Consider the following 144179-nt stretch of genomic DNA (forward strand, 5'->3'; position numbering starts at 1 on the left):
CTCCCATGTGTCCGGCGCCCGAGGTATCACCCTCTGGCGCTATCCTGACGGCCTCCTGAACCTCTCCCTGGCCTGGGAAGGTCCTTCGAGACAGCGCCTCGGTGTCGCCTGTGGCCTTGGCAGAGGAAGCTGCTGGCAGTGACCCGCTTTCCATCGCATTTGAATCCAGCAAACCCCCGCAAGATGAGGATCGCCGGGGGCTGTCATGGGCCGGACTGCAGTGCATGATTCAACATGTTAAAACTATGAAGTAAAGGAGTTGGATATATGAGTGTGTCAGTGCCTTCAAGTACTTACAATTCGGCCAGGGCTTATCCTTGGGGCGCCACTTCGAGCTGCTGTCAGTATTCAGCGTGGTGTCGTCCGCGAGGGAGGCTCTCCCCTTCTTGGACGCTTCAGCCTCCAGATGCGTGGAGGCCCCACTCTTCTTCCTTCCCCCTCAGGGGGAGAGTTGCTTTCCTCCTCCTACTCTTCGTCCTCAGTAGGGGAAGAGTGGATGTCGGCGTCTTCGGACGTCACGTCGGAAGTACCGTTATGACGGAGGCCACTTCTGGTCCCCTTGGCCTTCTTCTTGGCCTTCTTCTCTGGCGCCTGGTAGGGCGCCAGAACCAGCATCTTCGTCAGAAGTGGGATTGCCGAGTCTTCGGGCAGCAGGAGCCGCACACTTGATTTGCTCCACTTTCTTTGTCCAGCCCTGAAAAGGAAAAATGGGGAAGCTCAGACATTCTCCTTGAGTGTACGGGTAAAGGATACACCTTGAAAACACGAAGAAAACTTACCGGACTGGCGGGATGGGTCAGGTTGTACCCACGGTCTTCGGTCTCCTTCGGCCACGTCTCATTGGCCTTGAAGAGCACCTTCCAGATGCCTTCGTGCGTAACGCCGAAGAATTGTTGCACGGTTTGGTACTTGGCCGGATCGAACTCCCACAAATTGCAGGTCCGGCTTTGGCAAGGAAGGATCCGGTGAAAAAGCATCACCGGGATCACATTGACAAGCTTGATGTTCTTGTCGACCATACTCTTGATGCGCATCTGCAGCGCTGTCAGCTCGTCCGATGAGGCCCAGTCCAGGCCCTTCTCTAGCTAGGAGGTGAGCCGCATTGGGGCCTCGAACCTGAATTCGGGAGCCGCGGCCAAGGTGGCGTCGCGGGGCTTTGTGACGTAGAACCATTGCTGTTGCCACCCTTTGACGGTCTCCACCAAGGTACCTTTGGGCCATGTGACGTTGGGCATCTTGCTCACCATGGCACCTCCACACTCGGCGTGTTGACCATCCACCACCTTCGGCTTCACATTCAAGATCTTTAACCACAGTCCGAAGTGGGGTGGGAGGCGGAGGAAGGCCTCACACACGACAATAAATGCCAAGATGTTGAGGAGAGTTGGGGGCCAGATCATGGAAATCCAACTCGTAGTAGAACATGAGTCCACAGACGAATGGGTGGAGAGGAAATCCCAACCCGCGGACGAAGTGGCGGATGAACACTACCCACTCATGGGGCTCCAGGGTGGGGACGATTTGCCCCTTAGCCGGAAGCCGGTGGGCGATTTCCTTGGCCAAGTACCCGGCCTCCCAGAGCTTCGTGATGTCCTTCTCCTTGACGGAGGAAAACATGCACTTGCCCTGCGCTCCAGATCCAGACATGGTCGGAGTGATTTTTTGAGCCGGAAAGGGTGGAAGCTTGGGCGCTGGAGCTCAAGAATGGATGGGCAGAGAGGAAGAAGGCGTGGGTGAAATGGTGAATCCTTATCTCCTTATAAAGGCAGCGAATATCAAGCGCCTCCCCACTCGCCTTAAAACTCGCCTATTCCCCAAGGGTCGTGCAGACGGCGCGGTTGGATTACCAACGCCCGTATTGATGAGAATCCCGCAATAGGGGGACACGATCTCTGCTTTGACAAGACATGCCAATGAAAACCGCATCTTGAAACATGGAGCGGGAGGCTAAAGACGGTTCGAAATAATGGCCGGGCAGCGACATGATGTCACGCTACAAAATTTGTCAGTGGATTGGACTCGTGAAATATTATACTCTCTGCTGTTGTGTGTGGTACTTGTTTTACAGAAGTCGGACACGTTTTCTGCCTGCTTTGGAGTATTCGGTGGAGGAACCCGCCTTGCAATGCCGAAGACAATCTGCGCGCCGGAAACCTCGTCATTGAAGCCTGGTTCAGGGGCTACTTAGGGAGTCCTGGATTAAGGGGTCCTCGGGCGTCCGGGCTGTGTAACATGGGCCGGACTAATGGGCTATGAAGATACAAGACAGAAGACTTCTTCTCGTGTCCGGATGGGACTCTCCTTGGCATGGATGGCAAGCTTGGCGTTCAGATATGAAGATTCCTTTCTCTGAAACCGACTTTGTACAACTGTCGGGTGGTAGGTGCGACATATGCCAACGGGTGGCTTATCATTGTGGGAGCCAGTAAGACGTCGTCGGTGCCTGGAAACGGGATGAGGCGAAGACATGCACACCGGCGAATCTTACCCAGGTTCGGGGCTCTCCGTGGAGATAACACCCCTAGTCCTGCTGTGCGGGGTCTCCGCATGATCACTAGATCAAGACAAGTAGCTACAAGCGCTCCTTGAGCTGTCAGGCTAGAGGAAGAAGAAAGGCAAGGCTAGCTCTCCTTTTCTCTCTATGTGGTGTGTGTAGCTCTATGAGATCAACCCTTTGCATGGGTGTCCCGGGGGGTTTATATAGGCCTACCCCCAGGGGTACAATGGTAATCCGGATGGGCGCGGGTCCCAGCCGTCAGTGTCTATGCTCGCCGGCTTCTTCGCCGGTCATTGGGGCCCGCCGACTGGTGGGTCCCGCCGGTTGCCGGCTTCTTGGTCGGCATGCCGGCCCCACCGCATGGGGGCTTTGTCGGCGGCTGGTTACTGTTGCCTCGCCTCTGATGACAAGGGCTTTGTCGAGGTAAGCGTGGCTACAGTGTCGCCGCCTTGCGAGCTCTCACTGTAGCCTTGCTTCGTCTTGTCTCCTTAATGGGGCGCATGCTTCGAGGGAGGGAGGTAGCCGGCTATTGGGAGCCGGCCACATCCCTGGCCAACTAGAGGAGGCCGGGCCGTCTTCAGATGTCTCTCTGACAAGGGGGCCCACCGCCCGCGGGCCGTTCTGGCACCTGTCGTGGGTGACATCGAGGCCAACATGGCTACAGTGCCGCGCCGGACGGGGGATGGCTGGCCCGTACGGCGCCCTGTGGCCACGCCTGCTCTGGGAATCGGGGGTAGTGGGCTGTACTGTGGCCACACCCCATCGTACCGCCGCTATGAGGGTTCAGTCTTGGTGGGTGCAATCTTGGTCGGATTCCGGGAGCCAGCTTTCTTCGTGGCCGGCTTCTGGGAGTCGGTCTTCTTGGGGCCGGCTTCCCGGAGTCGGCCATCTCGTATCTTTCTTGGAGGAGGTTTCTGAGGCTAGGTCACCTTCTGGGAGTCAGCCCTGGGGGTAGCCGGCCGGGGGAAGGCGGCCCTATGCTTTGTATGCTTGGAGGCCTGAACGGTCCGATAATTTTCAAAGAGCCAGGGGGAGTCGGTTAGGCTACCCGTGGTCATTTACTCCGACAGTAGTCCCCGAAGCTGGTTGGGCTTTGAGGCTGAGTGGAGGTCGAGAAGCTCGGTCAGCTTCTTGTCTTGACGAGCCAGCAGCTGGGAGCCGGCTTCGGTTGGGCGCGCCGTCTTGGCGAATTTTTTTTGAAGTTGGAAGGTGGGAGTCTGTCGGCGCGTGCGCCGGGCCGCAGGCCGTCTGCTCGCCGCCTGCGAACCATGTGGCGTCCCCTGGCTGAAGGGAGCCTGCCAACCCATGCGCGCGACAAGACGTCGCCACATGCCAAGGGCCCACCACTCCTACGCCTAGGCCCAGGCACGGATTCCTTGCGGCCCAAAGCCGTCCGCACGTCTTCCGGCGACGGTTTCCGCATGCCGTTAGGGCGCAGTAATCGCGGGACGTGGGGGAGTGGGCGCAGTTAATCCCACGTTCCTCCCCACGCCTCGCCTCCTCGGCGTCGCCGCACGAGGCTATAAGTAGGGGGGGGAAGGGAATCGGCAGACGCTCGCACGCTCCTCTCCTTTCCGCCATCTTCTTCCTCCTGCTTCCCCTCGCAGTAGCGCCTTGCCGCCGCGCCGTCCCACCATTCTTCACTCCATCCCGCAGCTCTGCCGCCGCAGGGCCGTGCTCTCTCCGCCGCCGCACCCTTCCTCGCTAGCTTCTCGCCACCATGCAGTACGGCGGGGATTGGGATGGCTCCAACGTCCACATGGACCACATCGAGTTCCTTTGCAAGACACGGCGGCTGCCCGGCGCGGACCAGGTGCGGGTCCGCCTCGCGCCTGCGAGGGAGATCACGCCGGAGCCGGAGGAAGGCGAGCGGGTAGTCTTTCGCTCGCATTTCCTGCGCGGCATCGGCTTGCCGGCGAGCGCCTTCTTCCGCTCCTTCCTCGACTTCTATCAACTTCAGCCGCACCACCTCAGCCCGAACACGGTGGTGCTGCTGTCCGCCTTCGTCACCTTGTGCGAAGGCTTCCTTGGCGTTCTCCCCACCATCGAGCTCTGGGGGAGTTCTTCCAATCTAAGCTGGGCACCCGCATGCAGGGCGTGCCGGCCTAGAGCGGCGCCTTCATCGCGATGCGGAGGCCGGCGGGCGACAACCCCTGCCCCGTCATCACGTTAATCCAGTCGGTGAAGCGCTGGTTGAAGTCCTATTTCTACGTGAAGAACGTTGCCTCGCAGGGCGACTACGTCAACTTGCCGGCTTACTTAGCCGGCCCGCCGGCTGGGAGGCGGCCCCACTGGTCCTATCGGGCCGCGTCGCTGACGCCGGCTGGAGCCGCGGCCGTCGCCCGACTGCAGGTGATGATCCAGTCGGAGGGCCTGATTGGGCCCGACTTGCTGGCCGCCTTCGTCGTGCGCCGGGTGCTTCCGCTTCAGAGCCGCCCTCACCTGATCTGTTAGATGAGCGGCCAGCTCGATCCGAGCCGGACGTGCACCAAGGACATGCCGCATGATGAGGTGGCCCACATGGTGAATTACCTTGCGAACTGCAAGCTCTCCGCAGAGTGGCGGTTTGGCAAGGAGCCATATTCCCGGGCGCATCCTCCGCCCATGGTATGTTTTCTCTTTCCTTTTCTTTCCTTAGTTTTGTTGCCGAATTCCTTCTGGCCGTCTCTGACCAGTCGGGGTGCCTTGGCAGAGCTCTCTCCTTCGACCTGCGGCCGGGTCGGAGACGGAGCGCCGATTCCTCCCCGACCGGGCGGAACATGACCTGGAGGACTACGACTTGGGGGAAGCGGGCATGGAGGACAACACCGAGACGGGTGGCGGCGAAGCCAGCGGCGAGGCGGGCGGCTCCGGTCTTGGAGCCAGCTTCGACGACTGGCCGGATGACGACGAGGTGGAAGTCGTCCCACGCTGCCAGCCGGCGTCTGGCCACGGCGCGGGTTCCTCCGCCGCGCCGCCTGCTCGGGGCGGCGGTCAGAAGCGTCGTGCCGCGTCGGGCTTGTTCGGCAGTCGGCCGAAGAAGCCCAAGGGCGGGGCGGCGGCGACCAGCCGGGATGAGGCGGCCGCGAAGGCGGCCCGCTTCCGCAAGGTGGTGAAGCAGCCGCAGACGGTGTCGGCATAAGTGTATACTCCTTTGTGCATTCTTTCTTCTTTTCTTTGGTAGTTTCCGAGTCCTTATCCTTTCTCAAAAAATCAGGGCTCTGCTGTCGCTCGAGCGGGTTGCTGCCGCCTCCGTCGTCGGATCGCCGGGAGGATCCGGGATCACCCGCCGCGTGGACCCCCATGCCGAGCTTCAGGCGGTGACGGAGCGAAACGCGTGGGAGGCGCGGGAGGAGCGGGAGGCGGAGGAGTTGAGGGCGGCTGCCGCCAAGGCGGCCCAGGAGGAGGAGGTGGCGAAGGCGCACGCCGACGCAGCGGCCAAGGCCCAGGCAGAGGCTGCGGCCGTGGCGATGGCGGAGGGGGCCTTGCTCGTCATCCCTCTGCGCGTCGTGGCGCCGGAGGCCCCAGAGCCCCTGCCAGTGGAAGCCGGCGGCTACCAGCCGGGATTGGAGAGGGAGGACGACATCGTCGTCCTGGAGAGGGAGGCGGCACCGGCCCCGCCGACTGGAGCGACCCAAGGCGGCCAGCCTAACTTGCCGCCAGCGCAATCGGCCGGGGGCGAGCCGGCCGCGAGGACGGATCTGGTTGTCCAGTCGCCATCGCGCCAGCACGCGGGGAAGGCTACATCGGAGCCGCAGAAGGCCGCGGGCTCCAGCTCGTCGGCCTAGGACATGGAGGCGGCCAGCGCCAGCTCGGGGTGGACGCCGGGTGGTGGGACGGCTGTGGTGAACGCGGCAGCGCAGGACGTCCGGAACCGGCTTCAAGCCCAGGTTGCGGCGCTGAGGAAATATAATGACGAGTTCCTTGCGACGCGGGCGGCCATTCGGGTTAGTCTTCTTATTTTTGCTTTTTTGATCTTGGTTTCTTCCGTGGGGGCGCGTCAGCGCACCCACTGGCTGTAGTCCCCGAGTTCCGAGTCGGCTGCTGAGTAGGCGGCTTGGAACTTCTTAGCGGGCCTTGTTTTGCTATTCTTGTTCTCATTCACTCCTTTTCCTGACTTGCAGGACTACCACAACCTTTGCGCGGCTGCCTTCAACTCCCGGGCTCGGGAGCTGACCCAGAAGACTGCTGACCTATCTCAGAGCCGGGGTAAGTGCTTCGTCTTTTATCTCACGTGGGGGCGCGTCAGCGCACCCACTGGGTGTAGTCCCCGAGATTCGGGCCGACTGCTGAGCAGTCGGGTCGGATCTTCCTTGACGACTTCTTCCTTACTGCTTCTTTCTTTTCTGCCATCCTTGCAGCGGCCAACGCCAGTCTGAGGGAACAGCTGGGCGGGGCTCAGGCCGCCCTCCGCGCTAAGGAGGCCGAGTTTGCCGCATTGGCACAGGAGCGTGACCGCCTGGCCGAGAGGTTGGCCGACCAAGTGAAGAGCCACAAGGTGGCCCTGAAGGCGGTGCAGGACAGCGAGGCCGCCCTCCAAGCCGAGTATGAGACAGAAGCGGCCAGCTGGGTCGAAGCGAAGCAGACGCTAATCAACGGCTATGGCCAGATCGAAGACTTAGTTGACGGTAGGCCGCCTTCCTCTTCGACCTTGCTTGCCGCTAGCCATTTAGCTCACTTTTTGACTTGGTGTTTTTCTCTTCTTTCTCTTTCTTCCTTGCGTAGAGTACTTCCCTGGCTACTCTACCGCCGGCAACCAAGTCGTCGAGGACCACCGCGAGGCACGGAGACAGGCTGGCGCCGAGATCGCGCCAAACGCTCGCCGGTCGCTGGAGGAGCAGCTCTTGGCGATTCAAGCCCACCTTCGGGCGGCTCACCGCATGCTCCTCCGGCTTCAGCGTGTTGGGGCACAGGTGTTAGCCGCCCTCTGGCCTGGAGAGGTGATTCCCCGCACCCCCAGTCGTACCGCCGACTGGCTGGAGGTGGCGGTCGGCCGCTTCGAGGCCTGGAAGGCTTCGGCGGCTCGGTCCGGCGCCAGGCGGGCACTGGAGTTCGCCAAGGCCTGGTATCCTGAGCTGAGTCTGGACCAGCTGGCCACCTGGTGGCAGGAGGCCGACACGGAGCTGGAGCCGGCGCGGCCGGCTATCATTCAGCGGGCTTCGGCAATCGCTGACTACACCGACACCGACGTCTTCGCTCCTAAGGTGGACGACAGCGGCGTTGCCCAGCCGGAGGAGTGGTTCGGGCTGAACCCGGCAGACGGCGAGGACCCGGCGGAGGACATCGACTCCAGCGACGAGGGCGAGGAGGAGGAGGAGGAGGGTGAAGACATCGCGCCAGATGGTGGAGCGGCCGGTCAGCCTCAGCTTGACCGTGCCTCCAGCAACAAGGCATGCGTGGGTGCGCCGCCTGCAGCCGGCGATGATCAAGCCGAGACCCGGCAGCCGGCCACTCCTCCAGTCGGTGGTGCCGTTTCCACCGACCAACCCGGCTCCCACACTGCGCCCTTAGTCTAGTCTGCTGCCTCTATTTTCCTGTTTTATCACTCTTGGAACAATATTTTGTTAAGTTTGCACAATTCCACCCACTGGGGGTGTATTCGAACAATATTGTCTGCCGGCCTGTTGGGGGCCTTATGTGTAAATATAATTATGCATGCGTTTGGCTTTCCCTTGTTCTTTGCTTTTCATCCTTCTGCTGTTTCCTTTGCCGCCCTCCCTTGGTTGCCGCCTCCCCAGTCGGACAGTTGCTCTGCAATCTGTGGCTGGAGAAGTGCTTGGCTAGCTGGGAGGGCAAGTACTCTAGCTTTGTTGGATTTTGGCGAAGTGACTGGGAGGCCGGCCAGCCGGCTGTTTTGACAGCCGGTAGGCGTGGTTGGAGGCCGTCTTTGTGTTATATAAGTTCGTTAGTCCTTAGCCGTTTTTCGTGTGGGCATCCTTTCTGCCTTTGGCTCTTGCCAGTCGGACAGTCGGTTCTTCGAGCTGCGACTTTCAACAAGAGAGGGCTCGGGTGCCGGCACACTACTTGTCTGACTTCAGGTAGAACTTTTAATATAACTTAAGGCGGCCAGTCCCCGGGCCGACTGGTTGAACCCAGTGCCAGACAGAACATCAAATGTAATAATACATTCATGAGTATGACGCTCGTCATTCATAGATAAAGGAGGGCAGTCCCCGAGTGCTCCTCGGGGGGCCCGTTGCTTCGTACTTAATACAAAAAGGTAGCATGATACATACTGCTTTCAACTGTAAAATCTTCTCAGGAGGTTCACGTTCCATGGTCGCTCCGACTCCTTGCCGGAATCATCCCTCTTGCGTGCTCTTGGTTTTTGTGCGTCAATCAGGTAGTAGGAGTCGTTGCCTAGTGCTTTGCTGATGACGAAAGGGCCTTCCCAAGGGGCCGAGAGCTTGTGCTGGCCGGCTGTTCGCTGGATCAGCCGAAGCACAAGGTCGCCCTCTTGGAAAGATCTTGGCTTGACCTTTCGGTTGTGGTAACGGCGCAAACCCTGCTTGTAGATGGCGGACCGGCTTCGTGCTAACAGCCGGCCTTCTTCCAGCAGGTCGACGTCGTCTTCTCGCGCTTCCTTGGCCTCCGCCTCCGTGTACATGATGACCCGAGGCGAGTCGAACTCGATGTCAGTTAGGATGACAGCCTCGGAACCGTATACAAGGAAGAACAGAGTGAAGCCGGTTGACTTGTTTGGGGAGTATGCAGACTCCAGAGGACAGCCGGCAGCTCATCGAGCCAGCAGCCGGCCGATCGCTCCAGTGGTACGACCAGTCGGGGCTTGATGCTGGAGAGGATGAGTCCATTTGCTTGCTTGACCTGGCCGTTTGACTGCGGGTGGACGACGGACGCTAAGTCCAGTCGGATACCCTGCGTCGCGCAGAAACATGCCAGTGCTCCTTTGGCAAAATTTGTGCTGTTGTCGGTGATGATGCTGTGCGGCACGCCGTACCGAGTAGTGATGTCGGCAATGAATGTCACGGCACTCGGCCCATTCAGTTTCTTGATCGGCTTCGCTTTGATCCACTTGGTAAATTTGTCCACGGCGACAAGCAGATGTGTCAAGCCGCCGCGGGCCATCTTGAATGGGCCGACCATGTCCAGCCCCCAGACGGCAAAGGACCAGGTGAGGGGGATGGTCTTGAGTGCAGAAGCCGGCAGGTGTTGCTTGGAACTGAAGACTTGGCATCCTTTGCAGCTTTTGACTATCTCTTTGGCATCTTCCAAAGCAGTCGGCCAAAAGAAACCATGGCGGAAAGCTTTGGCCACAAGTGATCTTGAGGCTGCGTGGTGGCCGCATTCGCCTTGGTGGATATCCTTGAGGATTGCCACAGCTTTCTCTGGCTCGACACAGCGCTGGAAGACTCCAGTGACGCTGCGCTTGACAAGCTCTCTGTTTATTATTGCATAGGCTCCGGCTCGGCGTTGCACTAATCTTGCCGAGATCTCATCAGTCGGCAACTCTCTGTTGACTAGGAAGTTGAGGATGGGCTGGGCCCATGATGGAGCTGTGACTTCTTCTACTGTCAGTACGGCCACTGTGACTCGGGTGGGCGGGTTGGGTGGTGGGGAGTTGGAGTCGGCCACCGCTTCTTGTGTCGCTGCAGTCCCCGGGCCGACTGCTGCAGTCCCCGGGCCGGGTTCTGAAGTCTCCGAGCCGGGTGCGACTACGGCAGTCCCCAGGCCGGTTGTCGAAGTCCCCGAGCCGCCTGCTGGGTTCCTCCAGTCGGATCCGGCTGCATCGGGGGCAGGCGGTACGAAGATAGAGTCCGACTCTGGAGACGGCTTGATGGATGGTTTGAGGAGGCGCTGGAGAGAGACACCGGTTGGTATAGCCTGTCGGGTGGAGCCGATCCGCGCCAGGGCATCTGCTTGGTCGTTGTCGGCCCGTGGCACGTGAAGGAACTCGCACCCTTCAAAGTACCCACTGATCTGCTGGACGAGGAATCGATAGCTCGCCATGTTTGCATCCTTGGCGTCCCAGTCGCCAGATGACTGCTGGATCACCAAGTCTGAGTCGCCATAACACAGGATCCGGCGTATGCCGAGCTCTTTGGCTAGCCGGAGCCCGTGTATGAGCGCCTCGTACTCGGCCACGTTGTTGGAGGCGGCGAAGTGGATTTGCAGCGTGTATCTGAGCTTGTCGCCTTTGGGAGGGGTGAGGACGATGCCGGTTCCCAAGCCGGTGCGCATCTTGGACCCGTCGAAGTGCATCCACCAATGAGTAGAGTCGGGAGCCGGCGGTAGGTACTGGGTCTCGACCCAGTCGACGAGGAAGTCGGCCAACCCTTGGGACTTGATGGCGGTGTGGGGCTGATAGAAGATTGTATAAGGTGCGAGCGCAATGGCCCATTTAGCCACCCGGCCGGATGCATCCCGGCTGCCTATGATCTCGCCAAGCGGGGCGGTGCACACGATCGTGATGGGATGCTCTTGAAAGTAGGGCTTCAGCTTCTTGGCGGCGAAGTACACTCCATAGCACATCTTCTGGTAGTGCGGGTAGTTTTGCTTTGAGCTGGATAGTACTTTGCTTAGATAATATACCGGCCTCTGGACTAGCTGGGCTCGGCCTTCTTCTGGGCCCTGAACCACGATGACTGTACTGACCACTCGGCTAGTTGCGGCAATGTAGAGGAGCATGGGCTCCTTCTCAGTCGGCGCCGCCAGGACAGGGGGAGTGGTCAGCATCTTCTTCAACTCATGGAAGGCTTGGTCTGCTTGGTCATTCCACTCGAAATGAGTGGATTTCTTCATGAGCCGGTACAGGGGGAGAGCCTTCTCTCCTAGCCGGCTGATAAAGCGGTTTAGGGAGGCCAGGCACCCGGTGAACTTCTGAACGTCTCGCAACTTGGTGGGAATCTCCATTCTCTCAATGGCTTTGATCTTCACAGGGTTGCACTCAATGCCGCGTTCGGAGACCAGAAAGCCTAGAAGCTGGCCGGCTGGTACTCCGAACACGCATTTCTCAGGGTTGAGCTTGATCTTGAATCGGTGCAAGTTGGCAAATGTTTCTTTGAGGTCTTCCAGCGGGGTGCCGCGCTTCTCCGTCTTCACCACAATATCGTCTACGTAGACGTGGGCATTTCTGCCGAGTTGCTTGAGGAGGCATTTCTGCATGCAACGCTGAAAGTGGCACCGGCATTCCTCAAGCCGAATGTCATAGTCAGGTAACAAAAAGCTCTGAATGGTGTGATGAAGGCGGTCTTCAGGCGGTCTGCTGGGTCCAACTTAATCTTGTGGTATCCTGAGTAAGCATCCAAAAAACTCAACAGCTCGCATCCGGCTGTGGAGTCTATCACTTGATCAATCCGTGGCAAAGCAAACGGATCTTTGGGGCAGGCCTTGTTGAGGCTAGTGTAGTCTATACACATACGCCATTTGTTGTTCTTCTTCAACACCAAGACTGGGTTGGCAAGCCACTCTGGGAAAAACACTTCCATTATAAAGCCGGCGGCAAGGAGCCGGGCTATCTCTTCTCCTATGATTCTTCTCTTCTCTTCTGACAGTCGGCGGAGAGGCTGCTTGACCGGCTTCGCGTCGGCTCGGACGTGTAACTTGTGCTCGGCGAAATCCTTCGGAACACCCGGCATGTCCTTTGGGGACCATGCAAAGATGTCTCGATTCTCACGGAGGAAGGCGACGAGCTCGCCTTCCTATTTACTGTCTAGGTTCGCACCAATGACTGCAAACCTCTCCGGGTTCTCCGGGTCCAGAGGTATCTTCTTCGTCTCCTTGGCCGGCTGGAAGGAGCCCTGCGAATCATAATCTTTGGGGTTGGGGGACAAGGCCGGCTGCTTGCCGGCCATGGCCACAACTCGCTCCAGCATCTTCTTCTCTTCTGCCACTACGAGGGACTCGGCCAGCCTGCTGCTGGCTGCAACGCACTCGATGGACTTCTTGTAGTCGCCGGCTACAGTGATGATCCCCTTCGAGCTCGGCATCTTCATCTTCAGGTAGGCATAGTGGGGCACAGCCATGAACTTGGCCAGAGCAGGTCGGCCAAGCAAGGCGTGGTAAGGGCTTTCCAGATCCACTACCTCGATCCAGATTGCTTCTCGGCAAAAGTGATCCTTGTCTCCGAAGAGAACATCCATCTTGATCTTGCCGATCGGGGAACAGGACAGGCCGGGTACGATGCCATGGAACACGGTCCGGCTTGGCATGAGCTGCTTCGCCTTGAGGTTCAACTTCTCTATGGTATCGCGGTACAGTATGTTGATAATGCTTCCTCCATCAATTAGAACGCGGGAGAATCGGGCAGCTCGCCTCTCCGTTGCGAGGGTGACATCCAACACCAATGCGTAGGAGCCAGGGGATGGCATCACCTCTGGGTGATCGGCCCGGCTCCAGTTGATAGGCCTTTCGGACCAACGCATGAACTCGGGGTTGCTGGAGGCGACTGCGTTGACCTCTTGGTGCTGTCGGCGCCGGCTGCGCTTGTCTTCAACCTGGCTCGTGAAGACGACGTAGGCGGCGTGCTCTTCAGGGAACTCATCTTGAATGGCTCCGACTGCTGGTCGAGCAGCCGGCTGCTGGGGGGCTGGAGGCGGCGGGCCGACATCGTCTTCTTCTTCTAGCGCAAGGGATCGAGCTAGGCGGTCGATCCGGTGGCGGGCGTCGTTCTCGCCGACTCCTTCGCGGTGGCCAAGCCGGCCACCAAGAGTCGGATGCGTGACAGGCCCCGGGGTGGGATATCTCTCCCCTCGAGGCGGCGGAGGAGGCGGATTTCCTTGGCGCTCCACTGCTCGTGGGCGGCCTTCCGCGTCGCGCTCGATGGTGATCCGAGTCCGGCTGCGGCTAGTAGCCGGCTCCTTGTCTTTCCTTGCGCGGGTGCCGCTCGCAGTCGGCGACCGGGATGTCGCGGCATGCTCCAGGGAGGACTCTCAGCGCAGGCGCCGGCTTCATGCCGTTCTGCGGCCGCGTCGATCAGCTACTGGATGCGCCTTGTCATGTAGGGGAGCTCATCAGCCCCCAGCCCATTTAGCTCTTCAGCGGCCACCTGAGCGGCTCGCAGATTCTCGAGCGGTGTGGTCAAGACGGGGTGGTCTGCCCCTAGCATGCTGGCTATGGCCGCGCCGCGCTTCTTGACGAGGCCGGCTCGGCTCGGCCCGCCATGAGGCGGCGTACCGAAGGCGGCGCGGTCGACTTCGCGCTGGTGAGCCTCGGTGAGGCGTCTCATGGAGGCTATCTTTTGACCCTCTGCGATGAGGGCAAGGCGGTGTGCCTCTAGGGTCTCGGCGTCGGCGTCGGCCGGGATGGGGACTGTCATGTCATGCATCGCCGCTTGTAGGGCATCTTGGGCGTCCTCGCCCGAGTCGGCGACGTGGCTGATGACCAGCACCTCAGTGACAGCGCTGCTGCCACTGTCAGCTCGAGGGAGAGGGTCGTTGAAGACTACCACGTCGGAGGGGTAGGCGTCGAGCCATGCCGTGTCGGAGTCGACAAGCATCGGGTCGGTGGAGCTGACCGACTCGAAGTCTACAGCAAGCTCGCGGGAGACGTGAAGTTGGTCGAGGAGGCTGACGAGGCGACTCTCGGGGTAGTCCGTGCCCACGTCGGACGCGGGCTCGTCAGAGATGCGAGTCTCGCCAAGAAGATCAGTGAGGCAGCTCGCTGCGCAGGCGTCGTCAACGCCTTGCAGCGCGTCGGGGCAAGCGCCATCGGGTGCGGCAGGCTGGCTGCGCTCGCGGGGGAGGAAAAGGGTTCCCGTCCAGAACAGGTCTCTGGACGACGGTGCACCTGGCCCTACGGTGGGCGCCAAATGTCGGGTGGTAGGTGCGACATATGCCAACGGGTGGCTTATCATTGTGGGAGCCAGTAAGACGTCGCCGGTGCCTGGAAACGGGATGAGGCAAAGACATGCACGCCGGCGAATCTTACCTAGGTTCAGGGCTCTCCGTGGAGATAACACCCCTAGTCCTGCTCTGCGGGGTCTCCGCATGATCACTAGATCAAGACAAGTAGCTACAAGCGCTCCTTGAGCTGTCAGGCTAGAGGAAGAAGAAAGGCAAGGCTAGCTCCCCTTTTCTCTCTATGTGGTGTGTGTAGCTCTATGAGATCAACCCTTTGCATGGGTGTCCCGGGGGGTTTATATAGGCCTACCCCCCAGGGGTACAATGGTAATCCGGCTGGGCGCGGGTCCCAGCCGTCAGTGTCTATGCTCGCCGGCTTCTCCGCCGGTCATTGGGGCCCGCCGACTGGTCGGTCCCGCCGGCTGCCGGCTTCTTGGCCGGCATGCCGGCCCCACCGCATGGGGCTTTGTCGGCGGCTGGTTACTGTTGCCTCGCCTCTGATGACGAGGGCTTTGTCGAGGTAAGCGTGGCTACAGTGTCGCCGCCTTGCGAGATCTCACTGTAGCCTTGCCTCGTCTTGTCTCCTTAACGGGGCGCATGCTTCGAGGGAGGGAGGTAGCCTATTGGGAGCCGGCCACATCCCTGGCCGACTAGAGGAGGCCGGGCCGTCTTCAGATGTCTCTCTGGCAAGGGGGCCCGCTCCCCGCGGGCCGTTCTGGCACCTGTCGTGGGTGACATCGAGGCCAACATGGCTACAGTGCCGCGCCGGACGGGGGATGGCTGGCCCGTACGGCGCCCTGTGGCCACGCCTGCTCCGGGAATCGGGGGTAGTGGGCTGTACTGTGGCCACACCCCATTGTACCGCCGCTATGAGGGTTCAGTCTTGGTGGGTGCAATCTTGGTCGACTTCCGGGAGCCGGATTTCTTCGTGGCCGGCTTCTGGGAGTCGGTCTTCTTGGGGCCGGCTTCCCGGAGTCGGCCATCTCGTATCTTTCTTGGAGGAGGTTTCTGAGGCTGGGTCGCCTTCTGGGAGTCGGCCCTAGGGGTAGCCGGCCGGGGGAAGGCGGCCCTATGCTTTGTATTCTTGGAGGCCTGAACGGTCCGATAATTTTCAAAGAGCCAGGGGGAGTCGGTTAGGCTACCCGTGGTCATTTACTCCGACAACAACCCTAGTCCCCTCCGGTGTCTATATAAACGGGATGGTTTAGTCTGTAGAGGCAATCACAATCATACGGGCTAGGCATCTAGGGTTTAGCCATTACGATCTCGTGGTAGATCAACTCTTGTAATCCTCATATTCATCAAGATCAATCAAGCAGGAAGTAGGGTATTACCTCCATTGAGAGGGCCTGAACCTGGGTAAACATCGTGTTCCCCGTCTCCTGTTACCATCGACCTTAGATGCACAGTTCGGAACCCCTACCCGAGATCCGCCGGTTTTGACACCGACAATCGCCGAACGGGGGTTTTCTCTGAAGAAGAAGATGAGGGAGAAGGGGATTCAGGCCCAGTGGGCATTACTGCGGCGCTACGACCGGGGTGTGTCTACCGTGCAGTTGTGCACTCTAATTTAGTGCATATGTCACGTGGACCCTGTTGCCGGATGCCCCACATATCAGCGAAAGGAAGTAGAAAGACAAGAGTAACTAGTTACACATAAATATATTTTTGACAGAGAGGTACTCCCTCTGTAAGGAAATATAAATATCTTTTATGTCACAACTTTATACATAATAAAAATCAAGGGGAATATAAATAACATATATAATTATAAAAATAGAGTTTATTTTAACACGGTATAGACAAGTTGGTGATGATAGTGTGCCTGCCATCCTGCAATATTGGCCGTCCGATGTATATCTGACGGATAGGAAGGAAACTATGGCAATTTTGCAAAAAGGTACCCACACACCTCTGCACATTTGCAAATAAGGCCTTCCCTCGTTCATCCTTTTCTCTCACAAGATAAAATACTCATACAAATGCATCTTGATGTTACGTGCAACGCACGGGCATTTTGGGGGTTCAACTAACAAATACTCAGACAGGCTCACGGTTCTGGACTTTGGGCCGCAGGCTGGTGGGCCTGCATGTTTGGGGGCCCATGTGTTCTACCTCAGCACTTTTCATATTGCAAGCGATCGATACGGCGCTGGTTTTAGATGTTGTCACAAGGCGAATACATAAAATTGAATAAAGCACAACGGCTGTTGGAATGATATCGAACGATAGTTCCTAACCAGCAATCAGAGTTGCAATTCTATCAACGATACTGTCGTACTACTTATACACATAGGACACTTGTTTCACCATGCGAGAGTATGATACGTCTCCAACGTATCTATAATTTTTGATTGCTCCATGCTATATTATATTCTGTTTTGGATGTTTAACTGGCTTTATTATACACTTCTATATCATTTTTGGGACTAACCTATTCACCGGAGGCCCAACCCAGAATTGCTGTTTTCTTGCCTATTTCAGTGATTCGCAGAAAAAGGATATCAAACGGAGTCCAAACGGAATGAAACCTTCGGGAAGGTGATTTTCGGAACGAACGTGATCCAGAGGACTTGGACCCTACGCCAAGAAAGCAACCAGGAGGGCACGAGGTAGGGGGCGCGCCTATCCCCCTGGGCGCGCCCTCCACCCTCATGGGGCCCACGTTGCTCCACTGACATACTTCTTCCTCCTATATATACCTACGTACCCCCAAACCAACAGAGGCATCCACGAAAACCTAATTCCACCGCCACAACCTTCTGTACCCGTGAGATCCCATCTTGGGGCCTTTTCCGGCATCTTGCCGGAGGGGGCATTGATCACGGAGGGCTTATACATCAACAACATAGCCTCTCCGATGATGTGTGAGTAGTTTACCTCAGACCTTTGGGTCCATAGTTATTAGCTAGATGGCTTCTTCTCTCTCTTTGGATCTCAATACAAAGTTCTCCACGATTCTTGTGGAGATCTATTCGATGTAATCTTCTTTTGCGGTGTGTTTGTTAAGACCGATGAATTGTGGGTTTATGATCAAGTTTATCTATGAATAAGATTTGAATCTCCTCTGAATTCTTTTATATACGATTGGTTATCTTTGCAAGTCTCTTCGAATTATCAGTTTGGTTTGGCCTACTAGATTGATCTTTCTTGCAATGGGAGAAGTGCTTAGCTTTGGGTTCAATCTTGTGGTGTCCTTTCCCAGTGACAGTAGGGGAAGCAAAGCATGTATTGTATTGTTGCCATCGAGGATAACAAGATGGGGTTTATATCATATTGCATGAGTTTATCCCTCTACGTCATGTCAACTTACTTAAAGCGTTACTCTGTTCTTTTGAACTTAATACTCTAGATGCATGCTGGATAGCGGTCAATATGTGGAGTAATAGTAGTAGATGCAGGCAGGAGTCGGTGTACTTGTCTCAGACGTGATGCCTATATACATGATCATACCTAGATATTCTCATAACTATGCTCAATTCTATCAATTGCTCAACAGTAATTTGTTCACCCACCATAATACTTATGCTCTTGAGAGAAGCCACTAGTGAAACCTATGGCCCCCGGGTCTATTTTCCATCATATAAATCTTCCAACACTTAGCTATTTTTATTGCCTTTTATTTTACTTTGCATCTTTATCATAAAAATACCAAAAATATTATCTTATCATATCTATCAGATCTCACTCTCATAAGTGACCCTTGAGGGATTTACAACCCCTTTATCGCGTTGGTTGCGAGGTTCTTGTTTGTTTGTCTAGGTGCGAGGGACTCGTGCGTGGTCTCCTACTGGATTGATACCTTGGTTCTCAAAAACCAAGGGAAATACTTATGCTACTTTACTACATCACCCTTTCCTCTTCAAGGGAAAACCAACGCAGTGCTCAAGAGGTAGCAAGAAGGATTTCTGGCCCCGTTGCCGGGGAGGTTCGTGCCAAGTCAAGTCAATATTTGATTTCCCGTCAACGAGCCATTTCTGGCGCCGTTGCCGGGGAGATGTACGCCAAGTTAAGTCAAGTCAAGACATACCAAGTACCCATCACAAACTCATCTCCCTCACATTACATTATTTGCCATATGCCTCTCGTTTTCCTCTCCCCCCACTTCACCTTTGCCTTTTCTTCGCCCTCCTTCTGTTCGATCTTGTGTTACCATGTGCCTTCTTTTTGCTTGCATCTTTGCTTGCTAAAAGTTTATGGATCCTCATCCACTTGCTAATCTCTTTAAGAGATCCAATTATGATGAACCTATTTCTAGTGAGTTGAGTGCACTAGAGTATCTTTATGAGGTTTTGCTTAAATTTCGTGAATCAGAAAATTGTGATGAAGTGCTTTATAAAGTGATTCACGATAGATCTTTGGATAAAAAGCATGATTGCACTGAGTTTACTATAAATTCTGTTCATGTAAATTGTGCTAATAATATGCAAAACCCTAAGCTTGGGGTTGCTAGTTTTGCTATGTCTACTACTTGTTGCAATGATCATGATTGGGGTGATTCTTTTTATGATCTTGAAAATTTATTTAACCCCCATGATGAATATCAGATTGATAATATTGTTTGCAATAATATTGAAAGTGGGTTTGGAGAGGTCATGACTTTAGTTAATGTTAATCCCACTATTTTGGAAGAGTGTCAACTTCACATGCATGTGGATCGTGTTGAGAATATATTATGTGATAGCTATATTGTTGAACTTTCTTATGATCCTACATTTAATTATTATGAGAGAGGAAAATATGGTTATAGGAATTTTCATGTTACTAAATTACCTCTCGTTATGTTGAGATTGCTATTGTTTCTTTCCGCTTCCTTGCATATGCTAGTTTTTGCTTGCCTTGATGATTTGTTTGCCTATAAGATGCCTATGCATAGGAAGTATGTTAGACTTAGATGTGTTTGTCACGTGTTTTATGATGCTTTCTTTGTGCTTCAATTCTTGTCTTTCTTCTGAGCATCATTGAAATCTCAATGCCTAGCTAAAAAGGCTTTAAAGAAAAGCGCTTGTTGGGAGGCAACCCAATTTTTATTTTAGTTTTTTGCTTTTTGCTCCTGTTTACGAATAAATATTTTATCTAGCCTCTGGTTAGATTTGTTTTTATGTTTTAATTAGTGTTTGTGCCATGTTAAAACCTATAGGATCTTCTTGGATGATAGTTATTTGATCTTGCTGAAAATTCCAGAAACTTTCTGTTCACGAAAACAATTGTTAAAAATCACCAGAACGTGATAAGATATTGATTCCAATTGCTTATGATCAATAAACAAATTGTCTAGGTCGTCCTATTTTGGCTGTATTTTTTGAGTTCCAGAAGTTTGCGTTAGTTACAGATTACTACAGACTGTTCTATTTTTGACAGATTCTGTTTTTCGTGTGTTGTTTGCTTATTTTGATGAATCTATGGCTAGTAAAATAGTTTATAAACCATAGATAAGTTGGAATACAGTAGGTTTAACACCAATATAAATAAATAATGAGTTCATTGCAGTACCTTGAAGTGGTGTTTTGTTTTCTTTCGCTAACGGAGCTCACGAGATTTTCTGTTAAGTTTTGTGTTGTGAAGTTTTCAAGTTGTGGGTAAAAGATTTGATGGATTATGGAACAAGGAGTGGCAAGAGCCTAAGCTTGGGGATGCCCATGGCACCCCAAGATATTATAAGGACACCAAAAAGCCAAAGCTTGGGGATGCCCATGGCACCCCAAGATATTATAAGGACACCAAAAAGCCAAAGCTTGGGGATGCCTCGGAAGGCATCCCCTCTTTCGTCTACTTCCATCGGTAACTTTACTTGGAGCTATATTTTTATTCACCACATGATATGTGTTTTGCTTGGAGCGTCTTGTATCATTTGAGTATTTATTTGTTAGTTTGCCACAATCATCCTTGCTGTACACACCTTTTGAGAGAGACACACTTGATTCGGATTTTGTTAGAATACTCTATGTGCTTCACTTATATCTTTTGAGCTATATAGTTTTTGCTCTAGTGCTTCACTTATATCTTTTAGAGCACGGTGGTGGATTTGTTTTATAGAAACTATTGTTCTCTCATGCTTCACTTATATTATTTTGAGATTACTACAAAACAGCGTGGTAATTTGCTTTAATTATGACAGGCATTCAAGATTAGTAAAAAAATTCTTATGAGTGTGTTGAATACTATGAGAAGTTTGATGCTTGATAATTGTTTTGAGATATAAAGATGGTGATATTAGAGTCATGCTAGTTGAGTAGTTGTGGATTTGAGAAATACTTGTGTTAAAGTTTGTGATTCCCTTAGCATGCACGTATGGTGAACCGTTATGTGATGAAGTTGGAGCATGATTTATTTATTGATTGTCTTCCTTATGTGTGGCGGTCGGGGACGAGCGATGGTCTTTTCCTACCAATCTATCCCCCTAGGAGCATGCGCGTAATACTTTGCTTTGATAACTTGTAGATTTTTGCAATAAATATATGAGTTCTTTATGACTAATGTTGAGTCCATGGATTATACACACTTTTCTTCCTTCCACCATTGCTAGCCTCTCTAATACCGCGCACTTTTCGCCGGTATCATACACCCACCATATACCTTCCTCAAAACAGCCACCATACCTACCTATCATGGCATTTCCATAGCCATTCCGAGATATATTGCCATGCAACTTAGCACCGTTCCGTTTACTATGACACACTCCATTATTGTCCTATTGCCTCGCATGATCATGTAGTTGACATCGTATTTGTGGCAAAGCCACCATTCATAATTCTTGCATACATGTCACTCTTGATTCATTGCATATCCCGGTACACCACGACATTCACATAGAGTCATATTTTGTTCTAAGTATTGAGTTGTAATTGTTGAGTTGTAAGTAAATAAAAGTGTGATGATCATCATTTTTAGAGCATTGTCCCAAGTGAGGAAAGGATGATGGAGACTATGATTCCCCCATAAGTCGGGATGAGACTCCAGACTAAGTAAAAAAAAGAGGCCATAAAAAAAAGAGAAAAGGCCCAAATAAAAAAATGAGAGAAAAAGAGAGAAGGGACAATGTTACTATCCTTTTACCACACTTGTGATTCAAAGTAGCACCATGATCTTCATGATGGAGAGTCTCCTATGATATCACTTTCATATACTAGTGAGAATTTTTCATTATAGAACTTGGCTTGTATATTCCAATGATGGGCTTCCTCAAAGTACCCTAGGTCTTCATGAGCAAGCGAGTTGGATGCACACCCACTTAGTTTCTTTTGTTGAGCTTTCATATACTTGTAGCTCTAGTGCATCCGTTGCATGGCAATCCCTACTCACTCACATTGATATCTATTAATGGGCATCTCCATAGCCCGTTGATACGCCTAGTTGACGTGAGATTATCTTCTCCTTCTTTTTTTCTTCTCCACAACCACCATTCTATCCCACATATAGTGCTATGTCCATGGCTCATGCTCATGTATTGCGTGAAGATTGAAAAAGTTTGAGAACACCAAAAGTACGAAACAATTGCTTGGCTTGTCATCGGGGTTGTGCATGATTTAAATACTTTGTGTGGTGAAGATAGAGCATAGCCAGACTATATGATTTTGTAGGGATAACTTTCTTTGGCCATGTTATTTTGAGAAGACATAATTGCTTAGTTAGTATGCTTGAAGTATTATTATTTTTATGTCAATATTAAACTTTTGTCTTGAATCTTTCGAATCTGAATATTCATACCACAAATAAGAGAATTACATTGAAAATTATGCCAAGTAAAATTCCGCATCAAAAATTCTGTTTGTATCATTTACCTACTCGAGGACGAGCAGGAATTAAGCTTGGGGATGCTTGATACGTCTCCAACGTATCTATAATTTTTGATTGCTTCATGCTATATAATATTATGTTTTGGATGTTTAACGGGATTTATTACACACTTTTATATCATTTTTGGGACTAACCTATTAACCTGAGGCCCAGCCCAGAATTGCTTTTTTTCGCCTATTTCAGTGATTCGCAGAAAAAGGATATCAAACGGAGTCCAAACGGAATGAAACCGTCGGGAACATGATTTTCGGAACGAACGTGATCCAGAGGACTTGGACCCTACGTCAAGAAAGCAACCAGGAGGGCACGAGGTAGGGGGCCGTATACCCCCCTGGGCGCGCCCTCCACCCTCGTGGGGCCCACGTTGCTCCACCGACGTACTTCTTCCTCCAATATATACCTACATACCCCCAAACCAACAGAGGCATCCACGAAAACCTAATTCCACCGCCGTAACCTTCTGTACCCGTGAGATCCCATCTTGGGGCCTTTTCCGGCGTCCTGCCGGAGGGGGCATTGATCACGAAGGGCTTCTACATCAACACCATAGCCTCTCCGATGATGTGTGAGTAGTTTACCTCAGACCTTCGGGTCCATAGTTATTAGCTAGATGGCTTCTTCTCTCTCTTTGGATCTCAATACAAAGTTCTCCACGATTCTCGTGGAGATCTATTCGATGTAATCTTCTTTTGTGGTGTGTTTGTTGAAACCGATGAATTGTGGGTTTATGATCAAGTTTATCTATGAACAATATTTGAATCTCCTCTGAATTCTTTTATGTATGATTGGTTATCTTTGCAAGTCTCTTTGAATTATCAGTTTTGTTTGGCCTACTAGATTGATCTTTCTTGCAATGGGAGAAGTGCTTAGCTTTGGGTTCAATCTTGCGGTGTCCTTTCCCAGTGACAGTAGGGGCAGCAAGGCATGTATTGTATTGTTGCCATCGAGGATAACAAGATGGGGTTTATATCATATTGCATGAGTTTATCCCTCTACATCGTGTCATCTTACTTAAAGCGTTACTCTGTTCTTTTGAACTTAATACTCTAGATGCATGTTGGATAGCGGTCGATGTGTGGAATAATAGTAGTAGATGCAGGCAGGAGTCAGTCTACTTGTCTCGGACGTGATGCCTATATACATGATCATACCTAGATATTCTCATAACTATGCTCAATTCTATCAATTGCTCAACAGTAATTTTTTCACCCACCATAATACTTATGCTCTTGAGAGAAGCCACTAGTGAAACCTATATATGGCCCCCGGGTCTATTTTCCATCATATAAATCTTCCAACACTTAGCTATTTTTATTACCTTTTATTTTACTTTGCATATTTATCATAAAAATACCAAAAATACTTATCATATCTATCAGAACTCACTCTCGTAAGTGACCGTTGAGGGATTGACAACCCCTTTATCGCGTTGGTTGCGAGGTTCTTTTTTGTTTGTGTAGGTGCGAGGGACTCGTGCGTGGTCTCCTACTGGATTGATGCCTTGGTTCTCAAAAACTGAGGGAAATACTTACGCTACGTTACTGCATCACCCTTTCCTCTTCAAGGGAAAACCAACTGTCAGGACCCCGATTCTAAGTCACACCGATCTAGCCTGTAACACCTCATATCACTTTGCGGCCACACGCACGGTACTCCCACGGGTGTCGCCTTACCATGGCCCGGGACCGTTTGCGCCTTTTGGCTCACGTATATGACAATGTCGCTAGCATCCATATGACAGAGAACCCGGGCCGACATGGCTAGTCGTGAACCCAAAGCGGCACTAACGTATGGGGACAGGCATACCTGAATCAACATCGAACGTGTCGGTCAGCATCGTGTGAATCCAGGCTGTAGCACTGGGCTAACAGGACTCCGGGAACCCGGGCTGTAGCAGGCTAGGCAGGACTCTGGATGTCACCGCGTGACATTTCCCCGAAGGGACAGACACAAGAACGATGTGAAACACATGCCGGCCAGTCAAGTGTCCAGAGCAGTAGTGCTGGGCTAGCAGGACTCCGGTGAACCGGGCTGTAGCGGACTACTATGGCTCAAGGAGGCACTAGACTACATTTCCCCATAAGAGAGGCTGCCAAGGATAAACAACTAGATTGTCGGATCCCACACATACCAAGCATTTCAATCATACACACAATATGCTCGATATGTGTAAATACAACATGGCATCACAACAAAACTCTACAACTCAAAGTACTTTATTTAAAGGGCTCCGGAGAGCCTTACATAACATGTTCATACAGATAGGGGTCACATGACCCGACACTCAAGTCATACAATCATACAAGCACATGCGGAAGCAAACTTGTCTGGGTACAGACACTAGAAAGAAAGAAGGCTTGACGAAGCCTGTCTATCTACGTAGGCCCTTCACAAGCTTAGATCACCACCTGGGTGGCAAGTCACTCGTCATCGTCGAGTTCTACATAGAACCCATCGGAAGGGGCGGTGTTGTCGTCTGAAAACAGTAATTGAAGCAACATGAGTACAAAGGTACTCAGCAAGTCTTACAACAGATCCTACTATACATGTACATTCTCAAGAAGGTAGTGGAGTTATTGCAGCAAGCCAGCTTTGACTCTTGGCTAAGCTATCCTACGAGACACCACTTGTAAAATAGTTTTCGCACACGAGTCCACTAATCACCATCTCAATACTCCGCCGTGGATCCTCCCTCGTCATCCCACGAGAGAGCCATCCGCGGTACTCACACTTATCTTGAGGCTTTTAGTAGTATCCTTTTACTTGTCTATGAACTTCATAAGCGACCAAGTAGTCCTTTACCGCGGACGCGGCTATTCGAATAGTCTTATACCCTGCGGGGGTGTACTTCGTCACACACGCTCTCACCACTTACCGTCGTTACACGATGTGTACTCGGCAACCTTCAAGCGGAAGCCCAACGTGGGTGTCGGCCACAGCCTACCTAAACACTCGAGTCTCTAGTCCAGGTTTATCGCCTATTCAGGTTCCATCCGCAGGGAGTCCGGCCGAGGTTTCCACATACGGCCCCGAACGATGTGTGCAGGGTTCCCGAGACACCAAACGGGCGACTCGGTACACCGGGCCACGAGCCTACCGCATCACAGCCCACCCCTCGGTCAGCGCTGTCCACGGCCACCATCTTACTACAAACACCAGAAACTACGTGCAACTCCTGGACAGAGGACAAGGGTGATTAAGAAGCCGAGGGGGTCCAATTATTTTGGGCCCAATGCGTGGTAGTAGCTGAATCTTAAATCATGCATACAGATCTCAGTTCTTAGGGACGGTCTCAATGAAACAACCCACCATGTACTCCTACATGGCCTCTCATCGATACCTTTACCAAAACGTATTCAACACCTCACTCTCATTACCGACACATGCTTTCACTCTAGTTCATCACCCTGATGAGCCAGACCTGACACGACTCTAAGCGTAGCAAGCATAGCATTGTAGGAACACAACATGGCTCAAGCAACTCCTACACATGCTAGTGGGTTTCATCTAGTTACTGTGGCAATGACAGGTCATGCAAAAGAAAGTGGGTTCAACTACCGCAACACACAGCAGTTTGAATTGCGTTGTCTTAATGCAGTAAATGAGAGCAGAAGCGAGAAGATGGGTTTGCATCAAAATGATCAATGGGTTGCTTGCCTGACGGAGTGGTGGTGGAATACTGCCCTTCAGTTGGATACTCGTGAATATCCTCGGAGGCAGAACCTACCACGGAGAACACATCGAAGCACAATCAACACCAAGCAAAGTGCAACAATATGATGCATGCATTAGACATGGCAAAATGGATGTATTGGGCTAATGCAACTAAGACCGGATGGGTTTGGACTATTTTGAATCAAAGATTCAAATTCCAAGTTCATAAATGGCCCTTATTAGTGCTTTATCTTGTTCTGCATTAAACAGCAGGTTAATTTGCTTAAACATGCATGAAGCCAGTACAGATGGATAGAATGGATTTTTCTGATCATTTTTCATATATAAATCTTTCCATTCTGAGCTATAGATTATTTTCTATGATTTTTTGAAGTTTGTGATATTTTCTGGAATTTCCTGTATAGAAATAATTCCAGTAATTAAATTACTTATTGCGTCAGCAGTGTGTCATGATGACGTCAGCGGTCAACGGGGTAGTCCAGGTCAAACCTGACGTGTGGGTCCCCTGTGTCAGTGTCACTGTTAGTTAGCTAAACTAATTAGAATTAATTTAACTCTAACTCAGGTTAATTAGCAGGCGGGCCCCACTGTCAGTGACTCTGGGGAGTCAAACCCGTGGTCAAACCACGCTGACTCGCCGGTGTCTAGCCGCCGGCAACGTCCAGACGTGGCGGAGGCTGCGGGATTCCTCCTCCGGCGACCAAAGGGGTGGCGGAGGGCACCTACGCGTAGCTGGGAGCAACCCGCGTTGATTGGTGGTGGAGGTGAAGCTCGGGGTCGCCGGAAATGACGCCGGCGACGAGCTGTGCGGCTGTCGGGGTACGGGTGAGGTCGGTCCCGTTGTTGTGGTGCTCTTGGAGGCTTAAGGCCAGGTCCTACGTGGCCTACGAGATGAGGTGAACTCGTTGGGCATGGTGGCGTGCCCGTTGGGTGGCCGGAGCATCGTCGGCGACGAGCTCGGCGGCGGCGCGTGCGGTGCTGCTTGTTGCGGTCGAGGCAGAGGGCGGCAGCAAGAATGAGAGGAAGGGGAAGGGGCACAAGCTCACGGCAAAGGCGATGAGCTAGGCGGCGCTGTCGGGGACGAACTGCTGCGGTGGTGACGGCGAAGGGGATCTTCGGCGGTGGGCGGTGAAGGCGAGGTCGGAGCAGTGGCTTCGGGCAAGCGAGCGCTCGGGGCCCGACCTGCTTGAAGGAGAAGGCGACGGCGGAGCTGCTGGACACGGTCAAGTGACGCGGAAACGGCGGTGGCTACGGCTACGTCGGCGAGGTGGTAGCGGCTGCGTCGGCCATGGTGGAGGGAGGCGAGGGAGAGGTGCAGGGGACGAATGGAGGTGTCCAGGGGCTCGGGGGCGCGACGTGGAGGTCGTCGAGCTCGTCCACGGGCGAAGCGGCAAGCAGGTGGCACCGTGGCGAGCTCGCGCACGTCGGCGTCACCTCTCTGCCTGCTCTGGCGGGAGGAAGCAGCTGACTGGCGCGGGCCAGCACAGTGCTGGGCCGGCCAGTGGGGTGCCAGGTAAGATTCTCTCTCTGCTTTCTGTTTTTCTTTTTATTTGTTTCTGTTCTGTGTTTTGAAATAGTAGAAATACTATTCCATTTGGAAAAACCTGAAAATATTCAGAGGCACATTTGCAAATATTCTCAACAGCCTAAAAATACCTTCAAGATTATTTGGGCATTTTAAAATATTTATAGGATTTAAATTGCCCAAATGCAAATACTTATGGCTTGGTGCAAAAATCCAGAATAGCCTCCAAAAATATGAAACCATTTTTGGCAGAGGGTTTAGCCAGGACAAAAGATGGTGAACATTTATGAAGGGCATTTCAGGTTCATTGAAAATAATTTTACTAAACCCTAGTTGTTTTCAGAGGGGGTGCTGGGGTTTCTGTCATCCCCATTTCAAGTTTCTGCGAAAAGTAGACATGATGCAACACTCTAATGCATGAACTACCTAGGATGTGACAACTCACCCCCACTCAAAAGAATCCCGTCCCGAGATTTAGGATCCGTTGGGAAGAAGGTGGGGTACTCAAGTCGAAGACGATCCTCCCTTTGCCAAGTAGCTTCTTTCTCGGAATGGTGTGACCATTGAACCTTGAGAAACTTGATGTTTTGGCGTCGAGTGGTACGCTCGGCTTGATCAAGGATTCGAACGGGATATTCCCGATATGTGAGATTATCTTGGAGATCAAGCGTTTCGTGGTCCAGGATCCGAGAAGCAACGCCTGAGTTGAGAAACGTGGAAGACGTCATGAACCTTGGAAAGATGCGGAGGTAGTTCCAGTTGGTAGGCAACTTGTAACACCCCAAAATTTTGACCTTGTTTTATTAATTAAAATTTTGCCAGGAAATTAAATTTTATTTTTCTGGATTTCTCTTTTGATTTCAGAACCCCTCTTCTCTTTAATATTGTGGGTTTTTACCTCAAGTGGAAACTTTCCAAAAGTATTATTGGACTTGTATGCTCTCTCAATAAAACAATTCTTTATCAGTGGATTTATTTGCATAATTGTTTTTCCTGAGCTTTATTCTTTTAAAATGATTTTTCATAAATTTGGAGCCTCTGTTGCACTGCAACCATTTGATTAATGCATTTAAAATTTTCACCAAAAATTTGGGGATGTCATGTGATGTTTCCACATCACTTTTATGCAAAAACATCTTTTGGCCATTGGAGATTTTGAGCTCTACATCAACTTTTCAAATCTGGTCCAGTAGGTATTTTTGCACTACAACCTATTTAAATATTCTTTTAAAAATTCTTCCAAGTGTTTGGAGATGTCAGTAGATGCACATAATTCAACTTCATGCAAAAACCCAGTGATGTTATTTGAAAAATTTGAGTGAATCAACCTCATTTTCATTCTGGTCCAGTTTGGTGATTTGTACTGCAACCATATTTTATCTTGCTCTTGTTGCCTTGGGATTTATCCTTCTTATTGACCACTCTACCAAACCCTTAAGTCCAGGAGATTGGACCCATTGGAGTATTTTTAGTCCATGCAATTATAGCCTTTAGTTTCTGCCCAAAATTGGCTTTCTCAAAAACTTGCACTAACAAGTTTCTGTTTTTGCCAAACTAACCTTACCACCTTCATTAGCTCCTAAAGAGACTAGGATCTGGAGTTTTTGGCCACTCCAAGAGTTGCCTAGATGCCCATGACATTCTGTCAAACACCTTGGGTGCAGGAACAGTTTTGGCATGTTTTCTAGTTTGCATATTGAACTTGATCCCCTGACCTAACCACCATGTCCATTAACACCCTTGCTAGCTCTAACCTAGTCCTGTTAATTGCCAGCCTCGCTCTAGCATTCTAGGCTGCCCTGGCATTATGTCGAGCATGTCCCGTGCGTGCTCTGGGCGCGCCCAGAGTGCACGTTTTGCACGTGCGGGCGCCCGAGCCGCCGCGTTGCACGGCCGCCTCCCCGCGCCCGCTCTGGCCTCTCCCCACTCGCAGCCAGCACACCTGCCCCCTCCCTCGTCGCAGAGCCGCCCCTGGCGCCCTACAGCACCGCCGTCAGGTCGGCCACGGCGGCTAGCGGCCGGCCACAGTGGGCTCCTGCCATGGACGGCGCCGCCCGAGCCGCAGCAGCGCGCCAGCTGCCCCCTGTACAGTCCGAGCCTATCCTCAAGCCCGTCCGCTAGTGCTCGTCGCCGCCACGTTGCCCTGACCACTACAGAACAGCGACTCGCCGTCGTTCTTAGCCACCACCGTGGAACCAGCCTCGTTGCGCTATAAAAGGAGGCCCCCGAGCTCCTCCGAGCACTCAGGCGACCCCAGGCCACCCCCATAGCACGCCCTCAGCCAGCAATCGGTGGTTGGTAGCAGTCTTCCTCGACTCCGGCCGGTTTGGCCGCCGCCGCCTCCCGGTGCCATTCGTCGCAACCAGACCCTCCCCCACCCATCCAACGCCACCGTCCGACTCCCCTTGACTGTGCGGAGTCGCCCAGTCTCTAAGCTTCGATCGGGAGCCACCACAGCCCAAATCCCCAATCGTGCCCGAAGCCTCCTCCGCCGCGAAGCTCACCGCCGACGATCCCCTCCATCCCCGGGGCCCTTCCGACTACCGGAAGGATCATCCTGGAGCGGCAGATCCTTCCCCACCCTCGGATGGCTCCTAGGGGCCGTCGTTCGCCGGCGTCAATCGCCGGAGTCCCCGCCTCTGCTCGGACAGAGGAGGAAGAGGGCGGGGACTAGTCAAACCTGACCAGTGGGCCCGCTGGACCCACTCTCAGTGACCCAGCCCCGCCACCACGTGTTTAAGTGGTCGCGTAGACCCATGTAGTACGTCTCCTCTGCTTCGAAAGCGTATATTCCCCCGAAACATTTTCTTTTTCTGGTTTTATTAAAAACAGAACTTTGACTGGCTATATCTTTTAAAATAAAACTCCAAATGAGTTGATTCTTTTTCCTACCTCTCTCAAATTTCATCTAGTTTATTTTAAGATTTATTTCAAAAATATTTAGGACAACTTTTTGTACTGTTTTTGAAATATATATTATTTGAATATTTTTAAAATAGGAAATGGAGAGAGAAGAAAACTTTCGAAAAAGTTTTGGAATGCACACTTCCTGTCCACAACCTGAAGGCAAGCATTCTGAACTCTGGCATAATATTTTTGTGTGTTGTTGATACGGTTACAACACCACCTTGACTTGGAGCATACGTTGTTTTATGTGACGATAAAATCATACGCATGGGTGCATAATGGAGATGCTTTGCTGTTAGAAATGGAGATGCTGGTGATGGTACTCATCCTCGTAAGCTTCTCATGCATACCGGAAGGAAGCCGGGAGAGTCGCGGTCTTGGGTAGACACGAGCTTGTCCCTAGTTCCTCGTTGAGACGAGTATGTCCGGTATGGCATGGTGAGGCTTGATGAGTGGTGAGTTTATCTGTTAATGGAAATATTTTTGGTTATGCTAATCATACGGAGAATACTTGAACCTCCTAGTCAGCCGTAGATCGAGTCTTGTTCCAGTAACCCCCATACTTGCTTCGTACTACCACTTGTCCCTGCCATAGGTAGGGTACAGTTCAGTAAGTTGTCAACCCCTTTCTAGCACACACCGTACAGAGAGGTCGTGATGAGGGTCCCATGGCCATGGATTAAAGCCAGTCATCCGGTCAGGGGGCATGGGTGTTTCGGTTGTAGCCGAAGGGGTAGCTTCCCTAGTTTGCGCGCGGTATAAATTTTGTGATCCCATGCTACGTCGAGGTTGTAGCCTCCCCACTTAGAGTTTTGCTTGACAGGTGTCGTGGGTGATTCCAGACACCGGTAAGTTAAGCTGGTGTGTGCAGGTCAGGCGTGTTTTCAATTAAAAGACCATAGACGGCATTAGTCCCGATGGACTAAAGAAATCCGTTACCCGTGGGTAAAGAGCACACCCTCTGCAGAGATTATACATCTATTCGAATAGCCGTGTCCATGGTTAAGGACTACAGTCTGGGATGGGTCAAGTGTCGGTCTTAGTGTCGGTCTTCGGAGGAGAAAACTGTTAAACCAGAACTTGGATCATGACTTGTGACTTGTGATGATTATGATTATTATTATTATGGACTAACCATTTACATTATTTGAAATATTGAGTATCCCTGGGACGGTCCTACCTCCTGGATACTCACTGCAATTATTATAAGCCCTTTAGTCGCTCAGACGCCCGACTGTGGCATGCTTGTTATTTTTATTATTTATAAGCCCTTTATGTGGTGTCGCTCAGACGCCCGACTGTGGCATGCTTGTTATTTTTATTATTTATAAGCCCTTTATGTGGTGTCGCATAGACGCCCGACTGTGGCATGCTTGTTATTTTTATTGTCTATAAGCCCTTTATGTGGTGTCGCTCAGACGCCCGACTGCGGCATGATTTATCTTATTCGAGGCGTCGCTTCAGACACTCGATCGGTGCATTCTATTTCTACTCCCGTATTGCATATTCATATTTTACCCGCATGCGTACATCATGGACTTCGTTTATTTCATGACAGACGTTATGATCATAGAATATTTCGGAGCATGATTATCCCTTATTATATTATACCCGTGTTCAAAATGTTTGCGAGTACATTCAAAAGTACTCACTGGCTTGTCCCTGGCTATTGCCTTGGCCAGATTTCTCGCATGGAGATAAGCATTGCGATGACAGCCCCAGAACCTACGCAATGATGATAGCAGCCTCGCGAAGATAGGAGTTATCCTGGTCAGCTGTTCTTGTGGGAAATGGAGTCCCATAGACGCAGATGAACCACAAACCGCTTCCGCCATCAACCACTAGAAACCAAGTGTTGTACTCATAGGCCACAATGGTCTTGTACTACATATTTTGTACTTTGCTTGGAATTTCTGTATCAAGTTGGTGCCTCATCAGCTAACAGTAATCCTGGGGCTGGTGAGCACAAGGGCCATTTTCTGGAAAATTAATATCCCGAAAAACCGGTCCTGACAAACTTGGTATCAGAGCCAGGCTGACCATTGGCTAATCCTATCTTAACCAGGTCAATAAACCTAGGTTAACCAACCCACCAGACCTTAACCCAACCCCCCGGCCAAGCTTCCCGTGTAAGATAGCCACACAGTGACCCCGACGCTTTTGGTAGTCGGTGCCCAACCTATCAGCCTAGCCCGTCGATCACGCGCCAGTGACCGGCACCTAACATGTCTCATTCGCAAGCGTGCGAAGGAAGACTCCGTCTCCTTTTTCTATAAAAAGGGCACGCTAGCCTCAACCCAGCACAACACTGCCTCTACCCCCAAACCAAGCCATAATGCCTGGACCCATTGTTCACAATGAGACCATAGCCACAAACCTTGGAGGTTTTGTGACCGTGCTCGCAAACCTCACCCGCGTGCATATGCATTAGAAGAGCCCCCAGAATATGTTGTGTACCAAGGACTCATGAACGGTGAGAGCCGTCAGTTCTGGGCCACTGTACACATCTATGGTAGGGGTCTATCACCAGAACGCCCCTACAGGTTCACTGGAAGGACCACTTCCTTTGAGCCACAAGCCATCCAACTGGCAGCTCGAGAAGCTATAGTTCAACTCCAGCACTTGTCGCCCAGAGTTAACTGTCGCTCGTTCCACTACTACCCCAACCGTGACGGGTATGGTAGGCCGCCCCAGGTTGCCAACGGAGATCACGTGACGGATCCTGCATTGTTGCATCTGGTGCGCTATTTAATTGCACTAGAGGAACTGTTCGATCAAATCGCCCTTGATCTGATCGCAGCTCGTGGAGAACTGGTTCGCCGAGCCCCGGCGAGAGGAGAAGTGGAGCCCAACGCCGACAACCCAGTCGTGCTGTTCGGACACCCGATCGAGCCCTTGAGGTCTGCCCCAGCCGTCGACCAAAATACTTTGGTGTCCCCAGAAGTGCTTCGTCGCCTTTTGGGAACACACTCCAACGGGGTTGTGGCCAACAACCCCCGCGACGGTCATCATCGCTACCCCGACCCTGCAGCCCCTCAACCTCATCCGGCTAATCCTGACGGTGAAACCCGTGGAGAAGCTTCAACGTCCACTAGACAAACCCGCTTAGATATTAACGAAGTAGACTAAGTCAATCGAGTAGTAACGAGCCTTAGTACTTCTCCGCCTTGTAATTGTGTGATCCTGTACCACCATTTTTTAATGCTGTCTGCTCGTGCGCCCTATTTTGGAATAGTAGCCAGGCATAAGTACGTTAGTATACAGTTACATTTTTTAATTCCGGGCGCAGCTACCAAAACCAACCCCGACGACACCCACAGTATGCGTCACATTTATGAGATATGAGTATCTGTGGCTTTGACCCCGACCCATAGAACAGAACCAGTTACCCTTCGCCACGGTAGATAACCCAGCCCCAATGCTATATAAAAAGGCCACCCCGTGACCGTGCCAAGCATCCCTCCCCTTGTGCGCAACACTCACAGCCATTTCTTTGCCATGCCGACCCCCAGTATTTATCTGAGAACTCCAGACGCAACCCCGGGTAGTTTTGTTAAATTATTGTGGGACTTTACCTGTAGTACCATGAGTGCCATCCATCCACCCCAGTACGAGTTGCTCAAATCGAGGATCACCCCATCCTCCTCGAAATATTGGGCAGTGGTGCACATTCCTCCCGCAAACCCAAACCAAGACCCAATGGAAGTCTCCTTCGTGGGGAAATCCATGCCGACTCCGCATATGGCCATAGAAGCTGCTGCGTACGAAGCGCTCGCTCGTCTTTGATTCGCGGTACCGTATGCCAGCGAACGAGGATATTATTATTTTCCGAGTCGTGCAGCACCCGGAGAAGTAGCATCTTTTCCCGGTGGGCGAATTGAGAGAGATCCAATACTGGCCAACCTTGTCCAGTATGTCATCGCTCAAGAACGTTTGACCCAGCGAGTTATGGGTTATCTCCAGAGCCTCGCTGACTTAAATCCTCAGATCGCCATCGGCAGACCACTGAGGCCCGACCAGGAGAGACGCGTTCATCGACTGGTCAGCCCGCTTCCCCCGATAGAAGAAGAGTGCACCCCAGTACCAGAGACGTTCTTTCGGGACCCTATCCATATGCCGTTTTCTTTGTAAACGTCATAGCTTTGTTTATTTGTGTGTTGCAGCTTAGGATTGTACCCCAAGTTTGTGCTATGAGCAAACTCTTGGTTTCAACTAGTGGGAGTATTTTTTTTAAAACAACCCTTAGCAAATCTCGAGGACGAGATTTTTCTTAAGGGGGGTAGTGTTGTAACACACCAAAATTTTGACCTTGTTTTATTAATTAAAATTTTGCCAGGAAATTAAATTTTTATTTTTCTGGATTTCTCTTTTGATTTCAGAACCCCTCTTCTCTTCAATATTGTGGGTTTTTACCTCAAGTAGAAACTTTCCAAAAGTATTATTGGACTTGTATGCTCTCTCAATAAAACAATTCTTTATCAGTGGATTTATTTGCATAATGGTTTTTCCTGAGCTTTATTCTTTTAAAATGATTTTTCATAAATTTGGAGCCTCTGTTGCACTGCAACCATTTGATTAATGCATTTAAAATTTTCACCAAAAATTTGGGGATGTCATGTGATGTTTCCACATCACTTTTATGCAAAAACATCTTTTGGCCATTGGAGATTTTGAGCTCTACATCAACTTTTCAAATCTGGTCCAGTAGGTATTTTTGCACTACAACCTATTTAAATATTCTTTTAAAAATTCTTCCAAGTGTTTGGAGATGTCAGTAGATGCACATAATTAAACTTCATGCAAAAACCCAGTGATGTTCTTTGAAAAATTTGAGTGAATCAACCTCATTTTCATTCTGGTCCAGTTTGGTGATTTGTACTGCAACCATATTTTATCTTGCTCTTGTTGCCTTGGGATTTATCCTTCTTATTGACCACTCTACCAAACCCTTAAGTCCAGGAGATTGGACCCATTGGAGTATTTTTAGTCCATGCAATTATAGCCTTTAGTTTCTGCCCAAAATTGGCTTTCTCAAAAACTTGCACTAACAAGTTTCTGTTTTTGCCAAACTAACCTTACCACCTTCTTTAGCTCCTAAAGAGACTAGGATCTGGAGTTTTTGGCCACTCCAAGAGTTGCTTAGATGCCCATGACATTCTGTCAAACACCTTGTGTGCAGGAATAGTTTTGGCATGTTTTCTAGTTTGCATATTGAACTTGATCCCCTGACCTAACCACCATGTCCATTAACACCCTTGCTAGCTCTAACCTAGTCCTGTTAATTGCCAGCCTCGCTCTAGCATTCTAGGCTGCCCTGGCATTATGTCGAGCATGTCCCGTGCGTGCTCTGGGCGCGCCCAGAGTGCATGTTTTGCACGTGCCGGCGCCCGAGCCGCTGCGTCGTACGGCCGCCTCCCCGCGCCAGCTCTGGCCTCTCCCCACTCGCCGCCAGCACGCCCGCCCCCTCCCTCGTCGCAGAGCCGCCCCTGGCGCCCTACAGCACCGCCGTCAGGTCGGCCACGGCGGCTAGCGGCCGGCCACAGTGGGCTCCTGCCATGGACGGCGCTGCCCGAGCCGCAGCAGCGCGCCAGCTGCCCCCTGTATAGTCCGAGCCTATCCTCAAGCCCGTCCGCTAGTGCTCGTCGCCGCCACGTCGCCCTGACCACTACAGAACGGCGACTCGCCGTCGTTCTTATCCACCACCGCAGAACCAGCCTCGTTGCGCTATGAAAGGAGGCCCCCGAGCTCCTCCGAGCACTCAGGCGACCCCAGGCCACCCCCATAGCACTCTCTCAGCCAGCAATCGGCGGTTGGTAGGAGTCTTCCTCGACTCCGGCCGGTTCGGCCGCCGCCGCCTCCCGGTGCCATTCGTCGCAACCAGACCCTCCCCCACCCATCCAACGCCATCGTCTGACTCCCCTTGACTGTGCGGAGTCGCCCAGCCTCTAAGCTTCGATCGGGAGCCACCACAGCGCAAATCCCCAATCTTGCCCGAAACCTCCGCCGCCGCGAAGCTCGCTGCCGACGATCCCCTCCGTCCCCGGGGCCCTTTCGACTACCGGAAGGATCATCCTGGAGTGGCAGATCCTTGCCCACCCTCGGATGGCTCCTAGGGGCCGTCGTTCGCTGGTGTCGATCGCCGGAGTCCCCGCCGCGGCTCGGACAGAGGAGGAAGAGGGCGGGGGACTAGTCAAACCTGACCTGTGGGCCCGCTGGACCCACTGTCAGTGACCCAGCCCCGCCACCACGTGTGTAAGTGGTCGCGTAAACCCCTGTAGTACGTCTCCTCTGCTTCGAAAGCGTATATTCCCCCGAAACGTTTTCTTTTTCTGGTTTTATTAAAAACAGAACTTTGACTGGCTATATCTTTTAAAATGAAACTCCAAATGAGTTGACTCTTTTTCCTACCTCTCTCAAATTTCATCTAGTTTATTTTAAGATTTATTTCAACAATATTTAGGACAACTTTTTGTACTGTTTTTGAAATATATGTTATTTGAATATTTTCAAAATAGGAAATGGAGAGAGAAGAAAACTTTGGAAAAAGTTTTGGAATGCACACTTCCTCTCCACAACCTGAAGGCAAGCATTCTGAACTCTGGCATAATATTTTTGTGTGTTGTTGATACGGTTACAACACCACCTTGACTTGGAGCATATGTCGTTTTATGTGACGATAAAATCATATGCATGGGTGCATAATGGAGATGCTTTGCTGTTAGAAATGGATATGCTGGTGATGGTAATCATCCTCGTAAGCTTCTCATGCATACCGGAAGGAAGCCGGGAAAGTCGCGGTCTTGGGTAGACACGAGCTTGTCCCTAGTTCCTCGTTGAGACGAGTATGTCCGGTATGGCATGGTGAGGCTTGATGAGTGGTGAGTTTATCTGTTAATGGAAATATTTTTGGTTATGCTAATCATACGGAGAATACTTGAACCTCCTAGTCAGCCGTAGATCGAGTCTTGTTCCAGTAACCCCCATACTTGCTTCGTACTACCACTTGTCCCTGCAATAGGTAGGGTACGGTTCAGTAAGTTGTCAACCCCTTTCTAGCACACACCGTACAGAGAGGCCGTGATGAGGGTCCCATGGCCATGGATTAAAGCCAGTCATCCGGTCAGGGGGCATGGGTGTTTCGGTTGTAGCCGAAGGCGTAGCTTCCCTAGTTTGCGCGCGGTATAAATTTTGTGATCCCATGCTACGTCGAGGTTGTAGCCTCCCCACTTAGAGTTTTGCTTGACAGGTGTCGTGGGTGATTCCAGACACCGGTAAGTTAAGCTGGTGTGTGCAGGTCAGGCGTGTTTTCAATTAAAAGACCGTAGACGGAATTAGTCCCGATGGACTAAAGAAATCCGTTACCCGTGGGTAAAGAGCACACCCTCTGCAGAGATTATACATCTATTCGAATAGCCGTGTCCATGGTTAAGGACTACAGTCTGGGATGGGTCAAGTGTCGTTCTTAGTGTCAGTCTTCGGAGGAGAAAACTGTTAAACCAGAACTTGGATCATGACTTGTGACTTGTGATGATTATGATTATTATTATTATGGACTAACCATTTACATTATTTGAAATATTGAGTATCCCTGGGACGGTCCTACCTCCTGGATACTCACTGCAATTATTATAAGCCCTTTATGTGGTGTCGCTCAGAGGCCCGACTGTGGCATGCTTGTTATTTTTATTATTTATAAGCCCTTTATGTGGTGTCGCTCAGACGCCCGACTGTGGCATGCTTGTTATTTTTATTATTTATAAGCCCTTTATGTGGTGTCGCATAGACGCCCGACTGTGGCATGCTTGTTATTTTTATTGTCTATAAGCCCTTTATGTGGTGTCGCTCAGACGCCCGACTGCGGCATGATTTATCTTATTCGAGGCGTCGCTTCAGACACTCGATCGGTGCATTCTATTTCTACTCCCGTATTGCATATTCATATTTTACTCGCATGCGTACATCATGGACTTCGTTTATTTCGTGACAGACGTTATGATCATAGAATATTTCGGAGCATGATTATCCCTTATTATATTATACATGTGTTCAAAATGTTTGCGAGTACATTCAAAAGTACTCACTGGCTTGTCCCTGGCTATTGTCTTGGCCAGATTTCTCGCATGGAGATAAGCATTGCGATGACAGCCCAGGAACCTACGCAATGATGATAGCAGCCTCGTGAAGATAGGAGTTATCCTGGTCAGCTGTTCTTGTGGGAAATGGAGTCCCATAGACGCAGATGAACCACAAACCGCTTCCGCCATCAACCACTAGAAACCAAGTGTTGTACTCATAGGCCACAATGGTCTTGTACTACATATTTTGTACTTTGCTTGGAATTTCTATATCAAGTTGGTGCCTCATCAGCTAACAGTAATCCTGGGGCTGGTGAGCACAAGGGCCATTTTCTGGAAAATTAATATCCCGAAAAACCGGTCCTGACACAACTTCTCCTTGCTTGGCAAGAATGCGAAAGGGTCCGATGTAACGAGGAGCCAATTTTCCTTTGATACCGAATCGATGGGTTCCCTTTAAAGGAGTAACCCGAAGGTAAGCCTTCTCGTCAACCTCAAAAGTCATAGCCTTATGTTTGCGGTCATAATGGCTCTTTTGGCGAGATTGGGCTGTTTTCAATTTCTCACGAATAATGCGAACCTGCTCTTCTGCTTCCTGAATCATATCCGGGCCAAAGAGTTGTCTTTCCCCGGTTTCTGACCAGTTAAGAGGCGTTCGATATTTTCGTCCATAGAGAACCTCGAAAGGAGCTTTGCCCAAGCTAGCTTGATAACTATTGTTATAGGCGAACTCGGCGAATGGAAGGCATTTCTCCCAATCCATGCCGAAAGAGATGACAGAAGCTCGGAGCATATCCTCCAGAATTTGATTAACTCATTCTACCTGACCACTTGATTGAGGGTGGAAGGCGGTGCTAAAGGAGAGACGCGTTCCCATAGCATTTTGGAAACTTTCCCAAAATCAAGAGGTGAAGAGACTTCCACGGTCTGAGTTAATTTCCAATGGAACACCATGAAGAGACACTATTCGGGAGATGTACAAGTCAGCTAGCTGGCTCGCGGTTATACTCTCACGAACAGGTAGGAAGTGGGCTACTTTGGAAAGACGATCGACAACAACGAAGATAGCATTATTCCCTCTCTTGGTCCTGGGAAACCCGGTAATGAAATCCATACCGACTTTATCCCATTTCCATTCAGGAATAGCCAAAGGTTGAAGGATGCCAGCAGGCCGTTGATGCTCTGCTTTAACACGACGACAGACATCACAATTAGCAATGTATTGAGCAATTTCTCACTTCATCCTAGTCCACCAAAACCTCTGGCGTAGGTCTTGATACATTTTAGTACTACCGGGATGAATGGTGAGAGGAGATTCATGAGCTCCCTTAAGGATCAAACGCCTCATGTTGCGTACCTTGGGAATCACTAGGCGGTCTCCAAAGAACACAACACCTTGGTCATCAACGGAGAAACAATCCGCGACTCCTTTCTTGATGTTTCTCTTAATACGGAAGATTCCCGGATCTACCTTCTGAGCTTTGATGATCTGATCCGTAAGGGTAGGTTTCGCCACCAGGGTGGATAGAAATCCTCGAGGAACAATGTGAAGGTTAAGCTTACCGAATTCCTCGTGGAGAAGTGGTTGACTTTGTTGTAACGTCAAGTTGTTACAATAAGATTTACGACTTAGCGCATCAGCCATGACGTTGGCTTTGCCCGGGGTGTAAGTTATTCCTAAGTCGTAATCCGTGATCAGCTCGACCCAACGTCTTTGCCTGAGATTCAAATCCGGTTGGGTGAAAATGTATTTCAGACTTTGGTGATCGGTGAAAATCTCGCAACGGTTACCGAGAAGGTAATGTCGCCATGTTTTGAGTGCATGGACTACGGCTGCAAGCTCTAGATCATGTGTGGGATAATTATCCTCATGTGGACGCAACTGTCGAGAAGAGTAGGCAATTACATGACGATCTTGCATGAGTATGCAACCTAGTCCTTGTCGCGAGGCGTCGCAATAGATAACAAAGTCCTTAGAAAAATCTGGTGGTATGAGTACGGGAGCAGATGTCAAGCGTCTTTTCAGTTCTTGAAAGCTGAACTCGCACTGTGGTGTCCACTCGAACTTTTTATCTTTCTTGAGGAGTTCAGTTAGAGGTTTAGCAACCTTGGAGAAATTCTCGACGAAGCGGCGACAGTAGCTCGCTAAGCCAAGGAAACTCCGAACTTGCTTGACCGATTCAGGTGGAGTCCAGTCAAGGACGGCTTGAACTCGCTCGGGATTGACAGCAATACCCTTACCAGAGATTACATGGCCTAGGTAGGTCACTTCTGGCAACCAGAATTCACACTTAGAGAATTTAGCATAAAGGCGATGCTCTCGAAGTTTCGTCAATACTAGTCTTAGATGCTCGGCATGTTCTTCCTCATTCTTGGCGTAGATGAGTATATAATCGAGGTATACCACGACGAATTTATCCAAATACTCCATGAAGATCGAGTTCATTAACCGAGAGAAGGTGGCTGGAGCATTGGTTAAACCGAAAGACATGACGGTGTACTCGTATTGGCCATATCGAGTAACAAAGGCCGTTTTAGGAATGTCCCCGTTCTTGATTATGATTTGATGGTAGCCCAACCTCAAATCCATTTTAGAGAAGACTGAGGATCCAGCGAGCTGATCATACAGGTCGTTGATCCTGGGGAGCGGATACTTGTTCTTGATGGTGACTAGGTTGACAGGTCGGTAATCTACAACCATCTGATCCGTACCATCCTTCTTCTTGACGAAGAGGACGGGGCAAGCCCACGGAGAAGAACTAGGACGGATGAAACCCTTTTTCAAGGACTCATCGAGTTGTTTCTTAAGCTCGGCTAGCTCTAGGGGTGCCATCTTATAAGGTCTTCTAGAGATTGGGACGGTTCCTGGAACAAGGTCTATCACGAACTCGACATCTCTGTGAGGTGGAATACCTGGCAGTTCTTCTGGAAAGACATCCGGGAAGTCACGGACTACCGGAACATCTTCAAGGTCTGGAAGAGGGTTGGCATTTAATGAGTAAAGCTGACGCTTAGACACTCGGGTCAAAACATTGACTGTCTTGCCCGACGGATGGGTAAGTTGAACAGTTCTAGTAGAGCAATCAATCTTAGCATAATGGGCTGACATCCGGTCCATACCCAGATGATGTTTATGTCCGAGGACTTGAGAGCTATTAGTGATGCAAGGAAGACCAATCTGTCGACAAGAATTTCATTTCCATGGCTTATCCTAGAGGTTTTCCATCTAGAACCAGGAGTTTGAATATCCATGGAGGTGGGCATGTCACAAAATGTGGTGTTGTGCAATCGAGCATAGCTCTCAGAGATAAATGAATGAGATGCTCCAGTATCGAAAAGAACAGTTGCCGGATGGCAGTTAACAAGGAGCGTACCAAGGACGACGTTGGGATCCTCATGAGTTTCTTCAGCTGAAACGTAGTTGACATGGCCACGTGCAGTGGTGGCTGGCTTGGCGTAGTAAGTCTTTCCTGCTGGCTTACCACGGCCAACGGACTGTCCAGGTTGATTGGGGTTGTTTCGGGGGCACTCGCGCAAATAGTGACCCGTTTCTCCACACTTGAAGCATGTCACAACATTGGGGCGTGGAGCAGCATTAGCAGCGGGGCCACCATAGACCTTGGGCGGTGCGTACTGCTGGTTGGGGCGAGGCGCCTGAAAGGATGGCCTCGGAGTGAACCTAGGTGGTAGAGCAGTGTTTGGAATCCAGACCCGGCGCTTCTGAGATCCGGAGCCGGATGAGGAACCAAAATCGCGAGAGTGCTTGCGTGAAGCGTCATAGTCAGTCTGACCTGTCTCAGCACTGATGGCCTTATTGACCAATTTCTGGAAAGAGGTGCACTCGTGCAGATGAAGATCACGGCGAAGGTCGGGGCTAAGTCCCTTGCGAAACCTTGCCTGCTTCTTGGCGTCGGTGGATACCTCTTCAGGAGCATAGCGTGCTAAATTTCCAAACTCACGGCTGTATGCATCCACAGTCAGTCTGCCTTGGGTGAAGTTGCAGAATTCTGCCCGCTTACGATCTATGAGACCCTCCGGAATGTGATGCTCACGGAAAGCCTCACTGAATTCAGCCCAAGTAGTGATTTGGCCGGCTGGGCGCATAGCCTCAAAGTTTTCCCACCAAAGGCTAGCAGGGCCTTCGAGGTGATAGGCAGCGTAGGTAACCTTATCAGCTTCGGCTACGTTGGCAGAACGTAGCTTATGGGTGATGCTGCGAAGCCAATCATCCGCATCGAGGGGCTCGACGGAATGGTTAAACTTCGGTGGGTACAACTTGATAAAGTCATTGATGGACACCAAGTCGTTCCCCTGATGGTGTGCAGTATTCTGCTCAATTCGCTCTAGCAAGCGGTTAGTCTCACGCTTGTTTCTTTCTGCCTCCAGCATGACTTCGGCCAGAGAAGGCTGTTGAGGCAGATTCTCCCCCCTAACTGCATTGGCTTCACCCTGCGCCTGGACAGCAGGGTTGTTGCGGGTGTTGACCATCCTAGGAGAAACAAGACAACGGTTTAGACAAGGATGGCTAAATCTTGGCAGGGAAATGCGGAATGTAATGGATAACACGGAATGCAGAGATGATCATCAGTATGACATGGTAATATAGCAACTGACATACATATACCAACGGTCATACACACCATACATAGTTTAGTACAAGTCCAGGCTGGAGTACAGCTACGATGAAAGACGATACATCTCATCAGAGGCATTCCAAGCTCCTATACATTATTTTTCTACACCTCCGGAACGTGATACACACCAAGTCGTATCCCACAAGACACGCAGGACTGTGGGGAATACAACTGTTACAATACTACTGAAACTACTACCAACTCAGGCGTCTCCGTAGTAATCTTCATAGAAATCACCACCATGTCCTGGGAGCTGAACATGATCATCTGGAAACAGTTGGTCTTGTGGAGCTTGCGGTCCATAAGGACTCGGGTGTGGCCTTGGTCCAACAAACGATGGCAGACGGGGTCCACGAGGAGGGGTGATGCCTCCTACATCACGCCATTCCATACAATCTGGCAGACCCGACCGCACGGGGTACAAGTCCCTCATGTCCATATACCCAGCCTGCACGGCAGGTGCAAACCGTGCCAGAGTGGCCCAGTGATCAGAACGAGCATTAAAGAGCTCCATTCGCAAGGCACGATTCTCACGGTCCTTGTCCTCAAGCATCTCGGTGGTGGTGCGGAGTAGTGAATCCTCATGGGTAGGATCACAGTAAGTAGCCTGATAGTACCCTTGTGCCCCAGGGAGTGACGCTGGCATATAACGGAAGTCAGTGTTCTGAAGCAAGGCAGTTCTGGCTCGTATGATAGTCATCATGGAGTAGGCTGTGTCCTGCACGGACATCTCTATGGTAAGCCCAAGTCCATAAGAGCAATGGAGGGGTTCAGTGGATCCAGGATAGGAAGGGTAAATCCTGACTGTGCAAAGATATTGACTTCGATTAAAGTCTCGAAACTGCTCCTCGACGGTATACTCGGGATACCATCGATAGCCTGTCTCAACCATCACTCGGACCAGCATGGCCGTGTGACCAGGTACATCGAGGCACCGGGTCAGACGAACCACTTGATTCTGGGAACGGGTGGCCATCTGAAAGCACGAAATAATGCAAAGGCATTAGAATTTCTAGGAGAATTCGGACTGCATAACGACTGTAAATGCTCGGAAAAAGATTTGAGACATTCACAACAGTTTGCAAAACCACTCAACAACATCACATCAAGGTTCTGGTTCAACCGACAACATACTAAAGGTAGTAGAAACTGAACTGAAGCATGGAACCAACAATCCTATAAGTTACTACGGATTAGTAACACGTGAACCTGATAGAGAGAAGAGAGCCTAGTCCTTAACCCACGTAGAATGAGAAGAGAATGACTCAGATCAGAGGGCATAAGGTAAAGGAGTAAAAGCGCCTTACGTTCCCTCCCACAATCAATCCCCCTACATATAACTAAAGCATTTCTAGACTCGACATCGACCAGTTTGGCTTAACGCACCTACAGGCAGTCTGGCTCTGATGCCAACGCTGTCAGGACCCCGATTCTAAGTCACACCGATCTAGCCTATAACACCTCATATCACTTTGCGGCCTCACGCACGGTACTCCCACGGGTGTCGCCTTACCATGGCCCGGGACCGTTTGTGCCTTTTGGCTCACGTATATGACAATGTCGCTAGCATCCATATGACAGAGAACCCGGGCTGACATGGCTAGTTGTGAACCCAAAGCGGCACTAACGTATGGGGACAGGCATACATGAATCAACATCGAACGTGTCGGTCAGCAGCGTGTGAATCCGGGCTGTAGCACTGGGCTAACAGGACTCCGGGAACCCGGGCTGTAGCAGTCTAGGCAGGACTCCGGATGTCACCGCGTGACATTTCCCTGAAGGGACAGACACAGGAACGATGTGAAACACATGCCGGCCAGTCAAGTGTCCAGAGCAGTAGTGTTGGGCTAGCAGGACTCTGGTGAACTGGGCTATAGCGGACTACTATGGCTCAAGGAGGCACTAGACTACATTTCCCCATAAGAGAGGCTGCCAAGGATAAACAACTAGATTGTCGGATCCCACACATACCAAGCATTTCAATCATACACACAATATGCTCGATATGTGTAAATACAACATGGCATCACAACAAAACTCTACAACTCAAAGTACTTTATTTAAAGGGCTCCGGAGAGCCTTACATAACATGTTCATACAGATAGGGGTCACATGACCCGACACTCAAGTCATACAATCATACAAGCACATGCGGAAGCAAACTTGTCTGGGTACAGACACTAGAAAGAAAGAAGGCTTGAGGAAGCCTGTCTATCTACGTAGGCTCTTCACAAGCTTAGATCACCACCTGGGTGGCAAGTCACTCGTCATCGTCGAGTTCTACATAGAACCCATCGGAAGGGGCGGTGTTGTCGTCTGAAAACAGTAATTGAAGCAACATGAGTACAAAGGTACTCAGCAAGTCTTACAACAGATCCTACTATACATGTACATTCTCAAGAAGGTAGTGGAGTTATTGCAGCAAGCCAGCTTTGACTCTTGGCTAAGCTATCCTACGAGACACCACTTGTAAAATAGTTTTCGCACACGAGTCCACTAATCACCATCTCAATACTCCGCCGTGGATCCTCCCTCGTCATCCCACGAGAGAACCATCCGCGGTACTCACACTTATCTTGAGGCTTTTAGTAGTATCCTTTTACTTGTCTATGAACTTCATAAGTGACCAAGTAGTCCTTTACCGCGGACGCGGCTATTCGAATAGTTTTATACCCTGCGGGGGTGTACTTCGTCACACACGCTCTCACCACTTACCGTCGTTACACGACGTGTACTCGGCAACCTTCAAGCGGAAGGCCAACGTGGGTGTCGGCCACAGCCTACCTAAACAGTCGAGTCTCTAGTCCAGGTTTATCGCCTATTCAGGTTCCATCCGTAGGGAGTCCGGCCGAGGTTTCCACCTACGGCCCCGAACGATGTGTGCAGGGTTCCCGAAACACCAAATAGGCGACTCGGTACACCGGGCCACGAGCCTACCGCATCACAGCCCACCCCTCGGTCAGCGCTGTCCACGGCCTCCAGCTTACTACAAACACCAGAAACTACGTGCAACTCCTGGACAGAGGACAAGGGTGATTAAGAAGCCGAGGGGGTCCATTGGTTTCGGGCCCAATGCGTGGTAGTAGCTGAATCTTAAATCACGCATACAGATCTCGGTTCTTAGGGACGGTCTCAATGAAACAACCCACCATGTACTCCTACATGGCCTCTCATCGATACCTTTACCAAAACGTATTCAACACCTCACTCTCATTACCGACACATGCTTTCACTCTAGTTCATCACCCTGATGAGCCAGACCTGACACGACTCTAAGCGTAGCAAGCATAGCATTGTAGGAACACAACATGGCTCAAGCAACTCCTACACATGCTAGTGGGTTTCATCTAGTTACTGTGGCAATGACAGGTCATGCAAAGGAAAGTGGGTTCAACTACCGCAACACACAGCAGTTTGAATCGCGTTGTCTTAATGCAGTAAATGAGAGCAGAAGCGAGAAGATGGGTTTGTATCGAAATGATTAATGGGTTGCTTGCCTGACGGAGTGGTGGTGGAATACTGCCCTTCAGTTGGATACTCGTGAATATCCTCAGAGGCAGAACCTACCACGGAGAACACATCGAAGCACAATCAACACCAAGCAAAGTGCAACAATATGATGCATGCATGAGACATGGCAAAATGGATGTATTGGGCTAATGCAACTAAGACCAGATGGGTTGGACTATTTTGAATCAAAGATTCAAATTCCAAGTTCATAAATGGCCCTTATTAGTGCTTTATCTTGTTCTGCATTAAACAGCAGGTTAATTTGCTTAAACATGCATGAAACCCGTACAGATGGATAGAATGGATTTTTCTGATCATTTTTCATATATAAATCTTTCCATTCTGAGCTATAGATTATTTTCTATGATTTTTTGAAGTTTGTGATATTTTCTGGAATTTCCTGTATAGAAATAATTCCAGTAATTAAATTACTTATTGCGTCAGTAGTGTGTCATGATGACATCAGCGGTCAACGGGGCGGTCCAGGTCAAACCGGACATGTGGGTCCCCTGTGTCAGTGTCACTGTTAGTTAGCTAAACTAATTAGAATTAATTTAACTCTAACACAGGTTAATTAGCAGGCGGGCCCCACTGTCAGTGACTCTGGGGAGTCAAACCCGTGGTCAAACCACGCTGACTCGCCGGCGTTTAGCCGCCGGCGATGTCCAGACGCGGCGGAGGCTGCGGGATTCCTCCTCCGGCGACCAAAGGGGCGGCGGAGGGCACCTACGCGTAGCTGGGAGCAACTCGCGTTGATTGGTGGTGGAGGTGAAGCTCGGGGTCGCCGGAAATGACGCCGACGACGAGCTGTGCGGCTGCCGGGGTACGGGTGAGGTCGGTCCTGTTGTTGTGGTGCTCTTGGAGGCTCAAGGTCAGGTCCTATGTGGCCTACGTGACGAGGTGAACTCGTTGGGCATGGTGGCGTGCCCGTTGGGTGGCCGGAGCATCGTCGGCGACGAGCTCGGCGGCGGCGCGTGCGGTGCTGCTTGTTGCGGTTGAGGCAGAGGGCGGCAGCAAGAATGAGAGGAAGGGGAAGGGGCAGAAGCTCACGGCAAAGGCGATGAGCTAGGCGGCGCTGTCGGGGACGAACTGCTGCGGTGGTGACGGCGAAGGGGATCTCCGGCGGTGGGCGGTGAAGGCGAGGTCGGAGCAGTGGCTTCGGGGCAAGCGAGCGCTCGGGGCCCGACCTGCTCGAAGGAGAAGGCGATGGCGGAGCTACTCGACACGGTCAAGTGACGCGGAGACGGCGGTGGCTACGGCTACGTCGGCGAGGTGGCAGCGGCTGCGTCGGCCATGGTGGAGGGAGGCGAGGGAGAGGTGCAGGGGACAAATGGAGGTGTCCAGGGGCTCGGGGGCGCGACGTGGAGGTCGTCCAGCTTGTCCACGGGCGAAGCGGCAAGCAGGTGGCGCCGTGGCGAGCTCGCGCACGCCGGCGTCACCTCTCTGCCTGCTCTGGCGGGAGGAAGCAGCTGACTGGCGTGGGCCAGCACAGTGCTGGGCCGGCCAGTGGGCTGCCAGGTAAGATTCTCTCTCCGCTTTCTGTTTTTCTTTTCATTTGTTTCTGTTCTGTGTTTTGAAATAGTAGAAATACTATTCCATTTAGGAAAAACCTGAAAATATTCAGAGGCACATTTGAAAATATTCTCAACAGCCTAAAAATACCTTCAAGATTATTTGGGAATTTTAAAATATTTATAGGATTTAAATTTCCCTAATGCAAATACTTATGGCTTGGTGCAAAAATCTAGAATAGCCTCCAAAAATATGAAACCATTTTTGGCGAGGGTTTAGCCAGGACCAAAGATGGTGAACATTTATGAAGGGCATTTCAGGTTCATTGAAAATAATTTTACTAAACCCTAGTTGTTTTCAGAGGGGGTGCTGGGGTTTCTGTCATCCCCATTTCAAGTTTCTGCGAAAAGTAGACATGATGCAACACTCTAATGCATGAACTAGCTAGGATGTGACACCAACGCAGTGCTCAAGAGGTAGCAGAGTATTACATCAAAATCTCTCGGAGGATAGATTAGTTCGGCAGTTGCATTCTGCTACTGAAGAATTTCAAAGTTGATTTGGACCAGCAGTCCTTGGCGAGAAAGTTCAATTTTGACATCATCCCCTACCGCAAGATATGATTTAGATTTGAACCTTGACCATCCTTTAGCATCAATCATCATGCAACCATCCTTTGTACTTACGGTATATTGAGCAGGTTTATTCACACCAACCTTGCCCACGGTCGCCCGAATTGTTGAACCACTCCCTCATTGCTCTAGGAATTCTTTGTTGGCAAACAAGAAGACATACACACACAGTTAGATCAACACAGTGAATCATGTGAAACAACATGGAAAGAAAAAAGAACGAAGCACTTGGGCGGCCATTGCTTACCAAGAAGGTGGACATGTCGGTTTTTGTAAGGACTTTGGTATATGAAGTGCGAACTGCAGCCCAGTGTGTTGCCAGTGCAACTGCTGGTTCCGTTGTCGTTGCACGGGCCGGAGCGGATGCAGTGCAAGTGTTGGTGCAGGTGGCGAAGCCGTTGCTGGTGCCCGTGCCGGTGCGACTGGTAGTGCCGCTGCTGCTGCCGGAAATGGTGCTCCTTGTAGAGCTGGTGCCGGTGTCGGAGCAGGTGGCGGTGTCGATGCCCGATCCCCTGGTAGATCAGCCTGATCAGCTGACGCGGTCTGTGCCCAATCCTCAGCTGGATAAGACTGAGCTGCTACCGCTGTCAGTGCTACAGCAACTGCCGGTGCTCGATCCGTTGCTGAAGGTGGTACCGATGTGCGAGACAGTGGCGATTATGTCTGGTCTGCTATGATCAGCTTTCTAACTTGACTAGGCTCTGTGACCGTGATCCAGTCTTTTTCTTCATTTCTTTTAAATGCGAGAAGGACTAATTGTGGCGTGTTTGTTAAACTAAACTGCACTTCATCATAGGGATTCAGCTTGTACTCGGACAACAGACTAATCCAATTTTTTTCCAGTAATATAAGTGATGGACAGTGCCTTCGTTACTGACACGACATAAGAAGTGAAACCTACAAAAATAGCCATCGTAGAGCAAACCAAACGGTTTATGTTGTGATGAATGTGACATGGCAAAACCTGCATCGTAAAATTGCAGCAAAAGAAAGAAAACATGACATTAAATCAATAAGATTTAGACAGTAAATCAATAAGATTTACTTGATGTGACATGAGTGAATCCTTACCAGGAAATCACTATGTTGAAGTACTAAACAGAAGATTGATCGTCCAACTACGCGTGGCATGCAGGGCCCCACCTACTCCCACAAGGAGGACAGTCCAAAGGTCGTGACAAATCGTATGGACCAAACATCCATGGGACTGGAAATCCTGGTGGGTGCGATAAACCCTGCAATGCATACAGATATTGGAGTGTAACCATAATTGATAAACCGTCCTCACAAGAAAGATGATCTGGATACTTCAAAATATACAGACTAATTTAGTGGACAGACATTAACATAAACTGTTCTCAAGACTCACCACACACCAAAAGCGGCCGTACTAAACAATACAGGGTCCACAAACACAAATCAAGTACTGAACAATGGTACTTACTACAGACAAGCAAAGTTGCACTAATTATACTCTGCAGACTATTTCTTGCCACCGAACTACGGGATGAACCCCGCATAAGTGACTAGGCCATGGACTTCGTGAGAGATGTCTACCGGCACCATCAACGCCTCTTCAACCTTGGAGAACCTAACAGAGTGGTCTTTCCACTCATAAACATGACGATGAAGAAAGGCCGCATCAGATTTGTCGGGAAGCTTTACAAGAACCACACCCTTCGTAATCGAAGGCACAGCCAGGAAATTGTTGTGGTCAAGTACAGCCTCGAGAACACGCCTGACAACAATGCTACAGGAAAACACTACTTCAGGACACATGGCGACAAGGACACAACAGCTAGATAGTTTAGCAGTAGAACTCATCCTCAGGTCTTCCAGTTCACACTGAATGACTTTGAGAACTTCATCTCCACCGCGGACCTGGTTCTAATTCAAACAGAAACCAAATATTTTATTACTACCTCCGTTCAGAAATATAAGATGATTTTCAATATTTTACTCCATATATGACTACATACACGCACAGAAATGAGTGAACAAAGACACTAGAACATGTCTTCAAAGGCAAGAGAGCAGAGGGATTACTTGCAATATCGATAACACAAGTTACTGAGGCAAATATACCCTCTTAAAAGGTTGCATTCATGTTCATAAAGTAGTTGAAAGTAATCTAAAAGAAATCAATGTCAACCTCTCGCATATTTTGGTCAAAAGAGGAATTTAGAACCATCATTTGGCACAGAAAAATCACATGCAAGATCACCCAGAAAGTTGTACTACTAGTACTAGTACTGCGTGTTAGATGAAAAAACACGATCAAGATCGAGAAAAAGATCATCAAGAAGAGATATTACCTGGACTTGCTTAATGAGGGATCCTGGAGAGCGGGGCTTGGAAAGGGCGATGGCTTTGAGCTTGTCTGCAGTAGTCTCGGCGGGGTGCTTGCACTTCTTCGTACCATGAGCCTCGACGGTTTTGTCCAGAGCCATAGTCATCACTTCGGCCGGTGCTCCAGCGTCCATCAAGAAACTGTCAAACAGAAATAAAAGAAAAGAGACCATAATCACAAACCCAAAAGAAGAACAGGGAGGGAGTTATAGGATCAGTCTCGGGTTGCAAGACCGGGCCTTAGCTAGAATCAACACCATTGATGCGCTCACCTTTCCTTCTTTGGGAGAGAAGAACAATGGCAGAAGTAGGTCGGGGTTTTCTTGAAGAAATGAGGAACAAGATGAGGGAGAAGCGAGTTGTGTAGAGAGGAAGCTGAGAGAGAAGAGTGAAATGATGGTTGCTTCGTCCGTCCAACTTACTGCTGGAAAGGAGGAGGTTTTGTGATTTGACGGCTCATTGGGCATTACTACGGCGCTTCGATCGGGGTAGTCTACCTGCAGTTGGGCACTCTACTATGGAGTAATTTAGTGCATGGCCGGTGGACCCCGATGCTGGCTGTCCCACACGTCGGCGAAAGTGAGTAGCAAGGTTCCCGACGACCGTCGAGGAGGATCCACACGGTAGAGCGTGTCCACAGTTTTTCTGAAGAAAAAAAAGTGATTACAGCAAGCGTTTCCACTCTTACGGTGGAGGAGTGCGAAACACGGTAGCCACTTTAACATACACAGTGCTCCTACTACTAGGCATGTGCAGTGGTTCAATCGTCAGTAGTACATAATCTAGTTGCTAGTGTAGTAAGATATGATGATAACAAATGATGTTGTGCGCATGTTAACTATATGAACAGTAATGTAACATAGTACCGCTTTTTCGAATGTCTGGTCGAGAATGAACGGTGAGATCAATGTTAACAGACTAGGTCTACATCGCACGGAGAGTACGGTGCTACAGTACTCCACGAAACATGAACCATATGAAGCACGAGTCAGTGTTAGGCAGGGTGTATGAAGGGTGCATGGGATGGGAGCAAAAGTTCCCTTCTTGACCCACTTTTGGGTATTTGGCAGAGTGCATGAAGGGTGCATGAGTCCACACTAGTTGGTTAACACAAGTACACGAAGAGGGAACAACTATATTGAGATGAGAATGCAACCAAACACACCCACACGCTTTGTGCTACAGTGACTGATCTGCACCGTCTGAGTTTGATCCAACGGTCATGTTGTGCCGAGACATGGACATGCCCATGAAGAGGATGTCTAAACACCACCGAAGTCCCTCAGCTTCTCGAGGCGCACGACGTTGGTGATGCAGGGTGCAACGGCCCGTAGAGCCCGCTCCCGGTCGACGGGAGCCAGCTCGTCAAAGACGGCGTCCAATGGCACGAATAGATTCCGGTGACGGAGCCCTGAGAGGATTCGCCCGGCAACGGCGACGGCATCCCGCAACCCCTCCTTGTCCAGCTCCGCCCCCACCATCGTGTGGAGATGGCTGAGCTCCTCGGAGATATAGGTGAAGAAGGAGACCAGGTCAGGAAGATGCAACTCATTGAAGTCGACGGGGTGGTCGAACGGGTTTAGCCCGACGGCCGGCATGGTCGCGCTGGCACGACGGTAGGCATCGCGCGGCCACAAGACCTGCGTGGCAACTTGGTCCACCAAGTGGCTGAGGCGATCCTGGACCTCGTCACGATCGGCCTGCTCACGCTCCAGCCGGCTCCCCTGACGGCCTATCGTATCTCCCACTTTCCGCAGCAACGCCCCGACGCCACGAGCATCTTTGTGGTGGACGCTTGCTGTCGGCATTCTGGGAACGGGGGTCCCTAGACTTGCCTGCCTGCGGCCCACGGCGTGGCTCTACAAGCGGGCTGTACGGCCCATCTTCACCAACAAGCATTCAAGACCCTCGCGAGGGGCCAAGCCTCGCGAGGCGGACGACACAAGACCTCGTCAGGAGCGTCCTCACCAGGTTGGATCGCGAGGGGCGGAGAGATCAATGCAAGGAAAACCTCGCGAGGTTCTCGTGACGTGAGCCATGACGACCGATGCCAGGCGGGCGCCAGCGCGCACAGTGTCCTTGTTTTCCTCTTTGGTGCTAAGGAGGCAAGCGCAGGCGCGGAGTACCGAGGCGTCAAGCAAAGGTTTCCATATCAGTGCAACGAGACCAAGACCAGCAGGACGGCAAGACGGAGGTCATCATGGAGCCCAAGGCGGTGTCACCACCAGAGCCTTTGGCAGGCGAAGACTACTTTTGTCAGGATAAGCTGTACTAGCCGTCCCCTTTCAAATTGGCCGTTGTTGGCTCCCTTCCCGCTCGATATTTGGGAAGAGGACTAGGGCCTCTATTAATAGGACTAGCCACCACAGTAGGATGGGACGAGGCCTCAGGCATCTGATCTTGAGCTAACCCTTAGCCACACACCAAGCACAAGAACACCTCAACCTCATGAGGCTGTTCTTCCCCTTGTAACTATTCATCCTCAGCCCGAGAGGCAATCCACCACCACGACACTGGAGTAGGGTGTTACACCACAACGGTGGCCCGAACCAGTATAAATCTTGTGTTCTTTGTGTTGCGAGTTCGTCGAGTTAGCCCTTGAGATCTTAGCAAATCTAGGACATGGATCGGTAGGGGGAGAACTTCGCGCGCACCCCAGTGTTCGAACCTTAAGGGTTTTGCCAGAACCCGAGATCCGACATTTGGCGCGCCAGGTAGGGGTGCGCTGGAGCCTCTTCCCCATCAGCTGATCCACCAACGCTCCGCGGTTCCGATGTCCGGCGACCCGAGGGCTGACGCCGACCGTTGGGCATCCTGGCCCGCCCGGACGGCGCCGCCTGCCCAGGAAGACCTCAACCCCGCGCTCCAGGCGGCACGGGCGCCCCCTAAAGCTGCTGGGCGCGAGCGGCACGGCCAGGCGCCGTCCACCCTTACTCCACGACAAGCGCGAGCCGCTGCAATGGCCGCAAGCCACGCCGCAGAACGGCGCCACACACCCGGCGGGAGCAGGCGAACATGCGGCTTGCACTCACAGTGGCACGGGAGCTGCTGCGGTGCAGACTGATGGAGAGCGGCCGGGATGTGCTGATGGAACGCGTCGCCGAGCTACTGGACGCAACGGCCACGGGAGCACCGCCCTTCTGCCATCTGCTCACGCCTCAGGCGGCAGCCGGAACCACGGCGGGACTCTCTGCACCCGCGTGCTCCCGGGCGCCCCCGGGGGCCTCGTCGACATCAAAACGATCCACGGTGGAGGGCGCCCTGTCGCGCCCGCACCACCCCATATGGGTGCGGGCACGAGCGTTGCCGCATACGGCCCCATCGGAGCACTGCCCTGCCATCCTCAGGACAACATGACAGGCCGGGCGACATGGAGCGTGGGGCACTTCGGCGAGGTCTTCAGGGCAGCGGCCTCCGAGGCCTACGTGCCCCGCATGATGGACCAGGAGTACGTGCCGGTGGACGACCCCGGCTCGTTCCTGGGGCTAGGTTGGGAGGAGGAGGCGTTAGGAGCTGAAGCCTTCCAGGAGCCGCCAGAGAGCTCCACCAACCACGCCGTCGACAACAGATACAGGGAATGGTTCCGGCACGGCGATGTCCGCCCCATTAGGAGAGGCCCACTGGGGGCTGAGCGGGAGGAGCCAGGAGCAAGGCCCCTCCCCGCGTCGCGTGGAGCAAGGCGTTACCCGGAGGTAGGCATACCCTTCAGGAGCTCCGCGGGAACTCACGACCTCACGATCCGGTTCGGGGATTGCCTCGGCTAAGGTAAGCCGCAACAGCAAAACTTGCCACCAGACTCATGGATCCACAAAGGCGCACACTCAATTTGGCATAGAAGAATAAAAACTGCGATTTGTTTACATGAGGGGCCCCCCTCCCAAAATGCTCTTACAATCATTAGGGGCCACGCCCAAGTTCATGCATACAGGGTAAAACAGCAGGGGAACATGGAGTCAGCCGGATATGTCGCTCGCCGCGTCCCCCAGGTCATCTTCAGACACGTCGCTGGCGTTGCCACCACCTTCGCCGGCCCCGACATCGCCGTCGTCAACCATGTCACCTTCGTCTGCCGCGACTACCACCGCGTCATCTTTAGAGGCGAAGGCCCTGACTAGCGCATCCACGTTGTCCTCCACCTAGATGGCCGTGGGTACGGGGGCAATGGCGGCATCGAAGTCGAAGTCGGGGAAGGTGTTCTGAAGATGGCTGAACACGCGGGAGAACGCGCGCCCGAGCAGGCCACGACTCCACTCTTCCACGAGCTGGCGAGCTCTATCGGATCGAGCTTCCAGGCGCGTCACCACGTCGGAGAAGAAGCGAAGTTGGCTGGCGTAGTCGTTCGTATGGGGATGAGGGGCATTCTCGTCGCAGATATGGCCCAGCGCGGTGTTGGCCCTGTTCCTGAGACTCTGGAGCGTAGGGGTGTGCTCGCGCTCCAATGTCCGCCGCTGAAGCACTTCCTCCCTGTTCTGCCGTGCGATGGCCTCGGCGTCGTCAACCCGCTTCTAAAGAGAGAGCAGCTCGGCGCGGGCGGAGGCCAGATCCGCCTGCGCCATAACCAGGGCAGCTGCCGTGGCCTCCTCGCGCCTCTCTACCTCAGCTAGCCTGGGCCTAAGGGCAGCGGCCCTACCTGCAGCCTCCGTCTCCGCAAGCTGCAGCTTCAGGTCATGCCTACCCTCAAGACCCGCGCGAACCTCGGCCACCTGGCGATTGACCTCCTCCTGAGCCTTGGCCTCGCATGCACGAACGGCATCTTCCGCTTGGGCAACTTCACGCTCCCTCGTCTCCAACCGCTCAAGCTCGAGGCTACGCTCCACGGCTTCCAGTGCCAACGCCTCCTCGTGCCTCCGGAGCTCTTTTTCTTCGGCGGGCGTCCCCCTCAGCGACACAAGGGTGGCTTTGCGCGCCTCCACCTGCTGCTCCAGGGACGCACTCCAGGCCTGGAGCTCCCACGCGCACTTCTCCACAGCTTCGCAACAACGGTCAGCCTCGCGAGCCTCCTCCAAAGCTCGGGAGCAAGCCTCATGAGAGACCTCAAGAGACGCCTTGGCCTTCGCGTTGTCAAGATCGCGCTGATGGCGGCCAAGTTTGATAGCCACCTTCAGCTTACGCCGTTCCTCCGCCAACAGAAGACACTCAGCCTTGAGGCACGTGTCGACGTCCGCGAGTTCACCGCCCAGCCGGTTCATCGCGCCCATCGCCTCTTGGAAGAGCTCGTGGTGAACGATGCTCTGTTCGTGCTCAAAGTCAAGCGCACGGCCCATCTCGTCCTCCACCACGGGGGCTGTGGGCGAGGCCTGAAGCGGTGCGCCCCCTCTCAGCAGGGGGCTGGGGGCTGGCGCTGCCCCAGGCGCCAGCCAGGCCTCGCGGGGGGCATGAACTAGATGGGGCCCGCTGCTTGAAGAGTTGGCGAAGACCGAAGCCAACCAGCCACCATCGATGACCAGAGGAGGGGTCCTGGGCACGCCCGCCAAGCTCCAAGCGAGGCCGCAAAGGAGGGGCGACGAGGCCGCGGGCTCAAGGCGCCATGGAGGCGAGCGTGCCTCCCCAACTGACCCCGCACGATGAGCGGCGTGCGGGCTCGGGGTGTTCAAGGCCAGCGGGGGAGTCGAAGAGGGAGGAGACTGCTTCTCAGTAGACTCAGTGGCTGTGGCGGAAGGGACCCTGAAGAACCAACGTCAGGAAGGAATGCAGCACTTAAGAAGCCACAAAGATACAACACTTACTCATCAATGGTGATGTACTTCCTCCACTTCAACGGCCCGAAGATGCCACCGCTGCCGCTCGGGGACCTCTTCCTCTTCTGGAGCTCCTCGAAGTCCACGCAGAGCCGACCAAAGCATTGGACATGGCGGCCAGCATGAGGTGCAGTAGGAAAAGCGCTAAAAGGGACAGCCTCAGTGGCGCCGAGCTGAGGAGAATTGCCGGGCGCCACCTCGCGGCGACCTGCCGAGGTCTCAAGAGCTTCGGTCTCAGGAGTCACGCATTGCGTGGCCCCCCAACTACCGCCCCGGGACAGGAATCATGGACTCCCGAGGGCGACGCCTCGGGAGCCCCAGGTGGCATCAGCACCTCGGTGGTGGGGCCACCGGCCCCGGATGGTGCTCGCCGCCCTGCTTCCACACTCGGGGTGAGCTCGGCACCCAAAGCAAAGAGGGGAACCACGTTGACGGGGTTCTCGCGGGGCCCCACCAGGCCGTCTGGGCACAGCCCCCACTCGTCAAAGGAAGTCATGTGCTCCACGAATTCCTCCTTGTTCGAGCAACGGTACAACAAGCAACTCTTCCCAGGCATGTCGTCTGGCAACAGAACGCCCGCCAAGACCTCAAGCACCGTCCGCCGCGTCTCAGGAGGGAGCCCGGACTCCTGAAGCCTCATATGGTCCTTGCTGTTGAGCAAGGCCCACATCGGTCGAGAATGGCGCTGGAGTGGAGCGACCCGGCACCTGACAACCTGACAAACTCCTTCACCACCATAGGCGCAGTCACACCAAGGTCTTTCAGCTTCTTCAGCCTGAGCCAGACAGGGACAAGGCAAGGGCTCGCAAGCTTCTCATGGCCCCAACCGGAGTTGGGGACGGTAGGCGACGACGGAGGCGAGAGCAGGGGGCTGAGCACCCCTACGTCCACATACACCCAGCGTGTCCGAAATCGGCCCGCGGGCGGCGGGAGGTCAAAATCAATCCCTGAGCCGGTTGTCTCGGCCACTGCATGGAAGCTCACGCACCCCGAGCTCTGCCAGGGATCCACCAGATACAACGAGAAGAATTGGCGGAGAAGGGCCACGGAAGGGGCAATGCCCACCATGGCCTCGCAAACGAAGGCGAAGACGGCGAGAAGAGTCACGGATTGGGGGTCGAGATGCAGCATGTGGATCTAGTAATGTTCAAGCACCGCGTTGGAGAAGGCGGAGAAAGGAGGGACCAGGCCAGCCCAAAGAGCATCGATGAATATTGGGACCTTGGTGGCAGCCCGGTCAATGCGAGCACGAGACGCAGGGCAAGCCACCGTCTTTCCCCACTCATTGAAGCTGGAGGCGAGCGTGGGACGCACCTTGCCCGTGGCCTCATCATTGAGCACCAGCGACCGGCCAACTGCGGGCTCGGCAGCCGGAGGTGCGCTAGCCATAGGCAGAGGTTTCTTCCCCTTATCTACTTGTTTCGGCGCCATGACGATGGAGAGGGCAGAGCTTAGGTCGGATTGGAAAGAGGAGCAGAGTCTTGGAGAAGCAGAGGAATCATGGAAGTATGGCGCGGGCGATGGAAGAATAACTGTGTAGGTTGCGGTGGCCGCATAGCCAGGCGGATTCCAAGGCTGCATGGGGAAGCAGAGACGCCCACGTCCAATCAACCGCCACGCGTCGACCAAGGCCGCAGTCTATTGGGGCCCCCGGTGCACCGCACTTGACCTTTGGCATCGCCTCGAAGCCAAGCCCGAGCGCGCCTTGGGACTGGGGGCTACTGTCGGCGTTCTGGGAACGGGAGTCCCCAGACTTGCCTGCCTGCGGCCCACGGCGTGGCTCTGCAAGCGGGCCCGTACGACCCATCTTCACCAACAAGCATTCAAGACCCACGCGAGGGGCCAAGCCTCGCGAGGCGGACGACACAAGACCTCCTTAGGAGCGGCCTCACCAGGTTGGCTCGCGAGGGGCGAAGAGATCAAGGCAAGGCAAACCTCGCGAGGATCTCGTGACGTGAGCCATGACGACCGAGCCCAGGCGGGCGCCAGCGCGCACAGTGTCCTTGTTTTCCTCTTTGGTGCTAAGGAGGCAAGCGCAGGCGTGGAGTACCGAGACGTCAAGCAAAGGTATCCATATCAGTGCAACGAGACCAAGACCATCAGGACGGCAAGACGAAGGTCACCATGGAGCCCAAGGCGGCGTCACCACCAGAGCCTTTGGCAGGCGAAGACTACTTTTGTCAGGATAAGCTGTACTAGTTGTCCTCTTTCAAATTTGCCGTTGTTGGCTCCCTTCCCGCTCGATATTTGGGAAGAGGACCAGGGCCTCTATAAATAGGACTAGCCACGACAGTAGGAGGGGACGAGGCCTCAGGAATCTGATCTTGAGCCAACCCTTAGCCACACACCAAGCACAAGAACATCTCAACCTCAGGAAGCTGTTCTTCCCATTGTAACTGTTCATCCTCAGCCCGAGAGGCAATCCACCACCACAACACTGTAGTAGGGTGTTACACCACAACGGTGGCCCGAACCAGTATAAATCTTGTGTTCTTTGTGTTGCGAGTTCGTCGAGTTAGCCCTTGAGATCTTTGCAAAGTTAGGACGTGGATCGGTAGGGGGAGAACTTTGCGCGCACCCAAGTGGTCGAACCTTAAGGGTTTTGCCGGAACCCGAGAACCGACACCTGCCGCTTTTGAAGCTCCGTGAACTCCCGCACATAACGGAAGAGCATGGCACTCCTCTCCTCCTTGAGCTCACGGGGCTCCACATCATTGGCCCTAAGCTCCGCATCCTTGGCCTGGAGCTCCTGTGTCAGGCGCCTCACCTCAGACTCCGTGATCTGCTGCACCGCCAGGGCACCAGGTAGAAGCAATGGGGAGAGGAAGCAAAGGGGGCGAAATGGCTGAAAGGCAATGCAATCTACGGGAAGGCGGAGGGAGCCAACCGAGGAGCGGGGAATCTTTTGGTTTTCACCATGGGAAAACACAAGTCGACGACTTCTCACATCAGGGAGCATTGGGTTTTACAGGCGGAGTCATCGTGACTAATTGCTGCCGCGCCTGCTCCCGTCAATCAAAAAATTAAAAATCCTACCACGCCTGCCACACCCAACGACTAGGGCAACGCCGCGGTGGATATTTAAATTTACCTGCCGACAAGGAGATAAAAAAAGGGGCGAAAAAACAAATCTGGCGGCAGCCTAGCTAATCGGCCGCACTATCCCAACTAGTTAGCCATCGTGCTTCACTGATGTGCGCGGCGGGAAAGGTGGCGTTTCATGGTTGGATGACTCATTTACTTGCTTCGGCGCTACGACCGAGGAGGACCCAGAAAACGCGCAGTAGGGCGTCCCACATCTCGGCAAGGAAGAATATATGCGTGCACCACCCGGGAGGACCCCGAAACTGTGTGGTAGGGTGTGCGACGTCTTGGCACAGAGGAAAAATGTGCGTGTAAAAATATACTATATCAGATGTAGTAGTACCTATGGTTCGACCTCGGGACCCAGCCAGTCGGTCGAAAACACCCCACTAGCCACACAACTTCATCATGCTAACGTGGCACAGAGGATAGGTGTGGTTAGCTCCGTCTCGACCAGCTACAACGTATCTTGTTGTAGGCGATTCTTCTATTTTCCAAGCTTTTTTAGTTATAATAACACCACGGCAAGCTAGCGCCGCTCTTCGTGTGTGTCCATGCGTCTAAAGGTTAGACGATGGAGAGGAGAGAGAGATCGCACACCTGGGACCCACCAGTAAGTGAGTCCACGGTCATGCACGTGTTGACGAGGCACTTCCTCTACTTTACTCAATGTAATACTGTATAAAATCAAGTTATGGGACAAAGCCAATAACCGTTGTTGTTTCAGGCTATCAACTTACGCTTTGTAGTCCAGGTTGCCAGTTTGAATCTCGTCTTCCAGATTTGATAGTTTTAGGTCCAAATTTGATCAATGAAAAGTGGGACCCCGTGTGTTGTTCCGATATTTCAGTGTAAGATGGTTTTTTGAACAAACACTTTGCGCGGTTAGAAAAGTAACGGCACGTGTTACACTTATTTTGCAAGTTTACGAACAAAAATGACAGCAACATAGAATATCACATCCACCCCACAGCTTAGATGCTATGGTGATACGAGTTTTTACATCGTTGGAACTGACATACAATGGCTTGGGAGTTGTCTTTGTAATTATGCGCAATTTCCAAACTCTCCAAGGTTCTTTTTTTTATTAAAACATTCAGGCCTCGTTGCTCATATTAGGTGCTCCCCGTAGCCGCTACGGAGATACGAGCATCTAGGTCGTATGATATGTGATCAGATGCCACATGCATAGTACTTGTACTTTCTGTGCAATTCCCAAACTCTCTCGGGCGTATATTACAAAAACATTCAAACCTCCTACTATGAGCCGTTAGATCTCCGTGAACTCGTATCACCATAGAATCTACTATGCGGGAGTACCTCATGTTCTCCCATGCATGAAAACATCACGTGCTCTAGCAGCTTGGATGGTACGGTGATCCGAGCTTCGAGGTTGTTTGACCTGACATCCAATGGCATCTGAGCAGTCTTTGTGCTTGTAATAAGTGGCCGAACTCTTTGGGGGCTTTTCTGCAAAAAAATTTGAACCACCGAGGAGTTGTTGGGTCACAAATCCAACGGCTCCGAAGAGCTTGTATCACCAAAGCATCTAAGGTGTGGTAGCACATGATATTCTTACATACAGGAGAATATGATGTTCTCCTTCATCTTAGATGCTACGGTGTTACGAGCTTTGAGGTTGTTGGATATGGGATCCAAGGGTAGCTGAGTAGTTTTTGTACAAATTGTGTGCAATTCTCAAACTCATTAAGGTTTCCTGTAAAAATATTAAGACATCCTGTGAGCTGATATATCTCAGATCAACAAGCTCCAAGCAACTCGTATCAACATATAGCATCTAAGGTGTGGGGGCACATGATATTCTCCCGGGGAGGGGGGGTGCACAACCAATCGGTGTTTGGGAGGGTGGGGACAAATATAATCTAAACAATCCTAAACAGAGCTTCACAATTTTATCTAGGGTCGAGGGGTTAACCCCCGACAATCTACATAGCTCAGCCTAAACACAACATTTGCATGTATTGTAGTACAAGACTTAATATTCATGTTTCAGTTTCTTCTTCATTTTAAATATTGAATTGAGGACCATGCATGTCTTACATTTTACTCTCTTCATTCCTAAATATTAGTCTTTTTAGAGATTTCAAATGGACTGGCACATACGGATGTATATAGACATATTTTAGAGTGTAGATTCACTCATTTTGCTCCGTATGTAGTCACTTGTTGAAATCTCTAAAAGACTAATATTTTTGAATTTGTGTCATACATGCATGGTTTGGAAATATAGATGCACTATACTTATTGGATTGCTGTTGTGTTCGTGTGTGTTCGTGTGTGTGTGTGGTCGTATGCTTGATACATACAAAGTTTTCTCACCACCATACCGTTCATCTTTTATATTTGAATTTGCAATGAAGAACTTACTAGGGATACCATGAAATGTGAAATCCACATTGAGATCACAGTATCACAAAGTCACTCTAATTCAAGAACTCGTCATAAATCAATTACCACGTTGAGATTATTATTTGCAAGGAAAATACGGGCATTGTAAGACACATATATTTGTTCCGTAATTTAAAAGATTCCTTTCATATTCTTTTTTTAGGGATCCTTTCGTATTCTCAAATGGTAGGACCCAACGGCCTACCAGCCAGACGTTGGCTCGTGTTGATCCTAAAAAAACGGGCTTGTGTCCTTCTGGTGGTGTGCATGGTACGCACATTAGCCAACCCCAACCAGTCGAGCCTCCGCGTTTCGACTCGAAATATCTGGCGGCTAGAATTCCAGCCTTAGGAAATTCCCCTCATGTCCCCGGTCCATAATGACTACCGATGAACAATGGAGGGATGCTTTAGTAACTAGATAACGTTACCTACCGTGCCGAGCACGGGTCTATTCACTCGGTCGCCGCTACCCAAGGTCACCCGTCTGCTGCATTGCCTAGTACTCTAGGATGAGCACAGAATTTAGCCCGTTTGTTCGTGCCTACTAGTACTTGAGTTAATATATCAGGCAATGCACTAGTACGGAGGGATTATACTTTTACTCTGCATATATAACTTGTCCGAAGTCTAACTAAGAAAAATGTTTGACCAAATCCTTTCTTAAGAAATACAACAGGAAAGATGTATTGCTTGAAAATTTATTGCATGATGTACGTTATGATATTGTTTCGAATCCTGGATCTTAAATTTCAGAAAATCCAAAAGTTACCAGAAATTCATGAAACTGAGCATGGTCACGTGATATGGCACAAATATTCTTGCGTAAGTTTTTTCTTCAATTTGAGACAAGCTGCTTATGAGAAGTTGCAAAAATGAAGAGCCAAGGTATTTTGGAACAAAGACCTGTCACATTAAGGCGGACGCTTTCACTATTGAAACCGTGGGTGTTTACGTGCTGCCACGAGTCCCACTTCTCATCGGCAGGTGCTGTCCGAGCATGTGTGTGAGTCGACAGGAGGTGTGCAAGCAGACCGCTGCGCCGGCTGACAGGGAGGCGTGTGAGCAGACCACTGCGTAGGCTCACCGGGAGGCGAGCCCTTTGACCAGGCTCCGCCACCCACCTTCGTCCCAACTACTCCCACTTCTAATGTCGCCGGTGCCATAGTTTAAAATCAACCCCTCACTACACGGTATCGCTACAATCTTCTCTCTTCCCCTTTGATTCTCCTATCACCTACCTCCAACTAGCCTGACCTAACAGTACGCCATGCCGCATCACCATGGTCTGCCATTAGTCTTCCAGTTTCCTGAGGAAGACACCCAGCCGGAGTCTCAAGAACATAAGGCGCTTTGGGACGAGCTTGAACTGGCCTTGCGGGAAGACGCCGCGCCTGTCCCCACTCTCGTTCCGGCTCCTGTCGCCCTGACAGCGCCAGCGCCCATCCCCGTGGCATTGATGGGCTGGGAGCCGCACATTGTCATTCAGCTTGATGCCACGGGGTTCCACGAGGTCCCCGCCGACTTTCACGTACCCGTGCACCTGCCAGTGCATGCGCCTGCGCATGCACTGACGCGCACGTCCGTGCCAGTGCCCGTGCACCTGCCAGCGCATGCGCCTGCGCGTGCACTGACGTGCGCGCCCGTACCGGTGCCCATGCACACGAATGTCTTCACCGCGCCGTTGCCAGCGCCTGTCCCCGCGCGGGTGCCGGTGCCCCCCTCAACGGCATGGATGGCCGCCGTCGACTTCTTCCTTCAACCAACGCCAGTCGCCTCCTCCCGCTAGTTGACTCGCTCCTTGAGACCAAAGTCTAGAACATTGTGGCCTCCCTTGAAGCTAGGGCCAACGTCCAGGTGTACTCCAACCACGGCGAAAGACGTCGCCGTTGCCGTCGCCGTTGGTCAGTGGCCCGACGACACATAGAGCACGGCAGAGGAGCCGCTTCCCACCGCAAGACGCCCCCGCCGCCGCTGCGTAATCTAAATTTGCCATTAAAAACGTTCGGATTGCCATGCTTAAAATCCAAACATTTATCATTTCCGTTTATTTAGATCTATCGTCGTATGAATGTAAAGTAGGAGTCAGACTGAATGAAGTCTATGGTTTGATCGTTTGAATGTTCTGCTAGAGCCGTATCAAATTATATATAAAACGTCATCAAGCTACATGTATTCCTTCTCATCCAACGACCTAGACCGCTTCAATGTCGAACGCTCAACACTTTTAGCGTGCAGTTAATTTCATGCCAAAAATAGTGCTAATCACATAATAGCACGCAAATAATATCCTACTTGATATCCGCATGCACTTAATATACTTCCAAATGAATGTGCATTGCATGTACACATTTACTAGTACTACTAGTACGTGAAACTAGTGCTGTAACTTGTGAACGCGTACAAATATGGTCAACGACAACATCGCCTGCGAGTTCTTCGTGTTTGCCCGTGCGTCGAAATGCAGAAGGGGAGGAGAGAGAGAGAGAGCACACATGGAACCCACCAGTAAGTGAAGGCGAATAGTACGTGCTAACGAGCCGGTCCCACTAATGTACTAAAAATAATATTACATGTTATCCATTAAATTGACTGTGGTAATATAAAAACATTATATGAACAAAGGGGGGGGGGTACAACAAAAATTGTTGTTCTACGGATGTTGCCTATTGACGTGCGTCTTGAAGGCCCTGGTCGCATGTTCGATCCTCATCCTTTATTTTTTAATTTGTATATGCGTCCAAATTTGTTTCATGACAGGTGGGCCCCTCGGTGTGTAGTTTGTAGCACTTTAATTTGTGGGTCGAAATTTGTGCCATTCCCGGTGGACTATCGGTGAGTAGTTTTGTAGCTTATTTGTAATAATTAAAGAGAACAACAGAGTTTTTTGCAATAATACCATGGTGCAACGTTGAAGGCGAGAAAGGACGTGCGAGAGAGCGATGACCGAGCCAGAGGGAAATCAATTGGGGGAGGTGCGGGGGTTGCAACGGTGTTTGGAGTAGTTGTGGGCCGAATGCTACGAAAATATAATCTAAACCCACCAGAATAAATGCCTACACAAATTAATCCAAGGTTGGAGTCCCCCTCGCAATGTAAATAGCTCCAGCTTTGCGAGGGATGGCGAGGTAGCTTCAATGTGTGGAAGATACGGCGTGAGAAAGTGAGGTCAATCGAGAGACATATAGATAGAGAGACAAAGTGAGTGTGGTCCGACAATCATTGAAAAGATATATATTCTTTGGAGAGATATTGTCTAATTGAGCTTTTGGGAAGGGTGAGGGCTCTAAGATAGAGCTTGAGAGATGATCCAGTCACAGACATTTAGATATATTTTGTGCGTGGGGGGAAGCAAGGTCAATTGATTACATGTATAAAGGGAGAGAGATTGAGCGAGTGTGGGTCATCGTGCGATCGAAAGAGTGAGATGGGTTGGAGAGAGTGACCTAGATAGACAATGTGCGTGAGAGAGTATACAATATGAATATGTCGAATTGGACTCAAACATGGAGATATATCGTTTGTGTTCGAGAAAGAGCGAGGTCAATCAAGACATACAAAGAGAGAGAGAGAGAGAGAGAGAGAGAGAGATTGAGCGAGCATCGCCCTCCATGAGGTTGAAAGAGCGGGCGGCGGCTTGGATGGACTGACCTAGATAGACAATCTGCGTGAGAGAGTATAGAGTGTGTTGATCGAGGCCCGAACAGGGAGATATATCATTTGTGTGTGAAAGAAAATGAGGTTAATCGAGACTCGGATAAAGAGAGCGAGATTGAGCGAGTGTGGCCCACCGTGCGGAAGAAAGAGTGAGACAGTCTCGAGGGAGTGACCTAGATACACAATGTGCGTGCGTGCGCATGAGAGGTTCGGGGGCTAGATAGGCAATGCATGTATCTAGCGAGAGAGGGTGGGAGGGAGAGAGAGAGAGCTCGGTATGGGGTGCAATGGCAGGTGTGTGAGGTAAATACATTTGTTACCAGAGTGCAAAAAAGGGGGTTGTGTAGTCGAGAGAGTTAGAGATCAAAACATGGAAAGAAAGAATGAACGTGTGTTGGAAACCGATAGCTTCCTAATGTGGTTAGGAGAGGAAGATTGACCGATACAGGAAGTATGTAGAGTGTGTGCTGAGGGGGGGGGGTGGTGCTAAGAACAACATTTGAATGCAGATAATATGAGACTTAATATCGATGTTTCAATTTGGTGTACATTGTAAGATATGAACTGAGGACCATGCATATGGGTAATTATTTTGAATTCGTGCCATACTAGGTTTGGAAAAGTTGACATTGACTCGATTGTTGTGCTATTTATTAGGTCATATGTTTGAATCCATCCAAAGTTTTCTCACTACCATGGTGTTCAACATATACATATGAATTTGTATTAAAAAAGTAGCATGAATATCGGGAAATGCGAAATCCACGTTAGAATTGGAGATCGCTATGTGACACAGACTCTAATTCAAATAACTAATTATGTGACACACACAATAATCCACGCTAGCATGGATACCGTGGATACCGTTTTGATTTTTTTTAAATAACTCCTCATTAATTAATTTATAGTATCTCATTTCAAATGACTAATTATTTGCAAGGAAAACACGGGCATGGTAATACATACATATTCGTTTGCAAATGAAATAAGATTCGTTTTGTGGTGGTCGCGTGTGTCATACGGACGCTTCGCACCCAGCCACCCACCCCCTCCCTCCCCCCCCCCCCAAAATGACGACAAAATAAGTTCGCGCTTCCATGTTTCAGATTGAAATATCTGGCTGCCCCAAGCAAAATCTCCCTTCTCCACCATCCCCTTCTGCACCCAGATTGCTCAAATCCCTAATTCGCCGCCAACCCAAGAAAAGTTCGTATCACCCCTCATCTCGTCTCTTTCCCCACCTCTAGGCCGGACGACGATGACGAAGATGACGGTTGCGCATCACCACCGCACCGGAGCTACCTCATCTACGCCCTCGTCCACCACACCGGGTGGTCCACCGACAACGTCGGCCGCCACAACGGACGTCCCTCACAGACACCGACTTCCACCACATCAGGTGTGCTTCACCGACGCCGTCTCCCACCTCACCGGGGCTACTTCACCGAGCACATGGTCGCACCTCTGCCCCCCGAGGCCGTTGGGGTGTCGGTGTGGAACGACACCTATGGGATCACAAGAATCCCTACTACGGTTGCCGAGGCACGGGGTTGCGAGAAGAGCAGGGCTAGTAGACAGCACAAGGATCGTTTACCCAGGTTTGGGCCGCGAGGATGCGTAAAACCCTAGTCCTGCTTTGGTGGGTGTATTTCAGAGAGTTCTTGAGCTCTCGAACTAGCTGTGGTCAGTGCATGGTTCGAAAGTGCCAAATCCTTCTCCAGTATGCCATGGGCCTCCTTTTATAGTCGGAAGGGGCTGCCACAGTGGCACACAGGAGGTGGAAAGGTGTACAGTGCCCTGAGCTTCTGGCTCGTATTACAGGACAAGACGCATTTAATGCATAGCTTAGGTGTCCCCTTGCTTTATTGGGGCGGGGGCAAGGCCCGTCCCGTCCATCGCCGCTCCTCCTCGCTTTGACACACGCCCTGGCCAGTGAGGCGCGTGGTGCCATGTAGGCAGGCAGGCAGCTGAGGTGGCGCAGTGGCGGAGCCTTCACGAAGATCTGCATGCCGCCACGGAGGCACTCGATGAGTTGGCCTGGGAGCTGCATGTTGCCACGCAGGTGCCCGCCCAGCTGGTTGGGCTGGCAGTTGCATGTGAACGGCGGTGGAAGCTTGGTTGGCGTGGGCCTGGCGGTGGCCCTGCTGGCGTCCTTGGTGAGCGCCTTGTCGGGTGGCCCGACAAGGGTCTTGCCGTGGCACGCTGTCGTCCCCGGGAAGGGCCTTGCCGAGGGTCTGGTGGCCTTCCTCGACAAGGACCTTGCCGAGGATCGTCGTCTTCTAATCCTCATCTGATCTTGAATATGTCTTGACAAAGATCTCCATGCCACCACGGAGGTGCCCCCCGAGCACTGGCCCCACGTGGATGATGGCGTTGGGGACCGTGGGCTCAAGGGTGGCTCGCTCTGTTTGTGTGGGGCGAGCTGCCCCAGCAAGGATCTTGCTGGGGCTGCTGAGGCTGCCCTGGCAAGGGTCTTGCCGGGGGAACCTGCTTCGTCCTTCTGCTCTTTGTGGTCTTGGCCTTGGCGTTGCTCTGATTGTCTTGGGCTTCGGTCTTACCTTGGCTCACCTCCCCTGTTCTGCTTGGTGTGACCGCGGGCGCGGCTCCGACTGCCCGTGCATAGGTAAAGGGGTACAAAAACGCACTCCTCTTTTTGTACACCGATAGGAGCCCCCGGGCCTGGGCCACACATAAGCGCGACACATTGTTGGGCCAGGCCCAAAAAACGGTGCGCGGGCAGGCGGAGCGGTTTTTACCGCGGTAAAAAATTTCGCGCGCTGCGCTTCTCACGACCCGCGCGTGGGGTGCGGCATGGAGGGGTGTGCGTGACGTGGGCGGCATGCGTGGGGCAGTTTCTGCACGCATGCGTCATATCGCAGTAAAGAGGCGACTCGCGCCTTCCCCGTAAGAAGAGGGAGGCATGGAGGCGCGGCTCATTTACTGAATGGGGTCGGGTCGCGGTCTTCAAGGCATCCACACCCCACGATCACGGGGTGGGGAGAGGTCGCTTCGCCTGTCCCCTCGGTTCTGCATGCCTGCCACTCGTCCTTCATGCGCCTGGGGTGGCAAGCGGTGGAGGCGGGAAAGCGGGCCATCGCTGGTTGGGGCAGCGGGTCGGTCCCGTTTCTCTGCGCCTCCGGTGGCTGGATTGGTCGAGCGGGGCGGCCGAGCCCCGACCCCGCCCCTTTATAAGGGGGGAAGGGGGGATGGCGTCCCGCACTCTCCTGTCTTCTATCTCCTCTCGCTTCTACTTCTTCCTTTCACTCGTCATGGAAAAAGGAAATCCTGGTCCCTCGACGGTGGCGGCGAGGGTCGCCGCTCGACAGCGCGTCCCCCCTCCTCCTGAGCCCGCGGTGGTAGAGCCGGCCACGAGGGGAAGGGGGAGGGGGCGAGGCCGTGGGCGAGGCCGGGGCAGAGGTCGTAGTGCTTGGGGAAGAGGAGGACGGGGCGGCGCGCCGGCCTCGCCCCTGCCAATGATGCCTTTTCCGATAGAAGGCCATGTTGGAGACCAGCCCCGTGAATTCTTCATCAGGCTGTGCCGGCCTCCGCGTCGCCGTCTTCATCTTCCTGCCCCGTTCGCTCGGGAGATGGAGCGTGACCCGCCCCAATCCCTCAGACTGCACATGAGGTGTTGTGGGAATGGGGGCACGCGGGTCGACGTCGACTTCCCGGCTCCTCGGGTGATGTACCTCCGCCGCGGATGGAAGACGTTCGCTCGCATCCACAGCCTGATGGCGGGGCTTGTCCTCTACTTCAAATTAATGGAGGACGGCCTGCTCTCCGTCAAGGTCTTCGGAGACTTCGGGACTCGCCTGAAGTGCTGCGTGGAGAGCTCCTCCAACGGAGATTCCGACGATGGAAGCTCTTCCTCGAGCGAAAGTAATGAGGAGGACAGCGGGGCAGATGACGGGGACGAGTCCGACTAGGCGTCGGACGCCCCGCGCCTGGGCGGGTGCGGCAGCAGCATCTGCACCTGGCCGCTCCTCCGGCAGAGTTTTGCCAGGGGTGGGGCCAGCTCCTTGAACTTCTTGGGGCCGTCTCCTTGGGCGGCTGGCGTCGGGAGGCTGCGGAAGAGGAAGAGGGCGGGCGGCAAGGCCGTCAACTCGGAGTACGCGGGCACCGACGCCTTCATCGCGTATTGCCGGTCCTGCCGCCTCGTCTTCCAGCTCCTTTCCCGGCACCGTCATCACCGTCCCACCCGTGGGCAGCCGCCGAGGTGTTCTCTTGGTGCTTTCTGCTGCTCGTAGCTCGCCTAGGCACCCCTTATGCCCTCTCGCCTCCTTGACCTGCCTCCTGAGGAGAGGGACAAGAAAGGGATTACGGGCATCTTATCTCTTTTTGAGTTTGTAAGCCTGCGGGCCTTTGTTAAATTTAGAACTTGTAATCCCCTTGCTCATGTTTTTCATTCCGTACGAACTGTACCTGTATGGGATGTTTTTAATGAAAAAGGGATGCTTGCCGGGTTTTTCGTTCGTGGGTAAATCCCGCGACAAGGAGCGAATCCTTGTTATTGTTTAAGATAAATGTTTTTCGCCCGGCACCAGGCCTTGCCGTCCCCCCACTCCACTCGACCGTTCTCGCGCTCTTGGTGGAGGCAGTGATGAAGTGGGCTTTAGGCTCCTCGTTCTACCTCCTTGTCGCCGCGGCTACAACCAAATCCGGACCCAGGAAATAATCCTTAGGTATAGGAAAAAGGGGAGCACGGCAGCCTAGAGATAAAAACGAGGTTTCACATGCCCCAGTCCGGTTCCGAAATGCATGACAGAGGATAAAAGACTTATCTGGATCTGCAACCCCCAGCAATCTCATCTTGCCGCGGTTGGATCCTTGTGCTTGAAGCCCCCGGCAATTCTAGTTTGCCGGGGTCGGGACGCCGATCTGTTTTCTTTCTTCCAAGTTGCTCGGCAGAAGTGCTCATGTGCCCTGCGAACCAAAGGAGGACAGAAGAGAAACAGATAGACGCGCACTCGACCTCTAACCTAGGGGTTAGTCGCTACTGAGCACTATCAACCCTAACCACGGAAGAGACTCGACCTAGCATGCATGCTATGACTTAGAGCGCCAGCGCTTCATTTATTTATGCTCAGGGTCTGCGCCTGGCTTTGTATGAAGGGTTACATGCCTTGCCGGCAAAGCTTGTACAAAAGGTGGCTTGCCGGGAGGCCCGGGAAGCCATGCCTTATGGGTAAAACTTGCGAAGATGCTCGATGTTCCAGGAGTTGCTCACTAGGACGGCATCTTCGGTCTCCAGGCGGACTGCGCCGGGCCTTGTGACTCGTATTACCCGATAAGGGCCTTCTCACTTTGGCGTCAACTTGTTGGCATTCTTGGCCGACTGAACGCGCCGAAGAACAAGGTCGCCTTCCTCAAAGCTTCGGGCATGAACCTTGCGGCTATGGTAGCGGCGCAAGGCTTGCTGGTAGTGCACTGCTCTCACAGCCGCCCCAAGACGATCTTCCTCAAGGAGCGTTGCATCATCTTGGCGCAACTGCTCTTGCTCAAGCTCATCACAAGCGAGCACTCGAGGTGACCCATATATGAGTTCCGTGGGGAGAACTGCTTCTGCCCCGTAGACCAGGGCAAAAGGTGTCTGGCTGGTGGCTCGATTTGGCGTCGTCCTGATCGACCAAAGAACCGCTAGCAATTCATCAATCCAGCGCCTTCCGCTCTTGCGCAGCTTGTCAAAAGTCTTTGTCCATAGGCCTCGCAACACTTCAGCATTCGCCCTCTCCGCTTGGCCGTTGCTCCGTGGGTGTGCCACGGAAGCAAAACAGACCTTGCTGCTGACGTCTTGAATGTATTGCATGAAGGTGTGGCTCATGAACTGCGTGTCGTTGTCGGTGATGACTCTATTTGGCACACCAAAACGGCAGACCAATCCTTTGAAAAAGTTGACAACTGACTGAGCAGTCACCTTTCTCACTGCTTCCATCTCCGGCCACTTTGTGAACTTGTCGATCGCAACGTACAAGTACTCAAAGCCCCCGACAGCGCGGGGGAAAGGGCCCAGTATATCGAGCCCCCAGACCGAGAATGGCTAGGAGAGAGGGATTGTTTGAAGGGCTTGAGCTGGTTGATGAAGCTTCTTTGAATGGAACTGACACGCTTCACACTTGGTTACTAGTGCCGTCGCATCCTGGAGGGCGGTGGGCCAGAAGAAACCTTGCCGGAACGCCTTCCCAGCAAGGGCCCTCTACCCTATGTGGGAGCCACATATGCCTCCATGTATCTCCGCCAATAGCTCCAGTCCTTCCTCCCGGGGGATACACTTCAATTTCACACCGTTTGGCCTTCTCCTGTACAGGACGTCATCGATGAACTGGTACAGGGCGAACCGACGGGCTACTCTTTCCGCTTCTTCCTGCTCCTCAAGAAGCTCCCCTGTTTGGAGGAATTGGACGGTATGCTGCACCCATGCCGGATCCTGGGGCTCGACGGCAAGGGCCAAAGGCATTTCTTCCACCATGGGAGCGGTTGTCTCTACGGCCGTGGCTTGACGCCCTGCCGGAGCCAGTTGCTTTTGGGCAGGCTCAGTGTCTGTGGCAGCACCCTTGCCGGCAGCCCCAGGTGGCTCAGTAGGAAAGTACTTGCCGGGACCTGACTTCCTCCGCTTGTTCTGCCCCGCTAATAGTTCGACGGATGGTTGAGTTAACCGGAGAAAAAAGGTATCTGGTTCCACAGGTAGCTTGAATGCGGCACGCTTTGACAGGTAATCGGCGATGTCGTTCTTCGCTCGGGGGATGTGCTCCGCTTGGATACCGTCAATGCGTTCCTGCAGCTTCCTCACCTCATCTATGTAAGCTTCGATCAATGGGCTCTGATAATCCTTGTTGACCTGTCTGACAACGAGCTGCGAGTCACCCCTGACGATGAGCTTCTTAACCCCGAGGTCTGCCGCGATCCTAAGACTGGCAAGCAATCCCTCGTACTCAGTAGTGTTGTTGGTTGACATCTCACTGGGGAAGTGCATCTGGATCACGTATTTGAGGTGCTCTCCAGTGGGTGCGACGAGCGGCACACCGGCACCGGCGCCTCGCAGCGAGAAAGCCCCATCAAAGTACATGATCCAGTCGTAGTCTGCTTCCTTGCCGGGGAGAGTGGTCTCCTGGATTTCTTCATCAGGCGTCGAGGTCCATTCTGCAATGAACTCTGCCAAGACTCTGCTCTGAATTGTCGAGGTACTTTCAAACCTTAAATCAAAGCTTGACAACTCCAAGGCCCATTCCACAATCCTTCCAGTCGCATCCGGGTTGTGCAGTATCCGTTGCAATGGGAGGCAGGTGACGACAGTGATCTCGTGGGCTTGGAAGTAATGACGCAGCTTCCTCGAGGCCATAAGGAGGCCGAAGAGCAATTTCTGCACATCGGAGTACCTCGATGTAGCTCCCTGCAAGAGGGAGCTGACAAAGTAAACTGGGTGCTGCATCATCTTCTTCTTCTGCACCACCTCACTTGACTGCGCGGGCACTGCCTTGGCGGCATCAGACTCTGCCGGGGGCCTCGCCTTGCCGGCACCAGGCCCTGCCGGGGGAATTTTGGGCTTGCCATCTGCTAGTTCTGCCGCCGTCACTGCCTCCTCGTTGACCTCCCTCTGTGCCACTAGCGCGACGCTGACCACTTGATTCATCGCCGCCAGATACAGCAGCAACGACTCTTGTGGTTTAGGCGCAACCGGTATTGGCGTGGAGGAAAGGTATTTCTTCAGATCGTGCAATGCTGCCTCGGCTTCTGGGGTCCACACCATTGGGCCTGCCTTTTTCAAGATTTTGATGAAGGGAAGGGCGCGCTCGGCGGACTTGGAGATGAATCGGCTCATGGCGGCAACACAGCCGGTGAGCCGACGCACATCCTTGATCCGCTTGGGCGCCTCAATCTGCTCAATAGCCTTGATCTTGTCTGGGTTTGCCTTGATCCCGCGCTGAGACACAAAGAACCCGAGAAGCTTGCCGGATGGAACGCCGAAGACATACTTCTCAGGGTTCTGCTTGAGGTTGATCTTTCGCAGGTTGGCAGATGTCTCCTCCAGATCTTGCACAAGAGTTGGCCCGTCCTTGGTTTTGACCACTATGTCATCCATGTATTCCTCCATATTTCTATGGAGCTAAGGTTTAAAACCAATTTGGACTGCTCTTGCGAACGTTGAGCCAGCACTCTTTAACCCGAAAGGCATCCGTAAAAAGCAATACGTACCACATGGGGTGATGAATGCTGTCTTCTCTTCATCCTCTCTTGTCATGAAGATCTGGTGGTAGCCTGAGTAGGCATCAAGGAATGATAACAGATCACACCTGGCTGTGGAGTCAACAATCTGGTCGATGCGCGGAAATGGGAAGGGGTCCTTAGGACAAGCCTTATTGATATCTGTGTAATCAATACACAGCCTCCACTTCCCATTTTCCTTGCGCACCACTACTGGATTGGCCAACCACGTCGGGTGGAGCACTCCTCTCACAAAACCTGCCGCTTCCAACTTCCTGATCTCCTCTGTGATGAACTCCTGCCTCTCCAGAGCCCGCTTTCTGACCTTCTGCTTGACGCGCTGCGCGTGGGGGCAGACAGCTAGGTGGTGCTCAATCACCTCCCTGGGAACACCGGGGATGTCGGATGCTTGCCACGCAAACACGTCGACATTCGCCCGCAGGAAGGTGATGAGCGCGCCTTCCTATTTGCTGTCGAGGGTGGAGCCTATGGTGAAGGCCCCTCCCGTGCCGTCCTCCCTGACGGGAACCTTCTTGGTCTGCGGCGGCTCGGCTCTGGATCTCTGGCTCTTGTCGGTAGAGCTCTCTGGCACGTCCTCGACGGCAGCACAACACTCCGAGGAGGTGCGCTTGCCGGAGTGGGTGCGAGAGGTCTTGCCAGGCTTCTTCTTCCCTCCCGGGCCTTCAGCGGCAGGAGGAGGTGCCTTGACGGCAGCTGCTGCAACTGCTTCCCGATAGAGTTGGTCCGCGCAGATCAGCGCGTCCTTCTTGTCGGAGGGGACGGAGATGATGGTCAACGGCTCAGGCATCTTTAGCATGTTGTAGGCGTAGTGCGACGCCGCCATGAACTTGGCTAGTGCTGGGCGGCCGAGGATCCCGTTGTAGGGCAAGGGGATCTCGGCCACGTCGAAGATGATCCTCTCCGTCCTGTAGTTCAATTCTCCTCCAAACGCCACGGGCAGTGTGACCTTCCCCTTCGGCAGGCTCCTCCCCGGATTGACCCCTTGAAACGTGCCCGTTTCCTCGAGGTCTTCATCAGGGATTTGCAATCTTTTGATCACGACAGGTGAGATCAGGTTCAGGTCGGCCCCGCCGTCAACCAACATCTTGTTCACCCTGAGGTTGCGTATCGTTGGTGAGACCAACAATGGCAAACACCCGACCGCGGTAGTGCGGTCAGGGTGGTCCTCGGCGTCAAAGATGAGGGGCGTGCTAGACCACTTTAGTGGCTTCTGAGCATCGAACGACGGCTCCTGTAATCTCACGCGCCCACTGCTTGAGCTGGCGATCAGAGGTATACTGCGTCGCGCCGCCATCGAAGCACATGGCCTCTGTAGCCTTCTGGAACCCTTGCCCACCAGACTCGTCGTCCTTGTCATGGTCATCGTCTTCTTGTTTCTTGTCGCGGCCCCGGGCGGGTCTCTCTTGCTGGCTGTCCTTGCCGGGGCGGCCTCCTTGGCCGCCACGCTTCTTGCCGGATCCCTCAGCACTGTCCTAGTCCTTCTCCTTGTCCCGCCTCTCGTACTGCACCCGACTTGTCGGCAGTTCTGGAGGTCATGGCCCTTGGTGCGGTGGATCTTGCAGTATTGCTTGCCGGAGCTCCCTGGCTTGTCGGTAGCCGCCAAGGCCCGGCAAGCGGCGCACCCGGCAATCTCCTTGTCGGGAGCGTCTGCCTTGACCTTCTTGTCGGCACTGGTGTCGTCATATCCCTCTACGGCAAGCACGGCCCTGCCCTTGCGTTTCCTGTTGCGACGCCGGCCCTTCTTCGTCGGGGTAGCGGCGTCCTCATCGGTAGAGTCGGTTTTCGCGCTGGTGTCTTCGCCGGGGTACTTCCTTCCCTCTTCAGCCCGGGCGCATCTATCGGCCAGAACGTAGAGCTCGGCCACATCCTTAACCTTGGTCATCGCCAGCTCCTCGTGCATCTTGTGATTGCGCACGTTCTAGTGGAACGCGCTAATCACAACGGTGGGATGAACGTCGGGGATGTTGTACTGCACCTGGCTGAATCTCTGGATGTACTTGCACAGGGTCTCCCCTTCCTTCTATGGAATGATATGCAGATCACTGGCCTGGCCATGAGCTTGGTGGCCTCCTGTGAAGGCGCCAACGAACTCATGGCATAGATCCGACCAAGAAGAAACGGAATCCACCGGCAAGTGCATCAACTAAGACATCACATTGGGCTTGAGCGCCAGCGGGAAATAGTTGGCAAGCACCTTGTCGTTGCGAGCCCCAGCAGCCTGCATCGCGATGGTGTAGATGCTGAGGAACTCGGATGGATGAGTCTTGCCAGTGTACTTCTCGCCGACGTCGGGCTTGAACGTGCGGTGGGACGGCCACTAGAACTGCCGCAGCTCACGGGTAAAGGCCCGACAGCCCACCTCGTAAGGTAGGCCGCCGGAGCCCCCCGGTGCCGGGTGGTCCATAGCGGGTCCTGCACGCTTGTCCGACTGGCAGTGTGTTTCATGCTGACGCTCGACGGTGGTTTGAGCGTCCTCGTGAGCTCGTTCCCGGAGGACCTGGCGCTGGTCGCGGAGGGTCCACGGGTCGGACGATGCTATGGAGATGTTATCACAAGCGTCGTCACGACGGGCCGACGCCCGCGGCGGCTGGCGAGGAGGAGGAGAGTGCACCGTGGCTGCAACTCCCCGGTCCTCCCAGCGTCAGCATGCGGTGGCTCGGTGGAGTGCCGACTCGAGGGTCCCGCCGGTCGCGGATCGTCTTTGTTGGCGACGGCGACGAGGCTCCGGATGGTGGCCCTCCACTCGTCAAGCTTCTCCGCAGCAGGAGGCATGTCGAGGAGCAGTTGCGCGCGCGCCAAAGCTTCTGCCAGTGTGGGCGGTGGCGACAACTGCATGGATCGCGGCGCGTTTCGACTTCTAACTACGTTAGAAGGAGCTCCGTTACGACCCAGCGACTGCATGCCATTTTCGCCAGCGCTTCGGCGGGCGTGCTGAACCCCTTCATCCTGCGGATGATGCACGGGGCTCTTCCCACGGCGGTGCCCAGGGTCACCAACGCAATGACGCTGCTCGACGCGCACACCATGGGAAGAGCGCGCAGTGATCGCCGGGGTGGGCGTCCTGGAGGTCGCTGCGCCGCCCGGAGGTGGCACAACGACACCCCTGGAGGGCCCCGCGCCGCCTGCGGGGGGGCCCAGCTCCGTCTTTGTATCCGGCAACGTGTAGCCGGTCGTCTGGTGCGCGACCGACGCCGCTCGCCAGGCTCTGACTACCAGGGCGATGCTGGTGCTCGCGGACCGCGGCCCGGGTCCTGTCTGCGACCGGTCCACTGCCCGCCCGCACTGGCACGGGCCGTTCGGCTCCCAACTAGCCGACCGTCGTGGCCGTCTTCTTCTTAGGAGCCATGGCGATGAAGAACTGCTAGGCTAACTACTATACCAGATTCTCACAATTGCGCCCCCTACCTGTCGCGCCAAAGATGTCGGTGTGGAACGACACCTATGGGATCACAAGAATCCCTACTACGGTTGCCGGGGCGCGGGGTTGCGAGAAGAGCAGGGCTAGTAGACAGCACAAGGATCTTTTACCCAGGTTCGGGCCGCGAGGATGCATAAAACCCTAGTCTTGCTTTGGTGGGTGTATTTCAGAGAGTTCTTGAGCTCTCGAACTAGCTGTGGTCAGTGCGTGGTTTGAAAGAGCCGAATCCTTCTCCAGTATGCCATGGGCCTCCTTTTATAGTCGGAAGGGGCTGCCACAGTGGCACACAAGAGGTGGAAAGGCGTACAGTGCCCTGAGCTTATCGCTCGTATTACAGGACAAGACGCATTTAATGCGTAGCTTAGGTGTCCCCTTACTTTATTGGGGACGGGGGCGAGGCCCGTCCCGTCCGTCGCCGCTCCTCCTCGCTTTGACACGCGCCCTGGCCAGTGAGGCACGTGGTGCCATGTAGGTAGGCAGGCAGCTGAGGTGGCGCAGTGGTGGAGCCTTCACGAAGATCTGCATGCCGCCACGCAGGCACTCGATGAGTTGGCCTGGGAGCTGCATGTTTCCACGCAGGTGCCCGCCCAGCTAGTTGGGCTGGCAGCTGCATGTGAACGGCGGTGGAAGCTTGGTTGGTGTGGGCCTGGAGGTGGCCCTGCTGGCATCCTTGGTGAGGGCCTTGCCGGGTGGCCCGGCAAGGGTCTTGCCGTGGCGCGCTGTCATCCCCGGCAAGGGCCTTGCCTGGGGTCTGGTGGCCTTCCTCGGCAAGGATCTTGCCGAGGATCGTCGTCTTCTAATCCTCATCTGAACTTGAATATGTCTTCACAAATAGCTGCATGCCACCACGGAGGTGCCCACCGAGCCCTGGCCCCACGTGGATGATGGCGTTGGGGACCGTGGGCTCCAGGGTGGCTCGCTTTGTTGGTGTGGGGCGAGCTGCCCCGGCAAGGGTCTTGCGGGGGCTGCTGATGCTGCCCCGGCAAGGGTCTTGCGGGGGCTGCTGAGGCTGCCCCGGCAAGGGTCTTGCCGGGGGAACCTGCTTCGTCCCTCTGCTCTTTGTGGTCTTGGCCTTGGCGTTGCTCTGATTGTCTTGGGCTTCGGTCTTACCTTGGCTCACCTCCCCTGTTCTGCTTGGTGTGACCGCGGGCGCGGCTCCGACTACCCGTGCACAGGTAAAGGGGTACAAAAACACACCCCTCTTTTTGTACACCGACATGGGGCTTCATCAACGGTCTTGTCCACCGCTTCGTAGCGCTCCGCTGCCACTCAAGATCTGCATCCGTGCGCGGCCAGCCAACGCCAGCGCATCACCCTCAACGGCTCGGAAGTGACCCGCACTCTAGCTAGGCGAGCATGCCCAAACACAGGCCCGGACTAGGTATCCACAGATCACTCCCTTGTGCATTGATTCGACAATATTTGGATATTCTTTCACTTATCTCTTAGCTTACACGCCTATGCAACTCTTACTTTAACTCTTATTTCTTCTGGAGATATCATCTGAAACAAGCAAAACCATTTTTTAGTGAAGCATGACGGCGCTATGGGATCTGTACACATCCTGCACACCCGTATAACCTTGTAAGTATCTGTCCTCCGGTACAACAGGAAGGTCGATTCCTCTTATTTGATCAACCATTCGCCGTGTCAAAAATGCAGAGGGGGATGCAAGGAGCACAAGGCCTGCACATCCAAGCAAGTGGTAACATGGACTTGTACATGGAACATCCCAAGCATAAGCAGAGCTGCAGTGAGCCTATACAATGAGCTATTGTAAGTCCCTGCATTTCATTTAATTTGTACTGACATGTGTGTATGATTTGTGTGCAGTGGCGGATCCACGAATTCAAGTTACCAGGGGCGAACATTTAACTTAAAAATACGAAGGCACTTGCACTCCGGAAATCAACATAACTTGAGAAATGTGAAGCTACATGCACTTTGAAAACCAGGAAATAATCCAAAGTAGTTCAGATTATAAAACACTAAATGATGTAAGCACCAAAAAACACAAAATGCAACATGGTGTACAAGGACTACTAACATGGTCTATACCTGCTTGAATTATTCGTTCTCTGGCTGAAAATATTGAACTGTAATTGCATCTATAACCAGTGCGCAAACTGCATATCAATATATCTATCCTGCACAAGTATGCCAATAGTTTCAAACAATATATTAGAAAAGTATTTATGCTACATTGTCATGATACGGGGACTTTCAGGTAGATGGACTTGATGTTTCCTCAAGCTATGATAATGTACTATAATTTTCTTGTCATCAATGCCTGCAAATATCTATGTCTCTCTCAACATAGCAGATCATCATTAGTCACTAAATCCTTCAATGGGATCTTGCAAAATGCTTGCATTAGATCCCTCATTAGACACTATATGTTCAAGAACAGGAGCGTGTAAAATGTTTGCATCAAATCCTTCATTAGCAGTCTGTTCATTAGACACTTCAGGTTCAAGAACAATATGAGCTTGTATGTTTGCACTAGAAACTTGATTAGATACATCAGATTCAGTCAGTTCATTATTGATTGGGAGAGTTATAAAATAAACAGAAATTGGTTTCATTTTCTCATAGATTCCCTACATACAAGCAGCTTTATAACACCGTCAGGTTTAACTATTGGTCACAAATTGAACAGTTGAATTAGATATAATCAGGGATGTGATGTACCTGCTCATTGCGCATGCTTCTCTTGCAAGCTGCGACTGTCCGTTTGCGCAAGCTCGATGCCATGCCCGTGCTGCTGCCGCTGCCTCCCACGCAGGCTACACTCAGGGTTGGATCTTCATCTTCTTGTCCTTCCATTCTCTTGAAGCCCAACGACTGCCCTCCAACGAGGGCGCGAGGAAGTGCTGTGTCAGTCTGTCCAGCGGTGCCTAGGTTAGGAGCGAACCAGACTGAAGGCTGGAGCGAACGAATTGGGATTTTTCCTGCTGTCGATCGATCTGGGAGGCGCTCGTTTGGGCTATAGGGCTTGCCTTTCACTTACGTTATTGGACCATCCAAATTGAAACATTTTTCTCCATTTTATACATTGCCTGCTCGTGCATTGGGACGAACAAAACTAGCCTGGACCAACCTGGACGACTCAAACTAGGTGCACACTTTCCAGCCACCCGAGGCGACCGCCCATACCAGACCCTATGGTGGCGTCGTCCCTTTTTGCGTGTATGATTGGGGTAGTGAAAAATAGTCCAGTGGCGCTTTTGATTTACCCACAGAATGGTTGAATTGCTTGTTTCTATGAACTGAGTTAGCCAATAATGTGAAGGATGCCAGTCTTTTCATCCTATTATAGATTGCTTAGATCTCGATATGTCAAATGTAATAGCATGAAAGATATTGTAAAATCCAGTGTGATGTTTGTGGCTACAACTAGTCTGGCTACACGTCCTCATATAACATATGAAGGACCCACCATCTTACCAGATTAGACATTCGACGTACCAATGCAGTGTGGGAAGAAAGAAGTATTGGGACTGCGTATCAAAGCAATTGATGCCATGGACTCCTTCATAGAACCTTGTAAGCGATAAAGAAGTTGCAATGTGCCTGTACAAAGAGCTAGCGTAACTTCAATTACCCGCTTCTCGGAATTTTAGTTAGCCATTTATTGCAAAATTGTTCAATTATGTTGCTTGGCTTAATTTAGTTTGCTAGTGATTACATAATGCCATAGTCTGTTGATCCTATTATATACTGTGCCTATCTATGTGTTTGATACTTACTGTTAAGAATTACCTGTTTGCCTGAACTTAAATAGCTACTTAAGCACGTTGATAGCTGGTCATATGTACTTCTAGGGTGCAGCAGAATTCACGTGTAATTTACGTTCTAATACCTTGTTTGTTTAATTGGTTTTCTGTTATCACTTCTTGCACTAGTAATGTTTGCATGTTCATAGATAGACAACTGTCAGGTTTATATGAGGGACACCGTCTTTTTAACTTATATATGTGTTGGAATCATTTTGCTTAGATCAAAGAAATTTACAGATGTCTGTGTTGCTGGTAAACGGTACCGACTTGTTACTTTAATATGTTGCCAAGAACTTGTTAGTTTTACTAGTTCATGTGTAATTAAATATGTTGCCAAAACTAGTTAGTTTTACTAGTTTGGTGTTAGTTTCTTATGGCTCCTGCAAAACTTTATTTATTGATTTCTAACATTCAAGTTTGCAGGATCCAACTGAAACTCCGTTGGCACAACAGGTATGTTTTTCAGAAACTTCCTTGTTTACCTGGTTTGCTACTGTAACTTGTTGCTGTAATCATCTTACCAACTTCAAGTTTTCAGGATCCAATTGGAAGTCCACTTGCAAAGCATGTATGTTTTCAAAAATATATTTGTGTAAAAGGTTTGCTGCCGTAACTTGTTGCTCTAATCAAGTTACTGACTACTCAACTTTCCAGGATCCAAGAGAAACTCCAATGCCACAACAGGTTCCTTTTGCAAAACATGTTCGTTTAACTGCTTTGCTGCTGCAACCGGTTGCTCTAATCACATTACTAGCTACTCAACTTTTCTGGATCAGAGAGAAACTCCAATGCCACAATAGGTACCTGTTGGGGATATTACTATTGGGTATAAACCGGCCAGTAGAGGCCGAGTTATACCCATAATGAGTTATTTATATTTGAAGCCCATGAAGACAAGGAGTGTGGCGCTTTACGAAGGCCCAGGGCCCAGGGGCGGATTAAGGTCTGTATACATAAACCGCCATTGATATGTAAACTTGTGTTGTAAGATAGGAAAGGGTAGAAACCGAGCCGGACACGTTTATGAGCCGGCCTCGGGATTCTGTAAACCGGCGGGCGTCAACCTATGTATATAAAGGGACGACCTGGCGGCGGTTTAGGGAGAACAAAACAACAACTCGAGAGCCAGGCATAGCGGATTCGCTCCCTGGTCATCGAAACCCTAGCAATTCCACAACAACTGGATTAGGCCTTTACCTTCACCGCAAGGGACCAAACCAGTATAAACTCCCTGTGTCCTTTGTCCGCTTTAACCCCTTTAAGCTAACCCGTCGCGATGGCTCCACGACTAAGTCCTTTCACTAGGACATCTGCCGTGACAAAACCACGACAGTTGGCGCCCACTGTGGGGCTATTACACGATGGTTTCGAGTTCTTAGAGGGCAGCTTCGTAGGGCTCAAGGGATACGCTGTGGGCCGGATGACTAAGAGTCGTCGCGGCAAACTCTATATCAATGACGCAGGATGGGGCCCCGAGGCCGGCTCAATCGAGTACGGGTACCGGGTCCCCTTCGGTGGCATTCACGTTTTCATTGGCAAGATCGGCGAACCGGGCCCTGAGCCGGACAACTGCGCCGACATCGTCAAAACGGCTTAGCGTGCGAGACCCGCCCAGGTTCAGCCTGCCATAAAGCGTGCCTTCGTGGGAGTCATCCATGGAGCGGAATCTGAGGTTAGATCGGCATCTGGTGGTGAGACCGTCGTTTATTCTGATGACGAATCATCAACCAGAGAAACCGAGTCATTGTACCAGTTGCAAGATAGCCGGATTGGGGGCTGTTCCGACGGTGACAGTATTCCGGACCCCTTTGATCCGCCGAGCCGGGTTACAATCTTCATGGCCGGTACACAGCCTATGCAGCATTCTTCGACTGCAGCGGCAATGATTTTTGGATCAGTGGCGGCGATAGCAGCCGGGGCAGGAGGCCCTGCGCGACCGTCGGCTCAGGTTTTATCCGATTTATTTGACGCTTTGGCAGCGCTGCTGGCGGAAGTTAACCCGACAAATCAGGATGAGCATAACGCGGAAATCGCGAAGGTGAAGGATCAGATAACTCAGGCCAAGGCAGACCTGGCAGCCGAGGATATTAAGATGGCCGCAGAGCGGGCCGAGTTGGAGGCACAGGCTTACTGGCTTATGTTGGATCAGAGCGCGTCAAACGATGTCATGAGGAGAGGGTACCGGTCTCACCTGCCTCCGGTTTATGAGGCCAGGAATCTCTTTAATACCCCAGGAGCAGGAACCAATAATCAGCCAGTGGTAAACCGGGTGGAGCACCTGGAACGGGGGCGCCGGTTCAGCCACATCCAATAGATCCGGCTCGTCAGAACAACGTCCTGTCACAGCACGTCCCAACACCACCGGGTCATTACTCTACCCGTTGGATAACATTGTTGCCGCCGCTTCACGATTGATAGCTCTCCCGATCCAAGGCGAGTCCCCAGTAGCGGTCGAGACACGACGGGCTAGAAATCTCCTTCAGACAGCCTTGACTCAGCAGCAAGCTTATTCATATAGCCGCGAGAGGATTCATTCTACTCCCTGCCCGAGCCGGAGTTACAGCAGGCACATATTGATGAACCGGTCGTGTCGAGCAGTGCGCGGAATCGTAATCCATCTCGTGGCCATAACCCGGTGGGTGGCGGTGATGATGCTCAGAACATGGTGGATCATGCTAGGGCACGTCGAGAAGCCGAGTTAGCGGCGCAGTACGCGGCCCGTCGGCTTACTCCGGTTCGTCCAACAACTTCGGTGGAACCAGGGGTTACCTCCAGTTCTTTGGGGGTGTCGTGTCTCGTCCCAGCGCTACGCAATGTACGGCTGCCCAAGGATTTCAAGGGTCCACATAAAGTGCCGAATTACACTGCCGATTTATCCCCTGAGTCATGGGTCGAAAGCTATGAGATGGCAATGGAGATGCTGGATGTGGATGATGCGGCATGTGCTAACTATTTCACCATGATGTTGGAGGGAACGGCTCGCACATGGTTGAAAAGCCTGTCAGCTAACTCCATTGGGTCATGGGCCAAGTTAAGGGCCCGGTTTATCCAGAATTTCAAGGACACGTGCAAGCAGCCCATGTCAATTGTGGACTTAGCTGCCTGTGTCCAGGAGGAAGGAGAATCAACAACCCATTGGGTGCGCCGGGTTTCAGAAATCTTGCATTCATCTCACCGCATCAATGCTGATACAGCAGTATTAACATTGGAAGGCAATTGCTGGTTCGCACCTCTAAAGCTGAAGTTGGGACGGCTCAAACGTCACTGCAATGACATGGGGACGCTTATGGTAGCTCTGGTTAAGTATGCCGACTCTGATAGTACCAAGGACCCTGAGTCTGACGATGACAAGACAGGAAAGGGAAAGAAGAGCGGCAGCACCAAAGGGCAGCAGCATAACCCGGCGGGTCATGGAAACAGCGATAAGCGTAAAGCGGATAACAGTTTAGATTTTGTGGCTAATACCAACACGCGGGATAATGGTCAGCGTCGTAAGGGTAAACCGCCCCCACGTGGTGGAGGATCAGGTCCGAATCCGGAGCGCCTGTCTCACCTGTTAAATCAGCCTTGCCCAAAGCACGGGTCGCGGGAAAAGCCAGCCACGCACCTCTGGAAGGATTGTTTTATTATGCGGGAGTTCAAAAAATCAGATTTTTTCCGGTATGATCGCGGACCGGCCGGCGGTTGTGACACCCAAATTTTTATTTGGATTTTTCAAAAGATTTTATTTGACTTGAGGGGAGTGATTTAAATTTTTCTTCAAGAGAACTCTCCCTCTCATATAATTTTTCTTTATGGCAAAAGTTTTATTTGGATTCACCCAAGATCTGTCTTTGTTCTTGGAGGTTCTTGCTTTTCATTTGGACTCAAGACCAAATGTTTTTCTTTTGGGGAAAACAACTTTTAAAAATCTTTTTGGAAATGCACTATGGCTTTTGGAAAAGTCCTTTGCCACTTTCAACAATTCCTTCTTGCCATGGCCTTAGTGCAAATCCTCTCTCCTAACCCTTCCCTCACCTTTGGATCATGATCTGCATCAAATCTAGCAAGTTGGACCTCCCCATGTGATCATTTCCATTTGAATCTTATTCAAACAAATTTCTGTCTTCTATCCTACTACTTGGAGATTTACAAAGGAACTCCATTTTCTGTTTTGATTTTTGCCCCCAAACCAACTCTCCTCCCTAGTCCTTTGAACCCTCAACCAAGATCCATGAAGATCCACTGGTCTTCAGTTCAAAATTTTCAAACTACACTTGCTGCAAGTTTGGACCAGATTTGTCAAATTTGGTGAAATTCATTCAAAACCTTCTCCAAAAATTCCAAGTAAAATCAGGCAGCCCCTGGGTGCTTTGAGTGGCCATCTCACCAAGTTACAGCTCCAGAAAAATTTATCTCATAGCCAAAACCTTCTGTCGAACACCTGCAGTGCACTGTCTTTGTCACATTCAGAAAGTTCAGAGAACACTGCAGTGGCTTGCTGTCATTTTCTTCAGAGAAGGGCATCGATCTCGCCAGTACCACTGCGTCGCCTTGCTCCTCGTCCCCGCCCTCTTGTTCCTGCACCGCACGAACGCCTGGTGCCTTGCGGGCGTCGGCGACGAGCAGCAGAAGGTGCGCCACCCCGTGACCGACGCCGGCGGCAGCTTTGCGGACGCCAGCGGGAGACACGGCGCCGACGACGCCACCCAGCGCCGCCCAAACCACCGGAGCTCGCCGCGTGGCCTTCCACTCCCCCGAACGCGCTGACCACCCTCGTCGTGAACCGCAGGGCGCGGAGCGCGCTCTCTGCCGCCGTTGAGCCCGTGCGGTCACCTCACCGTGGACCGACGCCATTACGCCAAGACCATCTCCGTTTAGCTGTAAAACGACTCCAGTAACCTCCACTGATGCCGCCTGGCCGCTCAAACCTCCTGCCAATCCACTGCTCCGCTGTAATCGCTCGCCGGAGATTCTCCGTTCACGGCCACCCCGTCGATCCGCCTATAAATAGAGGCCCCGAGCTTCAACTCGAGCACCCACCATCCCTACACTCCCCCTAGAGCACGCCTAGCCACTGGAAGAGCCCCGAGGAGGTCTCCTTCCTCGACTCCGGCCGCCGCGACCCGCTACGGGATCCAGCCCGATTCGCCCCCGTGTGTGCTCCTCCGCCTCCATTCTCTTGCCAGTAGCTTCACCTTGCATCACTCGTTCTGACCCGCGCCTCAATTCGTAGTTTGCAGCCCTCCATCGGAGTTCCCCATCCTCACCCGAGCCGCCGTCCGCCGGAGATAGTGTCGCCGTCGACGTGGTGCTCCCCGTTGGACGAGTCCACCACCCACCGACGCGGAAGAAGACGCTGAAGCTCTTGGTACCCTCCGTTTGTCCTAACTCGCCGTGGTTCGACGCCGGCGTCCACCGCAGTCTTCGGGCGCCGGCGAGCTTTTCAAACCTGACATGTGGACCCCGCGTGTCAGCCTCTGTTCTTTTATTCGCGAACCGTTTTCTGTTGGCGCCTTCGGGCAAAATACGTTTTCTCCTTTGCGCTTGCGCATTCCCAACCGAAGCGTTTTCTGTTTTCTCAGTTAAAACCCTGGAACTTTTCTGTTTCATTACTGATAAGTCCCTGGACAGAAACCTTTATAACTTTTTAATAAAAAGGAATTTTTGAGTGATTCTTTTTCTGTCAATCTTAAAATTTTGTCTAGTTTTTTATGGGATTTATTTGAAAAATATTTGGAAAAGTTTCTGTGTATGTGTTGGTTTTCACGTTAGTACCCGTTCCGTGATTGCCGTAGGTTCCGGAAGAGGTGACGGAGCCGCGAACTTCGCCGAGATAGACTCCGACTTCTCCGAACCAGGCAAGCATGTTTTGAACATTTGATATGACAGATGTTTGCATGTTTGCGTGAAAGTTTGTGCGTGGCATATGAGTGTCGGTAAATACCTCGTTGCTTGTAAGGCAACTACCCGGTTGTCACAAAGTCGGGATGATCTCTGATGAGAGATGGCCTAATCATGTGGTGACATGAAGGGCAGCAAGGTGGTACTGTTGTAGCATGCCAGCCTTGCGTCATCCGACTTTCTCCGACATTAACATGGTTGGAGCCACGTTATCGTTCTTTTTCCGCATGTTCCAAAGTTGCGATGGTCTCTGATGAGAGATGGCCTAATCGTGTGGTGACATGAAGGGCAGCAAGGTGGTACTGTTGTAGCATACCAGCCTTGCGTCATCCGACTTTTCCGACGTTAACATGGTTGGAGCCGTGTTACCGTTCTTTCCCCTTCCGTGCTACCACATGTCTCATTGCCAGGATGCGGTTTAGTAAGTTGGTAACCTCTTTCCGTGTACACACCAAACAGAGAGGCCGGGATGATGGTACCTTGGCCCAGGATTAAATCCAGTCATCTGGTCAGGGGGCATGGGTGTTTCCGGTTGGGACCAAGAGGGGGGCACCCCCTTAGAGCGCGCGTATATAAATTTGATCCCATGCTACGCGAGGTTGTAGCCTCCCCGTCTCAAGGTTTTTCTTGAACGTTGCTGTCGGGACCCCGATTCCAAGTCACACCGATCTAGCCTGTAACACCTCATATCACTTTGCGGCCTCACGCACGGTACTCCCACGGGTGTCACCTTACCATGGCCCGGGACCGTTTGCGCCTTTTGGCTCGCGTATATGACAATGTCGCTAGCATCCATATGACAGAGAACCCGGGCCGACATGGCTAGTCGTGAACCCAAAGCGGCACTAACGTATGGGGACAGGCATACATGAATCAACATCGAACATGTCGGTCAGCAGCGTGCGAATCCAGGCTGTAGCACTGGCTAACAGGACTCCGGGAACCCGGGCTGTAACAGGCTAGGCAGGACTCCGGATGTCACCGCGTGACATTTCCCCGAAGGGACAGACACAGGAACGAAGTGAATCACATGCCGGCCAGTCAAGTGTTCCGGAGCAGTAGTGCTGGGCTAGCAGGACTCCGGTGAACCGGGCTGTAGCGGACTACTATGGCTCGAGGAGGCACTAGACTACATTCCCCCATAAGAGAGGCTGCTAAGGATAGACAACTAGATTGTCGGATCCCACACATACCAAGCATTTCAATCATACACACAATATGCTCGATATGTGCAAGTACAACATGGCATCACAACAAGACTCTACGACTCAGAGTATTTATTCATTAGGCTCCGAAGAGCCAGATATTACAAACATGGGTCTCATGACCCAACATTCAGAGCATACAAGTCAAACACATGCGGAAGCTTAACATGTCTGAGTACAGACATCTACAAAAGAAAAAGGCTGCAAAGCCTGACTATTTACTAGATCCTGCCGAGGGCACAAGATCGTAGCTGAGGTATCAAGCTAAACGTCGAAGTCCACACGGAACTACTAGCGAGATTGACGTCTCTCTGCAAAACATAAAATAAGCAAATGTGAGTACAAATGTACCCAGCAAGACTTACATCAGAACTATCTACATATGCATCGGTATCAACAAAAGGGGTGGTGGAGTTTAACTGCAGCAAGCCAGCTTTGACTCGGTGGCTATCCTAAACTACGACTGCAAGTAACTCTTTTGAGGTGGCGCACACGAGTCCACAAATTCACCATACCAATACACCACTATGGATCCGCTCCCGTCTCACTACGAGAACGCCATCCATAGCACTCACGCTTATCTTGCGCATTTTAGAGTATCCACTTTCACTTGTCTATGAACTGTTATAGGCAACCCAGAAGTCCATTTCCGCAGACACGGCTATTCGAATAGATCATATTAACCCTGCAGGGGTGTACTTCGTCACACACGCTCTCGCCACTTACCACCATGTACACGTCGTGTACCTCGGCAACCTTCAAGCGGAAGCCTGGCGAGGGAGTCGGCCATAGCCTACCTAAACACTCAAGTCTCTAGTCCAGGTTTATCGCCTATTCAGGTTCCATCCGCAGGGAGTCCGGCCGAGGTTTCCACATACGGCCCCGAACGATGTGTGCAGGGTTCCCGGTCACCAAACGGGCGACTCGGTACACCGGGCCACGAGCCTACCGCATCACAGCCCACCCCTTGGTCAGCGCTGTCCACGGCCTCCAGCTTACTACAAACACCAGAAACTACGTGCAACTCCTGGACAGAGGACAAGGGTGAATAAGAAGCCGAGGGGGTCCATTGGTTTCGGGCCCAATGCGTGGTAGTAACTGTATCATGGATCACAAACACAGAACTCAGTTCCTGAGGACGGCTTCAATGAGACAACCCACCATGTACTCCTACATGGCCTCTCACCGCTACCTTTACCAAATCGTGTTCACACACTTAGCTCACACACAGTAGGACATGTTCATCACCATTCCAATTCGTCCCCGACGAATCAGACCCGACTCAACTCTAAGCAGTAGCAGGCATGACAAACAAGCATGAATGAGTAGGCACATCAGGGCTCAAACAACTCCTACTCATGCTAGTGGGTTTCATCTATTTACTGTGGCAATGACAGGTCACGCAGAGGAAAAGGGGTTCAACTACCGCAGCATGTAACAGTTGAATCGATTGTCCTAATGCAGTAGAAGAGAGCAGGAGCGAGAGAATGGGATTGTATCGGAATGAACAAGGGGGTTTTGCTTGCCTGGCACTTCTGAAGATATTATAGTTCTTCATCGGTGTCATCGAACTCATCGTCGGAATCACGGCTATCGAGAGGGGACAATCACCGGCAAACAAGGAAGAACACAATCAATGCAATGCACAATATGATGCATGATCATGACATGGCAATATGACGTGATTTGGCCTAATGTAACTAGCAACAGAAAGGTTTGGGTTGATTTGAACTCAAGGTTCAAATTCAAATTCAAACTATGAATTCAAATAGTGCATTATCATGTTTTCACCTATACAGCAGGTATAACTTAGTTTGACATGCATGAAAATGATACAGATGGATAGATTGCATTTTTCTGATAATTTTTCATATATAAATTATTTCATTCTGAGCTACGGTTGATTTTATATGATTTTTAGAAGTTTATACTATTTTCTGGAATTTCCTGAATAATAATAAATCCAAAAAATGAGTTATTGCGTCAGCACTGCGTCACTGTGACGTCAGCTGGTCAACAGCGGCTGGTCCAGGTCAAACCTGACAGTGGGGTCCACACGTCAGTGGCACTTGCTCTAGTTAGTGATTAAGTTAAAACTATTAGGGCGCTGGGCCCACTTGTCAGTGACTATAGGTTGGTTAGCTGGCAGTGATTAGCACTAATCACGCGGCCACGTCGGCACGCCGGAGTTGAACGCCGGCGAGCACATCCGACGACGGATGCTCCTCGGGATCGAGCTACGGGCAACCATTTGCCTCGCCGATTGCTGCTACGGGTTCCTCGGGTTCGCGCGCATCCAAAGGAGCAAGCGAGAGGAGATGGGGTGAGCTGTGGCATCGGCGGTGGCGAGCGAGGCGGCGGCCGGAGTTCGGGCATGCTCGGGCACAGCGTTTTGGTGCACGGGAGGACGAGCTGCGGGTTGCTACGGAGCCCTGCGGACTCGCTGAGCACGGGGGTGGGCTCGAATGCGTGGTAGATGCGCTCTAGCTACGGCGGTGCCATGGCCGGCGGCGGTGAGCTCTCGAGCTCGGTCGGAAGACGGGGCTAGGGGACGAGAACAGAGGGGGAGAGCGAGGGGGAAGCAACAGGAGCTCACAGTGAACTCTAAGGCGTCGTCGGAGAGGTCGGGGAAGCCCGGACGGTGAAGAATCGAATGGGGCGGTGCTCGGAGCAGAGGAAGAAGACAACAGCGATAGCGGCGCTGCGGGGTGCTCCGGCGTCACGTGCGTCAGCGTAGAGATTCATGGATCCGAGGCGGAGCTTGTAGGCTAGTTGGATGGCCGCGGGGATGCTGGTGGCCGCGGTGGTTCACGGCGGCGTGCTCAGGCACGTGAGGGGAAGAGCGATGGAGAGAGACAGAGGAGAGGGAGAAGGTCGGGAGAGAGTGAGAGAGTCCCAGGGGTGCGTGGCGACGCGGGGGAGATCCAGGGTGACGGGGACGCAGGCAGGCAGGGTGGAGGTGGCCGGGGCGCGTGCCGGCGCGCTGCGTCCACGCGCTCTGCCTACTGGCTTGCGGAGGAAGACGACAGGAAGGACGAGGTGGGCTGGGCCGAATCTGCTAGGCCACCAGGTAAGTGGGCCTCAGGTAAGTCTCTGCTTCCCTTTTTTATTTCTTTCTGTTTTCTATTTTCTGCAATTGGTTCGATTTAGCAAAAATGCCAAACCACTTTGTAAAATGCTCAAAATATTTGTGGCACTTGGGAAATTATTTCCCACGGCCCTCAAATGCTTTCAAGATTATTTGGACATTTAAGAGTATTTATAGAATTTAATTGTCCAAATTCAAATACTTATGAATTAACTCCAGAATCCATAAATGTCCTAGAAATGTGTGCATCATTTTTGGGAGAAGTTTTCACCCATTCCAAAATTGATGAACTTTTCTGTAGGCCATTTTGGGTAGATCGAAAAGATTTAATTTAACCCTAATTGTATTTCATTTAGTGCTAGGGTTTTAACATCCCCATTTCAAGATTAATTGAAATCGAAAATGATGCATGGATGCAATGCCACTAATTACAAGAAGATTTCTAGGGCTGTGACAACTCACCCCCACTAAACAAGAATCTCGTCCCGAGATTCAAGAAGTGAAGTAAGAAGACAGAGGGGTCACAAAACTATCACAGTCTTCTCAGTCCAACTGCCCTTCACGAAGATGTTGATCCGTTGCTTCAATTAACGTTGACGTCTTTGCTTTCGAGATCTTCATCCGACATGATGACGATAAGGGAAACTCTATAGAAATTGATCTCCTTAAAGATCGGGCACTCAAGATCAACTCATGGAGTGAGACGTTGAAACATCTCGAGTTGAGACACAAAACACATCGAGAGGGATGGAAGAGCAAACGATGAGATTTGATTTGGTGGGCAACAACCCCACGCTTAGGTAGGATGGTGCATGGTTTCAAAGTAGCGAGGAGATAATTGCCACGATTCCATAACGGGGCACCTTGGGAAGGGTGACTCGTAGAAATATTCCTTAAGTGGGAAAAAGAAGTACTTTTGATATAAATATCATTGAAACTCTTTATACCAACTTAAGGCAATCACAAACGATCGTTCGAGGGAGTTCGGGAGAACGACACACTCGGGCTAGGATGGACGATGTGGACTACCTTGTTGAAGACAACACAAGGGGTGATTTGCTTATCACCGGAAATGAATGGGACTTATGGTAAGACCACTTAAAGATGATCTTGATCAGTAATTACTGGGAAGGGTAATCCAAGGTAGGATGGCACAATGACGGTGCAAGCTGGGAACAAAAATGGAAATGCTAGGAATGATTCTAGTAACTGGGGAGAAGCTCAACAGTAGAGAGTGAATCTACTGTTTGAAAGGTTATAGCATAATCGAGGAAACTGGGGCAATCCTAGTTAGTGCCTGTGAAAACACCTAGTGCTTGTGCGTGCTCTCAAGAACTTGAGCATTTCCATATTCATCAAGGTTTTACCAACATCCGTGTCGAGGATCCAGGCAACACAACATACTACCATGATGAACGGTGATGGAGGATGCAAGTGCAAAGGAGGACAACACTTTCTCAGATTTCACCTTAGCGAAGCCAAGGGAGCAAAATCTGGATGATCGACCGAGAGACATTTAGCACTCCGCTTCTAATGTTCTCCTCGATGTTCTAGCGTAACCCATTAGATGTGGTTTGGAATCTTGAACATCAAGTAGTAGGTCGGACTTCGGGAGCGCAGGAATCCATAGGGAATAACTAGCGGAATAAATCCTAAGAAATCCTTATGGGGAGGTGGCCAACTTCCTCAATCAAGATACTACAATAATAGGCCTTCCGGCTGGATGTGTTGGCCACGACATCCAATTTACCGGTTATCGAGATGGTAATATTATAATTCTTGGGAAATGTTCGAACCATCATATCTGCTTGAGATTCAGATCTAGTTGGTGGCAGGATATTCCAGACTCATCGAGTCTAGGAAGAAAAATGAAGGTCTGCAACACAAATCGACGAGATGACGTTGCGAGATTCTCAGGGGATGAACTACGATAGCAAGCCCCAAAACATGAGCTGGTTCTGCTACAACATGTGAGCACGTTGTCCCAGACAAGCATGACCACATAGTAGTCTTAGAATAAAACACTACCGAGTTCTGATTAGGAACCATCATTGCGGAGAGCGAAGTCATGCGCATGTACCTTTGGGTCCTTAAGGAATAGCACTTAAGAACTTCTTTTCCTTGAGCAAATCAATCAGTGGCTTGGTGTGCTAGGGATTCATATAGAATGAAGGTTGCAAGTCTCCAGACCAAAGAATACTTCGCACATATGCATGACTGACTTGGGATGATTCCAGAGGAAGCGAAACAAACTTTCTCAAGTTCACGGCAGCAACTTGCATCATATGCACGTGAACTAGAGGAAGTCACTTCTTCCATCAAAACATAAACTTCATGAGCTAACACGAGGAAGATGCTTTCAAAAGTTTCCAACGCTAACTTAGATGTTCAACCAAATCATGGAGGAGATAAGGATGTTGTCGATGGGCTCAAAAACAAACCATCTAGGCTTCCATATAGATGGAATTCCACAATTAAGTGAACACGGTGATAGCATTGGTCAGACCAAAAGATGTAATGGTGTATGCTCGAGGAATCAACCACGAGTAAGACAACATTATGAACATCGTTGGTTCTGATTTGACTTGATGATAGCCCATACTCAAATCAAAGATTTGGGTAAGACAATAGATCCAACAGTTGATCACGAGGATCAATCAATGAAGATATCATCTTTCTTCAACACACACACAGACACAGGATATCCCTTTGGAAATGAACTAAGTTAGACAAGCTTTTATCTTCCAACTCTCCAAGTTGTTGTTTAGCTTGACCAACTAGTTCAGGGGTATCCAACACAAATTCTTGGAGAAGGGGTGGTTTATTGGAAAACCAACTTGTTCACGAACTCAACATATCGGTCAGGGACAACCTGGTGGTACTTCCAAGAAGATATTTGGAAAATCACGATCCACCGACATGTTATTAAGATCGAGAACAATCTTGCTTTTCAGGGCAAGATGATATGACCGAATAAGCAAGGACTGACACTATCCTAACTCATTGATCGAAAAGTGCACCGGGAATAAGGACTAGGTAGCACGATCAATCTTAGGATGATGATTTAATAACCAACACGCTAAGAGTGAGAGTATTGTCCATTAACTACCAAGCAACAGGGTTGCTAGGAGTATAGATTTCACACACCACGATTCACTTGTCAGTATTTCGGTTACAATAACACGGAGACCGAGGAATGAATAACGATGGCCAGAAGTATCTCTGCAACAAGAATTCATAAGGGTTGGTGCAATCCTCATGAGATTCCTGACATAAAGAGGGTAATACTCGAAGGTAGAACAGAACAAAAGCTGGTTAGGCATTTGATCTGCGGAATACAACTACTTCGACCCAATCCCAGAGATGGACGAGGTACTGGAGTTTGTTTCTCCTAGTCATTCCGGATTAGAATGGCTTGACAGACCACAATAATAATAGGCATCGATAACACAAATGCACAATTACTCCTGACTATCAATTGATAGACGAGGGCCAGAAAATAACTAAAGAGGGACAACTCAAAGGAACATATGGTTTTCTGAGTTGTGGATGCATAGATTAGTATGTCGAACCAAGTCCAACAAGTTTCTTCTAGATAACCCATGCAGAAAGGTAGGACTGGCAGAGTCACAATGTAGAATGGAGAACTCATTAAGAGCACTCTGGTCGTGACCTTTTGGTTCAGAAGAACTCCTGCCAAGAATGGTTCATGGTATTTGGAAGAACGATATACCACGGACCTCGAGGACTAATGCAAAGGTTACTAATAACCTAAAGGAACGAACAAACACTAGCTACACGAGTTAAGTAGAGTGAATCTTGGGTTCAAGAACCCAGAAATAGAATACCTACTAACTAAATGGCATCACGGGATGCTTTCAAGAATAATGGCCATAATCATCACACTGGGGATGCAAGCATTGCTAGATTACTAAGTGGTCCTCTAAGACACCTAGGGTCATAATAATAACTCCAACATACACGACGAGGTAACGGAGTACCTCAACAGACCAATTAGTGTGCTTAATCCGGCCCAAAAGGATCAGGTACGGAAGGAAGGGATTTGCAAATGCATCAGACTGTTTAGAAACCTGGGATGACTCGGACAGCATAACGGCTGTAAATGCTCAAAGGATTTGAGACATCCTGCAAGAATGGTGGCATAACCACTTAGAAGCACAATATCAAGGTTCCGAGACCAACTATGAACACACGGAAGTAGTAGAAACTGAACTGGGGCTTGAGACCATCAATCCTACGAGTCTACGGAATAGTAACACGTGATCCTGATAGAAAGATGAGAAGGCCTAGTCCTTAATCCCCGTAGAAGAGAAGAGGGTGACTCAGATCAGAAGGGCATAAGGTAAAGGAGTAAAAAGAGCCTTACGTTCCCTTCCACAATCAATTCCCTTATATAACTAAAGCATTTCTAGACTCAACTTCGACCAGTTTGGCTTGGTAAACCTACAGGCAGTCAGGCTCTGATACCAACGCTGTCGGGACCCCGATTCCAAGTCACACCGATCTAGCCTGTAACACCTCATATCACTTTGCGGCCTCACGCACGGTACTCCCACGGGTGTCGCCTTACCATGGCCCGGGACCGTTTGCGCCTTTTGGCTCGCGTATATGACAATGTCGCTAGCATCCATATGACAGAGAACCCGGGCCGACATGGCTAGTCGTGAACCCAAAGCGGCACTAACGTATGGGGACAGGCATACATGAATCAACATCGAACATGTCGGTCAGCAGCGTGCGAATCCGGGCTGTAGCACTGGCTAACAGGACTCCGGGAACCCGGGCTGTAGCAGGCTAGGCAGGACTCCGGATGTCACCGCGTGACATTTCCCCGAAGGGACAGACACAGGAACGAAGTGAATCACATGCCGGCCAGTCAAGTGTTCCGGAGCAGTAGTGCTGGGCTAGCAGGACTCCGGTGAACCGGGCTGTAGCAGACTACTATGGCTCGAGGAGGCACTAGACTACATTCCCCCATAAGAGAGGCTGCTAAGGATAGACAACTAGATTGTCGGATCCCACACATACCAAGCATTTCAATCATACACACAATATGCTCGATATGTGCAAGTACAACATGGCATCACAACAAGACTCTACGACTCAGAGTATTTATTCATTAGGCTCCGAAGAGCCAGATATTACAAACATGGGTCTCATGACCCAACATTCAGAGCATACAAGTCAAACACATGCGGAAGCTTAACATGTCTGAGTATAGACATCTACAAAAGAAAAAGGCTGCAAAGCCTGACTATTTACTAGATCCTGCCGAGGGCACAAGATCGTAGCTGAGGTATCAAGCTAAACGTCGAAGTCCACACGGAACTACTAGCGAGACTGATGTCTCTCTGCAAAACATAAAATAAGCAAACGTGAGTACAAATGTACCTAGCAAGACTTACATCAGAACTATCTACATATGCATCGGTATCAACAAAAGGGGTGGTGGAGTTTAACTGCAGCAAGCCAGCTTTGACTCGGTGGCTATCCTAAACTACGACTGCAAGTAACTCTTTTGAGGTGGCGCACACGAGTCCACAAATTCACCATACCAATACACCACTATGGATCCGCTCCCGTCTCCCTACGAGAACGCCATCCATAGCACTCACGCTTATCTTGCGCATTTTAGAGTATCCACTTTCACTTGTCTATGAACTGTTATAGGCAACCCAGAAGTCCATTTCCGCGGACACGGCTATTCGAATAGATCATATTAACCCTGCAGGGGTGTACTTCGTCACACACGCTCTCGCCACTTACCACCATGTACACGTCATGTACCTCGGCAACCTTCAAGCGGAAGCCTGGCGAGGGAGTCGGCCATAGCCTACCTAAACACTCAAGTCTCTAGTCCAGGTTTATCGCCTATTCAGGTTCCATCCGCAGGGAGTCCGGCCGAGGTTTCCACATACGGCCCCGAACGATGTGTGCAGGGTTCCCGGTCACCAAACGGGCGACTCGGTACACCGGGCCACGAGCCTACCGCATCACAGCCCACCCCTTGGTCAGCGCTGTCCACGGCCTCCAGCTTACTACAAACACCAGAAACTACGTGCAACTCCTGGACAGAGGACAAGGGTGAATAAGAAGCCGAGGGGGTCCATTGGTTTCGGGCCCAATGCGTGGTAGTAACTGTATCATGGATCACAAACACAGAACTCAGTTCCTGAGGACGGCTTCAATGAGACAACCCACCATGTACTCCTACATGGCCTCTCACCGCTACCTTTACCAAATCGTGTTCACACACTTAGCTCACACACAGTAGGACATGTTCATCACCATTCCAATTCGTCCCCGACGAATCAGACCCGACTCAACTCTAAGCAGTAGCAGGCATGACAAACAAGCATGAATGAGTAGGCACATCAGGGCTCAAACAACTCCTACTCATGCTAGTGGGTTTCATCTATTTACTGTGGCAATGACAGGTCACGCAGAGGAAAAGGGGTTCAACTACCGCAGCATGTAACAGTTGAATCGATTGTCCTAATGCAGTAGAAGAGAGCAGGAGCGAGAGAATGGGATTGTATCGGAATGAACAAGGGGGTTTTGCTTGCCTGGCACTTCTGAAGATATTATAGTTCTTCATCGGTGTCATCGAACTCATCGTCGGAATCACGGCTATCGAGAGGGGACAATCACCGGCAAACAAGGAAGAACACAATCAATGCAATGCACAATATGATGCATGATCATGACATGGCAATATGACGTGATTTGGCCTAATGTAACTAGCAACAGAAAGGTTTGGGTTGATTTGAACTCAAGGTTCAAATTCAAATTCAAACTATGAATTCAAATAGTGCATTATCATGTTTTCACCTATACAGCAGGTATAACTTAGTTTGACATGCATGAAAATGATACAGATGGATAGATTGCATTTTTCTGATAATTTTTCATATATAAATTATTTCATTCTGAGCTACGGTTGATTTTATATGATTTTTAGAAGTTTATACTATTTTCTGGAATTTCCTGAATAATAATAAATCCAAAAAATGAGTTATTGCGTCAGCACTGCGTCACTGTGACGTCAACTGGTCAACAGCGGCTGGTCCAGGTCAAACCTGACAGTGGGGTCCACACGTCAGTGGCACTTGCTCTAGTTAGTGATTAAGTTAAAACTATTAGGGCGCTGGGCCCACTTGTCAGTGACTATAGGTTGGTTAGCTGGCAGTGATTAGCACTAATCACGCGGCCACGTCGGCACGCCGGAGTTGAACGCCGGCGAGCACATCCGACGACGGATGCTCCTCGGGATCGAGCTACGGGCAACCATTTGCCTCGCCGATTGCTGCTACGGGTTCCTCGGGTTCGCGCGCATCCAAAGGAGCAAGCGAGAGGAGATGGGGTGAGCTGTGGCGTCGGCGGTGGCGAGCGAGGCGGCGGCCGGAGTTCGGGCACGCTCGGGCACAGCGTTTTGGTGCACGGGAGGACGAGCTGCGGGTTGCTACAGAGCCCTGCGGACTCGCTGAGCACGGGGGTGGGCTCGAATGCGTGGTAGATGCGCTCTAGCTACGGCGGTGCCATGGCCGGCGGCGGTGAGCTCTCGGGCTCGGTCGGAAGATGGGGCTAGGGGACGAGAACAGAGGGGGAGAGCGAGGGGGAAGCAACAAGAGCTCACAGTGAACTCTAAGGCGTCGTCGGAGAGGTCGGGGAAGCGCGGACGGTGACGAATCGAACGGGGCGGCGCTCGGAGCAGAGGAAGAAGACAACAGCGATAGCGGCGCTGCGGGGTGCTCCGGCGTCACGTGCGTCGGCGTAGAGATTCATGGATCCGAGGCGGAGCTTGTAGGCTAGTTGGATGGCCGCGGGGATGCTGGTGGCCGCGGTGGTTCACGGCGGCGTGCTCAGGCACGTGAGGGGAAGAGCGATGGAGAGAGACAGAGGAGAGGGAGAAGGTCGGGAGAGAGTGAGAGAGTCCCAGGGGGTGTGTGGCGACGCGGGGGAGATCCAGGGTGACGGGGACGCAGGCAGGCAGGGTGGAGGTGGCCGGGGCGCGTGCCGGCGCGCTGCGTCCACGCGCTCTGCCTACTGGCCTGGGGAGGAAGACGACAGGAAGGACGAGGTGGGCTGGGCCGAATCTGCTAGGCCACCAGGTAAGTGGGCCTCAGGTAAGTCTCTGCTTCCCTTTTTTATTTCTTTCTGTTTTCTATTTTCTGCAATTGGTTCGATTTAGCAAAAATGCCAAACCACTTTGTAAAATGCTCAAAATATTTGTGGCACTTGGGAAATTATTTCCCACGGCCCTCAAATGCTTTCAAGATTATTTGGACATTTAAGAGTATTTATAGAATTTAATTGTCCAAATTCAAATACTTATGAATTAACTCCAGAATCCATAAATGTCCTAGAAATGTGTGCATCATTTTTGGGAGAAGTTTTCACCCATTCCAAAATTGATGAACTTTTCTGTAGGCCATTTTGGGTAGATCGAAAAGATTTAATTTAACCCTAATTGTATTTCATTTAGTGCTAGGGTTTTAACATCCCCATTTCAAGATTAATTGAAATCGAAAATGATGCATGGATGCAATGCCACTAATTACAAGAAGATTTCTAGGGCTGTGACAGTTGCCGAGGGTGATCCCTGGCTTCGGATGGTTGAATTGGGTGTGTACTGGTTAGACGTGTTTCTTCCAAAACACCGTAGACGGAACTAGTCCCTGTGACTACTGAAATCCGTTGGCTGTGGTTAAGTACAAACTCTGCAGAGTCAATTCTTTCCATATCATCGTATCCATGATCAAGTAATGAAAACATTATTATCCATATCTATCCGCATTGGAAAAACCTGTTCCCGGTGAACAAGCTCAAGTGGTAATTCAGATTCATTGTTATTCCTGTGGATGGACTAACTTTATATTTGTCTCATGCTTGTGATAAATTATGTTCCCGAACGATTGTATTATTGAGCTGTGATATAAGCCCTTTATGTGACGTCGCGCAGACGTCCGACTGTGGCGTGTTTTTGTTTCTTACATTAAATATAAGCCCTTTATGCGATGTCGCTCAGACGTCTGACTATGGCATGCACTGTCTTTAATTTTTGTTATAAGCCCTTTATGTGGTGTCGCCCCGACGCCCGGCTGTGGCATTATCATTCTGCATTTTCCGCTCGAGGAGTCTTTCAGACACTCGTTTGGCACCCGCATTATTACTCCGCATTTTCCGCTCGAGGAGTCTTTCAGACACTCGTTTGGCACCTGTATTATTATTCCGCATTTTCCGCTCGAGGAGTCTTTCAGACACTCGTTTGGCACCAGTATTACTATTCTGCAGCTTCTGCTCGAGGCGTCATTCAGACCCTCGCTTGGCACCCAGTATTTATTATCTCTATGTCTGATCGCACTGGTTAACTTATTCATGTACTTCATGTCTGCATTTGTTATACCTTATGTCTGAACTATCTTGCGAGTACTTTCATAGTACTCACCTGGCTTGTTGATTTGGCCAGATGTTGCCGAAGGCGATCTCTTGGATGAAGAGTTTGATAGCGCGTCCGATGCCTAGAGGAGTCCCAGTCAGTCCTGCGCGATCCCGGATATTGGTCACTTGTATTGTATACGCTTCCGCCACCCGCAATAAGTCTCCTCGAGCCTCACTCCGACGCTCGAAGAGCTGTAGTCTTGTGGAATCATATCACTCGCTTCGCGGTGATATTTCCACCACCGTTATTATCGTGAGTTAGTAGTTGCCACCCTATCCGCCGTATTGTTTTAGCGGCGTGCATGTAATAAATTGTTGGGCAGTCTCTGCTCAACCTTGTATTATATTTAGTACTCCTGGTATTTTTCTTCTGTGACCAAGATATTGTCTACAAGTGAGAAGGAATTCTTCCTCGCTGGTCCGTAAAAGGGATTGGTCTCTCAATAATTATTTTATTGAAAAACCGGTCGTGACAGCGGTTTAGGCCCCGGATCTCATAGGCCGGGTTACAGTGGAGGCAGTTCCGGTTCAGGATTTCACGGTAATCAAAGTGGACATGGCAATCAAGGCAATCAGGGCAACCAGGGTGGTTATAATCATCATGGGAGTCAGCAGCAACAGCAGCAGTCAGGTTACCAGAGCAACCCGAAGCAGTTGAATAGTGGGCAGTACCATGTCTTCACCACGAGCCTGTGCAAACACGATCAGAAGCTTCATAAAAGGGCAGTAAACTCCGTTGAACCGGCGGTGCCCCATTACTTGCGCTGGTCTGAACAACCCATCATGTGGAGTCGAGAGGATCATCCACTCCGGGTTGATAATCCAGGTCATCTGGCATTGGTGGTGGCGCCTCAAGTTGGAGGGTATAAGTTCACCAAGGTACTCATAGATGGAGGGAGTAGTATCAATATCCTTGATTATGAAACCTTCCATCGCATGGGTTTAACATATAAAAATCTTAAACCATCAAACACCGTTTTTCATGGTGTGGTGCCTGGTAAATCGGCGTATCTAGTCGGTAAGATAGCTCTGGAGGTTGCTTTTGGAGATGAGCATGACTCGAGATCAGAAACATTGACTTTTGAAGTGGTGAAGATTAAGAGCCCATATCATGCCCTGTTCGAACAGCCGACTTATGCTAAGTTCATGGCAAGGCCCTGTTATGTTTATCTGCAGCTTAAGATGCCGGGTCATAAGGGGACTATCACAGTACATGGAAGCCGTAAGATCGCATTGGAATGTGAAGAAGGTGATGCTGCTTATGCTAAGTCAATTTGTGCAATAGAGGAGTTGAAGTTCTACAAGGACAATGTTGATCCGGCAGATATGACTTCTTTGAAAAAGCCAACTACAGAGCATGATCCGGCCTTGAAATTTAAATCGGCTGATGAGACTAAGCTAGTTTATTTCGTTCCTGGCGATTCATCCAAGAAGTTTAGCACCAGTGCTAACTTGGATCCGAAATAGGAAAGTGCACTCATCGAGTTCATCCTTGAGAACCGGGACATCTTTGCGTGGAAACCTTCTGACATGCCAGGTGTACCGAGGGAACTCGCTGAGCACACTCTTAATGTTGATCCCAAGTTTAAACCGGTTAAGCAGTTTCTCCACCGCTTCAATGAAGAAAGGCGCAAGGCTATTGGTGAGGAGCTAGCCAGGCTCTTAGCGGCTGGGTTTATCATTGAAGTATTTCATCCTAAGTGGTTGGCTAATCGGGTGCTAGTACTTAAGAAGAATGGCACTTGGCGTATGTGTGTGGATTACACAGATTTGAACAAGGCTTGTCTAGCAGATCCTTTTGCTCTTCCCCGTATTGATCAGATCATTGATGCTACGACGGGTTGTGAGCGTTTGAGTTTTCTGGATGCATATTCTGGTTACCATCAGATCAAAATGGCTGTTAAGGACCATGAGAAGACAGTTTTCATAACTCCCTTTGGAGCCTTCTGCTATGTGTCTATGCCTTTTGGGCTCAAGAGTGCCCAGGCGACTTATCAGCGTTGTGTGCAGAATTGTCTTCATAATCAGATCTGCCACAATGTTCATGCTTATGTGGATGATATTATGGTGAAATCCAGAAAGGAGGAGACATTGATAGATGACTTGAAGGAGACCTTCGATAACCTCCGGGTTTATAAAATGATGCTTAATCCGGCCAAGTGTGTCTTTGGTGTACCGGCAGGCAAGCTCTTGGGCTTTCTGGTGTCTAACCGGGGCATTGAAGCTAATCCGGAGAAAATCAAGGCTATAACTTCTTTGGCTAAACCGAAGTGTATCAATGATGTTCAACGCCTGGCAGGCCGGATTGCAGCCTTGAGCCGGTTTATCAGTCGCCGTGGGGAGAAGGCTATCCCTTTATATCAGATGCTGAAGAAGACGGATGACTTCGTCTGGAGTGACGCCGCCAATGAAGCATTTGAGGACTTAAATCGGCAGCTAGCCGAGCCGCCTGTCCTTGCTGCTCCTGTTGATAAAGAGCCCTTGTTGTTATATGTGGCTGCTAATGCCCGGGCTGTTAGCGTGGTTATTGTGGTGGAGCGCAAGGAGGCCGGAAAGGAGTATCCGGTTCAATGGCCGGTTTATTATATCAGTGAGGTACTTATTGAGTCCAAGAAGAGGTACCCACATTGGCAGAGGCTGGTGTATAGAGTTTTTATGGCGAGCCGGAAGCTTAAGAATAATTTCCAGGATCATCCCATCACTGTGGTCAGTTCTGCTCCTTTGGGGGATATAATCCAGAACATGGAAGCAACTGGCCAGGTTGCCAAGTGGGCCATTGAGCTTGGACCTCATGGGTTAAAATATATGCCTCGGACGACAATCAAGTCCAAAGCATTGGTGGATTTCATCAATGACTAGACAGAGTTGCAGGCGCCAGAAGAGAAGCCGGATCATTCTTATTGGACTATTCATTTTGATGGGTCTAGGCAATTGGAGGGCTCGGGGGTTGGAGTCATGTTAACTTCCCCACGAGGTGACAAGTTTTGTTATGTTCTCCGTTTAATGTTCCCTTGCACTAACAATGCAACTGAATATGAGGCTTTACTCCACGGTCTTCGGATGGCTAAGGAGATGAATTTAAGCCGGGTTAAGTGCTTCGGTGACTTGGACCTGGTGGCTCAACAAGTGTCTGGTACTTGGGATTCCAAGGACCCGCTCATGGCAGCATATCGTCGATAGGTGGATATTGTTGCTGGTCACTTCAAAGGTTATCAGGTTGACCATGTGGACCCGCGAAAGAACGAAGAGGCGGACGGTTTAAGTCGTTTGGGTTCCCAACGTAAACCGGTCCCACCCAATGTTTTTCTGGATGTGCTACATAATCCATCGGTCAAGCTCCCCACAGAGGGGGATCTGGCTGTTCCTGATCCGGAGGCTCAGTTAATGGCGGCTCTTCATGTCATCCAATATTGGACGGTCCCATATTTGGCGTAGATGAACCGGGGCGAGTTACCGGAGGATGAAACTTTGGCCAGGCAGATAATTCGGAGGTCCAAGTCAATGACTATAGTCAATGGAGAATTACATCATTGTAGTGTGAGAGGAGCGTTTCAGCGCTGCGTGTCTCCTGAGGAAGGCCGTGAGATTTTGCGTGAGATCCACGAAGAAGATTGTGGTCACCACGTCGGTTCAAAGTCCCTGGTGGCCAAGGCTTTTTGTCATGGTTTTTATTGGTCAACGGCTCATGCTGATGCTGAAGACTTGGTCAAAAAATGTGATGGCTATCAGAAGTTTTAACGCCGAGCTCATGTTCCAACTCAAGAACTGAGGATGATTCCAATTACTTGGCCGTTTGCAACTTGGGGGCTGGATATGGTCGGACCCTTTAAGAGATCCAAGGATAAGAAGACCCACCTATTGGTGGCAGTTGACAAGTTCACTAAGTGGGTGGAAGCAGAGCCAGTCAGTAAGTGTGATGCAGCCACGGCGGTTCAATTCATCAAAAAGGTGATTTTCCGGTTTGGGTTTCCACACAACATCATAACTGATAATGGCACTAATCTGTCCAAAGGTGTTATGAAAGAATTCTGGCAACGTGAGCACATCCGGCTTGACGTATCATTAGTGGCTCACCCCCAATCTAATGGTCAAGCGGAGAGAGCCAATCAAGAGATCCTGACAGGCATCAAGCCCCGGCTCATGGTTCCTGTACAACGAACACCGGGTTGTTGGGTGGAAGAGTTACCTTCTGTGTTATGGAGCATCAACACCACGCCCAACAGATCCATGGGTTACACGCCTTTTTTCATGGTTTACGGAGCAGAGGCGGTTCTCCCTAGTGACATCCGTCATGACTCGCCTCGTGTGGCGGCTTATGTCGAAGCTGACAATGAGAAGGCACGACAGGAAGCACTTGACCTGTTAGATGAGGTGCGTGAGATTGTAGCAGCCCGTTCGGCGATTTATCAGCAAGATCTGCGTCGTTATCACAGCCACCGGGTTAGAACCAGAACTTTTCAAGAAGGCGATCTGGTGCTCCGACTCATCCAGGATCAGACTGATATGCACAAGTTATCCCCGCCTTGGGAAGGACCCTTTGTGGTCAGCAAGAATATGCATAACGGGTCATACTACCTTATAGATGTTCGAGAGCACAAAGACTCACGTAAATCGGAGGAGGAGACCCACCGGCCGTGGAATATCGCTCATCTTCGGCCTTACTATACTTGAGCCACAGGCTCTGCTTATGTACATAGTTATGACAATGTATATATTATGATCAATATAATAAACCGGAGCCTCAACTAAATTGGGGTCTCTGTTGTTTTTCTTACATCATCTCTGGTTACTTGGGGGCTTCTGTTTATAAAGCGGAGTCCTGTTTACCCATTGATCCGGCTTATAAAGCCATATATAAAAATCACTTGGGGGCTTGGTCGTATTCGAACCATAGCTACACCTCTTGATAGGCGTAAGGCCACCAGAGAAATCACTTGGGGGCTTGGTCGTGATCGAACCATAGCTACACCTCTTGATCGGCGTAAGGCCACCAGGAAAATTACTTAGGGGCCAAAGAGAGTGTTGCAAAAGCACAACTCAAACATAGGCACCCACTGAGCACAGCTCAAAATATTGCTTGGGGGCTCTTTTCCTCTCAAAGAACAAAGAGTCTACACTTGTAATAGGCTATCAAGCCAGGCTTGGAAGCCAGGTGTATTCACCTAAAACCCCGGGTTATCCTGCCTCTTTAAGTAAGCCACTCCATCCAGGTAATCCTGGTATGACCCGCCGAATGTTTGACAAGTCAATCTCATAGACCCTGAACTTGTCAAAGTTAAGACGACGATTGGTTAATGTGAGGTCCATCTTAAAAGGCTTTGTAAAATGGTTTAACTAAGTGGCCTGGCAGCCCATGAAAAGCCCCGAATTTGGGCCTGGCAGCCCATGAAAAGCCTCACATGCTCTTTTTTGCTTTATTTGCCAAGTTTTTTCTCCTTTGACGAGGTTTATAATATTTTATGATAGACCGGTGTTGTAACGCCCACGATGCGGCTATATCTCCCACGTGTCGGGGCACGACTTAGAGGCATAACCGCATTGTAGGTTTTGTCGCAAGAAGGGTCATCTTCACACAATCCCATGTAATGAACAAGAATGGGATAAAGAGAGTTGGCTTACAATCGCCACTTCACACAATACATAAATAAATTCATACATCATCCAAAATACACACATGGACCGACTACAGTCAAATCCAAATGAAAAGAAGATAACCACAAATGCTAGATCCCCGATCGTCCCAACTGGGCTCCACTATTGATCATCAGGAAACGAAACATAGTAACGACCAAGTTCCTCGTCGAACTCCCACTTGAGCTCGGTTGCGTCACCTGCACTGGTATCGTCGGTGCCTGCAACTGTTTTGGTAGAATATGTGAGTCACGAGGACTCAGCAATCTCACACCCGCGAGATCAAGACTATTTAAGGTTATAGGAAGGATGGGGTAATGAGGTGAAGCTGCAGCAAGCACGAAGCATATATGGTGGCTAACATACGCAAATAAGAGCGAGAAGAGAAGCAACACATCTCGAGAAGCTAGAAGTGATCAAGAAGTGATCCTGAAACTACTTACGGTCATACATAACCCAGACCGTGTTCACTCCCCGGAGTCCGCCGAGAAGAGACCATCACGGCTACACACGCGGTTGACGCATTTTAATTAAGTGAAGTGTCAAGTTTTCTACAACCGGACATTAACAAATTCCCATCTGCCACATAACCGCGGGCACGGCTTTCGAAAGATAATACCCTGCAGGGGTGTCCCAACTTAGCCCATTATAAGCTCTCACGGTCAACGAAGGATACTCCTTCACCCGGGAAGACCCGATCAGTCTCAGAATCCCGGTTTACAAGACATTTCAACAATGGTAAAACAAGACCAGCAAAGCCGCCCGATGTGCCGACAAATCCCGATAGGAGCTGCACAAATCTCGTTCTCAGGGCAACAACGGATGAGACTAGCTACGAGTAAAAACCAGTCCTCAAGTTTCCCCAAGGTGGCCCCGTAGGCAGCTCAGTTCGGACCAACACTCGAAGGAGCACTGGCCGGGGGGGGGGGGTTAAATAAAGATGACCCTCGGGCTCGCGAAAACCCAAGGGAAAAAGGCTTAGGTGGCAAATGGTAAAACCAAGGTTGGGCCTCGTTGGAGGAGTTTAATTCAAGGCGAACTGTCAAGGGGGTCCCATAAATCACCCAACCGCGTAAGGAACGCAAAATCAAGGAACATAACACTGGTATGACGGAAAGTAGGGCGGCAAGAGCGGAACAAAACACCAGGCATAAGGCCGAGCCTTCCATCCTTTACCAAATATATAGATGCATTAATTAAATAAGAGATATTGTGATATGCCAAAATAACCATGTTCCAACATGGAACCAACTTCAACTTCACCTACAACTAGCAACGCTATAAGAAGGGCTGAGCAAAAGCGGTAACTTAGCCAATCAAAGGTTTGCTAGGAAAGGATGGTTAGAGGCTTGACATGGCAACATGGGAGGCATGATATAGCAAGTGGTAGGTTGCGCGGCATAGCAATAGAACGAACAACTAGCAAGCAAAGATAGAAGTGATTTCGAGGGTATGGTCATCTTGCCTACAAGGTTCTCAGAGTTGTCAAAAGCTTGATCCTCGTAAGCGTTCTCAACAGGTTCCTCATTCACGAACTCGTCTCCCGGCTCTACCCAAAGAAAGAACACAAGCAATGGAACCATAATCAATCACGGTGCAATGCACAAGCAACATGATGCAATACATGCATGATATGCGAGATGTGATATGCGATGCATATGCGTGCTCCGGAATAAAAAGTATGAACAAGGCATCAACTTGGAAAACCAAGTATGCCGCTGGAAAGATGAGATGATTTCGGTTGAAATCGATATAAAGATCACCGGAAACGGATGCACGGTTTGCAAATGGCAAGCGAAACAAGAATGACACAATTCTGCGATTAAAAACATGATAGAACTTAGAATACATCCTCCGCCGCCCGTCCCGCGTCTCCGCGCCGCCGGCCGCCGTCTCCGGCGACCTCGACCCCGCCGCCTGTCGCACCTCGTCCGCCGCACCGCCCCGGTAGCCGCCGCCCGCGCCCGCGCCGGTCGCCGCCGCCTCCGCCGGAGCCAGATCCGGCGAGGGGCCGGTGACTTCTCCTGATGAACATTTTGATATATCATGCATGCAAAACGGAGCGGTATGCAAGGAGATATGATGTGATGAACAGAGCCACATAAAGTGAGGATTTCGGGACTTAGAAGAAAAACGAGGGGGAGAAGTCAACCTCGTTCAGATCTAGGGTTGCACGCGGATCGAGGCGGGCGATGGCTCTCGCCGGAGATGGGGTGCGCGGTGGCCGGAGAAGTCCGGAGAGGGCGCCGGTGCGGACGGGGACGGCGGATCCGGCCGGCCCCTCGCCGGATTTGGCACCGGCGGCGACCAGCGCGGGCGCGGGCGGCGGCTACCGGGGCGGTGCGGCAGACGAGGTGCGACGGGCGGCGGGGTCGAGGTCTCCGGAGATGGCGGCCGGCGAGGCGGCGGACGGCGGCGCGGAGACGCGGGATGGGCGGCGGAGGATGTATTCTATGTGCTATCATGCTATTAATCGCAGAATTGTGTCATTCTTGTTTCGCTTGCCATTTGCAAACCGTGCATCCGTTTCCGGTGATCTTTATATCGATTTCAACCGAAATAATCTCATCTTTCCAGCGGCATACTTGGTTTGCCAAGTTGATGCCTTGTTCATCCTTTTTCTTCCAGAGCACGCATATGCATCGCATATCACATCTCGCATATCATGCATGTATTGCATCATGTTGCTTGTGCATTGCACCGTGATTGATTGTGGTTCCATTGCTTGTGTTCTTGCTTTGGGTAGAGCCGGGAGACGAGTTCGTGAACGAGGAACCTGTTGAGAACGCTTACGAGGATCAAGCTTTCGACAAATCTTTGAACCTTGCAGGCAAGATGACCATACCCTCGAAATCACTTCTATCTTTGCTTGCTAGTTGCCGGAGTAAATGGCCACGGGTAGCCTAACCGACTACCCCTGGTTCTTCAGAAAAATTATCAGGCCTTTGGGCCTCCAAGCACTCCAAGCATTGGACCACCTCCCCTAGCCGGCTACCCCCGAAGCCAACTCAAGGGAGGGGGCCCAGCCTCAGCAACCTCCCCCCGGATATCCGCGGGGTGGCCGACTCCAGGAAGCCGGCCTCGAAGAGCGCCGACTCCAAGAAGCCGGCCGAGATCACAACCACCAAAGCTACACCCACATAACGGTGACAAGACGGGGTGCGGCCACAGTGCGGCCCACTACCCCCGAAGCCCGAGGCGGGCATGGCTACAGGAGGCCGTATGGGACGGCCGTCTCCCGTTCGGCTCGGCACTGTAGCCATGCTGGCCTCAACGTCATCCACGACAGACTCCCGTACGGCCCACGGGCGGCGGGCCCCTTCAGCCAGAGAGAGGCGTGAAGGCGGCCCGGCCTCCCCTAGTCGGCCAAGGGCGTAGCCGGCCCCCAGAAGCCGGCTACCCCCTCCCTCGAAGCATGTGCCCCATTAAGAAGACAAGACGAGGTAAGGCTACAGTGAGAGCCCCCGAGGCGGCCCACTGTAGCCACGCTTACCTCAACGAAGCCCTCATCATCAAGGGCGAGGCTACAGTAAACAGCCGCCGACAAGACCCTAGGCGGTGGGGCCGGCCTGTCGACCAAGAAGCCGGCAGCCGGCGGGACCCACCAGTCGGCGGGACCCAACAGCCGGCGGAGAAGCCAGTGAGCGTAGACACTGACGGCTGGGACCAGTGCCCAGACGGATTACCATTGTACCCCCGGGGGGTAGGCCTATATAAACCCCCCGGAGCACCCATGCAAAGGGTTGGCTTCTAAGCATAGCACACACACCATAGAGAGAGAGAAGTGAGAGCTAGCCTTGTTCTTCTTCTCCCTTGAACCCAACAGCTCTAGGATCGATTGTAGCTACCTTTACTAATCTAGTGATCATGCGGAGACCCCGCAGAGCAGGACTAGGGGTGTTATCTCCTCGGAGAGCCCCGAACCTGGGTAAGATCCGCCGGCGTGCATGTCTTCGCCTCATCCCGTTTCCAGGCACCGGCGACGTCTTATTGGCACCCACAATGATAAGCCACCCGTTGGCATATGTCGCACCAACCACCCGACATTTGGCGCCCACCGTGGGGCCAGGTGCACCATCGTCCGGAGACCTGTTCTTGACGGGAACCCTCTTCCTCCCTCGCGAGCGCAGCCAGCCTGCTGCGCCCGATGGCGTTTGCCTCGACGCGCTGCAAGGCGTCGACGACGCCTGCGCTGCGAGCTGCCTCGCCGATCTGCTCGGCGAGACTCGCATCTCCGACGAGCCTGCGTCCGACGCAGGCACGGACTACCCCGAGAGCCGCGTCGTCAGCCTCCTCGACCAGCTTAACGTCTCCAATGAGCTGCTGCAGACATGGAGTCGGTCGGCTCCACCGACCCGATGCTTGTCGACTCCGACACTGCATCGCTTGACGCCTACCCCTCCGACGTGGTGGTCTTCGACGACCCCCTCCCTCGAGCTGACAGCGGCAGCAGCGCTGTCACCGAAGTGCTGGTCATCAGCCACGTCGCCAACTCGGGCGAGAATGCCCATGATGCCCTACAAGCGGCGATGCACGACCTCTCCGTCCCCATCCCGGCCGACGCCGACGCCGAGACCCTGCAGGCACGCCGCCTTGCCCTCATCGCGGAAGGCCAGAAGATAGCCTCCATGAGACGCCTCACCGAAGCCCACCAGCGCGAAGTCGACCGCGCCGCCTTCGGTACGCCGCCGCCTAGCGGCCCGAGCCGAGCCGGCTTCGTCCAGAAGCGCGGCGCGGCCGTCGCCAGCATGTTGGGGGCGGATCGCCCCGTCTACGCCACCCCGCTCGAGAATCTGCGAGCCGCTCAGGCGGCTGCAGAAGAGCTCAATGGGCTGGGAGCCGATGAGCTCCCTTACATGACAAGACGGATCCAGCAGCTGATCGACGCAGCTGCAGAATGACACGAAGCCGGCGCCCGTGCTGATAGTCATCCCCGCCCGCCGGGAGCACGCCGCGACGTCTGGCTCGCCGACTGCGACCGGCGCACGCCAGAAGAAAGACAAGGAGCCGGCTGCCAGCCGCAGCCGGACTCGCATCACCATCGAGTGCAACGCGGAGGGCCGCCCTCGAGCAGTAGAGCACCAAGGAAATCTGCCTCCTCCCCCGTCTTGAAGAGAAAGACGCCTCACCCCGCCGCCTATCGCACACCCGACTCTTGGCGACCGACTCGGCCGCCGAGAAGGAGTCGGCGAGAACGATGCCCGCCACAGGATCGACCGCCTTGCTCGATCCTTGGCGTTAGAAGAAGAAGACGGTGTCGGCCCGCCATGCTTTGGCCCCCGCATCCGCGACGAGCCGTTCCCCAAAGGGTTCTCGCTCCCCAGAGACACGCCCAAATACAACGGCTCAGTGAAGCCGGAAGATTGGCTCATTGACTACTCCACGGCCGTCAGCATAGCCAACGGCAACCGCCGCGTCGCCGTGAAGTACGTCCCCCTCATGCTACAAGGCACGGCACGCACATGGCTCAACAGCCTCAAGCCCTACAGCATCAACAGTTGGCTAGACTTCACAGAAGTCTTTGTCCGCAACTTCACCAGCACCTACAAGCAGCCTCCCAAGCCTCGCCAGCTCTCCCTCTGCGTCCAAGGGCCCAACGAGTCGACCCGCGACTACCTCACGCGGTGGGCCGAGCTCCGCAACTCCTGCGAGGGGGTGGATGAGGTCCAGGCCATCGAGTACTTCACCGCCGGGTGCCGAGAGGGCACCCTCCTCAAGCACCGACTCCTCTGCGACGAGCCGGCTACCCTCGACGAGTTACTGGTCATCGCTGACAAGTACGCCACAGCCGACTCCTCAATGAAGACCGAGCTCCGAGTAGACGCCTCGGGGAAGGTGATTGCTCCGGCTCCCAAGACGCCGGCTGGCGACCCTAATCGGCGCCCCTACCAGAACGACCACAAGCGCAAGGCCCCCATGCCGACTTCCTCCAGTCGGCAGGTGGCCACCGTTGAAGATGAGCAGCCCGAAGAACGGCCTGCTCCCAAGAAGAAGGGCGGCAGGCCGCCTTGGCAGCCGGCTTTCTCCTACGAGCAGGCTCTTGATGCCCCCTGCAAATTCCACAGCGGTGTGAAGCCGTCCAACCACACAACCCGGAAATGCCATTGGCTCACCCGTATCACCAGGGCGAGGGGATGTTGCCGCCTCCGCCTCCCGGTCCGCCGCCTCCAGCCCCCCAGCAGCCGGCGGCTTGGCCGGAAGTCGGCGCCATCCAAGACGAATTCCCCGAAGAGCACGCCGCCTACTTCGTCTTCACCAGTCAAGCTGACGACAAGCGCAGCCGACGCCGACAACATCAAGAAGTGAATGCAGTTGCCTCCAGCACCCCCGAGTTCATGCACTCGTCAGAAAAGCCAATCAGCTGGAGCCAGGCCGACCACCCAGAGGTGATGCCATCTCCTGGCTCCTATGCAATGGTCTTGGACGTCACCCTCGCGACGGAGAGGCGAGCTGCCCGATTCTCCCGTGTCCTGATAGATGGCGGAAGCAGTATCAACATACTGTACCGCGATACCATGGAGAAGCTGAACATCAAAGCAAAGCAGCTCATGCCGAGCCGCACCGTCTTCCATGGTATCGTCCCCGGCTTGTCTTGCTCCCCAATCGGCAAGATTAAAATGGATGTTCTCTTCGGAGACAAAGATCATTTTCGCCGAGAAGCAATCTGGTTCGAGGTAGTGGATTTGGAGAGCCCCTATCATGCTCTGCTTGGCCGACCTGCTCTGGCCAAGTTCATGGCGGTGCCCCACTACGCCTACCTGAAGATGAAGATGCCGAGCTCGAAGGGGATCATCACGGTAGCCGGCGATTACAAGAAGTCCATCGAGTGCGCCATGGCCAGCAGCCGGCTGGCCGAGCCCCTCGTGGTGGCAGAAGAGAAGAAGATGTTGGAACGGGTTGTGGCCGTGGCCGGCAAGCAGCCGGCCCTGTCCCCCAACCCCAAAGATGGTGATGCGCAGGGCTCCTTCCAGCCTGCCAAAGAGACAAAGAAGATACCTCTGGACCCGGAGAACCCGGAGAGGTTCGCTGTCATTGGGGCGAACTTGGACAGTAAATAGGAAGGCGAGCTCGTCGACTTCCTCCGTGAGAATCGAGACATCTTTGCATGGTCCCCAAAGGACATGCCGAGTGTCCCGAAGGATTTCGCCGAGCACAAATTACATGTCCGAGCCGACGCGAAGCTGGTCAAGCAACCCCTCCACCGACTGTCCGAAGAGAAGCGAAGAATTGTGGGAGAAGAGATAGCCCGGCTCCTTGCCACTGGCTTTATCATGGAAGTGTTCTTTCCAGAATGGCTTGCCAACCCAGTTCTGTTTCTGAAGAAGAATAACAAGTGGCATATGTGTATAGACTACACCAGCTTGAACAAGGCCTGCCCAAAGGATCCGTTTGCTCTGCCATGGATTGACCAAGTAATAGACTCCACAGCCGGATGCGAGCTGTTAAGATTTTTGGATGCATACTCGGGGTACCATCAGATCAAGTTGGACCCAGCTGACCGCCTGAAGACTGCCTTCATCACACCCTTTGGAGCTTTCTGCTACCTGACTATGACATTCGGCTTGAGGAATGCCGGTGCCACTTTTCAGCGTTGCATGCAGAAATGCCTCTTGAAACAACTCGGCAGAAATGCCCACGTCTATGTAGACGACATTGTGGTGAAGACAGAGAAGCGCAATACCTTGCTGGAAGACCTGAAAGAAACATTCGCCAACTTGCGCCGATTCCAAATCAAGCTCAACCCCGAGAAGTGCGTGTTCGGAGTACCAGCCGACCAGCTGCTAGGCTTCCTGGTCTCCGAACGCGGCATCAAATGCCACCCCGTCAAGATCAAGGCCATCGAGAGGATGGAGATTCCCACCAAACTGCGAGATGTGCAGAAGTTCACTGGCTGCTTAGCCTCCCTGAATCGTTTTATCAGCCGACTAGGAGAGAAGGCTCTCCCCCTGTACCGACTCATGAAGAAGTCCACTCACTTCGAGTGGAACGACCAAGCCGACCAAGCCTTCCATGAGTTGAAGAAAATGCTGACCACTCCGCCTGTCCTGGCGGCGCCGACTGAGAAGGAGCCCATGCTCCTCTACATCGCCGCGACTAGCCGAGTCGTCAGCACTGTTGTTGTGGTCCAACGCCCGGAGGAAGGCCGAGCCCAGCTAGTCCAGAGGCCGGTGTACTATCTCAGCGAAGTGCTATCCAGCTCAAAGCAAAACTACCCGCACTACCAGAAGATGTGCTATGGGGTGTACTTCACTGCCAAGAAACTGAAGCCCTACTTCCAAGAGCACCCCATCACAGTCGTGTGCACTGCCCCGCTCGCCGAGATCATAGGCAGCCGGGATGCATCCGGATGGGTGGCTAAATGGGCCATTGCATTGGCGCCCTACACAATCTTCTACCAACCCCGCACCGCAATCAAGTCGCAAGCATTGGCCAACTTCCTCGTCGACTGGGCCGAGACCCAGTACCTACCGCCGGCTCCCGACTCCACCCATTGGCGGATGCACTTTGACGGGTCCAAGATGCGCACCGGCTTGGGAGCCGGCATCGTCCTCACCTCTCCCAAAGGCGACAAGCTCAAGTACACGCTACAGATCCACTTCGCCGCCTCCAACAACGTGGCCGAGTACGAGGCGCTCGTACATGGGCTCCGGCTAGCCAAAGAGCTCGGCATACGCCGGATCCTGTGCTACGGCGACTCAGACTTGGTGGTCCAGCAATCGTCTGGCGACTGGGACGCCAAGGACGCGAACATGGCGAGCTATCGATTCCTCGTCCAGCAGATCAGCGGATACTTCGAAGGGTGCGAGTTCCTTCACGTGCCAAGGGCCGACAACGACCAAGCAGATGCCCTAGCACGGATCGGCTCCACCCGACAAGCCATACCGACTGGCGTCTCCCTCCAGCGCCTCCTCAAGCCGTCCATCAAGCCGTCTCCAGAGTCGGATTCCATCTTCGTACCGCCTGCGCCAGAGACAGCCGGATCCGACTGGAGAAACCCCGCAGGCGGCACGGGGACTTCGACAACTGGCCCGGGGACTGCCGTAGTCGCACCCGGCCCGGGGACTTCAGAACCCGGCCCGGGGACTGCAGCAGTCGGCCCGGGGACTGCAATGACACAAGAAGCGGTGGCCGACTCCAATTCCACGCCGCCCAACCCACCCACCCGAGTCATGGTGGCTACATTAACAGAAGAAGAAGTCATAGCTCCGTCATGGGCCCAGCCCATCCTCAAGTTCCTAGTCAGCAGAGAGCTGCCGGCTGATGAGATCTCAGCAAGACTAGTGCAACGACGAGCCGCAGCATACACATAATCAACAGAGAGCTTGTGAAGTGCAGCGTCACTGGAGTCTTCCAGCGTTGTGTCGAGCCAGAAAAAGGAGTGGCAATCCTCAAAGACATCCACCAAGGCGAATGCGGCCACCACGCAGCCTCAAGATCACTTGTGGACAAGGCTTTCCGCCATGGTTTCTTCTGGCCGACTGCCTTGGAGGATGCTAAAGAAATAGTCAAGAGCTGCAGAGGATGCCAAGTTTTTAGTTCCAAGCAACACCTGCCGGCTTCTGCACTCAAGACCATTCCCCTCACCTGGCCTTTTGCCGTCTGGGGACTGGACATGGTGGGCCCTTTCAAGACAGCCCGCGGCGGCTTGACACATCTACTGGTCGCTGTGGACAAGTTCACAAAGTGGATCGAAGCAAAGCCGATTAAGAAGCTGAACGGGCCGACTGCCGTGACATTCATCACCGACATCACTACCCGGTACGGCGTGCCGCACAGCATCATCACCGACAACGGCACGAACTTCGCCAAAGGAGCACTGGCACGTTTCTGCGCGACGCAGGGCATCCGACTGGACCGAGCGTCCGTTGCCCACCCGCAGTCAAACGGCCAAGTCGAGCGAGCAAATGGACTCATCCTCTCCGGCATCAAGCCCCGACTGGTTGTACCACTGGAGCGATCGGCCGGCTGCTGGCTCGATGAGCTGCCGGCTGTCCTCTGGAGCCTGCGCACTACACCCAACAAGTCAACCGGCTTCACTCCATTTTTCCTCGTGTACGGTGCCGAGGCTGTCATCCCAACAGACATCGAGTTCGACTCGCCTCGGATCACCATGTACACGGAGGAGGAGGCCAAGGAAGCAAGAGAAGACGGCGTCGACCTACTGGAAGAAGGCCGGCTGTTAGCACTCAGCCGGTCCACCATCTACCAGCAAGGGCTGCGCCGCTACTACAACCGCAAGGTCAAGCCAAGATCCTTCCAAGAGGGCGACCTTGTGCTCCGGCTGATCCAGCGAACAACCGGCCAGCACAAGCTCTCGGCCCCTTCGTCGTCAGCAAGGCACTCGGCAACGACTCCTATGACTTGATCGACGCACAAAAACCAAGAGCACGCAAGAGAGACGACTCCGGCAAGGAGTCGGAGCGACCATGGAACGCAAACCTCCTGAGACGATTTTACAGTTGAAAGCAGTATGTATCATGCTACCCTTTTGTATTAAGTACAAACCAACAGGCCCCCCGAACAGTACTCGGGGACTGCCTTCGTTTATCTATGAATGACAAGTGTCATATCCATGAATGTATTATTACATTTGATTTCTTGTCTGGCACCGGGTTCGACTAGTCGGCCCGGGGACTGGCCGCCTTGAGCTATATTGAAAGTTCTACCTAAAGTCAGAAAAGTAGTGTGCCGGCTCCCGAGTCCTCTCTTGTTGAAAGTCGCAGCTCGAAGAACCGACTGTCCGACTAGCAAGAGGCAAGGCAGAAAGGATGACCACAGGAAAAATGGCTAAGGAACAACGAACCTATATAGCAAAGAGACGGCCTCCAAACATGCCTGCCGGCTATCAAAACAGTCGGCTGGCCGGCTTCCTAAACACTTAGCTTTAGTCCAGCAAAGCTAAAGTACTTCCCCCCCAATTGGCCAAGCACTCCTCCAGCTATAGATTGCAGAGCAATTGTTGGACTGGGAAGGCGGCAACCAAGGGAGGGCGGCAAAGGAAACAACGGAAGGATAAAAAGCAAAGTACAAGGAAAGACCAAATGCATGCATAAGTTATATATACATATAAAGACCCCAACAGGCTGGCAACAGACATAAGTTCGAATACACCCAGTGGGTGGAATTGTGCAGACTTAACCAAACATTGTTCCAAAAGCAACAAGACAGGAAAATAAAAGATGACAGACTAAGGCGCGGTGCGGGGGCCGAGCTGGTCAGTGAAGGCGGCCTCGCCGGCTGAAGGAGTGGCCGCCTAGCGGGTCTCAGCTTGATCACCACCAACGGCAGGCGACGCACTCGCACGCGACGTGGTGCTGGAGGTGCGGTCAGGCTGAGGCTGGCCGGCTGCTCCACCAGCCGGCTCGGCGTCTTCACCCTCCTCCTCCTCTTCTTCACCCTCGTCACTGGAGTCGATCTCCTCCGCCGAGTCCTCACCGTCCGCCGGGTTCAGCCCGAACCACTCCTCCGGCTGGGCGACACCGTTGTCGTCTACCTCGGGGGCGAAGACGCTGGTGTCGGTGTAGTCGGCGATCGTCGAAGCCCGCCGGATGATAGCCGGCCGCGCCGGCTCCAGCTCCGTGTCGGCTTGCTGCCGCCAGGTAGCCAGCTGATCCAGGCTCAGGCCGGGATACCAGGCCTTGACGAACTCCAGCGCCCGCCTGGCGCCGGAGCAAGCCGCCGAGGCCTTCCAAGCTTCGAAGCGGCTGACTGCCACCTCCAGCCAGTCGGCAGTCGGACTGGGGGTGCGAGGAACCACTTGGTCGGGCCAGAGGGCGGCCAAGACTTGCGCCCCGGCACGCTGAAGCCGACGGAGCAGTCGGTGAGCCGGCTGGATGTGGGCCTGGATCACCAAGAGCTGCTCCTCCAGCGAACGGCCGGCGGTTGGCAAAATCTCGAAGCCAGCCTGCCTCCGCGCCTGGCGCCAGGCCTCGATGGTCTGGTTGGCGGCGGTAGAATAGCCAGGGAAATATTCTGCGCAAAAAAGAAGAAGAAAAGAAGAAAAGAGCACCAAATCAGAAAACAAGCCAAAAGTGGCGGATGGCAAGAAAGGACGAAGAGGTAGGCGGCTTATCGTCAACCAGATCTTCGATCTGACCATAGTCAGAGATCAGAGTCTGCCTGGCCTCAGCCCAGCCAGCCGCCTCCGTCTCGTACTCGGCCTGGAGGGCGGCTTCGCGGTCCTGCACTGCCTTCAGAGCCGCCTTGTGGCTTTCCTCCTGGTCGGCCAACTTCTTGGCCAGGCGGTCGCGTTCCTGCACCAAGGCGGCGAGCTCGGCATCCTTGGCACGAAGGGCAGTCTGGGACTCCCCCAGCCGTGCCCTCAGACTGGCGTTGGCCGCTGCGGGGACGGCAGAAAAAGAAAGAACAGTAAGAGGAAGTCGTCAAGGAAGATCCGACCCGACTGCTCAGCAGTCGGCCCGAATCTCGAGGACTACACCCAGTGGGTGCGCTAACGCGCCCCCACATGAGATAAAGAACAAAGCACGTACCTCGGCTCTCAGTAAGATCGGCGGTCTTCTGGGTCAGCTCCCGAGCCTGGGAGTTGAAGGCGGCCGCACGAAGATTGTGGTAGTCCTGCAAGATAGACAGAAGGTCGAAGTAAGAACAAGAATAGCAAAGACAAATCCACTAAGAAGTTCCAAACTGCCTGCTCAGCAGCCGACTCGGAACTCGGGGACTACACCCAGTGGGTGCGCTGACGCTCCCCCACGGAAGAAATCAAGAATCAAGAAGAAATCAAGATCAAGAGAAGCCTAGATGGGAAGACTAACCCGGATGGCCGCCCGTGTCGCGAGAAACTCATCGGTGAACTGCCTCAGCGCCGTAGCCTGAGCTTGGAGCCGGGTCCGGACGTCCTGCGCGGCCACGTTCATCACGGTTGTCCCGCCGCCTGGCATCCACCCCGAGGTAGCACTGGCCACCTCCGCATCCCGAGCCGATGAGCTGGAGCCCGCGGCCGGCTGCGGCTCCGACGCGGCCTTCTGTGGCTCCGACGCAGCCTTCCCCGCGCGACGGCTCGGCGGCATCCGGACCGCCATCTCAGTCCTCGCGGCCGGCTCGCCCCCCGCCGACTGCGCAGGCGGCAGATCAGGCTGGCCGCCTTGAGCCGCCCCAGTTGGCGGGGTCGGCACCGGCGCCCTCTCCAGGATGATGACGTCGTCATCTCTCCCCAGCCCTGGCTGGTCGCCGCTGGCTCCTTCTGGCGAGGGCTCCATGTCCCCAGGCGCCATGACGCGCAGCGGGGTGACCATCAAAACCTCCTCCGCTGCCGCCGCGGCTGCAGCCTCCTCTTGGGCCCTGGCAGTGGCGTCAGCAAGCGCCTTCGCCGCCTCCTCCTCCCGCGCCGCCTGAGCGGCGGCCGCCTTCCGCGCCTCCGCCTCCCGCGCCTCTCGCTCCGCCCGCGCCTCCCGCGCGTTCCGTTCTGTCGCCTCCTGAAGGTCGGCACAGGGGTCCACGCGGCGAGTGGTGCTCCCAGACCCCCTCGGCGACTCGACGACGGAGGCGGCAGCCGCCCGCTCAAGCGACAACGGAGCTCTGATCGTTTGGAGAAAAAGACAAGGTTTCAGGAACCACCAGAGAAAAGAAAGAAAAAGAGTACACAAAGAAAAATTCGAACTTACGCCGACACGGTCTGCGGCTGCTTCACCGTCTTGCGGAAGCGAGCCGCCTTCGCGGCCGCCTCCTCCCGCCTGGTTGCTGCCGCCCCGCCCCTGGGTTTCTTCGTCCGACTGCCGAACAGACCCTGGGCTGCGCGACGCTTCTGCCCTCCGCCCCGAGCAGGCGGTGCAGCGGAGGAACCCGCGCCCCGTCCAGGTGCCGGCGGGCGGCGCGGGGCGACTTCGGCCTCATCGTCGTCCGGCCAGTCATCGAAGGTGACTCCGAGCCCGGAGCCGCCGGCTTGGCCACCACCCGGCTCGATGTTGTCGTCCATGCCGGCTGCCCCCAAGTCGGGGTCCTCCAGATCGTGTTCTGTCCTGTCGGGGACGAATCGACGCTCCGCGTCTAACCCGCCGGCCGGCCGAAGAAGAGGGCTCTGTCAAAAAACAAGCCGACTAAGTTAGAGTCGGCCAAAAGGAACTCGGCAACAAAGTTAAGAGAAAAAGAAGACACAAGGAGAGCATACCGTGGGCGGTGGATTGGCTCGGCTGTATGGCTCCTTGCTGAACTGCCACTCTTCGGAGAGCTTGCAGTTCGCGAGGTAGTTCACCATATAGGCGACCTCCTCACGCGGCATGTCCTTGGTGCACATCCGGCTCGGATCGAGCTGGCCGCTCATCTGACAGATCAGATGAGGACGGCTCTGGAGTGGGAGAACCCGGCGCGTGACGAAGGCGGCCAGAAGGTCGGGCCCCGTCAGGCCCTCCGACTGGGTCATCACTCGCACTCGGGCGACGGCTGCGGACCCGGCCGGCATCAGAGTCACGGCCCGGAAGGACCACTGGGGCCGCCTGCCCGCCGGTGGGCCGGCTACGTAAGCCGGCAGGTTGATGTAGTCACCCCGTGGGGCGATGTTCCGTACGTAGAAGTACGACTTCTGCCACTTCTTCACCGATTGGATCAGCGGGATGACGGGGAAGGGGTTGTCGGCGACCGACCTCCGCGACGCGATGAAGGCTCCAGTCTGAGCCGGCACGCCTTGCATGCGCGTGCCCAGCTTGGACTGGAAGAACTCCCCCCAGAGCTTGAGGGTGGGGAGGACGCCGAGGTAGCCCTCGCACAGGGTGACGAAGGCTGACAGCAGCACCACCGCGTTTGGGGTGAGGTGGTGCGGCTGGAGCTGGTAGAAGTCGAGCCACGAGCGGAAGAAGGTGCTCGCTGGAAGGCCGATGCCGCGCAAGAAATGCGAGCGGAAGACCACCCGCTCACCCTCCTGCGGCTCCGGCGTGATTTCCTTCGCCGGCGCGAGGCGAACCTCCACCTTATCCGCGCTGGGCAGCCGCCGCGTGTTGCGGAGGAACTCGACGTGATCATCGTGGACGTTGGAGCCGTCCCAATCCCCACCATACTGCTCCGTGGCGGGAGGCATGGCGAAAACAAGCATGGCGGCGGAGGAGCGTGTGGTGGAAGAGCGCGGCGGCGAGGCGCTGTTGCAAGAAACGGCGAGCAAAGGAAGATGGTGGAAGGGGGAGGAGCGTGCGAGAGCCTGCCGCTCTCCCTCTCCCCCTACTTATAGCCTCGCGAGGTGAGGCCGGGGAGGCCGGACGTGGGGGGAGACATGGGATTAACTGCACCCACTCCCCCCACGCCTCGCGATTATTGCGCATAAAGGCGAGCCGAAACTGCCGCAATGAGACGTGCGGGCGGTTTCAGGATGCAGACAATCCGCGCCTGGGCCCGGGCGCGGACGTGGCGGGCCCCCGCCCTGCGGCGACGTCCCGTCGCGCGCGTGGGCTGGCAGGCTTTCCGGCCAGGAGGGGCCACGTGGTTCGCAGATGGCCAGTGGCCGGCCCGCGGCCCGGTGCACGCACTGGCGAACTCCCGCCCTCCGACTCCGGAAGTTTTCGACCAAGGCGGCACGCCTAACCAAAGCCGGCTCCCAGCTGCCGGCTTGTTAAGATGGGAAGCTGATCGAGCTTCTCAACTCCTACTCAACCTCGAAGCCCAATCAGCTTCGGGGACTACTGTCGGAGTAAATGGCCATGGGTAGCCTAACCGACTACCCCTGGTTCTTCAGAAAAATTATCAGGCCTTTGGGCCTCCAAGCACTCCAAGCATTGGACCACCTCCCCTGGCCGGCTACCCCTGAAGCCGACTCAAGGGAGGCGACCCAGCCTCAGCAACCTCCCCCCGGATATCCGCGGGGTGGCCGACTCCAGGAAGCCGGCCTCGAAGAGCGCCGACTAAAAGAAGCCGGCCGAGATCACAACCACCAAAGCTACACCCACATAACGGTGACAAGACGGGGTGTGGCCACAGTGCGGCCCACTACCCCCGAAGCCCGAGGCGGGCATGGCTACAGGAGGCCGTACGGGACGGCCGTCTCCCGTTCGGCTCGGCACTGTAGCCATGCTGGCCTCAACGTCATCCACGACAGACTCCCGTACGGCCCACGGGCGGCGGGCCCCTTCAGCCAGAGAGAACACGGTCTGGGTTATGTATGACCGTAAGTAGTTTCAGGATCACTTCTTGATCACTTCTAGCTTCTCGACCGATGTGTTGCTACTCTTCTCGCTCTTATTTGCGTATGTTAGCCACCATATATGCTTCGTGCCTGCTGCAGCTTCACCTCATTACCCCATCCTTCCTATAAGCTTAAATAATCTTGATCTCGCGGGTGTGAGATTGTTGAGTCCTCGTGACCCACATATTCTACCAAAACAGTTGCAGGCACCGACGATACCAGTGCAGGTGACGCAACCGAGCTCAAGTGGGAGTTCGACGAGGAACTTGGTCGTTACTATGATTCGTTTCCTGAAGATCAGTAGTGGAGCCCAGTTGGGACGATCGGGGATCTAGCATTTGGGGTTATCTTCTTTTCATTTGGATTTGACCATAGTCGGTCCATGTGTGAATTTTGGATGATGTATGAATTTATTTATGTATTGTGTGAAGTGGCGATTGTAAGCCAACTCTCTTTATCCCATTCTTGTTCATTACATGGGATTGTGTGAAGATGACCCTTCTTGCGACAAAACCTACAATGCGGTTATGCCTCTAAGTCGTGCCCCGACACGTGGGAGATATAGCCGCATCGTGGGCGTTACAGGTGTTTATTGACCCGGCTTGGCTTTCAACTACAAGTTGTCAGTACATGATCAATTATAATCCGACGTTTATTAATCCGGTCTAGTTTCGACTATAAGTCGCCAGTATTATATATGGTTAATCCGGTGTTTATCACAACCCGGTATGGTTTTATCATAAACTGGCACAATATGGAAGGAGTTATCAGTACTCAAGATTGGGGTTATCACCCTTACTACAATAAAGTTGGCCAACCAACGATGTGATTCAATGTCATAGGTATCATCTATTTCATATTTGATTATTTTTACGTACAAGCTTGGTCATAAACCCTGGCTGTATATTTGGGCATCATGACCCTTCTGGCGGTAAACCGCCAGGACACTTTTAACTTCTTGTATGCAGGAACAGCTTGAATAAACCGCTATGGATTATGAACATAATATATCCTAAGCATGGCGGATTAACAGTGTTAGGAAAAATAAATATGCACGATGGCATAGCAGACCAAGTGTTTGAACTAGCCTACTACAAGGCGCTTTAATGCCCAAAAGGATAATTGTTTTCAGCAAGTGTTGCGGTACGCAGATGGCTAAACCGGCCTCCGGATCATGACTCATCACCAGGCTGACTTGACGGCTGCGGAACACCTTGCGCCGGTTCATCCTCCTCCTCTCTACCCAGTGGCTGGAAGTCAATGGTTGCCCAATCGATCCCAGTTATGGCTTGGAATATAGCTTCATCGCTTATAAGTGTGGACGGTTCAACGTCAGGGGCATAGGTATGCTTACGGATTGGCGGGATAAGATTTTGAGCGTCCGGAGTTGGTGCGGCAACCCGTTTGTTGTTGACGTCATAAACCACATGATAATATGACAGATCAGTTTCTTCAGCCAATTGGCAAGCCAGTGGACGCACTTCTTTGGTTATGGCTCGGAGGGCATCATTGTCTAAGTCTGATCTGTCTTCCTTTAAGCTTGGATACCCTTTACCCACATCCACCAGATCAAGATCAGGCACCCATGCTTTAGCCCGGGTTAGCGCGGTCAGAGCACCTGCCCTTGCAGCCGATCTTTTGAACTCTTCAACCCAGGCAGGCAGCATTGAAACCGTTCTAAGGTTTCCTTGATTAAGGTTGGGGGCGGCTTGTTGTGAGAAGCAGTGCAGATGATCCGTTGCGCGCCGGTATATAATTTGTTCTATCAGAGTATAGGCAGCCTTCAATTTCTTCCACATGTCAGCACCCAGATGGGTATTGCGAGTTCCTGCATCATTACGAGCATCAGTAAACCGGCAGCTGATAGGTTAATATATGTAAAAAACCTAAAGTGAGGATACTTACCAAACAAAGCGGTGGTCATAGCATTTATCTGCCTCTTCAAGCCGTTCAGTTCTTCTGTCACCGGTTAAGGGCTGCTTCTGCATCCGCAGCCCTTTTCTGCAAAGTTGATTTCTCTATATCCCAATCTGCCCGCTCCTTCTTGAAATTTTCCTTCAGCTTCTCCATGGCTGATAAGGCACTGGTGACTTCATCTTTGGCTTTGGAGGTTTCTGCTTGCTGGGACTTGATGTTTTCTTGAAGATCAGCGGTTTGGGCTTCTTTTTTGCTCAGCTCAGCCTATAAGAGACAAACATATTATGAGTTGATAATACATATTTGAAGTACCAAGCGCATAACAAGTTATACACTTGGTACTTGGGGGCTAATGCCTATTTGCTTGTTATCCGAAATTTTTACAAAGTCCCAAGCACAATACAAGTATTATTCTTGGCACTTGGGGCTAATGTATATTTGCTCAAAGAAACATTATGGGTGTTTCTTCTAAAGTCCCGGTTCAACTTGAAAAGATAAACCGGCCCTTGGGGACTACACATGCGAAAGTGACAAGGTTATTATTCTAAAAGTCCCAGTTCATCTTCGTAAGTTAAAACCGGCCCTTGGGGACTACACCGGCGAAAGTTACAATATTACAATTCTAAAGTACCAGTTCATTTTAAAAATATAACCCAGCCCTTGGAGGCTAAGCATGCAAAGTTCAGATATTACAAAGTCCCGGTTTAGATTGATATCATAAACCGGCACTTGGGGGCTACTGGAGTTGATATTTGGAATTGGACATAAGAGCGAAACAGTTATGCAGTTACCTCATATCGGTCCTTCATCAGATTCACTAAACCGGCTTCGAAGTCGTGGCTTGTGTATAGACGGTTTTAAAAAACAGAATGAATGTCTTGGGCGTTGAGCTGGGCATAGCTTGACAAATCCGTGTTCCATTTGCCCTTGCCCATAGCAGAAAGCTCGTCCTTGGCACTATGCTTCGATAAAGCAACAGGATTGCCAGGAACGGTGTGGCCGAAGCCAGTAATCATAATGTCATCTTCTTTGTCATCAGCAGCCTTCACTCGAGTTGACGGTTTATCAGCAGCCTTAGCTGGACTTGCCGGTTTATCATCATTTTGGGCCGGGCTTGTCGTTTTATCAGCATGGCCCGTTGTATCCACTTCTACTTGTTCAACAAAAAAGTCATGATCTTGAGGTGGTGGATCATTAAGCATAGCGTCAGCATTTGTTCCTTCTAGTTCTGAAGTTCTCTCCGTTTCAATAACCACATTGTCATCAGACGATTTATTTAACCGAGCCTTCTTGCTGGGTCTAGGCTTGGCACTGAGAAGAATAAACATAGAGGTCAATACATTAGGTAAACATAAGGTATTAAAGGTAAATTTAAAGTATAACTCACCCAGGAACTGTCTTGAGGGGTGGAAGTTGTGTGGCCATTGACTCGCCAGAGGATGAGTGAGGTGTGCCCTGATAATTTGAATCAGACGGATTAAGAGGCTGTCGGAAACAACCCGCCTTGGGGCAAGAAGTATCAGGAATATAAGAGACCTCTGATCGACATTTCCGGACTAGAGTGTTCGGTAAACCGGCGGAGGTAACTACCTGGCCGCTGTGCCGGGTTGTGCGGCGGGCTTCGTGTTGCTGCTTCTTCAAAAGAAAGTTCGGGTCCAAGTGAGCTAGGGGGTGAGAAAATTTTACTTTCCGGTTTTCTTGACGGATTTTCTATGTTGGCAGAGGATCTGAACCGGAGGAAAGGATAATTACCTCTGCATCATCAGCTTGGCTGCCTTCAGCGTCGTCCTGATAATAGTCATTGTCAATGAGGTGAACCAAGAGAGTCAAGTTCTACCTCTGAGTCCGGATTATCCAGGTCAGCATCAGCATTTGGTTCAGAAGACTCAGTGGTCCTCTTCTTGGCAGGTTTTTCAATAACTTTGGTCTTGGGGCGAGGTGTCTTGGCCGGTTTATCCTGTGGCTTCTTCTTCCAGAACGGATCATCGGCCTGTCAAAGATGGACAAAATTTTGAGAGAGTATTTAAAAGGATTAAGCTAAAACAACAAGTTATATGATCCTTACAGATGGCGGTTTATTGGAAGTGCAGAAAGGACTTAACCCGGTCTTGCTACAGACAGCCTCCGGTTCATTCAGTATTTTCTTGACAGACTCAGTAACTTCAGCCTCTGTTAGCTGAATATCAATATGTTGTTGAGGATCTTTCAAACTCCCTGTGTACTCACACATTAAACCGGGGCGCTGGCTTAAGGGCAGAATGGTCCAGGATATCCAGCAGCGAACAAAGTCGACGCCAGTTAAACCATTCACCATAAAGGCTCTGAGCTTTGAGAGTTGTGGTGCGTAGTTGGACCGTTCCTTTGCAGTCAGCCTCTGAGGAAATGGATGTGTGTTGCTAAGCCGGTGAGGACGGTAACCCGGCAGAGGATTTTCATCAGTTGGAGACGTATCTCGGCAATAAAACCAAGTCTGATTCCAGTCCTTGGGGTGACTATGAAGCTTGGCGTGAGGGAAGCTGACATCTTTCCTCTTTTGAATAGCCATTCCACCAAGTTCAGTGTTAGATTCCAGTCCTTCGTACGACGGTTCAAATAGAATAAATCCCTAAACAGTTCAATTGTGGGCTCCTCTTGAAGATAAGCCTCGCAAAATACTTGGAAATTGCAAACATTGGACACAGAGTTTGGTCCAATGTCCTGAGGATGGAGTTGGAAGCTAGCAAGTACGTCTCGGAAGAATTTTGATCCGGGAGGGCTAAACCCTCGGCCCAGGTGGTCAACAAAGACGACTACTTCTCCATCCTTGGGCTCAGGAGGATTTTATGGACCTGAGACCCTCCAGTGGATAACTTCTTTCTTTGCTAAAGCGCCAGTTGCGACACAACCCTCTAGTTGCTCTTCCGTAACCCGGGAAGGGACCCAGTTACAAGCATAAAATTGTTTGGCCATTTCAATGAAAAGCTAGAAAAAGATCAATGCCGGTTTAAGGTTTATGACGGACAAGCATAAAGCGACGCAAGATCAGAAGCAGAAACAAAGGCATATACACATTGTTAAACCGGAGTCTGACATTGGAGGAGTTACAAAGATAAACGAATCGGCGGTTTCAGAGGGGACTAATGGTACCTGCCGGATTATCATTTTTCTAAAAAGTTAAACCGCCTACATTGGTATGGAAGGTACAGATCGAAAAAGTCTAAGTAAAGGAAAAACAAGTTTCACAGATTGATATGGAAATTTCAGATCTGTAGCATATCAGTAAATCAAAATATAATCAGACCTAAAATACAAGTGTTTAAGCAGTTCATCAGGTTTGGATGAGTTTTTTCTATACAAAGAAGATGTTTTAAGGATGAACAAGGGGATTATAACTGTGACTGCACAAGAAAATGTCAGATCTGAGATCGCCATTTACACTATGGAGATGAACAGAGAAGAACAGCCTCGATCTTCGAGGAACACCAAAACCCAATAGTGGATCTAGAGAAAGGGAAAAGAAAACTTACTGTTGCTGATGGAACATCAAAGGTGCGCCGTTTCTCTGGTACGTTCAGCTTGATGCAGCGGTGGGAGATGATGTCGAGGGCGGAGCATGATGACGACGGCCGCGCGAGAGGGTCAGGTCGGCGCAAGGAAGAAGAAGAACTGAGAGAGGCACGGGGGGAAAATGAAAAGGACCCCCCGGTCTTATTTATAAGGCGAAGGGATAAGTGACAGGCGCGAAAATCGAGGAGCCCAAAAATTGGATATGTGACAGAGCTATCGCCTCGATTGTCGGAGGCTCATTAATGGAGGTGAGATATGAACAATTTTTAATAACAAGTGGCGTCATGGCGATTTATTATGATCCTGGAAGATGACGTCATGGCGGTTTACAAGATTTACGCAAAGGTGCTGAAGGAGGAATTTTCCTAAGTGTTGAAGATTGACATGAACAGGTTCAAATCAATCTGGGGCCTAATGTTGGGGATATTACTACTGGGTATAAACCGGCCAGGAGAGGCCGGGTTATACCCATAATGAGTTATTTATATTTGAAGCCCATGAAGACAAGGAGTGTGGCGCTTTACTAAGGCCCAGGGCCCAGGGGCAGATTAAGGCCTGTAGACATAAACCGCCATTGATATGTAAACTTGTGTTGTACGATAGGAAAGGGTTGAAACTGAGCCGGACACGTTTATGAGCTGGCCTCAGGATTCTGTAAACCGGCGGGCGTCGACCTATGTATATAAAGGGACGACCCGGCAGCGGTTTAGGGACAACAAAACAAGAACTCGAGAGCCAGGCATAGCGGATTCGCTCCCTGGTCCTCGAAACCCTAGCAGTTCCACAACAACTGGATTAGGCCTTTACCTTCACCGCAAGGGGCCGAACTAGTATAAACTCCCTGCGTCCTTTGTCAGCTTTAGCCCCTTTAAGCTAACCCGTCGCGATGGCTCCATGACTAAGTCCTTTCACTAGGACTTCTGCCATGACAAAACCATGACAGTACCTTTTGCAAAACTTGTTTGTCTAACTGCTTTGCTGCTGCAACAACCAGTTACAATGATGTTAATAACTACTTTTCAGCATCCAATTGAAACTCTTTAATTCCTTGTTTGTTGAACTGGTTTGGTGTTATAACTCCCAGAGATGTTTTGCTAACTTCAACTTTTCGGAATGCAATCAGAACATTAATGGCAAAACAGGTTAGCCCAAGATCAAAGAGCGAGGTAACGTTGTATCATCCCACAGCAGTGGCACCGGCCCAATCGTGCATCATGAATTGCCAACTGCTGGTGCTCTAGAGGCTAAACTAGTGGTAGAAAGAGATTCTGCTTCTGCACTTAGAGATGAAGCTTACATGTTGAGGAATCAAACAGCACAATCACAAGAAGTACTCAAGACAACCATTAAATATTTGGTGGATTTCAAAACAAAGCAAGCTGAGACTGACCGCGTTGTTAAGGTCCTGAAGGAAAAAGGAAATTAAATTCCCACTTGGTAAATCATAGGTGAAATGTTCTTTCCATCATTGAATAACCTTTGTGTTGTTTGTTCATGTAATCTGTCAAACCATTTGTTTTAGAGATCATGTAATAATTGTTTTTGTTTTTTGGTTTGTAATTTTATTTGAGCACAAGTCTATATTAATTGATAAGACTCGGAGACATTTCATTTTGATTGCTGTGCCAGACCTACAAATATGCCAATCGGGCGGAATGTGCATTCAGCAATAATAGTAGTATAGATGGACCATAAGTGGCACGCATCGGAAACGGCCAAGATGTTGTACTAGCTTCGCTAAAAAGAGGATGCTCTTCTAGCAAAAAAAATACAGTGGCTTGGCTTATGTATGTTAGTTGATATTAGTGATCCATATCTATAAGTGTTTATATGTCTGTTAGTTTTGTACATTCTTGGTTGATTGACTCATATTTGAATCTGGATACATCGCTTGTGTAAATATCTAAATGGGAGTACACATTATGCTGCGTGTGACACTTGAGTTGGACATAAAGTGTTCCAAATATTCGAATTCACCTTCAACTGGATTCTAGCTTCTGAATTCGAGTATCGGCATTTGTAAATCATATTCATATATGACAGTGGAATACATCTTTGTCGTGCTTTCGAAGATATATAAAAACACATAGAATGATTTATAAAGATTCGTATAGGAAAACAAAATGGATTCGAATTTAGTTGCCAGGGTAAACGTGGATGCTTATTGTCCCAAAATTCGAAAGAAGCGGAAAAATGTCCACACCCACGTTGGCTGCCTGAAGGCAAGTGTTTGGGAGATGGAAATTACTGTCTACCCCTTACACGGACAATCCATCGCCCGGATTTCCACTGCTCTCAATAGGGGTAGGTTAGTAACTTCAATTAGACGTGACACGACCTCCTCTGAGCCCATTCCGACACGGTGGGCGCCAAAGATGGGTGGCAAAACACATTTGATTCAAGCTCGTCTGAAAGACCTCTGTTTCTCCCTCCATTTCCCGATTCATACACGGTGGGCGGCAAAACAAACTCGACTCGGCCGAAATCGATGTAGGCAAATATTTTCAATAGGGGCAGGTTTGTAACTTCACTCAGACGGGACACAACCGCCCTACCTGTCAACCCCGTTCATACACCGTGGGCGCCAACCATGGGCGCCAAAGCACCCTCTCCTTGCCAGAAATCGCTCTCGGCAAATATTGGCGAGATGCGAGATTACTGTCCTATCCCCAACCGACGGGACGTCCAAATTTTAAACGGGGGCTAAGTTCGTAACATTCCCTTATTTCAGACAGGCGCTTCTCAAAAACATGGTTCCCCATACGACTCCCTCCATTTTCCCATTCATACACCGTCCGCGCTAGAAGACCATCCCCACACTACCCTCCTCCGTCCGCCAACCCATCCATCGCCGCCGTCCTCCACCCCATCCATCGCCACCGGCCTCCACCATGCCGGAACGCCTACCAAGACCGCATCGTCCACTGCTAGAGATGGACGTTTCTCATCCACGGTGACAGCCCAAGAGCCTTGCATCACGTCCTCTTGCATCATCGGTGTCGTGGTCCTCTTTACCGGGGCCGCTCACACGACCTTCTCTTCCACCGCAACGGGAGTTATCCCCTGACGCACCCATCTACCGTCGCAGATTTGTTTCAACGCCACCGATAGCCATCGCACCCCCGATGCCTACACGGCACCGCAAGAGAGGTGGTACTTCATATCTCCTCAACTTTTTGATCTCAACCAGAAAGTAGATCGTAACTTGGTTACTGTACTTTCTTTTCAGCTCTTAGAAATTAGTTCTTAGTTTGAAGCAAACAATGGATGCTAAATAACATTTCTCCGGTTTGCAGCTTTAAATCTGCCATGGCACAGTCATAATAGGGTTTAATTGATCAAGCTTAGGGTTTAATTGATCATGTTGGTTCCATGGTGGTTTCTTTAATAGAAATGGGAGGGGAAACCCTCTTTTGCTCAAAAAAATGCTAGCAGAAGAACACCCGGGTGTGTATCTCTACAGGGTGCCCACGGTGGGCCGCGGCCCACCCTGGGATTTTGGGTCGGCCGAGGCCCCGATTCTCCTCTGTTCTACTGCGCGCTTTCGATCCCTACTCGCCCCCAGCCGCCGGCCTCGCCGGTGACTTGCCGTCCCCGGACGACATGACTCTAGGAGGAGACGCCGGACTAACAGGAGGTCAGGAGCCACTTGCCCAACAGCGTCACTGCTTCCCGGGCGCGCCGCCGTGCCTACCTTCCCAGTCCGTTCAGGGCTAAGGCGTACATCACCCACTAAGCCAACCCGATTTATCCTGAGATACGTCCTCAACACTCAGCAGCCACTCCTCATCACCCATATTCTAATTGATTCTTTACTCATTAGGCATGACTGTCATTAGGTTTTGTTGTGTGCTGAGTGCTACCTACACTTAATGGTTCAGATGTATTTCAGTAATCTTTAGTACATGTAAAGTTCACAGGGTTTCAAAATTCCGGCCCTAGGAACAGACACTGGTCATTTTGGATTGTTGGTCGTAGTGACATTGACCCAGATTACTACTGCAGGCCAGGTTTGTTGACAATTTTACTTGTCTTTCTTACTCATTCAATATGACATCAAATTATTCACGTCGATTAGTTGCAAACAATAGGTGCTAGACAAACTTCTTGATTAAGATTTTAGACCGTCTCTTACTGCAGTTACAATCCTGCATACTTGTCCTAGTAAGCTCACAAGTAAATGATTGATTCACTACATCTATGCTTGCCTTGTCATATTTGTTGTCAATATTATTTTGGGGTGGACCACCCTGTTTCAAAATACTGGAACCGTAGACATGATTGAATAGTATTTCTCTGTGTGATCTCTTCCATCATGTGTGGGCAATGAACACTGCATTGTATAGAAAGAAAGTGTCATTTCCAGCTTTTCTCAATATTCTTTTAGGGTGGACCACCCTGTTTCAAAATAGTGGAACCGTAGACATGAGTGAATAGTATTTCTCTGTGTGATCTCTTCCATCATGTGTGGACAACGAACACTGCATTGGATAGAAAGAAAGTGTCATTTCCAGCTTTTACACAGACTACAATCTTTTACATGGAATACAACCTGCCTACTTGCTATGTGTCGCACTACCAACACTCCACCCTTGAAGCTAAACATTATGCCACTCATAATTCATTAGTTTATTTGTTCAAATATGAATTTGATATGATTCTAATGTTCCTACTTCAGTTTTGAAATGTGTGTCTGCCTGTTATAGAGACATAAGAGGTTTGTATTTCTGTGTGGTCTGGTCAGCACGGTTGGGGGTGAACTTTGCATATGCAGGGGTTTATAGGGAGACACTCTTCGAGTTGAATCCGCAATGCATTCCATAGATAATCTGACTACTTTTTATGTTTTCATGAATCTCAGATTCTGAATAGCATCATAATGATTATGAGCTTGCGCGCATGAAAAGAATAAAGCAGAACAATGCCATGGCTGTCAAACTTGGCATTAAGGGATTAAAATCAAGTTTGGATGCAATGCAAACACTCTCCAACTATAGATTCATGCTCAGATTATGATCGTAATAGTGATGTTGAGCTAGAGGGAGACCTAAGTCAATGTAGCTCCCTAGTGGAGGAGTCAGAGGCAGATGCCCTGTCTTATTCACCTATCAAGGTGCTTGCTCTAACTTTCCAAGGTTATATTGGTCGCACATATCTTGCAACTGATGCTTTGCATTTCTTCTACTCTGTTGCGCTGCCATTAGCTTAGTTTACACATTGTGTATGTGAATACACCCTGCCTATCCATTTACAGTACATATTCCATCTGTCATCATACCATATTTATCCATTGAAATGATGTTCTTGTGTATCAAACGTTCAACAGGAAGAGGGCGATTGCTGATCGCGGAGGAGCACGAGCAAAGTATTTGGAAAAGTTAGTGACACCTGATAAATAAAATAGCCCATTAGGTGTAGTTGCAATATCACCTAACCCACAAAACACCCCAACTCTAGCAGACTCTAGCCTTACTACACTGGTCATTTCTGATGCCCCAACTCAGCAGACCCCAACTGCAGCAAACAGTATGATGATGCCAGTTGACATAGCACCAGCTCTACGACGCAAAAACCCCATTCCAGCAAAGAGTACACCAAATCCAGTTGCCAAATCCCTTTTAGAACCAGACAGAGTCCCAATTGCAGCAAATAGGACCCTTGTTCCATTTCTTCCCAGTTTAGAAGACGAAGCTTATATTGTTGTCAGGAACTTTGTGCGCATCTTTCCTTCATGGAAAGATTATACCGCAGACACAGAACAATTTCTAGTCTTCCTCTGCAACTTACGCGTAAGTAATGTACTAATGTTATTCATGATAATTACTGCATATGTTTGTGCTGACAGAAGAGACAAGATTTCATTATGTTAAATAGGCGAGGACCAAACTGGATTATCAAGAGGAGCAAGGTTTGGTTGCGCTTTTCAAGCAATCGTTGATGAAGTATCGTTCCTACCTGAAGCAAGCGCACTTCGATGGCAAGTCTCCTGTGCTACATTTATCAGACAGTGTATGGAATAATCTTGTTGCACATTGGTCTCGTTTGCAGCATAAGGTACTGTCTATGATATCACATCACAATTTGAACAACATTTCGGCATTTGCCTTAACGTCTCACTTGTATGAAAATTGTTAACAGAAGAACACTCGCAACTATACTGCACACTGCATTGCTCTTGTGAGTACCTCACTGCACATGTTAGCCGCATTATCTTCCTTTTGGTGAACATTATACGATCAGTATGGACTCTTACATAAATTTAGAATCAACCCAATGCTTTTGAAGAGGTTTAGCTCTGCAGTCCTCTTGTAAGGACTGAACGTCGTCTAGCACTGTACTTACATTAATAGCTACTCCATCCATCCCATAATATAAGAACGTGTTGTACAGTACACAAGTGTTCAAAACACTCTTGTATTATGGGAAGAGGGATTGGTTCATTGTGTAGCATTCTGCATATTATCTCCCTCGCCCACCATTTACTAAAAAATATCAGATCTATATTTAATCTTACCAAAAAGTTCAATACGCAGACAATGCCAGTGCAGAAGTGTAGCCCATTGCTCTTGTGAGTACATTTTGTCCCGTAACGCTTGTACTTCCAGGCATTGGTAGTTGATTATGTAGCATCAATCTGCATCTTATCTTCATTATCCTCTATCCCTTCCAGTATTATCATATCTATAATTAATATCTACAAAATGTAGAGTACAGGCAATGCTGATGAAGAGGATTTTGTGCTGAAATTCTTGAGTTATCCTTCCCTTGACATGGAGAAGGGCATTATAAAGCCGGTGTTAACTGTTAATGTAAGTCAGTCCTTCTAAAGCCTTTATCCTCAACTGCTGTTTAATTTTCTCATACTCCCTATCGTTTACTGCTGTTTAGTTTGTTGTTTCTATCAAAATGCATGTTCGCAAGAACCGTAAGTTCCAAGTTTTACTTGTAAAACCAAATTCCTTATTCATACCATGCACATTACTCAATACTCCCTATATGTATGCTTGTTTTTGTGGATCTATAATCCAATGTGTGGTGAAGCAGCCCACATTTGCACCTTGTCATCTCCTGTTTTATCTTACTGATGTGGCTGATGATATGAACAACATGCCATACACATTAACCAAACAATACTGTAGGATGGTCCAAACGCGACTACGATCAGAGACCCTTCGAAGAAACTGTCGGCGATGCCATAATTCGCAAACGTTGGTGTAAAAAACATCAAAAAAGGTACTAAACATTTGGGATGACAGATGCATCAAACATGGTTCAGAATTTAGTTGCGTGTGCGATGCAGGGCAGACGGTTCAGCTCAATTAACTGTTTGGGATGAGGCGGAACAAAAGAAACGGGCAGCCAGATGAAGGCGTGTGTGATATACAGCATACGGTTCACTGGGATGAACTGTGTGTGATTAGGCAACACAATGGAAACGGTTCAACTGAACAAGATGTGTGTGATACGCGGCAAACAGGTCCGTAATCAGAAATGTGTGCGAAGACCAATAATAACACAGACGATTGCTGCTAATAAGACATGTGAATTGCTCTGTCTATAGTAGAATAACATGTGTATATATATATATAACTGAAATACACATCCAATTACATAAGTGACTATACAGATCATTCGCACACACCTCAATAAACAATTGCATGCATTCTAAAGTAGGAGAAACGATCATCTAGTCATCTACTTCTTGTGACGCTCCCGCCACTACTATGTGGCTCTATCCCTTGTCTGGGTTAGGAAGAAGACAGTTCCTCATATCAACGATCTGCATGTACATCTCGTAGCTTGTGTATGCGTCCATGGCCGCGTACTTGACATGTTGTTCATCTAGTCTCTCATGCCACACATTGTGCCGGGCGTTCTTTTCCTTATTTCTCTCTTCCTTCATCTTCGCCTAGTAGGGGTCGATGATGGGCGAGGCGAGGTCAACCAGGGAGTTCAGTTTGTTTTTCTCGCTGCCCCAGACCTTGTAGTGGTGCTGGATGTTGACCAGATTCGGGCATTTCAAGTCCGAAACCTTGAGCGCTTTTAGATCATTGGTGGTGACCATACCTACCTATTATGGCATTTCCATAGCCATTCTGAGATATATTGCCATGCAACTTTCCACCGTTCCGTTTATCATGACACGTTTCATCATCGTCATATTGCCTTGCATGATCATGTAGTTGACATCGTATTTGTGGCAAAGCCACCATGCATATTATTTCATACATGTCACTCTTGATTCATTGCCCATCCCGGTACACTGCCGGAGGCATTCATATAGAGTTATACTTTATTCTAGTATCGAGTTGTAATCATTGAGTTGTAAATAAATAGAAGTGTGATGATCATCATTCATAGAGCATTGTCCCCCCAAAAAAGAGAAAGGCCAAAAGAAAAAATGAGAAAGCCCCAAAAAGAAAAAAGAAAAGAAAAGAAAAGAAAAAGGGGCAATGCTACTATCTTTTTCCATACTTGTGCTTCAAAGTAGCACCATGATCCTTATGATAGATAGTCTCTTGTTTTGTCACTTTCATATACTAGTGGGATTTTTTCATTATAGAACTTGGCTTGTATATTCCAACAATGGGCTTCCTCAAATGCCCTAGGTCTTCGTGAGCAAGCAAGTTGGATGCACACCCACTTACTTTCTTTTGTTGAGCTTTCATGCATTTATAGCTCTAGTGCATCTGTTGCATGACAATCCCTACTCCTCACACTAACATCAATTGATGGGCATCTCCATAGCCCATTGATTAGCCGTATTGATGTGAGACTTTCTCCTTTTTTGTCTTCTCCACATAACCTCCATCATTATATTCTATTCCACCCATAGTGCTATATCCATGGCTCACGCTCATGTATTGCGTGAAAGTTGAAAAAAGTTTGAGATTACTAAAGTATGAAACAATTGCTTGGCTTGTCATCGGGGTTGTGCATGAAGAGAGCATTCTTGTGTGACGAAAATGGAGCATGACCAAACTATATGATTTAGTAGGGATGAACTTTCTTTGGCCATGTTACTTTGAGAAGACATAATTTCTTAGTTAGTATGCTTGAAGTATTACTACTTTTATGTCAATATTAAACTTTTATCTTGAATCTTTCGGGTCTAAATATTCATACCACAATTAAGAGGGTTACATTGAAAATTATGCTAAGTAGCATTCCACATCAAAAATTCTGTTTTTATCATTTACCTACTCGAGGACGAGCAGGAATTAAGCTTGGGGATGCTTGATACGTCTCCAACGTATCTATAATTTTTGATTGTTCCATGCTATATTATAATCTGTTTTGGATGATTAATGGGCTTTATTATACACTTTTATATTATTTTTGGGACTAACCTATTAACCGGAGGCCCAACCCAAATTGCTGTTTTTTCCTATTTCAGTGTTGCGCAGAAAAAGAATATCAAACGGTGTCCAAACGGAATGAAACCTTCGGGAACGTGGTTTTTGGAACAAACGTGATCCAGAGGACTTGGGGTGGACGTCAAGCAACAGACAAGGAAGACACGAGGTAGGGGGCGCGCCTATCCCCCTGGGTGCGCCCCCCACCCTCGTGGGCCCCTAGTTGCTCCACCGACGTACTTCTTCCTCCTATATATACCCATATACCCTGGAAACATCATATACGGAGCAAAAACCCTATTTCCACCGCCGAAACCTTCTGTACCCGTGAGATCCCATCTTGGGGCCTTTTTCGGCACTCCGCCGGAGGGGGCATTGATCACGGAGGGCTTCTACATCAACACCATAGCCTCTCCAATGATGTGTGAGTAGTTTACCTTAGACCTTCAGGTCCATAGTTATTAGCTAGATGGCTTCTTCTCTCTCTTTGGATCTCAATACAAAGTTCTCCTTGATCTTCTTGGAGTCTATTCGATGTAATCTTCTTTTGCGGTGTGTTTGTCAAGATCCGATGAATTGTGGGTTTATGATCTAGTTTATCTATGAACAATATTTGAATCTCCTCTGAATTCTTTTATGTATGATTGGTTATCTTTGCAAGTCTCTTCGAATTATCAGTTTGATTTGGCCTACTAGATTGATCTTTCTTGCAATGGGAGAGGTGCTTAGCTTTGGGTTCAATCTTGCGGTGTCCTTTCCCAGTGACAGCAGGGGCAGCAAGGCACGTATTGTATTGCTGCCATCGAGGATAAAAAGATGGGGTTTATATCATATTGCATGAGTTTATCCCTCTACATCATGTCATCTTGCTTAAAGCATTACTCTGTTCTTATGCACTTAATACTCTAGATGCATGCTGGATAGCGGTCGATGTGTGGAGTAATAGTAGTAGATGCAGAATCGTTTCGGTCTACTTGTCACAGACGTGATGCCTATATACATGATCATACCTAGATATTCTCATAACTATGCTCAATTCTATCAATTGCTCGATAGTAATTCATTTACCCACCGTAATACTTATGCTATCTTGAGAGAAGCCACTAGTGAAACCTATGGCCCCCGGGTCTATTTTCTATCATATTAATCTCCCGACAACAAGCTATTTCTGGCGCTGTTTATTTTGCTTTGCATCTTTATTACTCTTTATCATAAAAATACCGAAAATATTATCTTATCATATCTATCAGATCTCACTCTCGTAAGTGACCGTGAAGGGATTGACAACCCCTTTATCGCGTTGGTTGCGAGGTTCTTATTTGTTTGTGTAGGTGCGTGGGACTCGAGCGTGGTCTCCTACTGGATTGATACCTTGGTTCTCAAAAACTAAGGGAAATACTTACGCTACTTTACTGCATCACCCTTTCCTCTTCAAGGGAAAACCAACGCAGTGCTCAAGAGGTAGCAACCACCGTAGTGAAACTGTACTCGGAGCTGTTGACAAATCTGGAGAAATGCTCGCAAGGCCTTGTGGCAAGGTGGTAGTGGTAGACGACGACGTCATGTCGCACACACAACTGGGCGACGGCAACCTTCTGATCGTACCCGGCACGACCGATGGTGTACTCGAGGTCGAAGCCGACCACTCGGTACTTGTCCTCTGTAAGGAACTGCTCCATAGTTTGGATGGAGCTCTCCACCGAGACCGGCTCATTCATGTACACCACTGAGAGGGCCTTCCCCCTCATGTGGGTGTCCACTACGTGATGCGTGGTGAACTGCCCGCCGTTGTCGTCGTTGGCCACTGGGAGCGCCATTGGAGCCACGGGGAGTGCCATTGGAACCGCTGGATGTCCTCTCTGTATGTGTCCTCGTGGGTGTGCTTAATGTGTCGTGTGTGACAAGAGCTGAAGGTAAAGGGCCGCAGGAATAAAAGGGGGCCGGGCGGCATGGATTCTCGGCGCGTCCGCATGACAGTTTATGCAGTGGGTAACTGCATCGCCGCGCCGCGCCTGGCGCAACCGCTTGCACAAGAACGTGCGTGATCGTGCGCCGGCCCCAAACACTTGCAGCGCGCATGGAGGGACAAGGGCACATCACCCGGAGGGATGCGAGAGCAGAGCGCGTGCGGCGGGACGCGAGCAAAGCGCGCCGCGGCCGCCTAAACCGCAAGCAACCACACGCATAGAGCAGCTGAACACGCATGAAATGGTCGCCTACGAGCCGGCCGACAGTTGCGTCGCTGCGTAGAGAGCGGCCGTGTGATACCACCTCCGTCTAGTCTATAGTCTCCTTTATATTCTGTGCCATACTTTGCACTCAAATTTAACCAACAAAATGTAAATGCATGTTTTAAAATTTATATAATTCAAACTATGTTCAAATACAAATCCAACTATATAATCTTTGGCGACATGCATTCGTATTTTATTAGTTAAATTATACTTATAAACCAGGACGGTGGTATAGTAGGTAATTAAATCGCAAACGTTTTTTTATTAACCGTATGTGTACGTGGCCTTTCGTCCTCCTCTCGCACGTCTTGTCACCCCGCTGCCGCAGATGGCTTACAGCGCAAGCTTGCACAGCACACGGGGGCATTCTTTTGGCCTAACGGTGGCGCCAATGAATCGTCGGTGAGTCCCTTCCTGCCCCACCGGTGCTATAAAAACACTCACGGCCGGCGAGTCCTGCATCGCATTTTCCCCTCCCTCCTGTAGCTTATCTCGTCTGCTTCTCCCACAATCGCCAATGGCACTGGTCCGTCGTCGTCACTCAGCCACTCCACCGTCATCAGAGGATAGCTCCAGCTAGGAGGCTACACCGCGGCGGCGGCGCACTCCCCTGCGTAGTGTAGTGCGCGTGGCGTCCCTGGTGGGTGTGTGCAGAACACCCACCACACGCTCCGCCGCCATTGCCCATCGGCAGATGTTGCCAGCCGCCATTGCCGCCAGACCACCGTCGAAAGCCAGAGCCATCACCCGCTCCGCCGCCGTGGCCCGAAGGCGGGAGGTGGCTATCGTGCCTGCCACCCCACTGCCGGCCACTCTGGCCATCACCCGCTCCGCCACCGCGGCCCGAAGGTGGGAGGTGGTGGTCGTGGCTGCCCCCCCCACCGTCGGCCGCCTGGGTCATCACCCGCTCCGCCACCACCGCTCGAAGGTGGGAGGCGGAGGTGGATGCCCGCACGTGCGTCAGCGACCTTGCGCGCTACACCGAGTTCCTACGGGAGGAGGAGGAGCGCCTTGTTGAGCATGCAAAGAGCCTTACTGCCATCATGGCCGCGGCACACGCACCTCAGAGGTGAGGAATCATGGGATCTATGAGGAGAACCACCGCTTCGAGAGGGGTCGTCTGGAGCGGCAGAGGGTGTTCGAGGTGAGCGGCGCTAAAGCTGCAACAGCGGCAGGCACCGTATGGCGGTTGCCCAGCTCGTCGGTAGGCTCCTCCTCCTCCGCCTCTTACTGAGCACGCTCGGCAGAGGAGAGGCAGCCGGATCTAGTACAAAGCCCCTCCCCTGTAGTAGTGGTAGTTGTAGTAGTAGTAGTAGTAGTAGTAGTAGTATTTAGGGGCTATTTTGTTCAGTTCATCTAACTATAGATGTGGTGGAACTGTACAACATACTTAAAATTAGCTAGTATGTATAGTTGAACTAGCTATTTCAGTACGTGGTTGGCAAGAATTGGGGAAAAGTTTGGTAGGTTCAACTGTCAAGTTGAACTATTTGTATAAATTAAGAACGACTGCTTAATCTATGAATGAAACCTGTGCTTAATTACTGAATGTTAGTTGCAAAAATTAGATACTGCTAGTGATATTTAGCTTCTTATTTTGACAAATAGCTGTGTTACAAGGATTAACAAATCTTACCAAATTGTTTGAACATGGTTCCACACGGGTCATCCAAAACAACCGTTTCCGTTGAAGGGGTGCACAAATCCTGTGCTGCTCTCACTTTGCATACGGGTGTTCTATGTAAAATGTTTGCGATCGAGAGCTGCAGAAATCCTGCTCGACACATTTTCTCTTGGCTTCCTCGGGAAGCTGTCGGTTTGCATACGGGTGTTCTAACTAAAACAATTGCGATGAGTGTTTTATATTTAAAATGTGAATTAAACTGCGGCTTGGGCACCATTAATGGAGAGGATGCGAGCAAGGCGGGCGGCCATGGAAGTCAAAGGGCTAGCTTCCTAGTGAGCCTACGCAGCGTATAGCTCGCACGCTTCCTGGTGAGCCTGCGCATTCGAGGACTGCTTGCACGCCTCTCGGTCAGCCTGCGCACCGGACAACGCTCGCACACCTCCCGTCCAGTCAAGGTCAAGCAGCTGTCCGCATGACACCTCCTACAACCATTAAAACCAAGACACATGGCATCACGTGAATGGTTAACAGAACGCACACGGTTTGAATTATACAAACGTTTGAGATATTAAAGTGGCAGCTATTTTTTCAAAATGCCTTTGTTTCCTGTCATTATTCGAGTGTGCCTTCTCTCAAAATGGACACAAAAAATACCACAACATGTCGGGTTCCATTCCATGATAGAATGCCAAGTTTCATGAATTTCAGACGACTTTTGGATTTACTAGAATTTAAAAATAAAGTACTCAACGTTTTGCCGGCAATCAACGGTGCCCTGGTGTTTGAAATTCATTCCCATTTCTTGCATGTGACCTAAGCATGCACCCAAGGACACATTTTTTATTTTCAACCAATTTATATGCACTGGAGCATGTGCATGTACTTCAAATTTGAATTATGCACATAAATGCATTGAAAACTCAGTTAATGCATAAAAGTTTCCAAACAAACCCCGAAAAGTCACAAAAATTGACACAACACTCCTATTGTTCTATGTTGACACGAGAAAAAATTTGAAAGCAATAAGAGGCAATGGATATCGTTTTGTCCCCAAAGGTGGGACGTTCCCTACCGAAAACCATCATGCTTGCTGTGAAAAGTTCTGGTTTGTGAGAAGCATATACCCAAACCTGCCCTAAATGGGACAAATTTTTTAGCACGGCATGTTGATGCCGCTCCATGATAGAATGCCAAGTTTCATGGATTCCAGATGAGTTTTGGATTTACTAGAATTTAAAGACCACGCATCTCAATGTTTTGCCGCAATCAACGGTGCCCTAGAGTTTGAAATTCATCCCATTTCTTGAATGGGACCTAAGCATGCACCCAAGGACACATATTTGATTTTTCAACCAACTTATATGCACTGGAGCATGTGCATGTAGTTCAAATTTGAATTATCCACATAAATGCATTGAAAACTCAGTTAATGCATAAAATGTCCAAACGAAGCCTGAAAAATCACAAAAATTGACACAACATTCCTGTTGTTCTATGTTGACACGAGAATTTTTTTGGAAGCAATAAGAGGCAAAGGATATCGTTTCGTCCCCAAAGGTGGGACGTTCCCTACCGAAACCATCATGATTATTGTGAGAAGCTCTGGTTTGTGAGAAGCATATACCCAAACCTGCCCCATATGGGACAAATTTTTTACCATGGCATGCTGATGCCGCTCCATGATAGAATGCCAAGTTTCATGAATTTCAGACGAGTTTTGGATTTACTAGAATTTAAAAATAAAGTATCTCAATGTTTTGGCGGCAATCAACGGTGCCCTGGTGTTTGAAATTCATTCCCATTTCTTGCATGGGACCTAAGCATGCACCCAAGGACACATATTTGATTTTTCAACCAAATTATATGCACTTGAGCATGTGCATGTAGTTCAAATTTGAAGCATGCACATAAATGCATTGAAAACTCAGTTAATGCATAAAAATGTCCAAACGAACCCCGAAAAATCACAAAGATTGACACAACACTCGTGTTGTTCTATGTTGACACGAGAAAAAATTTGAAAGCAATAAGAGGCAATGGATATCCTTTCGTCCCCAAAGGTGGGACGTTCCCTACCGAAACCATCATGCTTGTTGTGAGAAGCTCTGGTTTGTGAGAAGCATATAACCATACCTACCCTAAATGGGACAAAACTTTTACCACGACATGTTGATGTCGCTCCATGATAGCATGCCAAGTTTCATGAATTTCAGACGAGTTTTGGATTTAAAAGAATTTAAAAACCAGGCATCTCAATGTTTTGCCGGCAATCAACAGTGCCCTGGTGTTTGAAATTCATTCCCATTTCTTGCATGGGACCTAAGCATGCACCCAAGGACACAGTTTTGCCTTTTCAACCAATTTATATGCACTGGAGCATGTGCATGGTGTTCAAATTTGAATTATGCACATAAATGTATTGAATACTCAGTTAATGCATAAAAATGTACAAACGAACCCCAAAAATTCACTAAAATTGACACGACACTCCTGTTGTGAAATGTTGACACGAGAAAAAAATTGGAAGCAATAAGAGGCAATGGATATCGTTTCATCCCCAAAGGTGGGACGTTCCCTACCGAAACCACCATGCTTGTTGTGAGCAGCTCTGGTTTGTGAGAAGCATATACCCAAACCTGCCCCAAATGGGACAAAAAATTTACCACGGCATGTTGATGCCGCTCCATGATAGCATGCCAAGTTTCATGAATTTCAGACGAGTTATGGATTTATTAGAATTTAAAAACTAGGTATCTCAATGTTTGCGGCCGAGTGACGGTGGCAGGGTGTTTGACATTCATTCCCATTTCTTGCATGGGACCTAAGCAGGCAACCAAGTACACGGATTTGAATTTTCAACTAATTTATATGCATTAGAGCATGTGCCTGTAGTTCAAATTTGAATTATGTAGA

This window comes from Aegilops tauschii, chromosome 2, assembly GCF_002575655.3.
Source record: "Aegilops tauschii subsp. strangulata cultivar AL8/78 chromosome 2, Aet v6.0, whole genome shotgun sequence".
NCBI lineage: Eukaryota > Viridiplantae > Streptophyta > Magnoliopsida > Poales > Poaceae > Aegilops > Aegilops tauschii.